We start from the raw sequence: 144,179 nt of genomic DNA on the forward strand, positions 1-144,179 counted from the left end.
TAAGCTTTCGAATGAGGTATAGGGTTTATCTATAATTAGGGGCTAAAGGGTCGCAGCAGTCCATTCCATTATTCAAAATATCCATTTCATTATTCAAAATTGGCTATTTCTTAATTTTCACGCGTATTTCGACATTTAAGTCCTCTAATATGCGTTGCTGAACATGTTGACTATATACATTTTGTTCCTCTCGTTATAAGCTTTCGAATGAGGTATAAGGTTTATCTATAATTAGGGGCTAAAGGGTCGCAGCAGTCCATTCCATTATTCAAAATATCCATTTCATTATTCAAAATTGGCTATTTCTTAATTTTCACGCGTATTTCGACATTTAAGTCCTCTAATATGCGTTGCGGAACATGTTGACTATATACATTTTGTTCCTCTCGTTATAAGCTTTCGAATGAGGTAGAAGGTTTATCTATAATTAGGGGCTAAAGGGTCGCAGCAGTCCATTCCATTATTCAAAATATCCATTTCATTATTCAAAATTGGCTATTTCTTAATTTTCACGCGTATTTCGACATTTAAGTCCTCTAATATGCGTTGCTGAACATGTTGACTATATACATTTTGTTCCTCTCGTTATAAGCTTTCAAATCAGGTATAAGGTTTATCTATAATTAGGGGATAAAGGGTCGCAGCAGTCCATTCCATTATTCAAAATATCCATTTCATTATTCAAAATTGGCTATGTCTTGATTTCCACTCGTATTTCGACATTTAAGTCCTTTAATATGCGTTGCGGAACATGTTGACTATACACATTTTGTTCCTCTCGTTATAAGCTTTCGAATGAGGTATAAGGTTTATCTATAATTAGGGGCTAAAGGGTCGCAGCAGTCCATTCCATTATTCAAAATATCCATTTCATTATTCAAAATTGGCTATTTCTTAATTTTCACGCGTATTTCGATTTGTAAGTCCTCTAATATGCGTTGCTGAACATGTTGACTATATACATTTTGTTCCTCTCGTTATAAGCTTTCGAATGAGGTATAAGGTTTATCTATAATTAGGGGCTAAAGGGTCGCAGCAGTCCATTCCATTATTCAAAATATCCATTTCATTATTCAAAATTGGCTATTTCTTAACTTCCATGCGTATTTCGATATTTAAGTCCTCTAATATGCGTTGCGGAACATGTTGACTATATACATTTTGTTCCTTTCGTTATAAGCTTTCGAATGAGGTAAAAAGTTTATCTATAATTAGGGGCTAAAGGGTCGCAGCAGTCCATTCCATTATTCAAAATATCCATTTCATTATTCAAAATTGGCTATTTCTTATCTTTCAAACGTATTTCGACATTTAAGTGCTCTAATATGCGTTCCTGAACATGTTGACTATATACATTTTGTTGCTCTCGTTATAAGCTTTCGAATGAGGTATAAAGGTTATCTATAACAAGGGGCTAAAGGGTCGCAGCAGTCCATTCCATTATTCAAAATATCCATTTCATTATTCAAAATTGGCTATTTCTTGATTTCCACTCGTATTTCGACATTTAAGTCCTCTAATATGCGTTGCGGAACATGTTGACTATACACATTTTGTTCCTCTCGTTATAAGCTTTCGAATGAGGTATAAGGTTTATCTATAATTAGGGGCTGAAGGGTCGCAGCAGTCCATTCCATTATTCAAAATATCCATTTCATTATTCAAAATTGGCTATTTCTTAATTTTCACGCGTATTTCGATTTTTAAGTCCTCTAATATGCGTTGCTGAACATGTTGACTATATACATTTTGTTCCTCTCGTTATAAGCTTTCGAATGAGGTATAAGGTTTATCTATAATTAGGGGCTAAAGGGTCGCAGCAGTCCATTCCATTATTCAAAATATCCATTTCATTATTCAAAATTGGCTATTTCTTAATTTTCACGCGTATTTCGACATTTAAGTCCTCTAATATGCGTTGCTGAACATGTTGACTATATACATTTTGTTCCTCTCGTTATAAGCTTTCGAATCAGGTATAAGGTTTATCTATAATTAGGGGCTAAAGGGTCGCAGCAGTCCATTCCATTATTCAAAATATCCATTTCATTATTCAAAATTGGCTATTTCTTAATTTTCACGCGTATTTCGACATTTAAGTCCTCTAATATGCGTTGCGGAACATGTTGACTATATACATTTTGTTCCTCTCGTTATAAGCTTTCGAATGAGGTATAAAGTTTATCTATAATTAGGGGCTAAAGGGTCGCAGCAGTCCATTCCATTATTCAAAATATCCATTTCATTATTCAAAATTGGCTATTTCTTAATTTTCACGCGTATTTCGACATTTAAGTCCTCTAATATGCGTTGCTGAACATGTTGACTATCACTACAAACTCCTCAGAGTCTGAATTGACCAGTTTTTGTGCTCGACCAGTAAAATCAAGCACACATTTTACTTGACTAGTCTCGACATTGTCTCGACTGTACTTAACTGTACTTAAGTGTACTCGACTAGGTCTCGACTTTACTTAATTAGTCTGATTCAGTACTTGATGATCTTTGTGTAGTCTGAAATGGTCTTGACCAAGGCTCGACCTGTCTTGACCTGTCTCGACTAGTCTCGACTCAGTCTCAACCAGTCTCGACCTGTCTCGACTAGTCTTGACCTTCAAATTTAGTTTTGACTGGTGTAAATCAGCCCATCTAACTAAATCAAATATTGATCTTACAAAATTCAAGCTTATTAGGTAGTTTAATTTATTGCTGTGAAATGAAAGAATTTAATTTTACAATATGTAAAAAAAAATTATTATATAAAAATTCAGATAGGCATCTTTAATTTTTTTTATAACTTTTTCAAATCAACTTGGATTTTCATCAAACTATGCAGATATCTTAGATATATATCAAGCTTACTGAATCCCATTTCATTTAGTTTTTTGTTGTATTGCTGTATAATTTAAGAATTAAAGTAATTTTGGTAAAAAAAGCTAGGATTTGCAATTCGGACAAAATAGAGATAGTACACTTTAATTTTTTTAATAACTTTTTCAAATCAACTTGGATTTTCATCAAACTATGCAGCTATCTTACATATATATCAAGCTTACTGAATCCCATTTCATTTAATTTTTTGTTGTATTGCTGTAAAATTTAAGAATTAAAGTAATCTTGGTATAAAAAGCTAGGATTTGCAATTCGGACAAAATAGAGATAGTACACTTTAATTTTTTTAATAACTTTTTCAAATCAACTTGGATTTGCATCAAACTATGCAGCTATCTCACATATATATCAAGCTTACTGAATCCCATTTCATTTAGTTTTTTGTTGTATTACTGTAAAATTTAAGAATTAAAGTAATCTTGGTAAAAAAAGCTAGGATTTGCAATTCGGACAAAATAGAGATAGTACACTTTAATTTTTTTAATAACTTTTTCAAATCAACTTGGATTTTCATCAAACGATGCAGCTATCTTAAATGTATACTAAGCTTACTAAATCCCAGGTCATTTTGTTTTTTGTTGTATTGCTGTCAAATTTAAGAATTAAATTAATCTAGGTCAAAAAAGCTAGAATTTGCAGTTCGAACAAAATAGAGATAGTACACTTTAATTTTTTTTATAACTTTTTAAATTCAACTTGGATTTTATTGAAACTATATAGCTACCTTGGTGATGTATTCTTCCTACTGAATCCCAGGTTGTTATAAAGTTTGTTGTATTGCTGTCAAATTTAAGAATTAATTTAATCTAGGTAAAAAAAGCTAGGATTTGCAGTTTTGCCAAAATAGAGATGGTACACTTTAATTTTTTTCATAACTTTTTCAAATCAACTTAGATTTTCATGAAACTACAAATATCTTTGCAATATATTGATCTTACTGAATCATAGGTTGTTATTTTGTTTGGTGTATTTCTGTCAAATTTAAGAATTTAATTAACCTAGGTCAAAAAGCTACGATATTAGAAATATATCTTTTCTCATAATTTGGGAAAAAGTATATATAAAATATTAATATAATTCCTTTAATGTTTTATTCCTTTTGATATACACTATATAAATATATCAAAAAGGGATGAAACATTAGAAATTATTAAAATAGTTCTTCTGATTTGGGGTGATTTATAAAGCAATACCTTTTGCTTGGGGCAAACTTATTAAAAAGATCACATCTACCAGAGAGTTTTAAATTCTAAATAACATTTATTCAAAGTTGCAACATCCTGTTAAATCTAAATCTCAGGGCTTTTAATTCACTAGATAAGTAATACACGAGTTTAAGAAAAGTAGGGCTTTCTTTTTACCTGTAAAACTCACGTGTACTGATGTAATTAAATCATGTATAGTGTCATGTCATTAAATTTGACAAAAAAATATTTTAAAACTTCATAATAACCTGGGATTTAGTAAGATCACCAAGGTAGCTATAAAGTTTTAATAAAATCCAAGTTGATTTGAAAAAGTTATTAAAAAGCTTAAAGTGTACTATCTCTATTTTGTTCGAACTGCAAATTCTAGCTTTTTTGACCTAGATTAATTTAATTCTTAAATTTGACAGCAATACAACAAAAAACAAAATAACCTGGGATTCAGTAAGCTTAATATATATCTAAGATAGATGCATAGTTTGATGAAAATCCAAGTTGATTTGAAAAAGTTATAAAAAAAATTAAAGTGTACTATCTCTATTTTGTCCGAATTGCAAATCCTAGCTTTTTATACCAAGATTACTATAATTCTTAAATTTTACAGCAATACAACAAAAAACTAAATGAAATGGGATTCAGTAAGCTTGATATATATGTAAGATAGCTGCATAGTTTGATGCAAATCCAAGTTGATTTGAAAAAGTTATTAAAAAAATTAAAGTGTACTATCTCTATTTTGTCCAAATTGCAAATCCTAGCTTTTTATACCAAGATTACTTTAATTCTTAAATTTTACAGCAATACAACAAAAAACTAAATGAAATGGGATTCAGTAAGCTTGATATATATGTAAGATAGCTGCATAGTTTGATGAAAATCCAAGTTGATTTGAAAAAGTTATTAAAAAAATTAAAGTGTACTATCTCTATTTTGTCCGAATTGCAAATCCTAGCTTTTTATACCTAGATTACTATAATTCTTAAATTTTACAGCAATACAACAAAAAACTAAATGAAATGGGATTCAGTAAGCTTGATATATATCTAAGATAGCTGCATAGTTTGATGAAAATCCAAGTTGATTTGAAAAAGTTATAAAAAAAATTAAAGATGCCTATCTGAATTTTTATATAATAATTTTTTTTTTACATATTGTAAAATTAAATTCTTTCATTTCACAGCAATAAATCAAACTACCTAATAAGCTTGAATTTTGTAAGATCAATATTTAATTTAGTTAGATGGGCTGATTTACACCAGTCAAAACTAAATTTGAAGGTCAAGACTAGTCGAGACAGGTCGAGACTGGTTGAGACTGAGTCGAGACTAGTCGAGACAGGTCGAGACTAGTCAAGACAGGTCGAGACAGGTCGAGCCTTGGTCAAGACCATTTCAGACTACACAAAGATCATCAAGTACTGAATCAGACTAATTAAGTAAAGTCGAGACCTAGTCGAGTACACTTAAGTACAGTTAAGTACAGTCGAGACAATGTCGAGACTAGTCGAGTAAAATGTGTGCTTGATTTTACTGGTCGAGCACAAAAACTGGTCAATTCAGACTCTGAGGAGTTTGTAGTGTATATACATTTTGTTCCTCTCGTTATAAGCTTTCGAATCAGGTATAAGGTTTATCTATAATTAGGGGATAAAGGGTCGCAGCAGTCCATTCCATTATTCAAAATATCCATTTCATTATTCAAAATTGGCTATTTCTTAATTTTCACGCGTATTTCGACATTTAAGTCTTCTAATATGCGTTGCTGAACATGTCGACTATATACATTTTGTTCCTTTCGTTATAAGCTTTCGAATGAGGTATAAAGTTTATCTATAATTAGGGGCTAAAGGGTCGCAGCAGTCCATTCCATTATTCAAAATATCCATTTCATTATTCAAAATTGGCTATTTCTTAACTTTCATGCGTTTTTCGACATTTAAGTCCTCTAATATGCGTTGCGGAACATGTTGACTATATACATTTTGTTCCTTTTGTTATAAGCTTTCGAATGAGGTAAAAAGTTTATCTATAATTAGGGGCTAAAGGGTCGCAGCAGTCCATTCCATTATTCAAAATATCCATTTCATTATTCAAAATTGGCTAACATGTTTAACCCCGTCACATTATTTATGTATGTGTCTGTCCCAAGTCAGGAGTCTGTAATTTAGTGGTTGTTGTTTGTTTATGTGTTACATATTTGTTTTTCGTTCATTTTATAAAATAAATAAGGCTTTTAGTTGTCTTGTTTAAATTGTTTTACATTGTCTTATTGGGGCCTTTTATAGCTGACTATGCGGTATGGGCTTTGCTCATTGTTGTAGGCTGTACGGTGAGCTATAGTTGTTGATGTCTGTGTCATTTTGGTCTTTTGTAGATGTTTGTTTCATTGGCAATGATACCACATCTTCTTTTTTTTTTTTATATTTCCTCATTTTTTATGCATATTGTGGCATTTAGGTCGTCCGTAAACCCTCTTATGGTCATTGCGAATCAAAATATAGCTATAGTGTCACGGTCAATTTTTTTTATATTTTTTTCACTATTCACCGCTTCAATTTGAATAATGAAACATAAACCATTTCATTATTCATTATTCATTTTTCAATATTGAATAGTGAATAATGAACTATTTCATTATTCATTATTGAATAATGAATAATGAACTATGAATAATGGACGTACTTCAGCGCGGTACTTTGATGATCAAATCATCACAAAGTATATGTGTCACAGAGTACAACTGTACATTTTGATATTAAAATTTTATCATTACGGCAATCTCATACAAAAACAATTTTCAAACCTTAATTAACCAATTGATTAACTAAATGATGAATGTTTTTTAAGAACATGTATACGAACTTTATATAAATATTTGAAATAGACGAATTTATTTTTACCTCATTAACTTTGTTTATACCTAACATTTAAAATTGAAAAAAATATTACATGCAACTTTGTAATCACATTTAGGATAATTATAAATTGCATGTAGCTTTTCTCTTTCATGTTTTTTAACGTATGAAATTTCTTCTTTGTAAGCCAAGTTACTGACATCAAAAATTGTAATAAAACAACAAGAAACGATGGATTCGCGGCTATTAAAATATCTTTAATTGAAATCGTACAAATACAGCTGCTACAATTCTTTACGCAGAGTAAACAATCAGCTTAAAATAATGTGGCCAGTGGTCAGAGAGGAAAATATCAATTTTCCTTTGTTATGATTTATTATCTACAGAATGATACAGACCTTATCAGATAACCGAATTAAGACATTGGTACTATTAAAACTACCCTAAGTAAATGTCATTGACCAAATAGCGATGGATTTTTTTTTCAGATATATATAGACAAAGCATGCATGGTGCAGGCACTTTAACTTGTTATTATAACTTCTATCTTATACGTTATTTTTTTCAAAATTGCAAGGCATATAATGACATTGCGATTAACCACAAATTTAACATTTTATCAATCATACTGTAAGATGGCGTTGATAAATGCCCCCCTCCCCCCAAAAAAAAATCCTTATCTATAAACACTACCGCTGAAAGCAATCAATACACATACAGAAGAACAGTGAAAGTGGTGTTCCCTTGCTCGGAGATTAAAGTTTATATATGGCTGTCGTGTAATTTACTTTTTAAATTTAAATTTGTGGTCTTCAATGCTCTTCAACTGAGCATTTTATTTGTCTTTTTTTAACATTTTTTTTTATTCAAGCGTCAATGATGAGTCTTTTTGTAGACGCGCGTCTGGCGCAAATACAAAATTTCAATCCTGGTATCTGTGATGAGTTTATTTACTTATATATTAACTTCTATTCTTTTGTATTCTATTTTTATTAAATTTAAGAAATATAAAAGAGTATTGTCAGTTCAAAGTATGTATGACCGTGAAACTATGGAAGTTAATAATCGTTATAAATGACGCACTTTTTAAAATGAATCACCTTTCGGAGTTGAAACTCGTCTGAACGTAATTCGCTGCATGTTCAATTTTAGAAATTATTCACTATACATTTTAACGCCTAATTATGCATTTCATGGAAAAATGAGGAAAAAAATGTGATTAAATTAATATTGCACTATTATAGTAAAAGATAATTCGTCACTCTTGATGTTGTTTTCAATTTCATTTATTGTTATATTCACTAAGCTACAAAGGCAAAACAACAGACATTCTACGGAGAGATAGGATCGTATATCGAGGAACTTAATTTTCTTTTATGGGTCTATCGGTTGTAACATCGGATTGATCCGTTTAATTTCTTATCAATCTGGTAAAAACTTGAAGGTGATATCACTATAGTAAACTTATTATTCTGTATATTATATATCTGATCAGCAAACGACAAAATATGAAATGTCAACGACAGAGCCAAACATATAATAGAATATATCCGGACTACGGGTAATAAATGAGGTTTTGAATAACAAAATCGTTCTCATGAAAGAACAATTAATTAAATCCTTGATTTTTTATACGTCAGAATCGATTTATTTCAATAGATATCAAAATAATGTTCCTTCGTTTAAGCCATGTATTCATGTCAGCTGAGCGTTTCTGATAACGAGATAGAACACACAAATAGAAACAAAGATCAAATTAAATGAGGCATACATCGTAAGTGGAAGATTAAAATCCCAGTGGAGGTAGATTGAGACGGGTAAATGCGAAAGTGATTTAAATGTGTTGAAACTCATGCATTTTGAATTACACGTTTAAATTGGTTGTCAAGATTGCAGGCTCAGCCGTCGACACAGAATCTTGAATAATAAACATTATAAAGACGTTCACTGTAAAATTTACAGACTATTGCTGTTGTTTACCATAAGTTTAACTAGTGCTAGAAGCATAGAAAGCACATGTTGTGAAACGACACATAATGACACATCCAATCTGAATAAAACTATAAAGACTGTCTACACAAACCGGAAATAGAATAGTAAATTAGCATAGTCTGAATTCTTATACTTTTGATGGTTAAATTGAAGATGTTTTATTGCATAGGTCTTTTGATCAAATATTGAAGTTTTAGTATTTAGTATAACGTATTTCATACCATATTTCTATGGTATTTGTGATAAAAATGGAAGCTAATACTTTAACGTTTTTGAAACAACAATCCAAATCATTATCTGTATATATAGATGATATTCAATATTTAAGGTGCATGCATATCTATTAAAAATTTTGCACAGCCTTTGACACATACATTTTATGATATTTTAAATAAAAAAACATGAAAAGTTATACATTTTGACAAATTATTAAACCGTTCTATGGATTTTAAATAAGACCCTCTTCCACATTAAACCATTTTATTTTGTGCGTTTATCTTTCACGTTGGCATTTATTAATTTAATGGAAAAGGTTTTTAAAGCATTAAAAAAACCCAAAGATGAACGTCGGTGTGCGTTTATGTATCAGCCTAAATAAAAAAAAAAACAAGAATGTGTGACAACAGGTCACTATGCTCCGATTGCACCATCACATTCCCAGGTTAAACGTATCATGACATCTTGCTAAGTTTCAAGTAAGAGCGACAATAAATTTCTTTATATTCACCATTTCTATGATCAGTAGATCGTGAAATTTTGGTAGAAATACAAATTTTGCATATCTTTTAATAAGTTAACTTAATGAACAGCTGTATATAGTTTCAAGTTGATGTAACCAGAAACTAAACGAAAATTTTAATCATACCTCAAACCAAATTTTAACCGGATATGGGACAGAGGGTCGAACTTACGGACACAGTGACCAAAATCATAATAAACCTCTACTATCGTAGCGGGGCATAAACACATGCTTCAGTGGGAAACACTGACGTTTCTGATTCGTCTTAATTTGAAATTCAGTATTACGATCAGTTTTTTGTTAACCTATTCCCATTCATTTGCAGTTTTCCAATTCATCTGCCCATTGGAATAGGAACCAACTAACGAATGGTATTATTATCTGTTTTGGCGATCATGCGTTAAATTACCAGTGCTTTTATCTAATACCACTTTTTTGAACGTTAATAATTAACAATTTTCATGATATTTATCAATGGTTAAAAATTATATAACGATTTAACCATGTTAGCGTTCATATAGACAAAAGAGAAACAGACCGCGTTCTAAGTGAATATGCAACATTTGCTTTTAGATGATGAATAATGAAAAGTCCATTCTATCAGAGATAACAATGGAACATCTACGATTAAATTGACATTTCATATAAATATTGTTACGTTAGAAAAATTAATGTTGCATTCATATATCATATTTACATTATTATAGACCATCTACTGTACATCTGAAATAAAATTTAACATTAATACTTGGAGATTTGGGATTTAAAATTCATTTTATTGCTGAATTAGTCTTCAACAGGGTAAAATAGTTCATCATGGCATTTGCCTAGGGACTTTCTCTTTTAATAAAAGTTTGTAGCATTTTGCTGTAAAATTCTCACATTATTATTAACTTCAAAGACACAGTCATGTAAAACACCAATAAAAAAATGGCATATTTCAAAGGCTTACTATGATAAAAATGTCATTTGGTCCCATAGGTATAGGTCATCTCGTAGTTGTTTTCAATTTACGACTTAATACGAATTTTGTAGATCGTATAATATCAATTGTAATCATATTTGTTCCCACTTTGGCGAGATAATACGAGTTATTGCGAGAACATAGAAAACCTCTCGAGGTTGCTTTCTTCAATGTTTCGAAGAAGACCACTAGTCTACTCTATTAAGTCCTGAATTCCCTTTTGATCTCATGTTAACTACTTCCTTTCTTTCGGAGGCTACATAGAGAGATTCGTCGACAAAGATGATTTCAGTCTACAATTCCCAACGTCTTCCAAATTTCTAACTAATATTTCTATTGAATTTACAATAACGACAGATAAATTAAATTGCCATCGATATTTATATTTACGTTTGTCTTCTCTATCCGTAGCAGTGATCTAGGACAAATGAGAGAATTCTGCATTCAAATCACAAATAATGAATTTTATTCGACTGTAATACAAGTAAAAAAAAGGATTAGCTATCTATAAACCAGGTTTAATATACCGTTTTCTACATTAGTAAATGTCTGTACCTATTCAGAAATAGGACCGTTGTTTTCCATGCCTTTAATGTTTTTGGGCTTCTGCATTTGATATTTGATTTTGATAAGAGACTTTCCGATTTGAATTCGGTATTTTAGTTATTTTACTTGTTTGTGATAGTAACTTTTATTGTTTCCTAGAATAATAATCACTAAACTTTTAATAAACTTTCCTCCCTTTTTTGTTTTGATTGTATTTGAATAATAAGAAACATTTTTTAAAACAGTATTAACAAAAATACTGAACTTCTAGGTATTTTCAAACGTTAGACTATATCAACTTAATCTTAATTTGAATTTTTGAAAAACGAAGGCTTTTCTACCTCAGGAATAGATTACCTTATAGTTGTATTGGACAAAACTTTTAGGAAGTTTTGGTACTCATGTTCTTTAACTTCGTACTTAATTTGGCCTTTTTAACATGTTTCTATTCGAGTGTCACTGATTTATGAGTCATTTATAGACGAAACGCGCGTCTGGCGTAAATATAAAAAATCAATACTGGTACCTATGATGAGTCTATTTACTGTCACTCAGTGAACCACATATCAGTGAGTGCTTGCATCTCATATATCCTAGGTAATTTGACATTAAGGATATTACGGAAATATTAAGGAAAGTAGAATGTCTGGTTTATATCTTGATATTTTAATAAATATTGACACATATTGTCAACTTCCAAAAAATCTATTACAAACGGAAGGATTCCAATTTTCCAACTGTTGATTAAAATTTTCAGTACTAAAACAACCTCCTTCCTATTGTAATGAGTTTACATATTTCAATTGATACATAACGCAACTGGATTTTAACACTAAATGGCCTTTATTAGCAGATATGTGCTATTTATCAAAAATGTTCAAGAATTATGTGAAATTACAACTGTAATCAAAACTACATAAGTGTTATGGTCACTATTACAAATTAGTTGACTGATTCAATGTCAGTATATAAACTCACTAGCGATATTGTTTTGAAATCTTCAACTTTATATACCAGCATAGCCGTCTGAACTGTAATGTAGTATGAGTACAAAACAGACTCGAAAGTTTTATGACTTCAAGGCCAAGAGCTGAAGTCATAAAACTTTGCTCATTGCTCGGAGCACAAAAATCATGCTCGAAACATATAATCCAACATTTTGAATGATGGTTGATTTTGGAGTATGAGTAGAAAAAAACTGACCCTTTGGAGTTCATTCGATTCCTTGATATAGTGGTTTTAACCTTGGTTTGTCTTCTAATTATATTTATGAGATTTCAACACCGGTAAACTGATGCTGCCTTAATTTGTCTTTTGCTCCGATCTATTGAAAAAGTGTCAACCTTTGCTTAGAATTTAATGTTATGAAAACACATGTTCTTATTTTACTTATGTTACTGTAATGACCATACCAGCTACTGATGTATAAAATAATACTATTAAACATATACTAACCAAATATATTTTTCTAAATTGACAATAACTATGCACTAAAAAAACAACCGACAAACCCTAGCATACAGGTATCAAACTCTTATACATGTAGGTATTAAGTGGTTTTGTGTGACGACATTAAAGGAATATAAACTTCTAACCCTAACGGGTCAAGTCTATTCACCCTTTTTTGTTTGCGTGGGTTTGGAGGGGTCCTGACCCCGAAATCCCGGGCTTTAAAACATGATATCCCGAGGTCCCGAATTTAAAGAAATTTAAATCCCGACATCCCGAAATTCGAACAATTCACGGATCCCGAGACAATCCCGAAAGCCCGTGCTTAAAAACACCCGATCCCAACGTCTTGAAAAGGGTCCTGCCCCCCCCCCCTGTTTGTGTTTAAGGGCTCATATATCTATTGCTTTACGGTTCTTGTCTTGTCCTTCCTTTGTTTTGAAGAATTTTATCCAAAAGATATTTTGAAGGCATTTATGGTCAGATTTTAAAGAACAAGGGGTTGAAAGACCAATTATTGTCACAAAATATTTGGGTATAAGGTCATAGTTTCATTTTATTTGTTTCGTCTTGATTGGTACTCATAAAATATTTTTTTGCAATTTAAATTGGTTGAAAAATTTTGCAAACTTGTTTCAAATGTCGATGATGTCAATATGATCGCAAGTTTGTCAAAGAATACTTTCATCACCTTTTTTTCATTGAAACATACCATAAGCTTCAGTCAAACCTCTTTCCACTTATAACTATCTCAAGAAATAAATGATCATTCAAGGCAGCAGTCATTCATTATAATATAGGCTTTGGTCGATTTCATTTGATCAGTTGTGGTCTATCAATTATATATTTTTAATTGTCATCGATACTGATAACCTACTAGGTAAAAGGTCAAGCTCAGTATGAAAGGGGTTTAGATAAATTCCTTGTAAAAGAGATATGGATCATACGGCTTTGTCAATCGTCATTAACCTCCATGTACACAATTATAACGATGTAAGGGGCATCCATATTGATTTTCGTGATAAATTTCCAATAGCTCAAAGGTCTAGACTAAAAGCTTGTTATCATAACTATTATTATAAACCAAGAAAGACGGCGATGAACCAAAAACTGAACCGGTGTTGTAAGGTCTAGAAATCAATAACTTATCAACAGTCAAACATCTAAAAACTCTAAAATGGCTGTGTACAACACATTGGACTCAACACACTATAAAAAACAAACAACAATTTATGTACACCTACATTTTATATTGTCTTACACTGTACGAATATTGTTTTTATCCTGCAATTTAACATTTAGCTTAAACGTATAGTTTTTGTTTTGAAAATACTGTTTTATCCTGCAATTTAAGGGCATACGGTACAGTTACATGTAAAGTAATGACGTTGCTAACGTAAATTGTTATTTTCGCGACGTCAAACTGTGATATCATATCGGGAAAATATATATTTCAGACTGTTTTTTGTGAGATTTTAATCGATTTAACTTGAAAACGAACAAATGAACCCCTCTTTTGTAAAATTGCATTAACTTTGATATTGAAAGAAGATTATTTGTAATAGAAAAGTCAGCATTGATTTTTTTTAATTTGATGAATAAAAGGTAATATGTCGGTTTTTTTCTTAAATCTTGAAACTGAAGTCATGATGGCAATACATCACGATAGTATGGAATATATGTGAATTGTGCGAAATTGTCAAGTCAAATTATTAAGAGATAATATTTAAAAACAATTTAGCAATCTGCTTTATTTTCCTTTTGACTGAACTTTAATATCTTATTAACACTGTAGTGATACTAATTATAATGGAATGGATACTAATTATAATGGAATGTCTACATCAACGTTTAGTATCTGTGGCATAATCATCTTAGATATAACATTCATTAAATAAGTAAATAAAATCTAAAAATTGAACGGTTCAGTTTTGCATTTGATCTCATATAAATAACCTGCCAAGGAAAAAATACCCATGTCAAAATTTATGTCTTACAGTTTAAAAGTTGGTAACGCTATAATTTACAAATCAAAATAAATCTCCAGACGCATTAGTTACAAATCAAAATATTCAACTATTCAATTAAGAAGGTAAAAAATGTCAAAATGTATAGAATAACTCAAAGTATTTGAAATTTATCAGTGACAGGTGCGCACAAATATTCGATACATGTGTTATCTGCCAATTCGTATTTAATTGAATGCATGTTTAAGTATACCACCTGTTGTGTTTACCTTGATGCAACTTTTGTCCTTTGCATATAAAAAAGATTCTACATCAAAGAAGAATCGATATATTATCCATTTCAAATAAATATTTGAGCTGGTATAGACAAAAACTTGTTTTACATGAGAATCGGTGGTCAAATTGGTTTATTTAGTAGGTATCATGAAAAAAGGTAAATATTCATTCTGTGTCTGTGCTGAAATGAATTTTCATTGATATGATTATATTTATAAATTTACTGTTTACAAATTTTTGAGTTTTTTGAAAAACTAAGGCTTTTTTACCTCAGGCATAGAATACCTTAGCTGTATTTGGCAAAACTTTTAGGAATTTTTGGTCCTCAATGCTCTTCAACTTCGTACTTTATTTGGCCTTTTAACTTTTATGGATTCGAGCGTCACTGATGAGTCTTTTGTAGACGAAACGCGCGTCTGGTGTATATACTAAATTTAGTCCTGGTATCTATGATGAGTTTATTTGTAATCTGCCAAATTTTTTTTTGTGTTTTTGACTTTTATGTTTGGCTTAAGAATAGGAAAACCAGATAATCACAAGGGTATTAAAGAAACAGTTGAAAAGTTCTTTTCTCCGTGAATGTATGTATAAAATTTAGTCACACAAAAATTGGAAATTTTATAATTCAATAATGTTCTTCGTTTATATGAACACCAATCTTATAATCAATTTGTAGTGACACCACAAAAATAATGAACTCCGTGGAAAATTCAAAATGGAAAGTCCCTAATTAAATGGCAAAAATCAAAAAGACGGACAAATTAAACGAATAAACAACAACTGTCATATTACTGACTAGGTACAGGCATTTTCTTTTGTAAAAAATGGTAGATCAAACCTGGTTTTATAGCTAGCAAAACAAAAGTTTTGTCTTTGCACAATCCTTTAATGCACCTTATCAATAAACTGCACGAAGAATTGGGAATTTTTCTCCCAATAGTGCATATGGGCAATACCATACCGCCTACCTGAATAAATAAAGGCAACAGTAGTATACCGCTGTTCGAAACTCATAAATCAATTTAATAGTTGCTTTAAACTGGTCAGTCTTATTAGTTTATTCCATGTAGGGCACCATTTAATTTTCATTACATTACAAAAGTATTTTTTTTTTGTTATTACTGCACTACTTGAGTTATTAAAAGATATAAGCTTAATGATTTCAAGTTTTTTTTTCATTTTTCTGTATATAACTTTGATTGATTGTATTTGTTTTTTTACATACGAACCCTTAATTTGTTTTATGAATAGGATTTTTTTTAAATAACTTATCAGATATTAAGACAAATAAAAACGATTGTACCACCACCCCTTGCAAAAAAGTGAAAAAGATACAGTACAAACAACGATAGTATCTGTTTGAGTTATCACCATAACAAGATTAGAATCATATTCAAAACAGTGTAGCTGTGGCCATTGATTGATGACCTTAAATTATTCCATTGACTGTGAACGTTTGTCTGTAAAGACTATTGCTTACTACTTACTTATTATAGAATTTAAACTGTAGGGTCACCAAAAGTTCGTAACGCCTTTAATATTAAAATAACTCGAAAAATGAATCAGGAATAACTTTTATGTTTTGATTTATATTATTGATACAATTCAAAACGTCGTGTTATTCCTGATTAGATTTTCTAATTACTTTATTTAGCTGTTGAGAACCTTTTGTGACCCCACAGTTTAAGTGTTTTTAACAAGTACATAGTGAGCAGTTGTCGTTACAGACAAACGTTCACATAATCTGCCCCAGTCAATGGGATAATTTAAGGTCGTCAATCAATGGCCACAGCTACACTGTTTTGAATATGATTCTATTTACCAAAGCTGCAAGGACATACATATTTTAACACAACAACTGCCGTACCTTGAATGTATGCTAACCCATGTAGCTGTTCAACTGAAAAAGTATTTACTGAACAGAATGTATGAATCTCTAAAGCGATATTGAGTTTAATTGCTTTTACGTTTTTATTAAAAAAAAAGATTGTATTTGAACGTTGTTTTATCTACCTCTATATTATGTAAAGTCTTTTATTGCTTTGAAGTATTTGAAACACTTAAAAACGCTGTTTTTTAAAATTCATATAAAATATTTGAAAGATATCAGACTAACAATCTATCACGTCATAGCTTTTAATGACTCATAAATGGCACCTGAATTAAAACGGTTAAAAACACCAACCAAAAGTTCAAAAATTATGTCAATTATGCATGGCTCAGAATAATAGAAAATCTTTGGTATTTCAAACAATTTTTAACAAATATTTTATTTATAGGAGTGATAATGCATTAAGTGAGAAATTCGAAAAGGGACATCTTATGGACTCGGTAAAGTAAAAAAGGAAGAGGGTACGACACAAATATTCTATCATTACGAATAGCACTTTATGAATTTGGTGCGTCAAGAATAACCAGGTATAAACAAATATATGAGGAAATGTATGACTGAAATAGCAAAAAACATAAAAGGCCGACCTCGCCTAAATTTCTATTTAGTTTCGTATTAATTTTTAAGTACTTATGAACGAAAAATTAAAATATATGTATCATATAGATTATGAATTATGTCAGCGGCAACGCACTGACTACTTAGCAGTTAATACCATCGATTACTAACAGTCTAACAACAGCGGTATTGGACTAATGCTAAGAACTAAATTGACATGTATAGACTGGGTGTGTTAGAGTGCTTTCTATGATTTACCTTTAGCAGGAACGCTTTAAACCAATACATTCACAGTTAGGGATATTTAAGTATCCTAGGAGGTCGATTTTCGACCCAAAGTGTCCATAAAAATAGTCGAAATAATTAAAAGGCATTTTTTTTTGGAACCGTATTTGAAATAATCAAACTTATAAACAAACAATTTTAGAAATTTAGACCATAATGACTACTGAGCTGTTGTTACACTCGGAAATTTCTAGTTCATCAGCAGCGATATTTGTCAAGTGCAAAACAATGAAATTACACTTTTAAAATATGGTGTTGTCAATCCAATCATGACATAGGTTCGGAACTGCAGAATGAAATTCTAACCCTCTTCTTGAAAGTTTGATAAAAACTGATTGTTTCAAAAGACTTGGACATTTGGAAAAAAATAATAATGGCTTTTATTACTAAAGAAATATTCTAGTAATTAATCTCGGTTAAAAAGCTAGTAGTTGATTGGAGATTGCTAGTTAATCTGTCAATAAGAATAGAGCTTCGCTTGAATTTGGTTAGCTGCGTTCAAAAGTGGTAGATTAAAGTAAAAAAGAAAAAGTGAAGGTTAAAAGTTTCATTTTGAGAATTTGAGGTAGATTCATGGAATAGCGCCATCTTGGATTTGACTATTGCAGTACACAATAAGTCTAGTAATCTGCCAAAATCTGCAAATTTGTAGACAGATGTGCAATTTTATTGGTAAGACTGTTAATTTATATGAAGAAAAATTGCTGATTTTTTGCATTATCCAAAATATTAAAACAAAAACCAAATATTTGTGTTTTAGAATCAATTTTTTTCAACTAAGCCAATTATGGGGAGATAACTTCTTTAGTAAAATAAATATACTAGTCTTATAGGGAAATTACTTCTTTTTACTTGTAGCAAGAAAACGAGTAAAGTGACACCATTATTTCTTTATTTTTCTTAAAACATATTATTAAAACTCATAATTTATGTCAAATTCTATCTCATAGATGTCTTTTTATGCACACAGATGGGTTTTTGCATGATCATTCTAAGCCAGTTTAGACAACTTCCAACGACTCATAGCTTGAAAAATAGCACGGTGATCCATCCTTTTTATCGCGAATCAATGAATGTGTTTGTGGATAGATGTTTTTGTGTTTTGTTAAATTGTTTCTTTTTAAATTGGTACACGATGATGACTGCTGTATCCATATTTTGACTTTTTTTTATTAATGTCTGTTTAATTCACGCATCATGGTAAATATAACGGAATTAGATGAAACTGTCATCAAAGTGAGAGGTTTAGCGCTTTAAAACCAGGTTTAATCCACCATTTTTTACATTTGAAAATGCCTGTACCAAGACAGGAATATGCATGACAGTTGTTGTCCATTCGTTTTTTATGTGTTTTGTCATTTGATTTCGCCATGTGGTTATGGACTTTCCGATTAGATTTTCCTCTGAGTACAGTATTTTTGTGATTTTACCTTTTATTACATTTTTGATAAAGAGCATAGAATAATCTTCATTTTTAGCAAAGTATAAAAAAATCAATCTCGGGAAACTTACCTATGATCTACCTTTAAAGATGCTGGGTTAGATGAAAGACTTTAAACGTTTGAATATTTGCATGAATAATAAGAATGAAGAAATGTTTAATACAAACACCAATGACTGGATTGAAAGGTGATAAATATTCAACATAACACAAAAAGACAGTAGATACATCATGCACTGTCTTTATTGAAAGGCAAAGTCTAATAATATTTAGTTTGTATTCTTATTTTGCTGTTGAATTAAATAAATAGTTATCAAAGATGCCAGGTTTACAATTTAGTACGCCAGACACGCTTTTCGTCTACATAAGACTCATCAGTGACGCTCATTTCAAATTAGTTATAAAGCCAAACAAGTACAAAGTTGAAGAGCATTGAGGATTCAAAATTCCAAAAAGCTGTGCCAAATACGGCTAAGGAAATCTATGCCTGGGATAAGAAAATCCTTAGTTTTTTTCGAAAAATTCAAAGTTTTGTAAACAGGAAATTCATAAAATGACTGATGATACATAAAACAGGTTTCCTCGTTTCATAATACCGATCGTTTTGTAAAAGACATTGATTTTTTTTATTTCATCCGATGAGGGTGGCACTGCAAGAAGAAAGCGGAAATGTAAAAAACAACAAATCAATAAAAAATTGTTATTATAATTTTGACAACGATTGGGGTTCTAGGACACAGTTTTGAAAATACTTTTTGAATGAACTACCAAATTTGTCTTTTTTTTTTAGTTGCCAGAAACATCCGAGATATTCGTAATCTAAAATTAGTTGGTAATTCTGATAATAGCGACTGAAATGCAATCTTATAGATTTTATCTACCAACAAAATGGTCCGATGATGTGTTGAAATAATTCTTGACTGGTTATAAAAACATCTTTAATTTTCAATACAAGTATCCCAAGTTAATAGAATGAAATTCAAAACAGTGTGGCTGTGGCCATTGACACATTAAATTCATCCATTGACTGGGACAATTTAGGTGAACGTTTGTATGTAACGACCACTGCTCACTATGTACTTTTTAAAGACACTTAAACTATGGGGCCACCAAAGGTTCTCAACACCTTAATAAAGTAATTCGAAAAATTAATCAGAAATAACACGATGTTTTGATTTATATCAATTATATAAATCAAAACATAAAGGTTATTCCTGATTTTTTTTTCGAATTATTTTATAATTAAAGGCGTTAAGAAACCTTTGGTAACCCCACAGTTTAAATGTCTATCGTAGGTACGTCGTGAACAGTGGTCGTTACAGACAAACGTTCACGTAAATTGTCCCAGTCAATGGATGAATTTAATGTGTCAATCAATGGCCATAGCCACACTGTTTTGAATTTCATTCTAATGAGACTATTTTCAATTTGCAGACATCGTAAGAATATGCTTACTGCTAAACAATTCGTTTAAAATGTGCATAGAGTGTACATATTTTGATATCCAAATTATACGCAAACAACTTTAGAAAAGAGATGTATTAGAAGAAGATTTAAAATGATGTATACGGCTTTTTTGCATAGCCTTTAATCTTAGTCATGATACACAATATAAAAGTTCCAGAAGTATGCTTTCATTATCCAATCAAGTTTAAATTGTCTTTTCAGGGCATACATAAAATCATTTAACCAAAGACCAAATGAAACTTTAATGATCGTCAGCTAAAACCTGCACGGATGTAAAGTCATCCTTCCATATTATCTTTGACAGGTGATGCTTTTCGTAATCTCATGTCTTGTAATTCAAACCATTTATTTGTCACTGCTACAAACGCAATACATCCAAAAGCACAATTTATACAAGTAAAATCTCAAAGGGCAAGTAAACAATACTTAAGATCTGATAGAAATTGTAATCTAATGACAATAACATGGAAAGGTTTAACATCCTATGGTAAGGTCTTAACCTACAAGTAGTGCAGAAATGATTTAATATGACTTTCATTGTTCATTTATTTTGAAGTCGATGTAGAGCTTCAAGCACTTGAATGCCATTAGTATTTATATTTCAACTGACGAATATATGTGCATTTGTATTCTTTTTCGTGGTATAAAAGTATATCTTTTCAGCGCCGAAAGGTTACCTTACATCATTGGTCTTTTATAGTTATGATATAACATGCTGTTGGTCGCAGACAGTTCTATTGTTTTAGTGTCATGCAATTCAGAAATCATAATGTTATTTAAAAAGAGTTAAACAATTGGAAATATACATATACAAACACTGCGATAAAGTATATAACAGAAATTGAATGAAAATAGAAAAACAAAATTGCGATGGATGGAGTGAAAGTTTCATTCTGCTATACTAATAAAAGCTTTGAATTTTTTGTATGTGTTATATGGATATAGGAAGATATGGTTTGTAGGCAAACTAGACAACTCTCCATCCAAGTCAAAATTGATAAAAGTAAACCATTATAGGTCAAAGAACGGTCTTCAACACGGAGCCTTGACTTACACCGAACATCAAGCTATAAACGGCCCCAAAATTTCTCGTGTACAACCATTCAAACGGTAAATCCAACGGTATAATCTATATAAAACAAAAACGAGAAACGAGAAACACTAATGAACCACATCAACAAACGGCAACTACTGAACATCAAATAACACCTTTTTTTCACTGCGTTTGAGCTTTTCATTTTGGCATTTGATAAGGGCAGTCCGTTATAAATTCCACTTAGAGTTTGGTATTTTTGTTATTTTACTTTTTCACTTAATATGTCTTCAATTGCATGAATAAGTATGTCAATATAACTTACAAAAACATGGTCTAAAAGGTACAAAAGGTGGTGGGTTAATCTGATACTGGCCTATCCTTTACTAACTGAGAAAGGAAATAAAATGATTGTATATGAATAAGAAAACATTATAAAACTATTCTCGCTACTACCTGAAACTTACCAAGGTTGAAAACGGGGGCTCAAGTGAAATCGGTCTACATTTGCCTGTATGTAGCCTTTTTGAATATATTAAATACCAAATCTCGTGTGTTTACTCCCTGTCTTCTCTATTATTGTATTTGTTGTTGCAAAATGAGAAATCAGTTTGAAATATTATCTGCTGTTTTTCCACCATCCAATACAAACAATGGCAAGCATTTAAAGTCAATATAGGCTTGAAACAATTATCTTAAAACCCGTATTTTGAGATTTGTGAACTTATTGAAAATTCTTATCCAATATACAGGAAATAAATACTGTTTAGTTTCATAGTAAAATAAATCACTTGAAATGACATTGAACAATTTCACAACAAAAGCGATGTTCTAAAAGCACAAATGTCGATAAATTCATTTCTTCTTCTATAAGTCCATTTTGCATGACATTTTTGATATATGATTTATTTACAATACTGATATTCAGAACAATAGGACTTTATAAATAACATATAATCATTTTTTCACGACAATACAGACTAAATGATTGCTGCTAAGTTTCCGCATTTCCGTCCTTAAATTGAAAAATCAGTTTGATTCATGATCAGAACCTTTCCACAATTTCCTTTCCCCTTAATGTCTCTGATAATGTAAGTACGAGAATTTTGACAAGGCAGTCTTGATATAATGATTTTTCATAACATAACTATGTAAAAATTATGTTATTTCGTATCTAGATACGTACAGACACGTCATATAAAACTGACCTTAATAACTATTCATTATTAGATCCCATGCTGAGCGACTAATCTAATATACAACTCGTAGTTGCATTTAGTTGAGCCTTAAAACAGTTAAGTCTAAAAAAGGTAAATGTGATTGATCATTATGTGTGAGTATTTCCATACAAAAAGTTACTGATCGGATGATCCATAATGAACCATTTACACGAATTAGACCGTCTCTATCATGACATCAGATGACAACCACTCGGAAAGGCATTTATCATTGGTCATTGTCTGATAAGATTGAAAAGTCCAGAGGATTTCCTATAAGATTAGTGGTAAAAATCAAAGATTAAAGACATGTTCATGGACAGAAGAACAATAAAAGGTTAAATGTAAACATTATTACATTACATAGTAGATAAAACAGCCTGAGAAAAGCATAACCTAGTGCAATGACTAAATATAGTATGGACAGCATGTAGGACTATAAGTTTTCATACATGTATAGTAATACATATTTAGCCTTGTCTTCGTTTATCAAAAACAACATCAATGTAAGTGATTAAAATCAAAAATCTCGTCGACAAAAGAACTATCAAAGGTTGAATGTAAAACTCATAACATTGCCCCTAATCTAAGGCATCGTAGAAATCATTTGACTATACCAAAATAATCCACATTACATAATTGACACTGCTTTTCAAATAAACCTGGTCTTTGTAAGTAATAAGAATAACCGTGAAAAAATGATAAAGGGTACTGTGGAACACTGAAAATCTCGAAAACATTCTTGCAAAGGATTTTTTATGTGTTATAGGTATGAAAAATACAGAAAGATCAACACCATACTCTGCGTTGAAATACAGAACGCACGAAAATAAGCAGCAAAAAGAACAATTGGTGATTTATGACAATAATCGTTGTCGTTAGCTATATTCATAAATAAAACTACGTAGAAATTAAAAAAAAATATGATATTATGTAAGAGCAATCAAGAGATTGCATATATAACCGGTTCGGTATGCACACATAATATATTATTCATTACTCTACATATCACTTCATAATCATAAAAGATTACAAGTAACGGGGCAATCATACTCCGAAACAAATAATGGTTATTTGCCAGCAAAACCGAACTAAATCCTGTGATTTTTTCACTTGATACATTGATTGTTATTGTTTGGTTAACGTCAAGTGGTATATTTTTCATGCATGTCCCAGACTTGAACAAATAAAAAATAAATACAAAAAGTACGTTCTGCAATCGTGTCAGGTTAATAATAGGCGGTAAATTGGAAATGCCACTGTAAAATGATGGTATATTGGATAGGAAGAAAATATTAAGAATTGCAACATGCCAAATACAGATACAATAAATGTTGTAAATGTTCTTATCGTATTGAGAGCATGGCAATCTCATTTTATTCGACATCTCAATTTACATCTCCGTTATGACCAGACATGCATTCTAATGTATGCATTTCTTACAGGAAAAATGATACGTCTATTTGGCAATAACTTTACTGTTGGTCGAAAGAATACCAATAGTTATCATATTTCTTTACCGCAAACACCTTGGGAATTATAATTTCAGTTGAAACAGTACAAATTTGAAAGATGACAAATGATAAAACTTGTTAGTACAAGTATGACAATTATAAATATTTACTTCATAGTACTATATTAAACGAAAATGAAATAATAAATAAATTCCATACTACCTTCAAGAGCATAACAAACTGGTGACGGTATAAAATAAATATTGGAAAACAGGTGAAACAAACCTTCAACATTAAAACTCTCAGCATCATTTCATTAAATAATTTCTTTGAAAGCGTGAACAATAATAAAATATAAGTGCACATTAGTTTCATGTGAATACTATATGTGAATTTACCTTGAGGTTCAAAGAGAAAATCAAGGTTCCAACATGAATAATTCCCAGTGTTTTACCCATTTGTCTCTCATGTGGATATCCCTGTATTACAAATTTGTGGTAGTTCGGTTGTAGTTTACTATCAATGAGTAGAGCTGTGTTTATAAGTGTACCATCTTTTCTACAGTTAACGTTTGCGGCGATACTGTGGATTCACTTATTTTCGTGGCTACCAATTTTCGTGGATTAAGGAAAACTCACATGTTCGTGGATATTTAATTCCGTAGTTTTGCCGTAGTTAGCCTGCAAGCCTATAGGAAATTTGTCATTCGTTGAACATCTAATTTCGTGGTTCACCTTTACCCACGAAATCCACGAAAATAGGTATCCAACGATTAATAATTTATCCACAGTACTACATACTACCAAGCAATATTACGGACAAATATTTGATAGATTGATATACGCTCGAATATTTGAATCCCTGGGAAGAGATTCGGTTTAAAACGAGTTTGCTACCGTTTGCATGACAGTTTTTTAAGTTGACAAAATAGATTAATTCCAGAATAACGCATTGAAATATCATAGACCTTTATTTTGATAATCATTAAAAAATACCAACAAGTTACTTATTTACATCACGGTTAACCATAATAATTAATGATATATTTTTGTGTTGTCATTTTAGCGATATGTTTTAACATTGCCATAGAAGCGGGAGGTATGGCTAGCCGTACAACCAGATTCAACTCACCATTTGTTTTTCTTAAAATGTGCTGTTGCGAGTCCGGAATATGGCAGTTATTATCAAATAGTTCGTTTCTATGTATGTTAGCGGGTCTTTTTTTGTTGCACTTCAGTGTTCCTGTTGTTCCGTTATTTTCCTCTTATATTTGGTGTGTTTCCTTTGCTTTTACTTTTTAAACCGGATTTGTTTCTCTCAATCGATAATTGGTTATCAAAGGTACCAGGATTATAATTTTGTACGCCAGACGCGCGTTTCGTCTACATAAGACTCATCAGTGACGCTCATATGACTTTTGACGATAAATGACTTTTGAACAGCTGTATACCACTGTTGACATTAACTAAGGTTTCAGGTCGTTATATAGCAAAATTTATTTCTAGGTCCAAACTTCATGTGTCATGTTGTAAGTGATAGTTCTGTACACACTGAATGCATACTAAATCTCTGTTCTTATGTGTTCATTATAAAAAAAAAAAGAAGTTTGTGTGGTTTTTTTTTTAACTGATTTTGAATCTTTGCCTGACAATATATCTGATATAATAAAAGGCATTTCATAGTTTATGCTAACTTAATATATACTGATCCCGATATATATATATATATATATATATATATATATATATATGCATGCAACTTGGAGCTAGCAAATAACAGGCAATAAGTTAAAACTTTCATTTATCCAACACGAGGATGTATTGCATGCAGATGTCAATAACATTGTTTTAATTCTTCGTAGATGATTTTCTAGATGTTCTAGCTTAAATGAACTTAAATCTAATCCGTTTGGTTTTGCGTTTTGTTTATTCAATGCAGTACATCAACTTTAGTATTTAAAGTGAACCAAATTACTCCCGACTAATAATAGTAAATGCATATTAAATCTTCAAGCCGTACATTACTCTTAACCAAGTTCAAGATCAAACTATTAAAACAAGTAAGACAGGTGTGGGATCACTCTCCGATTTAGTGTGTCATAATAATTGCCACTTGTGTTATTTTTTTAGTCTAAAGCTGAGATACTTGAAAGTCAGCAATAGATAAGTTTGCATAAATGTTTATGTTCACTCAAACATCGCAATATTTAAGGAAAAATGGTATGGAACGATTGAAAATGCAATCAAACATTTCTTATACCAAATGCATAAACTATTCAACAAATTTCTTTTAAAAGGGAAAATCTTATATTAGTTGTTATATATGTTATTTTATTGGCTTCAATCCTGCATGATTGTTTGGATCCTCAAAACAATTTGTTTGCAATTGAACATACAACGAAGAACATTTAAATCAACATATCATGCTCAACCAGGAAGAAATTTAATCATGAACAGACATATATATTATGTAAATGGATGAGATTATTAAAAGATGGTGCACGGAAAAGTCAATAAGATGGCAATTACGATATAAAGGTTGGCAACAAATAAACATGTTCTTAGACAGGACAAGAATACAATGCAACAGTAGCGAATTAGCTGATGATCATTGACGAATAAACTTGTGAGAAAATTTTCGTGGCTGACTAAATATCGGTTAGCCATTACGCAATAAGCATAACGACATTATAAAATTTGAAAAAAAATATTCCAATATATGCATCATGTATACACAACTCTTTCAGTGATGTAATTCATATCCAACTAAGTCGGACATCACGTGACTTTTGTGACTTAAACTAGCCTCCATTTTGTATTATATTGCCCCATATAAAATGCATAGGTGCTTCAATAAAGTTTAATTTTCTCATTAACCTGACCTGTTTTCTAACTTTGGCAAATCAATCCTTGATATTCAAACATATTTCTATCAAACAATGTTGGTCCTAGCAGTTTAGTTTTGATTAAATTCTGTCACTGCAGAACCGGAAACACATGTACTTTTTCTCGTTATTTCTCCGTTGACTCAATAGGTCATTTCTGGAATCATGTTTTTCACCGGAAAAGATCGTCAATTTTGAACGCATAAAGAAGTTTATAGAACAAGTTGTTTCAGTTATAACTTTTATTTCATAAAAAGTAAAATCACAAAAATACTGAGCTCCGAGGAACATTCAAAACGGAAAGTCCCCTATCAAATGGCAAAACAAAAGCTCAAACACATTAAACGAATGGATAACAACTGTTAAATTCCTGACTTGATACAGGCATTTTCTCCTGTAGAAAAGGATGGATTTAATCTGGTTTTATAGCCAGCTTAACCTCTCACCAACAGTTGCATCAGATTCTATTATATTGACTAACGATGCCTGAACAAAACAAACATACATAATAGGTAAAAATGTCAATAATACAAAGTCGTGCTACAATTTTACTAAAATTGGATAAAATTGGATAATGGCAATAATTAGAGATGTTTGGTATAGGAAGCCATGGAAAAAAATCTCCAATAGACATTTCGAGGTCAACATATATTCAGACAGGTATCTCTCAAAGAGAGGCAAAAGATACCAGAGGGACATTCAAACTCATAGATCGAAAATAAACTGACAACGACATGGCTAAAAAGACAAAGAAAAACGGACAAACAATAGACCACAAGAAATAACATACAAAGCAAAAGACTGAGCAACACGAACCCGACCAAAACTTGGGGTGATCTAAGGTGATCCGGAAGGCTAAGCAGATCCTGTTCCACATGTGTCACCCGTCGTGTTGATCATGTATTTACGCACCCGGTAAATAGTCTAATTTGGCAGGTAACTTCGTGAAAAAATGAACGGGATAACTGATACATCAGGATTTAATCTATATTACCGAAAAAGGTTTAGAATAAACCCAACAGAAGTTATTATTATAGTCCTGTACAATCAACACATATATGTTATAAAGAAACAACTACAGTCCATGTTTCTGACTTTGAACAGACACAAACACATATGTTAGCCTAAAACTAATGTTTTAAATCCATAAAGTCAACATTTGAAGAAATTTATTAAACATTAGAACGTTTATAGTTTTTAGTGTTGAGTGATATAGAGTAGATGTAAATAAACTACTTCAAAATATCAAATACAAGAGGAACAATGCTATTATAGAACTTCAGTATCTTTCAAAAAGCTGAAAAATCTTCAACAATGCATTTAGGGACAGCAAAAAAATTTAAATCAACATTACATGCTCACAAAGGGAAAAAAAAAATGAATGTTGAATTTGAAAGTTAGCAACAATCTAGAAATCGCCGACATGGTAGCCAGTATTATAGGTAATCGTTATGCTTTAAACAATGAGCCAAAAAACAAACTTCCCACATAGTTACCTTGAAATTGCATACAGAAAACAATTCAAACGGGAAAACTAACGCAGTACTTCGTGTACAAAACTTCAAACTAGTAACAAATATTGTAAACACATAAAACGACAATGACGAAATTACGGGATCACTACTTGAAACAGACACATACAAAATGTGAACGATAAAAAAACACAAAGGCACAAGGTTCAGATTTAGGAGTACTCGTAGTTGCTAAAAGCTAGTTGAACGACATTAACAATACAACGTATGTACATGTGTTAGTATGTGGGTTTTTTTTTTATGTATATTTTGTTTTTAAGACAATTTTCGTTCATTCCACTCCTGATGTCAGGCGAATTTGTTTTTTTTTGTTAACTTCTCATTGAAAAATTATTTTTGTAAGGACAAGTAACATCATATTTTTTTTGTTAACTTCTCATTGAAAAATTATTTTTGTAAGGACAAGTAACATCATACCTTGATGATAGATGTTTTCACTATAAATATGTTGCTGAGGAAACCGTTCACATCATTACGATTATAATGTAATATAAAATTTTTGAGTACACCTTTTCAATTAAAAATAAGCAAATAGATTTAAGTATTCCGACTTAATCTTCTTTGCGTTATAAGATTCCTTGAAATAACCTGAGGAATGGCGTCGACGTTCTTAAATTATATTTTTGTCCTATACATTCATTTTTCATATGTTATTATTTCATTTCAATTATATATACATGATATAATGTTAAATATACAATTTTATGTTAAAAAAGAACAGACGATTAGTTGAAACTTGAATAAATCCAAAATGAAGATTTATTGTAAGCAGATGTCAGTTAATTTTTTTTTTAATTCTTCGTTCTCGATACTCTAGATGCTATAGGTGAAATGAAATTAAGAAAGTTTGCTGCTCAGTTAAAAAATAAATAATTTTCCATAACACTAGTATATATTGATAGGGGATTGATTGAGGAATAAAAAAAGCAAAAACAATATAGGGGTCAATGTGCTTGTTTTCGAGATATTAGCCATGTGAATTTTGGCGGGAAAATGTTCTCTGTTGGCTTTTTATAGATTTATCAGTGACCAGTTAAAGTTCTCAAAAACTATCAAAAAATAAATACGATTTTATAAGACTTTTACAAATGGCTTATAATTATACATGTAAAAGATTTATAAAAAGAAAAATGGGGGTCAATGGGCAATTTTTTAAAGGCATTCAAAGGGATAAAACCAGAGGATTCTGAAAATCTGACAAACATCCCAAAACAAGACAAGCGAACTTCCTTTAACTAATACGTTTGATTTAACAGTTTTCTGCATTAATTAAGGACATTTACTATATTTTTTCAAAATGATCCAAATTACACAATGTTTTTCAAGTCTTAAAAATCTAATGCTAAGAAAATTAGAATTTTCTTAATTTCAATCTGTGAGATCTCAAAAATACATTTTTAACAAACAAAAACATATTTATAAATTTGTACGAATGAAGTCATTTGTAACTTTTCATCTAAAAACTACAAAAAAATAAATTCTTGGCTATCGGCCAGTAATCTCAGACTTTTTTTCTCGCTTTTCGGCCTTTGAAAATGAAATCTGAACTGTGGCCACAAAAATGAAAGAGTGGTGAACATACACGAGGGACATTCATAGTCATAAGTCAAAAATCAGCTGTCAACGCTATGGATATAAAAGAAAAAAGACAAACACACAAACACACAAACAATAGTACACAGAATAAAACACAGAAAAGTGAAGACAGAGGAACACAAATCAATCAAAAAATGAAAGTTTCTCTGTAAACGCTGCATTTATTTCAAGGTCATGCTGCATTTATTTCAAGGTCATGCTGAAAATATTATGAATTTCTCCAAATTTTCAGCTAAACGAAGAAATTGTAAAACTACTATATGTATGATAAGACGAGGTGCGTTAATTTTTTTGTTAAGTATTTAATGCATAAATCTTAAAGCTACGCAATGCTCATCTCCAAATTCAAAGTCAAAGTATTAACAAAAATGCATGACAGATGTGAGATCACTGGCCGATTCAGTTTGTAATTATTATTGCAACCTTTTATTTTTGGTGTCTGAAGCTCAGATACTTAAATGTCAGCAATTTTACGTTTTGCATTAAATGTTAAGAGCTCCTCAATTATTGCAATGTTTTTAGGAAAAGTCTTTGAATATAGGATGCTTCAAAAACAAACTTATAAAAATTGCACAAAAAACCCCAAGATAAGATGCATTAACACAGAACTCAACAGATTCAATTAAAAATACATCGTTAAAACACATATTTGCAGTCAAATTTATTCTTATTTGTAGGTAGCTGCAATTTCCCTGACATCCCGAATGACTGGTTGTTAAAATCAATTTGTTTCAAATTACTGAAACAGCAAAAAATATTTAATTTAACATTACATGCTCAATCATGAAGAAATGCAAAAAGAAACGATTAATAAAAGATGGTGCAAGAAAAAGTCAATAAGACGGCAATTCAGTTATAAAGGGTGGCATTAAATAAACATGCTCTGAGTACAAGACTACAATGTAACAGTAGTGAATTAGCTACTGTGACAGTATTATCATTGACGAATAACCTTGGAAGAAAATCGTCGATTAATATCAACATTTTACCATTACGCAATAAGCATCATTGCGGTTATAAAATAGAAATGCTTTAAAAAAATGCATCAAACAAACTCTGCCTGAAATGTATACATAAATTATATAAGGCCATGTTCACTTTCACTTAAACTCGGTGTTGTGTTAGTGTAACTCACACATAAACTAAAGGAGCCTGTAATTCAGTGGTTGTCGTTTGTTTATGTGTTACATATTTGTTTTTCGTTCATTTTTTTACATAAATAAGGCCGTTAGTTTTATTGTTTGAATTGTTTTACATTGTCTTATCGGGGCATTTTATAGCTGACTATACGGTATGGGCTTTGCTCATTGTTGTTAATGTCTGTGTCATTTTGGTCTTTTGTGGATAGTTGTCTCATTGGCAATCATACCACATCTTCTTTTTATAAACATAATTACGTTCCCATTGATAAAACTAAATGTTTACATGTAGTTTAAACCTGTTTTGTCTACATGCAGTCGATAGTCGATGTAGGCCTTGTGTAGGTTAAGTGTACACAAAACTAGGCATTCAGAACTGTAATTTTCCCATGTATATGTAAAAAAGAAACTATTTTTATATAAAATTGATACTTATAACACTTATCAATAAAGTTCTTTACAGAAATATTTGTCTACACTTGATATAATTATTCGTTATAAAAACACTTTACGTAGCCTGATTAACCCCTTATCAAGACTCATATCCATAATCATTGCCGAACACATAATTCATTTGAAAAGGTCTTCCCGAATCGACTGGAAGTACACACTGACAGAAATATTTGCCACTGGTCTTTACTCAAACAACGATTCACTCATAAATGCATCACTGAAAAAGGGTGAGGTTAATTGTTTGTTTAAGTAGTATATCAGATCCGTTTAAATACAATGAGAAATAAAAACATTACCCCTTCCCGTGCCAAAAACTCCTTAGAGAAAAAATACCATTTGAAACAAACAGAAAAGAGTAGAAATGTAGTGATCCTTAACATCGCAATTCTCTTTCTTTGTCTGTAAGCATGCTGATGCAACCTACGTTATTAATGCGTAATAAAGACATCTTTAAACTACTGCAAATCATTCAAAATGACTTTCTTAAAGGAGCAACCACTTTACTTCAAAAAAGGGTGAGTGTCTGAGTCCGAATTTTTTCTCGCGCGAAAGTTTATATATTTTTTTTCGATGGTACCAATTCAATATTTAACACTATAATGTATGGGGAAACTTTGGATTCAAAATATTTGTTCATTCTCATACATGTGACAGAGTTGTCAAGCCACAACTGGAGATTTGGAAATTTTCAGCTGGAGTTTGGGCCTCATAACTGGTGGTTTTTTGAGACCTTTTTATCGACATACGCAAGATTTTTTCGTGTGAGTTTAAACTGCATATCTTCCTTTTTTGTTAAAAAAAATGATTCCATACCTTCAAGCACATGCATAGCCATTTTTACTTAGTAAAATAGAAAATAAGGGTGTGGGGGGGGGGGGGAGGGGTTCAAATATTTATTCATCATATATAGTTCAAAGATAAAGTGATCAGCCATCACACATAGTTGTAAAAAGTACCTCTGCTTTAGCCACATTGTCAACTTTAGTACCACTGAACATGTTTGTAACAGAAGGTGTTGAATTGATAGAGTTGTGGGCTTTCTGGTGGGTAGATGTCTCCATATATTTGGTCAAGTAAAAAGGGCCCATAGTCAGCTTTGCATGAAGTGTAGTAAACATGGTCTTGACCCTTGACACTGGACTTGTACCATTTTTAAATTTGACTAAATACTATGTCTTCTTTAATATTATGCTGGGGTACATGTATTTGGTGATAAAATTATACAGTTTGTATTTTGTCAAATTATAAGACGAACACACTTATACAGGTATTCCATTTGCCTAGATAGAAGACAAGCCATAAATATCATATTTGAGTTGATTTTATTGTCTTTGAGGTTCAGTATAAACTAAGTCTGTTCCATGTTTTTATCAACATCGAAATTTATTAAAGTCGATGTTTCTACAACTGTTCCATTGTCAGTATCACTTTTAATCATCCAGACATGTATATTTTCAACTAGCTAGTTTTTTATTGTTGTATATACAGTCTAATCCTTAACACCTTCATTTTTGCTTTTATATGCAGATGACACCATTTTATTAGCTGACTCGGTTGAAGATCTGCAACTTATGCTTGATAATTTTTCACAATATTGTCTCATGTGGAAACTTAAAGTAAATGTAGAGAAAACTAAAGTTTTAGTTTTTTCAAAAGGCAGGATGTCAGAACACACAAAATTTTATTTGAATAATAATGAGCTTGAAATAGTTAAAGATTATAAATATCTTGGTATATTCTTTTGTAAACATGGTAAAAGTGGATCATTCTTGTCTACAAGAAAGTATCTAAAGGAACAGGCAACTAAAGCTATGTTTGGATTATTGAAGAAATTTAGAAGAAATAACTTATCTATTGAATGTCAAATTGATTTGTTTAAAAAATTAGTAGAACCTGTAATATTATATGGATCAGAAATTTGGGGTTTTGAAAATTTAGATGTTCTTGAAAGTATACAGTTGTGATTTTGTAAAATTATATTGCACTTGAAGCAATTTACACCCAACTTTATTGTATATGGTGAGCTAGGAATATTTCCTATATCGATACAAATAAAGATACGTATGATAAATTTCTGGTGTAGACTTGTTAGAGGAAATGAAACAAAATTTTCATCATTATTATATTAATTGTTACATGTTTACTACACAGATTATGGTTATGAATCTAAGTGGTTAAAGTTTATAAAGAATATTTTAGATGATTGTGGTATGTCAAATGTTTGGCAAAACCAAACTGTTTTTTCGTCCTTATGGATTTCAAAGTGTATTGAACAGAAACTTAAGGATCAATTTATACAATTTTGGTATTCAGAAATGTTCAAGTCTCCTAAGGCATTGTGCTATAGATTATTTAAAACTCATTTTTGTTTTGAAAAATATATCTCAGAGTTATCACCCTATTATATGTACATCCTTTGTAAATTTAGATGTGGTAGTCACAGATTACCAGTCGAGACCGGGAGATGGCGCAATTTGCCAAGAAGCGAAAGAGTGTGCTCTCTGTGTGACTCTATGGATATCGGTGATGAATACCACTATATAATGACATGTAGCTACTTTATCAATGAAAGAATAAATCTGCTTCCCCCTTTTTGTCACGAAAATGTTAACATTTATAAGTTTGAACAGCTATTTGCTTCCAACAATGTAATTGTATTAGAAAAACTATGTAAATTTATTAAGAACGTCCAAGAGAAGGTCGTTCCTCCAGGTTAGAACTTCTTAGTATCACTTTATATATGTACATGTAATTCACACATGCTATATAAGTTTGTATATTGTTAATATGTATATGTTCTCTGTAACAATTGTTTTAAGAGAATAAAGTATTCATTCATTGATAACTCGAGGCTATTTTCCTATTTACCTTTTTGACAAAATTCCATTACAGGAAACTTCCGTTTTTCTCGGACTTTTCCCATATCAATTTAGAGTTTCTCGGACTTTTTCCATGTCCGTATCTATTTTGTAAACAAAAATGTCAACTGAAATTTTTTCGAAATTGACATTTTCAAAAAGCGGAAGATTTCAAATTTTAACGGGAGGGACGGAAGAGGGTCTGAAAAGCGGGAGATTTTAACTCCCGCCGGAAGAATCTGTATGACCCTATTTTTTTAATCAAATTGTGGAAAAATCCATCCCCTTTTTTTTAAAAGTCAAATGGTCGTTCCCTAACTGCTAGAAAAGTTGTTCGAAAATTTGAATTCGGTTCTACGTAATTGACATTTAAATGACATATAGTTTACAAGTGTGAACAAATCTTATTTACAGGTAACTAAAGAAGGTGTATAGATGTGAACAAATTTAATGTGAAACTAGTTTACATTACATTAAACCAAATGTAAACATGTTTACTGTACACGCCGTTTGGTGTGAACACGGCCTAACTCTTTAATTGACTAATTTTTTTAATATAAAAAAAATCATTAATTTAAATCAAGTTTTTGAATATGAATGGCATCAACCCTTTGGAATCATTTTCATAACAGCGTAGACAACCACAATACTTTTGTTGGTAACAATACTGAATCATTTACCTTTAAAGTGTTTGTCATCGGCTATCTATAACAGTGATTCTACGCTCACTCAGTCTGTCAGAGGCCTTCTAATGGTTATTTAAATAGAATAAAAGAGTAAAGTACACGCAGGAGCACCAGAAAAAAAAGAAAGTTTAGGTTTCCAACATTTATATCAACACACACTAATTGGTCCTCTGCTAGGTATTCGAATATTTGATTTAAGCATTTAACACCTTTGACGACCTCACTGACGACAAAGGGGTGTACAGACGAAAGTTTATCTAATCTGGCCCAGTCAATTGATAACATGATCGCGCATAGAAATGGTCGTGTCCACGCTGTTATGGAAGTGATTCTATTTAGAGAGTAGAATTGTAACGATATTGAACCATCTTCAAAAGTTTTAATTTTCTTTGTATAGATCTCGTGCAATTTCCGTTACATTTTTTTATTCTGTGACTTAAATTCAAAGAAAGAAACAACTGTCAACAGAGTGTTTGCGGGAAAGCCTGTTTTGTTGTTATAAATATGTTTGTTGGTTGTCGTCTCATTGTCATTAACTAATTGATATTTGTATCTTCTTTTATTGTGAAAAAAAATCTAGTAAAATTGGCAAATTATAAATATTGTAAAATTCAATGCAGAATCAAAAAGAAAATATTTGATTTCATATAAAAAGGGACCTGTGTCTTTGAGACTACAACTACCCCCTGAAATACCTAAATATATAAAAGCATGGCAATATAAAAATGTATTTGCTTGTTCCCAAAGGTAGCATGGGTAGTTTATTTTTTAATTGGATCTGTATCAATGACTGCTATTACGATATGATGAATTGATAATTTATTATTATCAATTAGGTTAACTGTAATTTTCTGTGTGCTTTTGTTGCAAAATGAAATTTTGAAACAACGTTACTGAACAAACCACGAAAACTATTGTATTATTTCATACAATGTAGTAAATATCTATGATCTATATCTATCTAAATTAACCAAAAACATATTGAATTATCAAGAAAACATGATTCCTCTTCAATGTATAGAAGAAATTTTATGAACAAATTATTTCATTATTCCGTCTCTTCTTGCGAGATTCCTACAGGCATTCGACAAGCTCGTGTTTCTTCCGCTATTTAGTCGTATCGGAGTGTACATAACTGCGAGCATTATTGAATACAGTATCATCTAGTATTATATTGTTCGCACAGACGTGTTTTGGTCGTCTGTAATTTTACAGATATTATTTAATTGGTACATTTTTCTATATGTCCGTGTTTTATTATTGACATTTTGTTTTCCCACTGATAGATATGACAGGAGACTACAGTTTAGTGCTTAGTTAACAAATGTAACCAGACAAAGTTTATATTCCTTTCTCGTCAAATATATTGTCAATGATTCTAATGTTTTAGGAAATAAACACTGATTACGAACATAATGGTTCGTCTGTACTCTGTAGAATGCATAAACTTTGGAGATATTTAAGTTTGTCATGTGACGTCATAGCTTGTCTGAATTTGATATATCACGATTATTTAACGTGTTGGTAAACACTTGTATTACCTTAGAAACCCGAACAATATTATAGCATTGGAACTCTGTAAAAGCTTGAGAAACCCAGACAATAAAAAAGCATATTGAAACTCTGAAAAGCCTTGAGAAACCCGAACAATATATTAACAGTTTTGAAACTCCGAAAAGACCGAGAAACCCGAACAATATGATAACACTGAAACTCTGAACAGACTTGGTAGTGATATGATCTATCTTCTTGGACCATTATATTTCTATTTGTCAACATCTCAGACATCAAGTTACATTTTCACTAATTTTAGAAAAAAAAACATACATTTGTATTTCTAGCCTTCGATAAAAAACAAAAAACAACACTGTATAAAATGCAAGCGTCCTACACGCTTTTCTAAATTTACATTTGCCAGGAACTCTGAATTTAAAAGCCGACTATGTATTAGTTTATAATGTATAAAAACCGAAGCAGTCGGAGAGCTTGAAAGCAAATTGATTCGAGATCGAATGAGATACTATAGGGACATGTCAACGCATAAGTCCAAAGTAAACTGAAAACATCATAGTAAAAATAAAAATGACCAAAATGACAAACAACAGTATACAAAACACAAGATAGAACCTGCATACAAAATCAAAGTAAACATCCGGTACACAATTAAAGAAATAAGCTTTCAACTTCCCTATTAAAGTTGAACTAAGACGTTTCAGTGCTATGTCCATTTATGGTTTGGTCAGGGGCGGATCCAGGATTTTGGAAAGGGGGGCGAAGTTTTTAAAGAAAATTTTTTAGGACCTTTTTTGGGCTACAAAAACATATTATATGTTTAAAATGTCCCCTTTAACGGTTCCTGCCGTGGAACATGTATACATATTTTACAGTTGCTGTAAAGTGTAACGGTTGGACATGTTTTATGCTATATTAATTATCTTATCAAGTGTCTATCATAAAATGATAGTATGGATCCAAAGTATGTACTGATATATTTGATATGGGACTTGTCAGTAAAACATAGATATGGCAAATTCTCGTGTGTTGTATGTTAAATTAGGATAATCTTACAGATTTCTTTTTGTAAGCAAAATATACGCCAGGCTATTAAATGAAATTTACAAAACGACCGATACGAGTTAAAATACAAACAAGCAATGTTTAGCCAAATGTTTCGTTGAAAAGTTTCACCCAAACAAGAAAAGTAAGGGGTTCCAAATCAACTAAAAGGTTACGAATGAGTCTGAAATGACAACAAATTTATTAATGCCGGTCGACAAATTGGCAATTAACACACCCAATAGGCAGGTTGCAGTGTGGTTTGAAAAAAAAGTATTCAGTATATCAGTTCGGCAAAACAGACATTCCAGTCAGATATGGAAACCCGGCCCCAAAAAATACGCCCGTTTTTATTCATCATGTTTATTTAATGCTAAATAATTCTGTTGGGAATTGTCGTTTCTAATGGTATAAAAATATGGACAAGATTATTGTTTTCTCAATCCAGATACGGCCAGAATTTTTGTTTAAGGCAAACATCAGAGTTAGATTTTTTTCTCAAATATCTCAGACTGACTCCTCAAATCTAAGTACCTTAGACTTTAAATCTATCTAGAGCTTTAAATACAGACCGGGGATCATTGTTCAACTATGTTATTTTGAAATAGACTGGGGCATTTGGGGTTAAACATGTTTTCGTATGTAAATACAGAGACATATAATTCAATTGTATTATATGTCTCTGGTAAATACTATTGCTGTGGAACTTTTTTTTCATGAGAGTGTAATAGAGTTTACCATGTTTACTTTCTGTTTGGTGGAATTGTGAAATAAATTAAAGTCAATACGTTCTTGCTCAATCCTGTCTCGCTTTGAAGGTGTCATGATTGTCATCCTCAGCCTAAATATAAAAAAGAAGATGTGGTATGATTGCCAATGAGACAACTATCCACATGAGACCAAAATGACACAGACGTTAACAACTATAGGTCACCGTACGGCCTTCAACAATGAGCAAATCCCATACAGCATAGTCAGCTATAAAAGACCCTGATATGATAATGTAAAACAATTCAAACGAAAAACTAACTGCCTTATATGCGATTCACATGACTTTGCCATACATGTAGTCGGTAAATACCAGCGAAAAATATCTTTATAAGTAAAGAATTGTTGCATAAAAATTGAATACACGGGAAATGGCAAAGTTCACGAAGTCTAGTCTGATTAATCATTTTACCAAAAAAAAAACAAAGTCCCAGCCAAAGGGGTGGGTGGGTGGGGGGGGGGGGGGGGGTGGATACGCCCTCTACGCCTCTCTGGATCCGCCACTGTTGATGCTCAAAAAAGAGTTCTACATTTGGCTTCCTAAATTGTTGTCACACCCGGGAGAGGTTAATTTTATATGTGACACGTTGTTCGTGCATGCGAACATTGAGTAGGAATCCCTAGAACTTTGTGGTAATTATTGTGTTTTTACTGATTCAGAAATGTTTTTCTCTAATCATGTAGGCAATGACATAAAACTGCCAAACACCAAGGTCTTGGAAACAAAAATTGATAATAATAATCATTTTAGTGTTAGATTTATGTAGTATAAACACGACTATCGTCCTTGTTGTGTAAAATAAATGCATACACGTCCTTGTGGTATGAACTTAAATGCTTATATACACGTGCATGTGATGTGAAATAGAATGCAAACACGTTCTTGTGATGTGAAACAAAATGCTCAAACGTCCTTGTGATGTGAAATCAAATGCCTATGCATGCTTGTGGTGAGAAATAAAATGCTTATACGTCCTTGTGGTGTTTAATAAAATGATAAACGTCCAATGGATGTGATGTGAAATAAAATGCTTAAACGACCTTGTGATTTGAAATTAATATACTTACGCTTCAAAGTGAAAAACAATGTGTCCTTATACTTATATACTGGATATAATGCCATTATTATATATAACTATATATATATATATCTATTAATCTTCTAATCTTCTAATATCTGACAATTTAATAGTCTACTTAATTTCTTCCATTAGATACGAAAAGTGGTTTCTTTTATCAAAACAGAAGAGGAAATTAAAAGAAAATGATGTTGTATATAGATCATTAATGATGTTTTATTCGTTTTAATCTCCGCATGTTCTTATGTTACTTGTTATCGTAAGTCTATGTATGTTTACGTCTAATTAAAAAAGACGTGTTTGATAGATGATACACATATATACTTTGACTTTAGTTACTAAACTGTAATAAACATTTACATTAATGGGTCACGAACTCTTTGCAGTTTTTGTTAGTATTTATTTGTGTTTGGTATGTGTTTGCGGTATTCGTTTGCGGTATTCGTTTGTGGTATTTGTTTGTGGTATTTGTTTTCATAGTAATTAGTGTAACAGACCATGTAGCCAACGTATATCATTTGGTTCCTCGATGCTCCTCTGCTTCGTACTTAATTTGACTTTTTTGTTTACCTTTTGATTCGAGCTTCTTTTGCAGACAACACGCGGTCTGGTGTACCAAACAGTACTCCTGGTATCTATGATAAGTTTATAACATAAACACATAAACACAAGCATTATATTTACGATATAAGTTTTCTTAAAACAAGCTATTATTACATAGATTTTCTTTTCATTTTTGCGTCAAATTTTTGCCAAGGGTTCTGACAAGATTGTAACTTTATGTAGTTTATGACGCTACTTTATTGAATATACTCTGAAGAACAGGAACCTATCTTTAAAGTGTAGGACGGCAAGCAGTCCTAGCAAGTCAAGGTTGTGTCATATTGTGTTGAAGACTTTGAGTTTGATTTAAGTCATGTAATATCCGCCATAAAAAAAAGACAAAAAAAACCTTCTTCAATGAGCAAAACCGATACAGTTTTGAAAGCTATACAGTGATGTGTGCAAAGGACGATGACACCAAAGTTGAAACAACACAACAGAGAAATGTTACAGCCATCTTTCAGCTGCTGACATTAACCAGTAGAGAGATAGAAGAATGACAGACGACAATACAATCCATATACTACTCTGAACCGGTCATGTTTTTCGTAAAAACGGAATGTCACCGTGTTTGTCGAATATTATCTTCATTTCAAAATGACGTTTATATAGTGTACTATGTTTGGTTACTTGGACATGTATGTAGCGTTTCTATGTTTGTTATTTTTCAGAATAGGTAGAACATTTGAAAAACTCGAAAATAAATACTGTAATGGTATCTTATTGTTTGTGGTTTTATGTAATGTTTTTGTGTAGTAATTTCCTTTCAGTAAAGAAAATTATCTTATTGTTTGTGGTTTTATATAATGTTTTTGTGTAGTAATTTCCTTTCAGTAAAGATAATTAATGTATATACTTTGAATTCAACTTCATCTAATAAGGCTATTTCATAAGCAGTTGTTGACGATTCATTTATATATTAACATAACATTAATACAAGATCTGTACATTCTTAACATAAGTAGATACAACGAAAGGCAATATTGATTTCAATATATTTAAGATTTGCAGTATTTAGGTCAATCTCCGAAACAACGGCGAGTATCCTTCATCAAATATCATCTCCGAAACAATAGATATTGCTGTTAATTAAATATCTTGTCCACTTCTTCGTATAAAATGTTTCCTCACAAACCGCATGATTGTTGTAACTGAACACAGATGACTGACAGTCGTACACTAGCCGTGAAAAATCAAAGACATCTGATGTTAGTTTAACAAAGATTAAGTTCTAACGAAAGAACTATTCGGACCTCCGTTTCGAGGTTGGTTATCAATGTTCCAAACGCGATTTAATCAAGTTTATTCACAGAACAGTTTCTCCTCCTCCTACCGTCATCTGAGTCTTGTTTCCGTTTTCGATTGGAAGCGTCATATACTGAGAGCATTCCCGATCTATTGGCATACTCCCGCCAATGAACATTCTCTTGAATGTTTCTCGAAACTGTCGGCTCATTCCACAATAAATAAAAAAATTCAGAGGATAACTTAGCAAAATGAAGAAATTGGACATAAGTGACATAATGGCGAAGGTCCTATCATCACAAATATTAACATGCTCGAATGTATTTTGAACAATGTTTAGTATCATGATAATTCCCATTGGAAATTCAACCAATAGAAACAATCCGACAACAGCAACCAGCATTAAAGTTGTACAGTTGCTGTCTTTAAGCTTTCTGGACTCACTCTTTTTGTTTTGTTTTAACAACTGCATCCTTCTAATTTGTGCCTGTCGCATTGTTAATATTAACAGAGCATTAAGGACTACTAAAAATGTACAGGGTATCAGATGAATACATATGACTCGGAACCAGAAGTATACATTGTAATAAAGATCCATGTGATTCCTAACCCAGGGTTTAAGGACTCTAACACATGCATTTACAGTTACATTTGGGTTTACATTTGAGGGAGCTTCAAAATCTATATACTCCTCTTCTAGGAACCGCGAAACCTGTGCTAAAGTTGCAATAGCATATATAATTGCGGTTCCTAATAAAACGTTTTGCATTGTACACCATTTACGGGCTTGGAAAGAATGACAAATATAAATATATCGCTGAATTGCCAACGCCATTGTCAGCCATATTGATGCCGTGTGGAATATTGTTGGAATATATTCTCCGAAATACACATAGATAACGCACCAGTTCAATGGCACCTTTTCCCTATAATTTCCAAGTGAAAAAAAATAAATGAATACTGGTAAAGGGATAAGTCCAGTAAACATGTCGGACACAGCCATTCCGGCGAGAATTGCATTTGTTGGGGTACGCATATGTTTCTTTAGAAGCACCACTACGACTAATATATTTGTTACCACAGTGAAGCATATCAAAATCGGTGAAAAGTATCCGTTTATTGGTACGGCATATTCAATAGGCGTCATCATCCTTAGATTCATGAATGGCGGCGTTCCGTTCGGGTTTCCTGTTGCATTTTCCGTCATCTTGGAGGTAACTCTGGAGAATAATAGAACGTTACAGCTTATGCATATCTAAAAAACGATTACAAATGTAGATTTTTGGACGTTGTAGTGATTTTACTGTATAAATCAACAATTATACAACATCGAAATCTGATCTGACGACAAATACTCTGTAGAGAAATTTTTGGTTAGAGGTCTTAGACGTTGTCTTGTTTAACGACAATCATCCTCATTATACTTGCTGTCTTGAGACAGTACTGGCGGAAGCGTCCAAGTCTTATTCCATAAACAACTTCAAGCTACCATTTTGCCCTGCAAAGAAAAATGAAAGTTGATTGAGGAAAGGCATTGTAATTGACATAGCATCTAATCATCGCGTCATTATAAAAGTTCAATCAATAATTTTTTCCAAAAGGGAAATTCATCCTCGCTTTTAATCCAATATCTGTGTTCTTGAGGGGCAATTGAAATTGTAAGTTGGTGTGATCACGAATGAATTGAAATTAAACCGAACAATAACAGTCAAGTATGATTCCTGTTGCAGGATTATTAAATTTTCAATCAACTTTGAATTACAGTTTCTGAGACATTTCAGAATAAAATAGTATTGAATACTTTCTATTTCTTGTGAATAGTATCATTGGGTGGGTTAATAATGTTACTACGCAATGAATGACGTATGATCATCAGCTAGGATATTGATTCGAATTTTGTAATGTTTGAAATATATAAAAAGATCAGATACGTACAAAAAGGACACTAACGATTAAAAAATAACAGAGAGAAACCGACCCACCATGGTAAAAAAAAAAAAACACAAAAAGACAAACAACAGTCTACAAAAGAGGGACGAAAGATACCAAAGGGACAATCGGCAAACTCATAAATCCAAAACAACTGACAACGCCATGGCTAAAAACGAAAAAGACAAACAAACAACAGCACACACGGCACAACATAGAAAACCAAAGAATAAACAACACGAACCCCACCAAAAAACTAGGGGTGATCTCAGGTGCTCCGGAAGGGTAAGCAGATCCTGCTCCACATGTGGCACCCGTCGTGTTGCTTATGTGATAACAAATCCGGTATATAGTCTAATTCGGTAGGTCATATTCATGAAAGTGAAGGGGATTGTAGTTACGACGTAAGGGACATGTCCGATATCATTTGTGAAACGGTTATTCCATAACGGTCAACCAACTCGTGATGGCGTCCGTAAAATTTACGAAGGGATGATTAACAACCTTGCATAAAAAACCTACAGATTAAGCAGCACCATCACAGTAAACTTGGGACCGTACATCTTCAGAATGGTTTCAACGTTGATAAGAAGAACATTTTTAAGCTCAAAATGTGACTTTCATGTTTATTTTTTACCCCTTCAAAATATTTGTCAACGTCCAATGAAAACTATCGTTACAAACGAATTGCATTAGAATTATTAATTTACCAATTTCTCTGGATTGTTTTCCTTTTTTTTAAGTTAATTAAACTACAGATTTACAGAAAGTAATTAAACGGAAAGAATATTATCTTGTTCACGTAGTAATTCTAAGTTTGTGTTTTCGTAGAGTAAAAGAAAAAAAGACAAAGAACGCCTTGTTTCAATGTATAAGCTCAATATAGCAACATATACGTTATGTATTTGCACGGAAAAACATTCCAATTAAATATTTGTAACTGGCTATGCTATTAGATCACACAAAGGGAAAGAGTGTTTCATTTGTTCTCTTCGTTTTGATTATTGCTGACTATACTAGATAAGTAATTGTAACATTAGACGTTCTGCGCTCCTTGCAATAAACAAATAATTGCATTATAACTTTTGCTTCGTATTTTACAGTTTATTTGTATTCATCGCTGTGCCTTTAATCACTCGTAGCTTAACTTCGTGCATATTTCTTATAGGTAATCATGTTTTGCGACATTCCTTAAATTTGTTCATAACGGAATGGCTTTTGTTATTTTTGTCTTTGTACTCCAGAATGTTCCAGCCTGTTTTGTATGGAGTAATTACAACGTTACACATGTTTGGTTTAGTGCAATTGCTCATAAAAAGTAAAATTGGTCATTTAAAAACATGAAGATTTGTTAAAGTTAATATAAATGACTACTTTTCTAAATGTTAACCATTAAATTGAAAAAAGGAAATAATATCAATCTCAATTTACCAATTAACCTTTTAACGAAAAAAAACGAAAGGATAGTCTTCCATTTAATGTTCACAGTCATAGTCATAACTTACATTTATTTTAAGTTTCAATGTATAACATAAATGTTCATCAATTGTCTAAATCATATTCAATTGAAAAAAAGATCAATTAGGAGAAATGAAACGATTTTTACAAAAACAACAAGAATACAAAATGTTCCTTTTTGAAAATCTAAAGTGACGGCTAAATATAAGGTACAGGGGAGTTTTGTATTTCGTTCACATCCTGAAGGGATTTATGTAGGAAATGTCCTTTAGGTGCAGTTTGTAGCTTACTAAATATATACTGACCATTCTTGATTAAACGTGGTCTTCACAAAGCAAACAGACTAGGCTTTGCTCATTGTTGAAGGCCGTACAGTGACCTATAAAGCTGTTAATTTCTGTGTCATTTAATCTCTTGTGGAGATATGTCTCATTGGCAATCATACCACATCTTCTTTTTTTTATAGATATAGTTAATGTTTATAGCCGAGATAATGCTTGACCAATTGTTTTTGATGGACATTGCTTTCATGAGCAAATATATAGTAAGGTTGACAGCTCTAATTTCTTTAACCATGTACAGTACAAACACTAAATGTGATTTTTCTGTCACTTTTCTTTCACGTCTCAGACACCGCAACCAGTTAAAAAATTTTATTTAGTTTTTGTGGTCTCGAACATTGTTTGTGTTTGCCTTTCCAAAGAACCAAGGTTATTACAGACATTATCTCTTTACGCAGGTAAATAAATCCTTATTTGTTTCTATATGCAAACTTCAGGTCGAATGTATATACAAAATAAAACTTGTAAATAAAGTGGAAATTGCATTTACATGATTTAGAAAGGTAGAAATGTTAAATGAATCTGATTGTTCTTAAAAGAAATGGAATATACATGAAATTAGGGAGGTGCAAGTTCTTGATATTCGTCACGCTGCAAAAAATCGTAACGTTTTCATAATCTTTTGAAAAGCATCACACTGACTTTCGAAATGCAAAAAATAAGTAGGAGAACACAGGGATCCGTTCCTATCAAAGCGCAATGAGATACAATTATTCTTAATATGCAGCGTGGATTTGTATAAGTTTTTAGAATTGTAATATATATATTGTAAAAATAGAGCAATGTTCTATCCTAGATAAAATTATTATTGCCGATCGATATATTATACATGTATATTAGCTACGTGAATTATGTAATTTTGATATCTTCTAATCTACATTTCTCTGAGATAAATATTAAAAAATATCAATTGCACTAAATCAAAAGGTTCATGCATGCACTGCAAACGTTTTTTTTTTTTATATACACATACGATTATCATATGCATGATGTTTCAGTCACAATGATTGAAGGTTACTTGTTTTTAATAAGTTACATATCATATGGATGGAATTGTGTTATAGTGTTCCACACAATTATAAAAATAGATGAATAATATTATTTACAAATAATTTAATTTTGGATGTAACGGGTCTTCTGATTGGCTGACGTTATTTTGTTATGAGCCCATAGACATAATTTAGTCATGTGACCGTGACGTAATCAACGTTTTTTCATGGTTTTCTACGGTTTAAAATGGAATTTAGAATTAAATTATAAGAAATGACTGTAATATTTTTTCTGTCTATTTGAAATAACATAAAAAATGTGGTGCACACTGTAAAATAACCCGCTACGCGTGTTATTCAGTGTGCACCAAATTTTTTATGTTATTTCTTCATAGACAGAAAAAAATATTACTTACAGTCATTCCTTAAATACGTTTCCTATCAACATAGGTTAATTTCCCTTCGAAAAACAGTAGAGATGTAAAACGGCAGTATTTTGGTCTTGTTTTTTTTTTTTTTTTTTTTTTTTTGTAAGTACTGCATTATTTAGTACCAGTCGATATAAATGTTATTTCAATAACTCAGATCAGTAAACTCTGTTTGCATAAACGTATTTGTTTCATATTAAGTATAAAATCTAGCTTTAACAAGATATTCTATAATTCATGTGGAAACTACATGCATAAATTGATACAAATGAAGTGTCTGAATGTAAGCATGGTTCGAAGCATAACATGAACGTATTTATTAAATGTCTGAAAAATAAGTTTAGCGTGATAAAAGAGCAAACTATAACACGGCAAAATCTTTAACTGAAACAGATCAAATAATATATTAACGTAAAGTTTTCAGTACTTTGATCAGAGATCCGGCATTTTATATTTTTATATTACGGAGTCTTGATTAAATAAATCAACCAATAAACTAATATTCAAGAAAGTAATTAAATACTTATATCATATTTTCATTTGAAATTTTTATCACGTTTCATGTATTTTTTTTAATTTTATATGTTATGTTGTTAATGTCTAAACACATGTCTCTTGCGCTTCGCAAGACTCTAGGTAGGAAAACGATTGAAAAAAATATTTGTCTTTCTACCATTTTTTGTTTTAACTTCGAGTTCATTTCACTAATTCTTCATCATTTGCCGTCAGGAAATATTTCTTCAGAACAAAATCTGAATTAGTTGAAACTATTCAATATTAAAAACTGAATTATGACATCGACATTAAAAAAAATCAGCGAGAGAGAAAAAAAAAACTGCTTTTAAAATTTCGCATAAGAAAATTGTAAATGCGACTCAAACAGACGGATTTATAAAATCTTTTACTGAAAAAACAAAAACATGTATTAAAGATTTAGAGGTCATTTATTGTCTTAACCTACGAGAAGACATAATTGTTTCTTTACAAACAAAATATTGTAATATCATAATATTTCCAACAAGACGTATGTCTTTATCATTAAATGAAATATGCTTCTAATTATTTGTATGTTTTTGTCATCATGTTCATACACCCTTTCATCGTTTCACCACCTTTTATCAATCGATTCCGAAAGGAAGATAGTATTATTGTCAACACAAATTCATCTACACAAATGTATTTAAAAATAAACGTAACAACTTGTTATCGGAGAAATATCACTCTATTTTTTATATTATCGATTTGATACATACAACATAATGAAATTTTCTTTGTTAATATATGACTTGTACAAATCAAAGTTTATGTCGATTTTATAATAAAGTGAAAAAAAAATGTTCATACCTTATATCTTTAGCATTTAATTATTCCACATGTTTTAAGCATGTACCACAAAATCCTATTAAATGATTATATTGAACACTTTTTCATTTTCATGAATCTTCTCTCCCATACATAAAGAAAAACAAAGATTATTGGTCAATTAAGCAAATTTACATATTGGTCTAGCATGCAGCGTCCTATACTACTAATCATAGACGCGCTTTTTAAATCTGACTTTATTTCCGCATGATTGGTTCCAATCAAGCAGATATGGGTTTGTTGTTTACACTTAGCTGTGCACTTTGCTCTTTTTATAACATTTGAGATCTGTAATCATTTGATCTAATAGACAAACAATGGAGATGATACACACAGATCATCAATAATAGAGGAGGATGGTATATTTGCTTTATTTCTGTGACATTTCTATGAATAAGAAAATTATACAAAGTAATTAACGGAAACTGTCAACTCAACATGATTTTGATGAAGCTGACATAGAAATTTCTTGCTTTATGATTACGATGAAGGATCATTACACGTAAACATTCATGACTTCTCCATTGATCTTGTGTTTTTATTATTGTGAAAAACATTCATGTCACTTTTGGCAAATTTTATGTTATGTGTTAATTTGTATTTATGACTTTGTTTAGAGATTATATGTTAGATAATTTGTAGCAGGTGACATAGTGCTCCACGCCATCTTAATAAAAGATCAGCAATGGAATGTAATAATCACGTGGTAATAACGGCGTTTCATGTTCAATTATTCAAATTGGACCATCACAAATTACATTTTTTGGATGTCAGAATCGTCAAGTGACTTAATCGAGTTATTTTTTACACCCTTGTTGACAAAGTTTGATTTTGTCACAGGAGCAAGCCGTTATATTAGTCAATAAATTTATGATGTTAAAACAGATATGATAGAAGAATGACACAAGAAAAGAGCAAACGAGCAAACATTTCCCATCACCTTTGTCAATCAATTATATGTGAATTGTAAATACGTGTAAGCAGTCGTATTTACATGGTAATCAGTAATTTAAATTTGACCGCTCGGTCATTCGTCCTTTATATCAATTATCGCTTGAATTATTCACGTCAAATGTGTGATATTATCTTTAATAATTTGAAATTACCAAAAAAAAAAAAAAAAAAAAAAAAAAAAAGAAGTAAACAATCAAGATTACAATTTCTCAGTCCTTTTTTCAATTTTTCTTTTTATCAAAAAGGCTTTTTTTCAGTGTAAGCTATTTCGTTTCGCCACAATTTAAAAGTATCTAGTATTTTTAAAATCAAATCCGAGCTAAATTATTGATAATTCTCTGTAGACACGCAGCATTTTTCGAATTTCTTTAAAAAAAAAAAAAGACGCATTTCACACGTGAAATGTTTATGTGCGTATGACTCCATCCTATTGCTTACAACTTGTACTTACTAAATTTTGACTGAGATAATTAAGTCTCGTATGGAGATAACACATAAATGTTTGAAGTGCTTTAAAGGTTAACATATGATAATTTCCATATTTTCTGACTTTCTTTTTTTTGGGACTTCGTCTCAGTATATATTTTTTTCTTGTTAATACTCTCAACTAATAGAAAATGATACATAAAAAAGAATAAAATTGCTTACCAAAAGTATTGGACCATTCAACAGACCATACTGACCACTAACACAATCTCCTTTAAAAAGCAAACCAAACAAGGGCACACAACAAATCGCATTACACAGCCCTATTAAGTATACGTGTACCCAGATTTAACTTTACAACATTACATGACAGGGACAGGGTTTAGGCAGGGCAAGTGTTAATTTTATAATACATGGCATTCAGTTTCCATGCGAGGGGTCGGATAAGTGTGAAAACAATACTGAATTATAGCATGTACCAACTTCGAGATAGGACAAGTTTAAATACAATCCCAAGTGAACAAGTAGGTTTCAGGTAATGAGTGGAACAGTTTTAATACAATACTATATGACACGAAGATACATGTACCAGGTTTGACAATATATATGTATTAATACAATGCTATATGCCATGTACCAAATTGGGTATAGGACAAGTTTTAATGCAACACCACGTGATATGTGGGTACAAGGTTGGGGACAAGTATTAATACAATACAACCGGAAGAGGTAGGTTTTGGGTGGTGATCGAATAGGTGCTGATTTAATACATTACCACTGTGTATCATCGCCACCGGAAATTGGGTACTAACGAAGCGGAGAGAAATAGAAAAAAAAGTAAACAAGTTAAGAATTCATTCAATTTAAAACATTTCCACTCATGTGATGAGGGTGCCGCTTAAGAAATGATTTTCTGATATATAATTCTTTAAATTATTAGGCCGATAAGTACAAAATTGATACAAGATTTTGAGTAATACTCCAAAACTTGCCACTTAGTACCGGAAAATTTCGAGGTCGATCATCCTCTGTCGCCCCATTCTCAAGATATTGAACTGTTTTTCATTATTTTTCCAGACACGTTTTTAAATTATTATAGTGTGGCATCATATTTACTGAAATTTGTTGTCAAAAACATGTTTTTTAAAGAATATGGACAAAAACAGTGTTTGTTTGTTGTACGGCGAATTGCAGGACGTTGTACGGCGAATTGCAAAATAACAACTTTTGTCTGTACGGCGTCTTGCAATATATTATAATTTTAAGAGGAAATTAATCGCTGTTTAGATAATATCAAGTGACGATATTTGGTTGATATCAAAGCTTTACAGGCTTACAAATATACCAAATGTCTTACTTATCAAATATTATTAAATATATGCCGTTAATTCAGTTCAGAAGGCCTCGTTGCGTACCGCTTTTTGATTTTGTACAAACAGGTTTTTGTCCAACCATATCCTAAATACATTTATGTATCGTTATACTACTAACGACTGTCTTATTTGTTGTTAGGTTGAACTTGTGTAAGTTCAATAAAATAAACCGTCCATTTATCTTTTGTTGGTGCTGGCTTTTTTAATAGATAAAAACAGTGGAGATGTGGTATGATAGCAAATAAGATAACTATCCATCAGGATAAAATAAAGTGTATGAAAGCAATTAAAATTATGCTATCGTACGGCCTTCAACAACGAAAACTCGTTCCTTATAGTCGGCTATAAAAAGCACCGACAGAAAAATGCGGAAGGACTCAACAAGAAAACCAACGGCCTAACTGATATACAGTGCAGGGGCGTAGCTAGAAAGAAACGATGTGGAAGCAACTACTGCCGAGCGGAGCGAGGCGAAAAAATTTTGGGACCCTATTATGCAGAATTTTTTTTTTTTTTCGGTTTTCGGTCATAGGACGGTTAAAAGAGGAGCTATATGTAGATAAAAATTTATGAATGTAAAACTATTAATAAATCTCCTGAATATAGTAATACATAATAATAATAAACCAGTGTATAAATCAGAAAAAAAAACATGTAAGGTGTCACAAGTTGAAGCGCTCTTTCATCTCCAAGTCCCTATTAAGAACTCTGATCTGATATAAAAAAAAATAAAGCCTTGGTCCATCTTTACATTTCTGAAGTCTTAGACTAGAAAATTTGACATCAATTTGAGAACCTTATAGTCCTCATTTTTCGGCCACGTCTACCAGGCCACACTGTTCAGTTATTTTACGAATTGCAAATTGAAAAGGTAATTTATTTTTCACAATTCCGTCCAGGTACTCTGGGTCAATATAACTTATCAAACATTCCATATACATCTGAATTATTTTCATCATAGGACTGACCAGAGTTTTAGCTGGATAAGAAGTGGCCTTTCCTTTTAACGTTTTCGGTACATTACAAATAGAAGGCAGATATAACTACATTGGTTAGACGTATAAAGAGGGGCATGAGATATCCCTAAACATGTTTAAAACTGCCGCATTTGTTGCACCTGCATGACCCAACTTGAGTCCGTAACCTTTGCAACATTTGTATATAGTCTTGTATTTATTTCATATTTTTAAATTTTGGTTCATTTATATGTTTCAAGAAACAAACATTGAACTTCTACCCCCTTTTTGTAGTTAAATGATTGCTCACTTAGGAGACAGCTTCAGGTATATCAATACACAGTTACAAGTGTAGTTTCGCATTATAGCCATGGCGAATTTTCTAAATATGAAAGTTTTTGTACAATTGAATTGATTTTTAGATAGTTGAATAATAATATAGCCTTCCTAGTGGGTTTATATGAACACTTAGATTGTTTTTAGCATGTTTTATAAGACATTTGTCGGTTTGAACGTCCATGCGTTCCTATCCGTACCGCCATAGATTTAGAAATTTTGTATTGTTTTTCAACAAAGATTTGACGCTCGATCTTTTCAATTTTATGGAAAAAAAAAAGCAGAAATGCATATGATTTTTTTTTTACCTTTTGATAGATATATGTCTATGGTTTCAGGAAAGGTATCACTTTTATTGATTGAAATTTTCCTTTGGACCAAATTTTTGAGATCTTTGTGACATGTTCAACCCCCTATTTTGCAATATTTGGTATCAAATAAATGCTGATTGTTGCCATGGTTAAACAAACAAAAAAAAAAGATTATATTTCACCATTATTACTATTGGAAATCAAATCTATGGATGATTCTCTTTCCATAAATATACACATGCATAACTCAAATAGTAAGCCTTATTTATTAGGAAGATAGGGAAAGAGGGTGTTCAAAAATTGTGAGTGTCATTTCTAAGTTTTATTCCTATCTGTGAATTGACACCCCGCCCTAGTGCATAATTTTCTCGTTGCGTTGGGTTTTTTCTTCTATTTGGTCGGGCTTCCGTTTCTTTGACATTTTCCTCATTTCCATTCTCAAATTAATCAAGGATTTACTATACTCAAAGATTTTTTAAAGACATGTACAGTTACATATATATGCTGTTGATGTCACTCCTTTGCGGAAGCAACGTAAAGAAAGAGATGGACAGCAGATTTTAATGTGATTCTTGTAAATAACAGTTAAGATCAGTTAACAGAGAACACTTTAAGTATTAAGTAACAGATAACAGGAATCTCAATTTCAAATAAACAGTTAACAACATTGCAAATTTTAACAAAACGATTACAGACAGTGGGTCGAAAACAGTTAACAGTTTTTAAAATTTATCAGTCAAATAACAGTTTTAAACAAATTAAAACCTTGAAAAGGACAAAAACAGTTTGACATAAAACCTTAGATATTTGAACTTAATACTTTATTTTCTTTGAAAGGACGGTAAATAACTATTCTAAAATTAGCAAGTTGCCGTACAGCTGAAAACAAGTTGCCATACAGTAAATTTGTCAACACGAGCAAGTTGCCGTACCCTATACTTTATTTTTTATGGTCTATATTCTTTAAAATACATCTTTTTGACAACAAATTTCAGTAAATATGATGCCACACTATAATAATCTAAAAACGTGTCTGGAAAAATAATGAAAAACAGTTCAGTATCTTGAGAATGGGGCGACAGAGGACGATCGACCTCGAAATTTTCCGGTACTAAGTGGCAAGTTTTGGAGTATTACACAAAATCTTGTATTAATTTTGTACTTATCGGCCTAATAATTTAAAGAATTATATATCAGAAAATCATTTCTTAAGCGGCACCCTCATCAAATAAGTGGAAATGCTTTAAATTGAATGAATTCTTAACTTGTTTACTTTTTTTTCTATTTCTCTCCGCTTCGTTAGTACCCAATTTCCGGTGGCGATGATACACAGTGATTACTATGTTGCAATGAAAAGTAAGTAACAACTTGGCTGTGAAAAGATAGGTGGAATTTAAAAGGGGGGATTGTAAAAAATCAACAGACATATAATCAAGTGAGCGACAAACATCATTAACAATTCAAGCTGACACATACAGAAGTAAAAGAAAGTTGGTAAATTTTAAATAGAATAATCGTATTCTTTTGTGATAACATACTGTCTATTGGCTTATGTATGCATATAAGACCCCCTATCCCCCGCCCAACCCCAAAGGATTTTTTTTTTTAGATTTTTGGGTTATGGTTATTAATAAAATTTAAAATGATGTAGAATACTTACATGGTCGTCATATAACTTCTGATTTTTCTTTGTCATTCGGATTTATTAATATCTGTAAAATAATATACAGTATTGATTATTACTATATTTGATATTTGACTTAGTGTCTGTGAACTCATTTCTTTTCTTTTAAATGTAATAGTTGTACGACTTTGCCCCCCGCAGAGCTATAGAAAAACAGTACATTAACGGGTGTTACACGGACTGTTTTTAGATGATACACGGACTCTTTTCAGTTGTTACACGGACACTTTTTATGAATATAATCACTCGTGCATGATCAGTGAGTTCATGGGCACTTTAACTTTCAATTAGATTTGAACTTTTTGGTTCACCGACTTATTTCCTGTCTTTTTATTGAATGAAATATTTACGTTAGCAGCAATACCTTTTTTTTTCAAACATTTCCAGTAAAATACTATTCATATCAGTACGCTAAGGGATTAAACATTTAACTTCAAAAGGGGGGTATGGTTTTCTCCTAAAAAAGATATTTTGATCAAAAATTTTATGAAAAAAAAAAATATTATGGTCAAGCAGATGACAAATTAATGTTTTGCATGCTTCCTGATTTTCCGAATACCTTAAATAGTGCTAATTTAAACAAAAACATTTGGGTGATGGCGTTGAAAAGTAAATAGTTAATATATTCAAAAAAGAACATACCGCCAACTTTATGAAGCAAAATATTCGGTCAATAAATGTTTTCTTCGATATATCGGGACATGAATAGTATTTTGGACAATGCTGAAAGTAAAGAAATGATGATACTGACGTGTATATTTCAATAAAAATAAGACAGGAAATAAGTAAATAAAAATCAAATCTTATCAAAAGATAAAATCCCTATCAACTCACCAATGCACGATTGACCCTATAAACAAAAAGTGTTCATGTAATACACGTCCAAATAAGCAGCAAATCTGGAAGAAAATCATTCAACTTATGTCATCAATTTTGGGCGGTAAGCTGCGATTGGATCATAATGTAACACGTGTTTAATCCCGATCAACACTTGCAGATCTAGAGACGAGCATGAATTAAAAAAAAAATTAAAGTATATGCCTGAATTTATAAAATATTAAGACAAAATCCATTTTTTCATAAACATTTCATTCACTAATGAAGTAGGAAATTCATTCTTTTGATACATTTATATTGTTATCGAATTTATATCAGTGGCGGATCCAGGTCCAAATCCAGGACAAAACAGTGGGGGGGGGGGGGGGGGGGGGTGATCCAACTTTATGTCCCCATTTAAATGCATTGATCATAAAAAAAGAAGAATGGCACATCCTGCATTATTTCATCAACAATAAAGATCACAGCCTGTTTATTTTAAAATGAATTAGCTCCCCCCCCCCCCCCGCTTTCCATTTCATCCATAAAAATCAAACGTTATCCTACTTACCACTAAAATATTTCTTTAATATACTACTTTTTACGAAGTTGCATTCTAAAAAGTCTTAAATGTGTACATCATTCATCTTTTACTTGAAATGGTTCTTTTTTTTATCGATTCATTAGATTCCTGATTTTGTTCTTGAAAAAAAAAATCTCGGTTGAAGGGAAATGAAAAAAAAATGTGTTTATACTATGATAACTTACATTTACTGCTTGATAGCTATCTAAGTTTCTCAAATGTTTGGTGTTGCAAAATGTATTATTACTTTCTTGAAACGTCGTACAAGTCAGATAAAAAACAAAAGTAACAAAAGAAACAGACCGGTAACAACCAGCCGAATAGTTTTTCTGCACTTGTAGTCAACCCTTCCAATTGATATTTTAATCGTGTGTTTTTCTATGTTGTGATGTTATACTATTGTTTCAGAAAAAGGGGGAAGGTTTGGTACCATTAAAACGTTTAATCCCGCTGCCAATGTTTGCTTCTGTCCTAAGTCAGGAATCTGATGTACAGTAGTTGTTATTTGTTTATATGATTTATTCGTGTTTGTCGTTTGTCGTTTTTTTTTTAATATAGATAAGACCGTTAGTTTTCTCGTTTGAATGGTTTACACTAGTAATTTTTGGACCCTTTATAGCTTGTTGTTCGGACTGAGATAAGGCTCTGTGTTGAAAGCCGTACTTTGACCTATAATGGTTTACTTTTATAAATTGTTATCCAAGTCACAATTTGTCAAAGTAAACCATTTTAGGTCAAAGTACGGTCTTCAACACGGAGTCACACAGCACAGCAAGCTATAAAGTGCCTAACAAAATACTAGTGTAAAACCATTCAAACGGGAAACCAACGGTCTAAACTATGTAAAAAACGAGACACGAGAAACACTTATGAACCACATAAATAGACGACAACTACTTTACATCAGATTCCTGACCTTATAAATTTCATGCGTTCAGAGCGCTTATCTTGATTTCCCTTCATTAGGAAGGCTCAAAGCCGAATATTTGTAAGAGAAAGCAGTACAGGGAACTTAACAGTTGAAGAACTACATATATATGACCCAAAAAAAAAGACATTAAACGGTAAACTTTGCCTGAGGGAGTTCAAATGCTTGTTTCCTTATCACTTCAAAATTGATAAACGGAAAATTTTATAAAGGTTAATTATAATTCGTGTCAGCACCGACATACTGACGACTGAGCTCATGATACCCTCGGGGACTAATGGATTGCCAGCAGCGATATCAACCCAATCCTTAAAAAGTAAGAAACAACAATTTATAAATTTCATGCGTCCAAATATATTAGTTTCTGGTACCGTCATCAAGAACGCTCAAGGCCGAATATTTGAAAGCCAGTGGTGATTGATTATTAGTTACAATTGACGTACTAACCCACAAATCAGTATGGTATTTTTTCTCATCGAAGGTTGAACATAAATTTAAATCAAATTTACAGAAAAAATTACTATAACCTTGACTTTGGATTCAGTTATCTCAAACCAAGAAGATTTCTTATTATTATAGTATCATCTATTAAACCAAGTTTGATATCAGTTCCACATATTTTTCTAAAAATTTCATTCAGAAAACAAAACTGAGGATATCTTGGATTTTGAACACCTCTTGAAGACCACCAAGTCATTTGGGAAATAAAAAAAATCTTTAATTTCTCTTTCATAATGAACATTTATAACTAACAAAAAAAAACTGTGCTCCCCTAGGCTTCTACAAGAAAGTTGTGTAACTGTGTTGGCCACGAGCATCACTGAAGAGACATGTATTGTCGAAATGCGCATCTGGTGCAAGAAAATTGGTACCGTTAATTTTATTAAAACATTCTTTGGTTACTAGTACTTTTAGGATTTAAAAAAAAGTATTACATAATCACAAAAAATAACAAACGACTCTATTTTTATTTTTTGATATCTTAAAAAAAATAGTTCCGTAGTTCTGAGACAAATTGTCAACAATGGCGATAAGCATCAATTCCAATTCTGGCAACATCGGTAGAATAGCATCACTATCTTAGATTTAATTTACCAATCCATGACAAAGGCGAATGATGTTAAATTAAGATATTAATTTTATCAATCTTTAATTGCAATCCGTCCATCAACATAGTCAGATTGTGTCACTTTAAATAATGAGGAATGCTCTGGTTTCGTACAAAAACATTTATAAACTCAGAAACAATTTGAATACTTTGTATTTCATTACGTAATTCTATTTTTATTCATACATTTTCTATAAATTCATCTCGATAAGATTTTGGTAGGTTTAGTCTTCAATTTGAAAAACCAGTAATGTATTGTAACACGAGATTTCCAGGAAATGTTCAACCGTATTTGTTATATATTTTTTTAATCATTTATGATTTTTAATTTGTAGATGTTACCTATTGGACTGGTGTTCGGGATGATTTCAAACAGATAAATCTGCTCAAACTGGCGATATGGTACGTTTTAAACTTGCACTGAGGTACCGTTTTTTCTTTTGACTGTTACTTTAAGATGAATAACAGCAAGTAAAGAATTCCCTTAAACGTTTCATAAAGTTTGTACCATTTAAAACAACACTTCCTTGATAACGTAGATCATGTAAAAGTAAGAAGATCTGGTATCATTGAAAATTAGACAACATTCCACAAGAGACTAAATGACACAGAAATTAACAATTATTATAGGTCATTGCACGACCTTCAACAGTGAGCCACACACATGTCGCATAGTAATCTATAAAAGTCTATTGACTATTGGGCTTCTATCTATGCAAGGTATTACTTGTCTATTTTGTGTTGTCAGTTGATTCATCGCTATTCGGCGAGAGACTAAAAACGCAATATATATGCAAATATCAAGGCAAGAGACATGAAATTGTAAGAAAACAAAAACAAATATTTTCAAATTGTTGATTGACCACCAAAGAACTAAGGGTAAAGACTGTATTACCAAGAATACTTTTGGTCAAATAATTCTTCAGAATAAAATTCCATATGTGGTGTTTGGACTGTAAATGCATTCTGATGGCATCATAATTTTGATTTGAACTTATAATAACGCACTTCTAGGGATATTGATCAAATAACACATACACGCACATATATCTTTAGTATCATGCATTTGACAAGTAACGATAGCAATACAATATCATTTGCACTTAGAACTTTATGTGGAGAAATGCACATTTAGCAGTCACAAGAACTCAATTTATCTGCTATTGTTCTAGTATAGATGCATCACTAAGTTTAAATTCACTATACTTTTGTCAGATGTTAAGAAATATTGATGCATAAACCTGACCTTGCTCACAAATTGTTATACTAGTCATGGTTATATCGGAAAAGAATATCATATTTCATGTTTGTACAAGAACGTCTGCAGGAGACAGTCAATCATCTTTTGTGATCTTATTTTGTAATAATTCAACTTCAACTGCTTTACGAGAATTTATGCAGTTAAGACAGCGAATTTATAAAAACTCAAGAAACAAATATATATATAATAAAGTAGTTCTTATATTTTATTATTACAAACTTGTTACAGGGCAATTTTATTTTCTACACCGTAAGTAACAACGCGATTTTCATGGTAACGAATTTCAATTTGGTCAAAATAAAGACTATTGTTGCAATTTTTATTAAGTTTTTGTAACAATATTACATCATTTACATTAAGTGGAAAAAAACACGACTTTACATGTTGTTGGATGCGGTTACAGTTTTATATTTAATGGGATGAAAAGCCTGAAGATAATTGAATAAAATTAAACATGGATATGAATTATTACTCGAAAAAGCATCATTATTGCATAACAATAATACTTGTGAATTTATTCCTCATTATTACTGTCTGTCATATACCCAAAGAAACATGTACTTTAAGATAATATTTGAAAATCATGCAGTTGTGTTAATATTATTAAACATAAAAAATCCTGATAATTGACATTAATAAGTCTACTCTGTCATAAGGTATATTGAAATAAACAATAAAAAAAAAAAACAACACGGAAATTATTCTAAAGAGCGCTTGGATTAGCTTCTTTGAAAATGATAAGTCCTTCATTAGAATATGATTACGAACATATGTACTTGAAATTAGAAAATAAGTTAAAGAATCAAATAGTCTATGGTTTGAAGAATGCCTCACTTTAAAACGTTTCAAATAAATGTACTAGAAGCTTTTAACCAATCAAAATTAGACGTTTGAACAGCGGTATACTACTGTTGCCTTTATAATTGTATTATCCAAATTAAGTGAATAAGCGACAAAATAGTTCGTACAGCATATCCTAACCTTTAAAGTTTGTAACTAACCATTACGAGTTGAAACTTGTATTAGTATAGTATTTATTTAGTAGTGAATACAAAAAGCGTTTTAGCAAACGTAGAACACAAAACATAAAAAGCAAATCTTCTGTATTAGAAATTTATAAGATTTTTTCCCTTAAATTTTAGAATTATTTTACGTTATTTTGTTTTAGATATTCATTAAAAATGGTTTGATGAATACATAGCATATCAGTTCTAACTTTTGTGTGCATTTATTGTTGGAATTTTCCTGTCATTAAAGGTGAAGGCGAATAGGAAATGATGTATCGCTTTTCAATTAGGTTTCTCACTATCTTGCTGAGGAAATTACATCACCTGAACGGGAAATGCTTTCAAATCGTATTCAGTAAATGTTTTACACGAACGGTTGGTCTATTTAATAATGCAAACTGAATCATCAGCTAAAACGATTTTTATACAGCTTCAGTAACCCAATTGTTCTAAAAATGATATTTGTTTGAACTTTAAAACCGTATCATTGATAAGCCTGATATGTAAAAGCCAATATTCGGTATGAATTCGTGTGTTTCAAGCATCTTTGCAATTTCCCAATGATGCATACGAATTGCACTTAAACACTACAGTGAAAAACAAAATGAAAAGTTCTTATCTCGATGTTCAAAAAATATATATATAAAGACCAATAATTTGAAATATTATATGCTTGTTTTTTAAATAGAATTTGCAAAATGAAACATTTGTATCTCGTATTACCATAAAGAACTTTCAATGCAAAATACAAAAAGTCATATAATCTTTGAGCATGTACTCTAGTAAAGAAATATACACGTTTTCAAATACTAGTAACACTAATTGTTTATAATTCTGAGATAGTCGTTAAATTGACGCAAGTATATATTTTATCATAAAAATATTTTTGTAGTGCAAATGAATCAAAATGTTGTTTTTTTTCATCGTGAAAAATGCATAATGTTCATGCAAAAAGTGTAACAACAATAGCTAATTTAAAAAGGGGAAGTCAATAAAACTGACAAAAACAACCGCTATCAATCAACAAAATAAGCGAAAAACCACTGCATTGCAAATTGTATTTTCAAAACAATGCGAGAGCTTGAATTGAAATTAGCATACAATAATGGTTGACATTCAAAAAGCCATAGCAGAAATAGTTGAAACAATCAGATAAAGAATTCCACAAACTCTCAGGAAGAATAGAAATTATCATCAAAGATAATGCAAGACTTTAATTGATTAGCGTTGGTTGATGAATTAGTTTTGGACGAGATAGAAAAGAGATGCAGATGAACTGTGCAAATAAGGCTTCAACCGGAAATTGCTTTCTAGTCATCGACTAAATTAGTATATAGATGATTTTATCAGAGCTTCATCATATACCCGGAGTAAACCACTGAAATCTAAATAACAACGGAACGGAAATCGTCTCGGAACCTCTCGGATTATATTGGATTCCTCGTTATCATCAAATACGTTCATGATGACTTTCTCTTTTTTATATATTCGGATGTCGTTTTTAACTCTACCAAAGTAGGAATCTGACAGTTGTTTTCCATTCGTTTGATGTGTTTGTGCTTTTGATTTTGCAACTTGATAAGTGACTTTTCGTTTTGAATTCTCCTTGGAATTCGAAAATTTTGTTATTTTACTTTTTTCATTAAAGCATATTGTCTAATTTTATACCAGCATATACCGATTGACAAATAATTTGCTGTCCAATGTTCAAAACGTATAACTAACAAATTAGCACATATATACTTTAATAGTTTGTAACACTATATTAGGAAGCAATAGCTTTAAAAAATACGCGTTTGTAAATGATCTTGTTTTAAAATACCTTGTTTTTGGTATAGGGATTTTAATGCGACTATATGTTAAAAGAGTCCAACCTTACAAGTGCTTTCTTAACGACTCTTAGTAGTAAGAATATGACTGAAAACTAGTTCTTCTCTGTCGACTCAGTTTTGTAATAATATCACTGCTGAGTCTAATGTAGTCGAAACGCGCGTATGGCGTATTAAATCATAATCCTGGTACTATTTAGACGAATTTTGTTTGAAAATTTCTGATAGAACTGTAATCCTCTTAAGATGACCTACCATAATTGTCGATGCACTTTGCATCATTTGTACAAGTTGAATTATCTAGTCCTAAACTCGACTAAGTAATATGAAAGAAAATTAAGCAGCAAATCACTTCATATCTTTATCAGATTTTCCTTCCGAAGTTCTAATATTTTCTCAATGTCTATCTAATAGACACATATTGAAAATATATACGTTAGAGACAGAACTACAGAGGAAGTTAATCAAAATATGTTATGGATGGTCTATATAACGCATCAGAACCAATAATCAAATTATTGTAGTCAGATTCTATTTAAAATATTAAGTAAATGATGTATTGCATGATGCGGTATATCAATACGATACTGATTACGAAGTTTGCTTATTTATTGCTATTAATGATATCAGTACTATATAATCATTACGGTTTCTTGAATATACCATAGGATCAGTAAAGTTGCAAAATAAAAGTTTTTCCATTACTCTAAGTGCAGTTTCACACACCATTTAATAATTTAAAATAATGAAAGTTGTCTATCGCATTAAATCACTAATCATATGCATATTGAATGTGATTGGATTTAAATTGATAATGACGTCATATCTTATATAAGGAAGCAACTTACAAGTTATAAACATAGTCTGTGAAAACTGGATTAGGTTGTATCAAAAACGTTTGGAGAAATAAATTATGCACAACAGTCTTTATTTTTTTATTGTTGACTGTGTGGTTATTGAAAAAGATTATGTATTCAACATTTAACTATTCAGAAATAATTTCAAAACCTTATATTTCTCGTACAGAAAGAAGCTATTTTAATTAGTTTTAAACTTGTATCTAGCATGCATAAACTAACAAAGCAGCTATATTTGGTTGAGTATGGTGGAGGTTTGACTTTAATGATCAGTAAAATAATTGAGTCTGTTACGTTAAACTATAAATTTTAACAACCCATTTGATTTCATTCTCTGTCGAAAAAGAATTTTTAATATAGTCAATGCATTTTTGTTACAAAACAGGCAACTATTTGCAATGTTGAAAAAAAAAACAGTATCAACCGTAGCCATAGTCATCAAAATGGCATGGCTCTTCAACTTCGTACTTGTTTGGCTTTATAACTATTTTGATTTGAGCGTCACTGGTAGTCTTATGTAGACGAAACAGGCGTCTGGCGTATTAAATTATTATCCTGGTACCATTGATAACTATTGGAATCATTCTGTAATTACATAAAATATGAGAGAATATAGTGAATGAAGTCAATGAGAGTCAGGTATGCTCTTTGTCAGAATAATGTGTCTTGATATGGCGAAACGCTGTTTAAAAGAACTAAGATGTCTTTTGGTTCTTTTATTTTATGTTTTATTGTTTCTCTTTCATTAACCTTTACTGCACATTTCCAATTATTCAAATTAGAAAACTTTTGTTTCTAGAAAAATTGATGGATGTAAATGGACAATTATCAACGAGCTAATATAAGCCTCTTCTAAACACAATTATAGTACACGTAATGTCAAAGTAATAGGATAAAATTCTTATATTCTTAAATAAGTTGTAATGATCTGAAAAAAGATCCACTCTCTTTATCGATGTCGCCCGGAATAATTATTAATGCATTTTCATTGTTTAGATTCATGAAGGGAACTTTACTTATGAATATAAATTGAATGTAATTAGTCATTGGAATACTAAGTCTCAAAGCAATTACAGACAGGATATTTGCAAATGACATCTGAATATAGTTCCACCAGATACATAATAGCTTTTAACCCCACGGTGGATTAACTTACTCCTCGGAATCAGTTTTATTCTATTAACATTAGAAAAATCTGACGATACATTTTCAAATGGCAATAAAACCACTTTCAATCAATGTCATTTTGAAATACAAAAATATAGTTAAAAACAACACGCTTTTGGATTGTTTTTACTGTAGTGGCGTTTTAGGATTTATTGCAATATGGTTAAAAAGTTATAATTTAAAATTTACTTTTAATCCGATTTATTTTTCATATGCACGAAAGTTTTTTTTTCTTAAAATATTTCTTAAAATACAGACACTGGCATAAGTGAAAATGTTGTGAAAAATTAGTTGTCAATTTGTGATAAAAAGAGGAGGAAACTGTTTTATTCCAAAATTGTATTCAAGAAAATGCAGTGATTGTTTCGTTTGTAATTGGAAATTGAGTTACAAGAAGTACTCTCAATAGAATTATAGCCCGGACGAAAAGTTTTCTTTAAAGTACAAAAGTGGTTATGATTTAGTCTATGTCTTGAAATAACACATATAGAAAATACTATTAATGTTACATTCAGAGTCATATCACCATTACATGAGGCTTACTTAGGTTTTGTGTTTCCTGAACGAAATGATGGTTCATATGAAACAAACCAAACTATACTGTGTATATGCTTGTCAACAGTTTAATTCAAAAAAGAAGATATGGTATGATTGCCAATGAGACAACTGTCCATAAGAGACTAAAATGAAACAGACATTAACAACTATAGGTCACCATACGGCCTTCAACAATGAGCAAAGCCCATACCGCATAGTCAGCTATAAAAGGCCCCGATATGACAATGTAAAACAATTCAAAACCAACGGCCTTATTTATAAAAAAAAAAAATGAACGAAAAACAAATATGTAACACATAAACAAACGGCAAACACTGAATTACTGGTAAAACCTTATGTTTGCTTTAGTTGCAAATTTAATTTTTGTGGGGTTGGGTTGCTGGTTCATATCTTCCACTTCCATTTTTATTTATACATAAAGTTTTCAAGATTTCTACGACCAAAGTTCTTCGGGTAGATACTGAGTTTCTTTTATTATGATAGATTTATCAGATATCTAAGATCTAGGGATGGTTCATACTATATCTCTTAAGTTAAAGACGTATCCTTGCTATTTTTAGGGGAAAATACATGAAAACTCATCCATGAAGCGCTTACCCTTTCAGGGCACCAGAGGTCTACTCGGTTTTTTGTTGTTTTTTTTTATAGCAAATTATTGTTTTCTATGTTTTGTTTTCTATACATTTGTTTTTTTTTGTCGTTTTTCGATTGTTACCATGATATTGTCATTTCGTGTTTGATTACCACTTTTCGTATCTTTTGTTCCCTTTCTTCTTGATCTAATATATTTTTTTAAGTTGCGTGCTGCCCAGTCGAAAAACGTGACAAAATACTGGATATATATATACATATTCATTAGATTTACAACAATTAGAGATTTGAGGACCATTAATGAGATGGTATATTGCCAGTTGATGAAACAGTTGTCTGACTTAATGGTTAATTGTCAAGTAATCCTCAGCTAACATGTCTCTTAACTTATTAAGATATCGCTGGTCACACGAAGCCAAAACAATCAATTATTCTAAGTGTGCTTATTAAGCACGACGATTTATAGTTAAGGTTTCATGATTCAGCTGCAGTCTTTGAAAAGGAGCAATTACAATTTATTAAAGACGGTAGTTCAAACAATTACATAAACTTTGAGACAGATTAAACATGTAAAAACATGAACATGTAACTCGCATGTCTTTAAGCTTTGTCTATCCATGGGAATTTGTAATCATTTAGTGAAAAACACAATAGACTGAGTGACAGCATTTTGTCATTTTAAAAGATAACTTCAAAGCGTAAATGAGAAGTTTGGCTTTTCAAATGTTTCCAGTATGTTTGTTCTTAGGCATGTATCTACCAATAACAAGTTTTCATATCTTTTGTTCAGGGATTTGATAATTACATCACCGATTTTATAAACAATAAATTTCTTCATATAAAATTAAATGGGGTGAAAAATTACATTTTGTACTCTGTTTTACGTAACCTGAACCTGAATAATTCATTCTCTGCATATTCGAAAACAGATTGTATATTCACTTTACACACATCAAATTACCATGAATCTTGATAATTTATACATTTCTGTAACAAGAAATGTATTGCAAGTTGAAAATAAATGTCGAATACACCTTTATCTTACGAGCGATTATGATGTATTGAGGAACTTTAATGTACCATGTGCACATGGTATTAAGCTTAGTTTAATTTACGTTTTTAATGGAATTTATTTAGTGATCTCTGTACAAGTTCTAATATAGTAGAATGGTATTCACCCACATGCTGTCAATTACTTAAGATTAAGATTGCATTCTGTAGCGATTTAGGAAAAAAAAAACAAAAAAAAAAACAAAAAAAAACAAAACACAAAGAAAAAAGAACAAAGAACAAAAACAATACAGAATAGAAAACAAAAACAAAAATATAACAGACTAAAAGTAAACATTAAAGCAAAATGAAAAAAAGTTAAAAAGATCAATATTACAATGTCTATTACATTATACAATGGCATTTAGATAGACAATAGACGTATATGTCATGGGTTCCGGTCTTTAACATGGACAATCTACACAGGAATGCCAATAGTTCCCGGAGAAGATGTTCAGAAAAATCACAAATATGTGGTTATTGAGATTGAAAAATAAGACAAGTAAGTACTTAAATTCTGATCATTAAGAAGGAAAAAATAGACAGGTGAGGAAGACATTTCTGATCTCTCAGAGGGATACTTAAACAAGTAATTCACAAGATCCTATTATTCAGTCGGAAAAATTAGACAAGTAAGTGCTGATCATAAATTTGAAAACGAATACTCCGACGGTAGTTACATTCACGGTACCAATTTTAATGCAACATATTCGCATTTGACTAAAAATATCTTTTCGGTGACGCTTAAGTAAAAACTAATTGAAAAGTCCAACATCTAATACAAACGTTTAAGAGCTGACACAAAAAAGGTGAACCAAATCCGGACGAGAAATCACATATATATGAGAGATATATACATAGTTCAATAGTTCCGTAACAGACACAAAAGACATGAACGAGTAGTGCTATCTCAATCAAGATCTGTGGGCGTTATGATGTTATGATTTTATTAGATTACTGTTTGATTATAACCTCAATGCCAATTTATTTGCATGTGTTTGGACATAGCATCATATTTATTGTGTTAATTTATAGTTTTATTATAGTATTAACATTGCAATACAATTATTTTAGGGAATCATAGTTTAACTTACTTCCATGAAAAACACGACAAATGACCCATGCGGATTAGGATCTTATTACCCTTCAAGAGTGTCTGAAATCACCCTAGCTTTTTGTGGGATTCCTGTTAGTCAGTTTTATTTTTGTATTTTGTGTTTTGTGAACTTTTGTTTGTCTGTTTTACTTTATAAGCAAAATTGTAATCAGTTTGTTTTCGAATTATTAAGTTTGGATGTCTTTTTATTTTATTATGCCTTTCTTTTAAATCTCTGGTTTTCTATGTAGTGTATCGAAGACTTTGTTTGTTGTCCTTTTTTTGTAATAATGATGTCAGATTCTCTACGGTACACGAATGTTGATATCCCTTTCGTATCTTCCTTCTAATTCCTGTAGGTTTTAAAAGCACAAAAGTGAATTTTCAAATGAATCAATGTATCAATTATGCCTTCAGCATGGAGCCTTGGTTCACACCGAACAGCAATTTATAAAGGGCCACAAAATGGCTAGTGCAAAACAATTCAAACAAGAAAACCAACGGTTAGATCTGTATGAAAAAAGATATCTGTAAACGAAAAGAAAGCCAGATAGTGTAATGCCATTGCCAGAGCTTTACCGATATAACAGATCCATACCACTTAAAGAGAAGACTAATGCATTTCATATTATGTAATTGAGATTAAAATTAATAGGATTAAAATTTAAATGAACAGTAGCAAATTGTTCCTATAAAAAACTATTGAACTTTGCAGAACTGCGTGGATGGATTTTTCGCAATAGGAATGTAGAAAAGATATTCCTCTTTAACATAAATCTGAATTGTAACAAAGACGAAAACTCTAAAGTTAAGTAGATTTAATATGGATTCATAGTCATTTATAATGGAAGTTTTATGATTTTAAAGTGCCGATGTATTGTACTAAAAATATTCTTTCCTAGTGATGTTGGCTCAATTATCATCCTTCTGCATGCAATACATTATGTGCAGTGTGTGATGTTGATTGATCTCTTCGTGATTATGTGAAAATTCAAGATACGTGCATTTGCGATTAAATTTTGATTTTATGAAAAATTTTGAAATGCAATATTGCTTCTCATAGTGGTTCTGTGTGCAAAGTGACAACATAACCAGTTTACATTCAACGATCTTGCGTCTGGCTAACCATAAAACTAGGGTTGGCTAATCATTGTCATCGAAAGTTCTTATACAAAGTCAAGAAAATGACAGTTGATTTTAATTTACATGTACTTTTTCTGTTAATTAATAGCACTTAATTTTGTCATTTTTTTATTTTTGAAGACGATATATTTTGTGTGGCATTTTCAAAGATCTTGACCCCAATGAGGGTCTTTCCTAGTTGGGACGACAATTAAAAAGAATCCAGATACAAGTGTGCATATAAATAAACACAGGATTTAATCTAATACAAAAAAAAACAACACAGGAGTTAAAATATACAAAAAACACATAGAGCTACATAAAGCTACACACAAAATCAAATCTTACGTGCTACGGAAGGGTAACTACATACTTCAACAATTTTAACATCTATTGTACTGCAATTTTCTGACTTGTCAAATTCGATATCGAGTCATATTTAGTAAACCTGGTACATACATCATGCACATTACTTTGATTTAACGCAAATTATTAACAAAACAATGTAAGACCAGAATTAAAAATAATAAAAAAAAGAAAAAAGTACGTTATAACACACGTATTTCTATCAATTATATGAAACAACAAGAAAAGTGTTGTATTTGTACAAATAGATCTCTTAAATATGTTTAAAATCCATACAGAACATGATAATGTGCAATTGAATAAACAAAAAAATATTGATATCAATTTTACGTAATAGTTCATTTTCAAGAGTTAAAATGGTGGTATATGACTTTGATCTGCATCAGGACCGTACCTGGGAGTATGTCATCTTTAAAATTAACCATGAACGTATCACGTTTTTTATAAATATTAATAATACTTGTATTTGTTAGGAAGGAATGGAAATACAAATTTTAAAACCGATGTACTGGTCAAGATATAATTTAAAAAAATATTCACAATACAATACAATATCAATAATTATCTAAAAGCTGAATACTATACATATAAATATACATATATATTTGTAATTCACAACTTGTGTTCATCAACGTTCCAGTTTTTAATCATATGTTATGCTTAAGATGTTTGCATTCTATCATCTTTTTTATTCATCCTACCGAATATGAAACTTAATGGACACCTTATTTCGATTATCTAAAACATAAGAAGTCCCCTGGGTAAGAGGTTTGTTGAAATTCGAATCTACGGCATAGAAATACTAGATCCGGGATAAATGTATTAAGGGACTTTGCAATTTCTCAAATCATTCCGAGAAATAATTGACAAAATTATTGAAAAGGTTTCAACTAAAAATGAAACACTAAACCGTTCACTCAATTCATGTTTCATATAACTTTTACCAGTAAGTATTGTTCAATTATGATTAAATGAAGTTTAGGTGTACTTCACTGATACTACAACCAAACGACAAAAAAAAAACCATTAGAACAAGGCCTTCGTTGATAGACATGTGTCGATACTATATACTAGTATGAAGTCTATAAATCATTCTGTGAATTCAAAGGTTGGGGATAAATTGAACACAAAAATATCTAAAGTTCATCACGTTAAACCAATTTCTACAGAAACAAAAACACTAAGACATGAAATAAAACATCTAACCACATGAAACATTTCAAAACATGGGTTTCTTTGTAGGATACAAAAGCCGATCCATGCAGTAATATGAAAGCAAAAAACGTTTAAATAATTTTGTCTTAGAATCAAAACGAAAGAACATAGCGAATATCACCACAGCAAAAGATTACCTTTAAGATAAAACACAAACAAACTGAAAAACTTAGAGAAATGCAACTACTAGAGAAATAGCAACTGACTGACTACTTACAAGAGACTTGTTTTAGAGAAACCCCGTGATTGGATATATTATACGACGTAAAACATTTAACTTCTACATTGTATGACATGACATAATACTGGATTCGTAAATTTAAATAACAGTCGTATCGATTCAATGTTTCCAGTACTTCTATTAATATTTGTATTGTAACAGCGATGCGTCAACGCATTCATTTGATTTACTAAGCTCCATCATGTACACGTGCTGCAATGATTAAAAGATAAGATATTTAATGAAGCGCTACCATATTGCCAATTGGCTAGAAAATACAATTGTTTGTGGATTATGTTTGATACACTTGTAAGCTATCGTAATTACAAAAAGTCAAGTGTGGGCCAAAACTTCTGAACAATAGGTTATCGCTAGTAAAATGGATATGTAATTAACATTTACAGAAGGAAAGCAATATGTCAGGTGACGTCGGTCAACTAGATGTATGTTGTACTGCCAATAGTTATCAAATGTACCAGGATTATAATTTAGTACACCAGACGTGCGTTTCGTCTACATAAGACTCATCAGTGACGCTCATACCAAAATATTTATTAAGCCAAACAAGTAAAAAGTTGAAGAGCATTGAGGAACTTGTTCTTAAGTGAAAGTTTTAACTTTGTTTTCTCCAATGTTTGATATGTTTATATATAATCTAACACACATAATTATATCCATGCATTGTATTGTATATATTGGATGTTTGGCTGGGACATTAACTAGCTGTCCATTACAAATTGTCTTCAAAAAAACTAATTGTTTTTAACATATCTTTGTTGAAATGTTAAATTTCTTGTGCAATGCAAAAAGAAAAAAACAAGAAACCATACATTTTCAAATAATGATAATAAAACATTGTTAATATCAGAAAAATTATATCATTGAATAAGGACATAACTGACTTAATATACCAAGTGTATCATTTTGTACAACGTCATACATGTGACAGTAATTTCTAACTTCTTCTGTGTTTTGATAGCGTTTGTTTTTGTCATTTTTTACATTTGAATTCGGTACTTTGGTTACAATTTTGTAGGCCAGACGCACACTTCGTCTACAAGAGACTCATCATTGACGTCCAGTCAGAAATAGTTAAAAGTCAAAGTTGGTGCGAAGTTGAAGAGCATTGAAATCGAACAATTAAAGTTTATTTATTAATATCATCATATCAATGATAACTGATGTCAACCCTTAATTTATTATATCGAAGGGTGATAATTTTACGAAAAGAAAAATTAAATCATGAACACACTATACTATGCTTATATTATCCATGCAAGTGTATTTAGGATCACAAAAAATTCATTCCATGTAAAAGAAATGAGAATGAAACCTGTGTTAATTAAGTACTACACTCAACTAGTGAGTGTAAGTTCATTTTTGTCGACATGGGGAAACAAAAATATATCCTTAAACCAAGGTATGTTCATTTAAGCATGAACGCAGGTTTGTCTGCAGACGAAATATTATATACAACGAGACCAGGTTTGTTATAAAAAGGATACAAGTAAATATCTGTTCTTATCATGAAAATCATGAAATATGGTATGAGCGGTACATTTTTATTACGAATGTGAGTCATTCAAATTAAAAGGATTCAAATGCAATGAGTTTTCAATTAATTAAAAAATAAGTTAATTGATTATAGATAAAAAAGAAAAGAGTAATTTTCATGGAGTTTCCGTCTTCTTGCAATATGATAATGAAGTAAATATATATGTAAATATTCAAAGTGTGTTTTAAATTGCTAATTCCAATACTATGTACCAACCTTACAAATATACATAGTAATGAAAATAATAAGATAATTATCCAGTGAAATGGAAACAAAATCATGTACATTGGATGTCAGGATTAAGGTCTATTATTATGTTAGTGTCTTATGCATATTAAGTTGATGATTGCTTCATGTTTTCTGTGACATTCTGGCAATGTTTTATTTCATTGTTATGGCAATGTAGAGGAAACCCTGTGCATTTATTGTAGTTTTCTGAGGAGAAATTAGCTTTGATGAGCTTGTCCTTTCGAAAAAAAGTCTTTATTTAACAACCTTTAAAACATGTTTTGTGATGTACTACGCAATAGGACATAAATAAAACATTACGCATTTAACGACTGCATGTCCTCGGATTATTTATTGAATAAAAGATTAATAGTATACTTTTAAGACTAAAATGATGTTTGGATCAAGTCTTTGAACACAATCAGATATGATTTTTTTTGTGTCAGGAAGGTTTAACAGGTACAGGTACAGGTATTTTATTAAAGTTTTCATGACTCGTGCAGTTGATTATAATTTAAAAATAAGAAGAAATCGGAAGTGAAAAGTACAGGTACTTTATCAAAGTTTTCGTGACTTGTGCTGTGTGCAGTTAATTATAATTTAAAAACTAGAAGAAATCGGAAGTGAAAAAGTTCATAACTCAAAATTATCTTATTTTGATGTCAAAGTTCAGCACATTGGGAATAGTTTATTTAGTATTTTGACATTTATTTAATAAAATCAATATTTCATACAAACGTAATAATAACTATATTTGTAATTAGGTCGAGATTATATTGGTATTTTCAATAAACTATCCTTTTTAACCAAAAAAAATGTTGTTGAAGGTTTCTTATATTCCAATATACATGCATAATACGTTTCTTTATAATTTGATTTTATTAAAAAAAAAAGAACAATAAAAGGAGCATAATAGTTGATTCAGATGTTTTATTGGCGTCTTAATTACACTCTACGTTAGCAACGTTGTTCATATAACAAGAAATTATATGACATGCTGTGAATAATCGGTACCAATTTTAACAAGTAATTGCATTGGTGATCAGGTTGGCGTGTTCGATTCCTTATCATTTAATTGACCTGTGAAAATGTCACCTGCACTGCGCCATAAACAAAAATATTTTGTTGGAGAGCATTTTATAAAGTAGGTTGATAGATCAATAAAATTAAATCACTTAGATATTATCACATTCATTCTGAAAATCTGACCTCTCTCAGTTGTCAGGGATATACCTAAATCAGAATTTCCTTGAAAGAATTTAATAGATAATCAATCACAGATTTTAAAGTTGCGACTTGAGAGTTCAATTCTAATTCCAAGTACACTTATTGGAATCCATATGTGTTGCAATTCAGCACAATGTAGGTAACTGTTAAGATAACATTGAAGTACAAGGCTTATTATCACAAACGATCATTTGATTCAACACAGATGAACCATGCATTAGATAAGCAACAAGACTTTTTAATCAAAATCGACATGACTTAAAACAACAGCGACATGAATTAAAATAGCAGTGACAAGACGTGAAACAACAGCTACATGAATTAAAATAACAGTGACAAGACTAGAAACAACAGCAGAAGCTTTGGGTTGGTTAAACATTTTAAACATTGAGTGCAAGGCCTTCCATATGTTCGATAATTGGATGGAAACATTGCAATTCTTGGTACACCACATTTGAAACATCAGACAGAAAAAACATGAAAAATCAATGGTTACAACGATTATTTTTAAATTCTTTACATGGATTAGGGGGAATTAGTTTTCCCACATTCGTTACTGTAAATGTCTAAGAATACAATTGATTAATTGTAATTGAAGTTGCATTGCACCTTAAGTAATTTACTGAACAATTTGCTTTTCGTTTCTTATTTATGTTTCTAGTTTTCGAACAACAGCTGTGTCTACTATAGCTAGTGCACTGTAATAGCGAACATATTTTAAACTAGCTTTCCAAATATGCGTTTATTTTCTGGTTCAATTTAGTGGTAATCTTGTCTGTTGCAGGTGTCCGTAGTTTTTTATCATGTGTTTTTCATATAGATGATCACGATAGCCAAACAATGAGCTGGGTGCGGGTGTATAACTGGTATGATTCAACCACAAATTGTACTTATACAGAGCCACTAGGCCGTGTGTTTTGTTTATTACTATTGTCTTTATTTACATGTGTTTTTATAAGTGGTCTTTTGTAATCCAAAATACCATTAGAAATACCAGCTACCCCATTTATATGGCAAGTGTCAAGATGACAACTAATAAAATCACAGAATAACTGATTTCCCAACAAAACCCCCAAGACATCAAACATACACACAGGAATCCCTAAACATCGTGGAGAATAAGATACAAGAACGTTTGATAGTATCCAGGTTATCCCATTTAAAATTGATTGGTTACGTCAAAGTCTAGATCAAATTACATGCTAATTGTTTAGATGTAGAATAATGCAAAAATAATTGCTACAATTGTCCCTCCATATTTTGAAAATCACCAACAGAGTTAGTTAAAACACGATTAAATCCATTGATGTGAACTTTTTATTATACATTTCAGCTAATACATTACAAGAACATTAAACATGTAAAATCATGGTTCGTGAAAGTAGAGCAAGTCAGAATGTTACAATAACGACAATGTTTGACAAACTAGGTTTTAATGAAATAGTTGAAGACGATTTTTTGGGTTATTTCCATACTTAAAATGTTGATATTGACATTAAATGTAAGTTTTGACGCTATATACGGAAAAAAACCAAAGGTAGAATGTGCCAAAGTGCAGATTCAAAACTAGTACTGTTATAGTCGACGAGAAACCGACATCACTATGGAAAAAAAATCACTTATGAATCAAGAATAGTAAGCGTCACCAAAATTGTCAGATACAAGTTTTCGAGAGAAATACACAAAATACACCTTTTTATTTGAAACTTTAAAATTTATTGACTATAATTCTATTTTTAATTGTATTGAAATTGAGAAAAGAAATGGGAAATGTGTCAAGGCGACAACAACCCGACCATAGACCAGACAACAGCCGAAGGCCACCAATGGGTCTTCAATGTAGCGAGAAACTCCCGCACCCGGAGGCGTCCTTCAGCTGGCCCCTTAAAAAATATGTATACTAGTATAATGATAATGGACGTCATACTAAACTCCGAATAATACACAAGAAACTAAAATTAAAAATCATACAAGACTAACAAAGGCCTGAGGCTCCTGACTTGAGATAGGCGCAAAATTGCGGTGGGGTTAAACATGTTTATGAGATCTCAACCCTCCCTCTATACCTCTAGCCAATGTACAAAATTAAACGCATAACAATACGCACGTTAAAATTCAGTGCAAGAGAAGTCCGAGTCCGATGTCAGAAGATGTAACAAAAGAAACTAAATAAAATGACAATAATACATAAATAACAACAGACTACTAGCAGTTAACTGGCATGCCAGCTCCAGACCTCAATTAAATTGATTGAAAGATTATGTCTTCATCATATGAATATCAGACACAATCCCTCCCGTTAGGGGTTTAGTATCAAACTATCATAAAATATATGAAATGAACATAACCCGTGTCATGTCAACAACTGTTTTTTTTTAAATAAATGTGTTTAGTTTCGATGCAAAGACCTTATAAGTGAATCAATATTAAAACGAAAATATGCAATCTTTAATGACCTGACTACACTCTTTAGATAATGCATTTGTTAATTTCATCGTGAATGTAATAATAACAAATATTGTTATTATCATCATCAATTTATTTTCGGTAAATATTATCGAATAGTCGCAAATATCCTCGTGAATAAAGTCTACACCAATCAGACAGCCATATCAGTATTTTTACCATAATGCTACACCGTTTACAAATATGCCTTATCAGAGCATTTAAGTCTTACATAAGTTCTGATTTGGGGCAACTGTTGCATGTTGTTATAATATGCCATCAGTCTGATACATTAAAATACAAGATGACAAATTACCTATAAATTAGAAAAAAAATCAAATTAAATCCGTAGATCAGATAAGAAAACCAGTACGGTTTAATTGGATCCAATTTGATAGAATCTGAATCAGATTGTTCTATACACAGATGCTGGCATATGATTAGGTTTCCTGCATCAATCTATTTTTAAGTACATCGCATAAAAACGTGTTCACTTAATAATATTGACCATCATTGCTATAGTATCAATATGTCAAGATATTTATTGAAATGATTGAAAATAATGGATTCAGAAATAAATAATTGCAAGCATTTTCAAGCTAATTACACAGTATATGCAAATATTTATCATGTAAAAAACAGCTTTAATGGCATTTTGATTCAATAAACTATTGATAAAATCAACAAAACATGATTTCACAAAATACATAGCTTTTAAGACTAGCATAAAGAAACATAATGGCTTCATAGACATGTCTTAACACTGACACACTAATGAACAATAAAATCAAATTACATATTTTATTATTTTAGAGCTCCAGAAATCAATTGTCTGTAGATAAGATCTACCATTATGTTGTATAATAATTTTTTTTATTGGTTTCAATATTTAGGTTAATATTTCTAATTAAAACTTAATCATATTCTATTCTCTTTTTTATTTGATTCTTTACTAGCTTATTTTTGCAAGACCCAAAACCGACCTTTCAATTATCCAAAAAACCAATTGATAAACCACAGTTCCCTAAACCATCCATAAACTAAGTATCATAGTCACGTAGCAATGCTGAGACTAGGACAAAACATTAGTCCCTAGGTACTAAATTCATTTATAATATTCGTGATTCAGATTCCTTACCAAGGTTCCATACTCATTATTAATTGTCAGCCTACAATAATATCAAGTTAACAATATACAGATTTTTCTTTGGTATATACAATGATTTGCCCTTTGTCCTATCAGAGACAAATATCAACACACACAACGTAAGCGACAAGAATGGTTTGCGTAAATACATGCATTATTAGTGAGCGTTTGTTCCATTCAGTTGAAATAAAGTTTAACAACTAGCAATACAATAATTTGATTACTGAAAGACTAATTCTTTCTAGAAAAATGTACCGTTCATAATTTTCTGTCATTGTTGGATAGAATGAAAATCAATAGTACATACAAATAAGACAAAAAAGCAAACTATAGCAAGACGTACCGCTTAAAGAGGTACAGAAGTCCTTATGTATAGCTTCATCAAAAGGAATTTTGAGAGTTTCAAAATCATGACTGTCTATAGCGTTAGAAATGTATCCCTTAAAACTTAAGTTACTCCTATATTTCTGCTTACAACTAATGGCTGCCGAAAATTTAGAGCTTTAAACATTTTATGTAGACCTTTCCACCTTTGCAGACTTTATGTTGCGCTCTAGATGCTATGTTGGTATTTTTGTAGATTGATTTTTGTTTCTTTTACGTATACCCTATATTTTCAGTCATACTTATGAGAGTCTAGATATACAGTACCATACGGTATCTGTACTCATGCAAGTTGACTTTGAATTATTAATTCAATATTTCTTGTCTAGTCATTTTCATAATGCATTCATTCTTTATTACGGAAAAACTTAACACAGTTCAAGTAGAAAATAATATAGATATTGCTACATTTGTTCATTTATTTGTTTAAAGGATGAAATAAGGAAAAATGCTATATTGCTAAATAAGGAGTGTATTATCAATTACGGACTTTCCGTTTAAAATTACCTTCTGAGTTCGGTATTTTTGATATTTTACTTTTTTAAACAGCAACCTATTTGACGAAAACACAAAATGGATCCCATGATGCAATAGTGCCAATACAATGATGACAGAGTTGTGAGATTGATGGCGATAAACCAACCAATGAAGCAAATTAATTTAAAAAGTATAAAAGTTTCATTTCGTCACTTCACCCAAAGTAAGCATTTGTAACACTGTTATCTATCTAATATCTAAATTATTCGAAGAAAAATGAAGACGCAAAAACCAATAATAAAAAAATTTAAAAAAACCGAGCCGTCACATAAAGGCCAAGAATTAAAGAAAAATTGTTGACATTGCAAAATAAATTACAATTTCTACAATTCTGCCTGGCAATAAATTTTATGGTTATGTGTTTTACATTGAGATGAAGTAGAACAAATCATCTCTATATATTTGAATGTTTGAAGATGTTTTGTAAAATCTAGTTGAGTTCTAACATTAAAGGAATCACAGCTGTATGTGATATTATACGAGTACCATCATATGCATGAAGATAACTTATTAAATGACTCGTTAAGTTTGAAGCAAGCCTGTCACGATCAATACCTTACCAATTTGAACACTCAACTGTAAGAACGTCGTTAAAATCTCTATATAATCTAGGTTTGATTACCCTTGTAACATTGTATAGAACATTCAAATTAATAAGACATAATCGTTGTGCTTCCATTTTATAATTTGGGAGGAAAACCATTATGGTTGTTCAATTCAAAAAGAAATTACCCACAGCTTTCTTATGTTATGTCATACAAGTAAAATGTGTTAAACAGTTTATTGGTTTCGCCAAAAAAAGATGTTATAAATATATAAGTGCAGCTGTAAGACTTTGTATGTCTCACACACTATTAAGAAATAACTATCCATATTGTGAATTGTTGATTTTAAGTGTTTAATTTTGAACACAATGAGATGTAAGTGTGAATATCCTCAAATCTGTAACAAACATTACCGGGCATGCATATGTAGCAACTGATTCCATATAACAGGTTAAGTACCAGTACTTTGAACTTGCTTTCAGTAACTGCACATGAACAGATGATTTTCTTCTCCGAAGCATAGATTACCTAAGCCGTATTTGGCACAACTTTTTGGAATTTTGGATCCTCAATGCTCTTCAACGTTGTACTTGTTTGGCTTTAAAACTATTTTGACATGAGCGTCACTGATGAGTATTCTGTCTGGCGTACTAAATTAATATCCTGGTACTTTAGATGAACTATTTAGCACGTGATGTGTTGCTTGTATTTTTGGTGTCCTTCATAAAGTTAGATGATTCTTAGATGCTTTGCCTGGATTAAGTACACCGATCAAGATTAAAAATGAGAATGTTGAAAACTAACCAAAGTGTATTTGTAGTTATAACTCAATATTGTGTGTCCTTTATGGAATTTGGTTGTGATGGCTGGTATTTTGATAGTCTATGTTACATTTATTCACTTTTATGCCCCCGCTGTCACAGGAACAGGGCATTAAGTGTTTCCCTTGTCCGCCTAATCGTACTTCCAAAAACTCCGTTTTTTTTTTTATTTTGGTTTATTTCAATCAAATGTTTGGAAACTTATACACATTGCTTATTACCATAACATACTGATCAAGTTAGAATCAAGGTAGTGTCACTTTAACCGTTCTCGAGGTATGTCCCTGTACAACGTTTTATGCAAGTTTTGGCTTCTTATCTGTGTTGTATGGACACATTCTCCATTTATATTATCTAAACTTGAAGCGATGTAAAGCTTGACAAACTGTGTAGACAATAATCTATTATCTACGACCACATGCTGGTAGTCTTTCATATATCTTGTTGTTGTTTTGTGCTATTTTCATTGTGACATATCCTGCATCATGTTTTTTTTTTAAGTCGACGAAAAACCAAAAACGTCATGACAAAAAAATAGAATGTATAAGGGATGAAAAGTTAAGCCGAGCAATTAAAATATTGTGATTGCGCACCTATTGATGTTTACTATTTGAAGTGTAAAAATACTTCGTTTGATAAGCTTAATATCAAAACATAATAGGCGTATATGACCAAGAAACACATTTTACTATAAGACCCGATACAAACTAATCAGTTTCTGCCTAAGACTGGTTTGTCAAAGGGGATACGAACCGTAAAGTTATTTCTGTCAAGAAACATTGGGATCTATCTGTATATATGTAGAAAAAGACAGGGCTTTTAAAGTTAAACGTGCATCAAATCAGGAATAGAACGGAATTTAGTCCAACAGAAACTCTTGTATCAGGAAAAATCGTAAACATTCGACAGTCCATAAACCAAACCTAAACCGAAAATAGTCTAATAAGGTTTGCTATTAGACACATTTCATTGTAATCATTGACAATATAGACTATATAAATTGTAAGTTCACATTATTGAAAACTGTTACAAGCATATGTTACATATTCAACAATCACTTATTAGAAATTAGATTAACCCTTGACATTGATGTTATGTTGTCCTTTTTCAGCAAGGTACACATACTAATTAGTTATTGACTTTAGATATTGCGATTAGGATTTTACGTTCTTCGTGACCTTTTCTATGGTCTTTGTGAATAAAGCAGTGTGTTTAATCTGCTCCCTTTTATGAGTGCAAATAAATATTGGTCCCAATAAATAGCTTTTTAATTTGTAAAACAAACTGAAGTTTATTGAAGATTACCACGATATAATGTGGGAAATCAATTTTTAATATGTTTCCCAGGATGCAAAGGGAATTGTTTGATATGAATTTCATCACCAAGGTTGCTATATGATCTTCTAAAAGTGTCGGAAATGGCAAATCAAATTAATGATAACCAAAGAAATATTTTTCTAGTTTTATGCTGAATACGTGGACTTTGTAATGAGATAGCCTTCAAAGATTTCATGTAGGGATTATTTTCTAAAGCTTTAAGAAATCACATTCTGGGGAAATTGCAAGTGAATTATAATTGACGCAGAATTATTATGAAAAAAAAAAATTGCTTAAGGAGAGACCAATTCAAAATTTTATTAAAATTTAAATTCATTTAACGAAAATACAAAAACAATGCCGCCGCAATTTTGCGCCTGTCCCAAGTCAGGAGCCTCTGGCCTTTGTTAGTCTTGTATGATTTTAAATTTTAGTTTCTTGTGTATAATTCGGAGTTTAGTATGACGTCCATTATCACTGTACTATTATGCATATTTTAGGGGCCAGCTGAAGGACACCTACGGGTGCGGGAATTCTCGCTACATTGAAGACCCATTGGTTGCCTTCGGCTGTTGTTTGCTCTATGGTCGGGTGGTTGTCGCTTTGACATATTCACCATTTCCTTTCTCAATTTTATATCACATTTTTTTCCTCTCAAGAGAATGGAATCATGTCATTGATATACAAACTTAGTTTAACGACGCCAATGTCGAATTATACTGAATACGTGGACTTTGTAATGAGATAGTCTTTAAAAGGTTTCATGTAGGGATTATTTTTTAAAGCTTTGAGAAACCTCGTTCTGGGGAAATTGCCAGTGAAAAATAATTGACGCAGAATTATTATGAACAAAAAAATTGCTTAAGGAGAGACCAATTCAAAATTTTATTAAAATTTAAAATAATTTAACGAAAATAAAAAAAAAAACAATGCATATCAAATTGTTTTCCCCTCAAGAGAATGGAATCATGGCCTTGATAGACATACTAAGTTAAACGACACCGATGGTGGCAGTTTGAAATGATTCATTCGAGGGGACTGTCGTCATTCAAGAGAAGGTTGATCAGATACATTTATTGTTGCATTTGTAATCATTATGTGTTTGGTATAGACATTAAGCTTTCGTGTGAAAATGAATTAAAATAATCCGAGTTGGTAAGAAGCTTAGAATATATAAATAAAAAATGTTGACAAAATCGTACAAGCAATTTCTGAAATCCACATCATTGAATAGGATCAAGAAGTTATCATGGGAAATGAATTGACGTTCTTAAGATAAGCCACTCGACGTCATTAAAGATAAGTAAAGGAGTACTGACGTCATCAAAGGTGAAATCTGTTGCATCATTTTCTATTTTTGTTTCCGTTATATCATAGTTGCTTGTGACGAGGATTGTGCATTATTTTTTGAAAAACACTACAGTCCAAATCTTACTCCGTACGTGGTCTTAAAATCTATAATTGGTCCTCCTTATTTAATTAAAAAGCAGTATCTTTATTTAGATAAGAATTAAATTTTCCAAATGTCTTAAAATGAAAGATAATTGTGCAAATTAAATATATTTTAATTTTTATTTATTACTTGGTATCAGACCGTTGATAACAGTCTTTTTATCTCTTGATGCGATATAGCCTTTTTGTTTGCGCGCACGGATGGCACGTTAAGCAAACATAAATAATTCAATGGTATTTTTTTTCTTAGAAACCTAGATAATTTAAAATTTTAAAATTGAAAATTTGCGATTTACCTGTTTTTGCACTTAACAATTCGCAAATAAATGCATGTTCATTTCACATATAGTGTTTTTCAAGAGTTCGTAATTATTTGTATTTAGCAATATTGAGAAAGGTCATGATATCTGCTGAATAGTGAATACCAAGTACAAATGTTAAAACCATGGTATTACCAAATGACAGCGTGATTATCGAGTTAACACGAAGTCCGAAAGGTAACACCATGGCTTCAAAATATTCAATAGAATAGTTGCATTGTCTTTTGTGTATAACGTTTTTGCAGGGAATAAGACATCTTTGAGCAGACAAATCTTATATTTCTTTGTTCCCGATGATTTCAATGGTAATTTCTATCTTGTACATTTCAACACTCACAAATCCGTCTAGTTTTACGTGACGTCATTATCCTTCTTAAGTTTTTCATATATCTTACTTTTTTTTACATTGATCTCGCGATTTGAAAACAAAACTGCTACATTGTACTAGTCTATAAATGTCAGTTTACTTTATAAATCAAAATCTATTTATTGAGACCATTATATGTGTGCACTCTATGATCGGCTAATTCTCACTTAAACCGTCCGAGTTGAAAAAAAAGAGGAAATCTTGTTAAAAGAAAAGTTGATCGTAACAACAGTGCTAGAATAAATGTTAAAATATTGTATAGTTGCTTACGCACTAGTATAGTTGCTTACGCACTATCTTCTATTCTGTTTACATATAGATATAATACCTGTATGGTTTACACGATCTGTTAATGGTAAACATGGATACACAACAATATTTTGTTTATCTATCAAAGAAGTAAACAATTCGGAAACGAAAGCGTTGTGAAGTTTATGAGCGCGTGCTGTTAAAAGTCAACCATTCGGAACAGCAGGCTTTTTATAGGCTGATTGTCATAGACGTTGACCTATGATCATTCAATTTTATACAATACTATTGGCAATTCGTTTATTTGTTAAATAAAAAGTGATAGATCGACTTAGCCATATTCACTTCCGTATAGGAAAATATCAGAGATGGTAAATTGAAAATCTCATCAGGATATAATTAACGCAATCTTGGGATCTGTGTTTATTTACTAGCTAACACCTGGTTGCTCTGAACATTATAATCCACAAGACCAACAATCAATACTTAGACTTAATACTGTGAAACTACAAGGCCTAATAAATCCTATTTCATAACCGATCTAGTGTTTAACTTTTCAATTTACACGCTAAATCTTGATTTATATTTATTGACTTAAGACTCCATACAAGAATTCAAATGATGTAGAAGCTGCTGGAAACAAGATATCTCTGATTTGTTGTCGTGTTCCTTGCTGAGCTGAATACAGTGATTTAAAATGATGTAATTTATACTGTTTAAAACTTCAGTTAAACGTATTTACATGAAACTGTTTCAATAGAATGATTAATTTGCATGAAAAAGTAAAGGAATAAATTTGACTTCCACTTCCAAAAGAGGATTAATTAGGAATAAATACTTTTACGTTCGGTTGTAAATCTTTCAAGATTTGTTATGCATCTTCCAAAACATGATCAATGATACTGCTGTATTATAAGGCTGTTTTATAAAATTTCCTGAATTTGATATTTTTATACGCCTCTTTATGCCATTTCCTGTGGAAGTAAACGACAGAATTATTGCTAAAACATTGTCATCTGTTAAATACTTTATGTAACTCCATTAAAATCGTCATCAAAAGCTCACTGTACATAATTAGCTCACAGAGCGAATGTGTTTGATGAGAAATTCTCCATAGCTTTTTAGTACTTTTGAACATAAATGATACATTTTTTAGAATACCCATCCAATAATGCAGGAGTTGATTCAACTGCAAATCAATTAAAATGTGAAAGTCTTGAAACTCAAGACTTGCTATATTTTATAAATATCTAAAATGTTAATGCTGACAATGGAATAATGTCGTCATGTACAGAACACAGAGGCATAATCTGTTTCTTATGATTTTTAAATATTGTACAGACACACCTTTTTTTTTAAAGAATTAGCCGTTTTGCAGATTGCATCATGTTGCATCTTGTTATTACTAAAACCAGACAATGGAAAGATAATTTGGATCATAATAGGGCATATGCAATACTCCCAGTTGAATGTACAATTTGTAATTTAGCTTATTGTAGAGAAAATTAAATTTCTCCATTTGAAAAAAGATTTATAATATACCTAATTGTATATACTGTATAAGCAATTTCTGCCATTTGATATAATTTGTTAGTTCTTATTTAGCTGACAGCAGTGTATAGTGTAGGAAAGTAACCTTCTCGAAATGTGAATTCGTTTTATTGTATGCTGACAACAGCATTTATTTATTTGTTATTACATCAATATCGCACGTAAAATTTGTATCTGTTTGATCAACTGCAAGGTACGTGTATACGCAAAAAGACTTTAAACACGTCATTAGTGCATGCTTTAATACAAGTTTCACACTTTTTTTTACTATATCTTGACTACCAGTTTTTATTGGCGGAGGAAACCGGATTATCCGGAGTAAACCACCGACTTTTAACACCAATCAAACATAAATTCTTTCTATTTGTATAGGCTCAATTTAAACTTTGCTGGGTTGTTTGAAGATGAAAAATTATTGAACGTAAATGCATGCAGAACTTCCGCAAGCGTAATTGTATACACCATATGGCCGTTAACAATGTAAATACTCTGTCATTTGTACGAAAGATACTGTACAAAGAAATCTTGAATCTTTACGACTGCACTTAAATCAAATCGAATCATCAATATCATCTTGTGCTAAATTGATACAAATGTTTCGACACTAACCAGATTTTATTTCATATGTTCATGCGTTATATTTGAAATGACTGTAATAAACTTAAATTCTGTAGCTTTCTATTTAACAAAAAAATTAAGTTTTCCTAGTGCGATATTGACCTCTGGATGTTATTTTCTTTCATGTTAATTTTAGATTTAATGCTACCAATGTCTGAATATGTCTCAGACTCTCCCAATTTTTTGTTAATGAAAAACTGTCTTTCAGAAGTTGATGAGTTCATTTGAGTCTTAATTTGCATGTAAAGTGTATTGCTGACTGTCCATCTTCGATAAATGATGTTTGATACCTTTCTTCAAACAGTTCACAGTTTTGTTTTAATTTCTGAGCACCATCTTTCCTTTACCCATAGCTTAATGTGGAGGTGCTCAATCTTTTGTTGTCTATGTTGTGTTTTGTGCACCATTATTTGTCTTGTTGTAGTTTTTCTTTTTCCTTGCACGGCATTGTCAGTTTGTTTTCGGGTTTTCAGTTTGAATATCTTTCTTTGTCTTTTTCGTCTATCTTGGCCTTCTTTTTGTGCAATGACACTTTAAAATTTACGCAGTCTATTTCTTCTTCTTCAATATTTGCACTATCATTGATTGGCAATGGGTAATTTTAAATAATCTAGTATAAGGAATGAGACAAAAAAAAAAAAAAGGTTGCAATTATATCATACAATCCGGATGTTGTAGAAAGTGCAATTACCAGGATAATCTAGACAAGTAATAAGTTAATAGATACAATTGCATAACATATAAACATTGTCCTATTAAATATATGTACCATACACAAATATAGATTCGTAGGGACGTATAGAATATTGTTTTGTTTTCGTCCCAGTTTAAAAAAAATAATTCCTACGTTTCCCCGGAAATGTTTCGAATAAATCAATCCACCTTTACAAAAAATGCTCATAGTACCAGTTGGAGACATAAACTATTTGATATACTGTCAGACGTCACGTAATTTGATTGGTATTTGATATAAAAATCTATAAAATGTCCCATCAATTACATTTTAATTCAAGAATAACGGTTTTCATAGTTTGTAGACTATACAATTCATCTAGGTTGAACAAAGATAGTTTTGAAAGAATCGTGTGGGCTGTGACGAACTAATACTATTTAGACCTAATACCAACGTGACATCCCTTTAAATAGAGCGTGTAGGTAGGATTTTAACTTACATCGGGGCATTGCCGTATTTTTTTGTTTTTACAAAGCAATAGGAAATATGTAGACTTATGTTTGGTGTTAGCCTATACTCCGTGTTAAAGATCATACATTGGCCGATAATGGTTTACTTTTATAAATTGTGACAGGATAGAGAGTTGTCTCATTGGCAACTATGCCACATCTTCCTATATCTATTAAAATAAAACTACGATAAACCAGAAAAAAATCAATTTACTTTTAAAATGACGTCAGTAGTTGTCGTTATATAATGCATCTTATTGGATTTTGTGTCGTTTGGTTGCTGTCATGTATCACACATCTCGTCTTATCTATGTTATCTTTGTGGATCAATTCTGCTAAACCTTTCGGAGCACCTGAGATCACCCACAGTTTTGGTGGAGTTCGTGTTGCTTAGTCTTTAGTTTTTTTATGTTTTGTCTTGTGTACTATTATTTGTCTGTTTGTCTTTTTATTTTTTAGTCATGGCATTGTCAGTTTTTTTTTTAATTTTTGATCCATGAGTTTGACTGTCTCTCTGGTATCTTTTGCCCCACTTTTATTGAATTTTGTGTCGTTTGGTTGCTGTCATATATCCCACATCTCGTCTTATCCATTTCGAACGTATTTTTTGCATTTGTTTGCACTTTTGAGACGCCTTTGTATATTATTCATAAAACTTTTACCTCATATACAAATTCCTTCGAGTTAATATCCTCACCTATATGTTTATTGATTATAGTTATACAGTTTCACAATCAGCAACACTCACCTGAGCAGAACGAGATAATTAAAGTTCCACATAAACGGACAAAGATTTCTACTTTGGTTCTGTATACGATACGAGAAAGTCAGAAACTTGAACTACCCAGTCAGCTTTTATTAATTCCGGATGAAATAACAGAACTATTTCTTTCACAAACCAAACATCAATCGACAACTTGTGATTTAATTAAGGTGCGTTGACAAATTCTCAATTAAAGCCATTGAGAGATGAGTTTTCCTTTATTATAATTACTGATACAAATCAACATCAAACTGTCGGTATGTAAAATTGTTATTTTCGGTATTTCTACTTTTGTTTATCGAGAAAGCATTTTTTGCAGTTTATCGAAGGTATTTCGTCTAGAAAGTTATGTTCTAACTGATAATAGCATAAGGATTAGAAAAGATTACTAATAAAATATGGTAATCGTTTTGGGGAGCATTGCATACAGAATTGGGATATGTTGAATGATTGCCAACTATCCACCCTTATCCTAAAGAGTCCCTTGTGATTTGCTAAATTTCAAATAATTTAATATCATATGGTACACGAAAAATTGAAAACGCACATGTAAATATGTTATAGGTTTTAACAAAGCCAACAAGCTTATCTCAATTGAAGATATGGACATAGGAATTGTAGCTATTGCCTAAAGTGAATTGCGAACGTTGACCTAATGAGCTTGGCTTCGGAAAAGTGCAAATTACAGCATAAACACAATTTGTAAAACAGTTATAAGAATAGTGCATGGCATTGTTACCGATGAGCAAGGATACATGTATGTTCCGCTTGTGGTAGCAGCACCCCCTGTTAAAATTGGATTCATGTTGCCTTATTTTCGTGTTCTTTTAAAGTGTGTTGTTGTCATTTATCTTTCTGTTTGTCATTTTGCTTTGGTCATGTTTGTGTCTGTTTCCAGGACCTTATATTAATTGCCTTGAAGAACTTAATTCTGTATAACCTATTGCTTCTTATTATAGTATGTTACCAACATTCTTGTGTCGCCGTTGGTATATATTAAAACAACTGTTTAATAAACTAATAAGTTTTTTTCTGGTTTTGAATTTATTTTTATAATCAAACGCTTGGCATTTAGAATCACACTATTAAAAAGTCTAATAAAGAACTTAACTGTTATGATTGCTTCTAGGAGAATGCCACTTTAAAGGGTAAATATGCGTTATCAAAACTTAAAGTGACGTTGAATGAAAGCATAAGAGAACCACGTACTAAATTAATTATGTCTTTGTCAGCTTACATCATTTCATAGATTCTATTCAAGTGACGAAGCTACTAAACATTAAATTTTACAACAATTTTATTGTATTAAGAAGAAGCACTTTAGGTTTAAAAGATCGAACGGTAGTATTAAAGTCTAACAGTTACAGACAGGGAAATCAAATAACGACAATGTATGACTTATAATAGTTTACAGTGTAACACATCGACTGGGATAGCAATAAGTTATAATTACATCAATTAAACGTTCTGTCCATTTTTAATACTTTCCCACAATTAATTATTACTATTTCCCAGATGAAATACTAATGAAAAAGCACTTTAACGGTTCTTTCTGTCCCTTCTAGAGTATATATAACTTTGAATACATTGCCCAGTTGACTTTTAAAATTTCGAATCTCAAAATGAGTTTTGGGGAATACATGTACGTTAAACCAAATGAAAAGTGTATACATACAACATATAAAAATCAAATGAAATTCAACAGGGGATTTTCAACAAGTAGAAAAGTGATCATAAGGAACCAACCATTTAACTTCAAGGGAGACGTGGTGGTGGTGGTGGTGGTGGTTGGGGTGGCCCCGGCTATGGTTTTTGTCTTAGTCAGAGATTTTTTAAGCAAAGCGCGAATATCTTTTTTTCTCAGTTTTTCGACGCTATTATTCGAATATTTTTTAAGGTATGGGGGAAATATGGATTCTGAATGTGACTTTGATCAACTGCTTGACCACAATATTTCTTTTCATCAAATTTGGAATACAATTATTCTTTATAGGGGAAAAACATACCCCGTTCTGAAATTGAATAGTCGTTGAAGTTCTCTTAATTAAATATAGAGCCATAATCTAGAAAAGTAGTGAACAAGTTTAACAGATACGATCAAATAGCTAAATTATTCAAGTTTGAATATTTCCCTGACGTGTTGTTTAATCAGAGATTTGACCCAATGATGCATTTATATTGTTTGATGTTGTTTAAGAAAAAAAGTTCATTAGTAGAATTACATGAACACTTGCATGATTGCAGAAACTCATTCAATAGACTCTTGACATAAACCTAGTGAATGTCCTATAAAAAAATTAAAAGTTAAGAAAATGCGAAAAACTATCCAAAATTCGTGTTGTAACATTACTAAATTAAATGAATATTAATATGTCATTGAAATCTTAATTATTCTATATATATATTCTATGACGAGAATTCTATTGTATATTCAAACTTCATATTTACACAATGTAGACCATAAATTCTGTCAGGAAAATAAGCGCGATTAAAGCAAAATCATATCTTATTTTACAAAAGATAGTACTCTTGTTATCAAGTTGGATGCCGAAAATAAATTCAAGTTGAATTTATATTATAGATTTGTCGCTGAATAGGTATTATTACAAAAACTCTCGATTTTTTTTAGGTCAAGCACTGAAAATCTAAATTAGTCACGATGACTATTCAGTTAGTCAAATATCAGCCGAAAGGTAGTCAAAAGCATATATGACTACCCACCAAGTCATTATGACTATCTGCATGGTCAATTGACTATGTTAGTGGTCACAGCACCACGTGGTGTAGAGTATCGGTTTTCACGCGCACTCTTTCGCGTTCCCTTTGTTCCATAGATTGTGTAGATGTAAACAAACCAGAAGGCACGGAAACTGTCATTTTGTCAAATAAACCAATTGTTTAAAGTAAGTATGATGTATATTTGTTTTAATTCTAACTTACAAAAATTGAATTTAAGAAAAAGAAGTGTATAAATGAAAGTAATATCGGTACATGTTTACGTAACGACAATAAAAAAGGGGGGATATGTATACGGGATATCAATTTTGATACACATACAACGTATTGTCGATTGAAAAGAGTATTTAGCGATATCTTTTTTTTCACCTGAGCAAAAACTGTTAAAAATAAACACTGCAATCGATATTCACAACAATGAATTAAAAACTCAGGGTGGCTGTCAAGATCCTGGTGCTTACATTACAATGCTGTGATATAGGATGGGTGGCTGTCAAGATCCTGGTGCTTACATTACAATGGTGTGTTATAAGATGGGTGGCTGTCAAGATCCTGGTGCTTATATTACAATGTTGTGTTATAAGATGGGTGGCTGTCAAGATCCCGGTGCTTATATCACAATGTTGTGGTATAAGATGGGTGGCTGGCAAGATCCCGGTGCTTACATTACAATGTTGTGGTATAAGATGGGTGGCTGTCAAGATCCCGGTGCTTACATTACAATGTTGTGGTATAAGATGGGTGGCTGTCAAGATTCTGGTGCTTACATTAAAATGTTGTGGTATAAGATGGGTGGCTGTCAAGATCCTGGTGCTTACATTACAATGTTACAATGTTGTGATATAGGATGGGTGGCTGTCGAGATCACGGTGCTTACATTAAAAATTAATGGTATAAGATGAGTGATCAAAGATTTTAAAATTAGTTTTTTTTAAAACTTTTAACATGACTGATATACTTGTTTATTGTTATATTTTAGCTTCTAAAATGATACAATTATATTTTTCAGCAAATGAAGACATTGCTATTTGTATGAACACAGCTGAGAGATTTTTTACCATAGAGAATACCACACTGACACATGCAGAGTTGATACCGACAAAATATCTGAAATAAACACTTCAAATTAACAATGAGTTTATAATAAATTTATTTTCTTTATTTGATTTTTAGACTTTAATATATGTCACTGAGTAATGGTTACACATGGAAACTTAAGATATTGGAAGGTTTTGAACATTGAGCACTTTGTGATCCTATACTATTGTCATTGTTAGTATTGCTGCTGTGGTATTTTTAATGATACTATATTCCAGATGTATTTGTCAATCCTATGGAAGAGAAACAACAAAAAGTATAATAACAGAAGAAATGAAACATAACAGAACGAAACGGAATGAAACGCACACAAATTAAATGGTAGAACAAAAAACACAACACAAATTAAAATAACAGTCTAACAGTCGTGACTATTCACAGTAATCATGTTGACTAACCAACATGGTCACTTCCGACTATTTCAATCAGTCATATGGACTGCATTCAATTGTCAAACTGACAAATGTGCATAGTCAATTGAACAATCCAATTCGTCATAACGAGTATGACATATAGTCATTTTGACTTCCTTACATAGTCATAATGACCACCCTACTCAGTCAAATGTGACTAACCATCTAGTCAAACGACTAAGAGCATAGTCAAAATGATTAAAGTGCATTGTCATCTAGAGGACAGTCAAAATGACTAATTAAATTGGTCAAATTGACTAATTTAGATTTTCAGTGAGGAAGTTTTGCTTGACTATCGAATATAACAACGAAACACAGTAACACTCTCTTCCTGAAATTTTATTTGACTAAATGTGTCTTTTTAAAAAGGTCGGATTTGAACCTTGAAGTGCAACAAATGTCAATATTAACAAGTATAACAGTTATACGGAATGAAAAACAGTGTTAGTTGAATGAAACGATCCATAAAAAGAGATCCTATTTCATACATGTGCAACTAATTGTCAAAGATAAAAAGTTCTTATCTTTTAAACTTGTTAAGGTACATGCATGTACGCGCGGCTTTTAATTAGTGAAATCAGTTACTGAAGAGGGCTAATTTGAAACTTGAAATGCAGTAAAATGTCAGCTTTCACATGCAGAAACAATAGATATATTGAATTGAAAAACATTGTAAGTTGAATGTAATGATCCATACAGAAAAGATAGATCTCATTTTTAAGGTGCAGCATACATCTGCAATGCATTGTCAAAGATAAAATGTTCAAATCTTTTCAACCTTTAAAGATATATGCATGTACGTGTTCTATAATTACTGATATCGGCCAATATTATCTAATCAATTAAACTTTATGTGGAAAATCACTTTAGGTTTAATGAAATTAACCTACGTAAAAGCAAAAACAAATTTTTAAAAGAAGAATTGATTTCCATTGCCACGCAAGTTTAACGGAAACGTATCCGAAGTTTCATTTATATAATATATCGCGTGTACTTTCTGATAGTCTAAAAGGTGCAGCTACATAGATAATCATATATAAAAGTTTGAAACGATTAGTTTATGAGAATGAGTCGGTTCTTACTTCCTGATATTTCCCAACGAACAAATATATTCTTTCAAAAAAGGAATTATATCATCACCGCACTGAAATCTGCAGACAATAATAAAATTTGACACATCTGCAAACAATTAAAAAAATGACATATCGATAGACAACTAAAAATATGACACATCGATTAACAACCAAAATTATGACACACCGATAGACAATCCATAAGTAATACACATTCGATAAACAATCTAAATATAATTCACATTCGATAGACAATCCAAATATAATACACATTCGTTAGACAATCCAAAATTGTGACACATCGATAGACAATTCAAAAACATGACAGCGATAGGCATAATTAAATGACAAAACGATAGACAAAACTTTAACACTTAAAATAGCGACATACAAAACTAAAACATATGACAAAACAGTAGACAAAAATATATAACACGAAAAAGCGATAGCGACAAATGAAAACATGACATAGCGACAGACAAACCAAAACAAGACATATCGATAGACAGTTTCAAATCATGACACAGCGACAGGCAATGTAAAACATGACAGCGATAGACAAATCAATACATAACAAAAACATGACACAACGATAGACAATAAAAACCATGACAGAAAGATAGACATATCAAAAATTCGTAAGGGTTCCACGGAACCCAGTGTCTCGCCTACTTTTGCTGTTAATCGCAGACTCAACAAAAATGAGGAAAAACATCAATAAAAATTTCCCTCTCGATACTGTCTTTAGTTTGAAAGAAGCTTCCAAGTTTGGTAAAAAATCCAGGATAGTTTATGAATCTAATAAATGTTTTATAAACTTTAACTGCAGACTGTATGTAATGTTAACTGGAAGAAAAACTAAGTCCATTTATAAGTAAAATACAGAAAAAGTGATTTTTTTTTTTTACAAAATTTACTTCTGAATAATATCTTATAATCAGAAACAAGCTTTTGTCAAAGTTTGGTAGAAATCCAGGATAGTTTAAGAACATTATAAAGATTTTAAAAACTTAAACCACAGAGTGAATGTTTTATTTCTGGCAAAAAAACTAAGTCCATTTATAAGTAAAATACGGAAAAGTGGAAATTTATTTTTACGAAATTTTCTTCTTGATACTATCTTATGATCATAAACAAGCTTCTGTTCAAATTTGGTACAAATCAAGGATAGTTTATGAAAGTTATTAAAATTTTAAAAACTTTAACCACAGAGTGAATGTAATGTTTCCTCACAGAAAAACTAAGTCCACTTATAAGTAAAATACGGAAAAGCGGAAATTTATTTTTACAAAATTTTCTTCTTGATACTATCTTATGATCATAAACAAGCTTCTGTCCAAGTTTGGTACAAATCAAGGATAGTTTATGAAAGTTATTAAAATTTTAAAAACTTTAACCACAGAGTGAATGTAATGTTTCCTCGCAGAAAAACTAAGTCCATTTATAAGTAAAATACGGAAAAAATGGAATTTTATTTTTACAAAATTTACTTCTGGATACTTTCTTATGATCATAAACAAGCTGCTGTCCAAGTTTGGTAGAAATTCAGTATAGTTTAAGAAAGTTATTAAAATTTCAAAAACTTTAACCACAGAGTGAATATTTGTGGACGCCGCCGACGACGACGCCGACGACGACGGAATGTAGGATCGCTTAGTCTCGCTTTTTCGACTAAAGTCGAAGGCTCGACAAAAATGATTTTTTTTGTACATACTTTATCCAAAAACATATCCTTTTGATTCTTGCGTCGGTGTGGCAATATTACATTGACTTATATCATTTTGTTAGTTTATAGGAAGAGAATATTTAACACATTTGTTTTGACAGTACAAACTTATGAAAGTAATGTCTCGGCATCCTAAGGGTAAGCATTACCTAACTTCATGTATTTACCACCGTATCTAAGGTCAAGGTAAGCATTTGTAAATGAAAAAACGTGAATGAGCCAAATCCACGCATCATTTTTTTCTACAAAACATTGAAATAAATGCATTTAAAGTATTTTACAGTGGAGAAAAATTCGATTGTGTACTAACATTGCACAATGTCATACAAATGAATACATTGACTTGTGAAAGATTGATGAGCTGTTCTAAAACATGACTTAAACGATTATAAATTGCAAACCTTTTGACTTTTAAATTACTAAATATTTTATCGTTTAATTTGCCCATTTATCTGATCCGATTGTAAAATATCAGGATCCTTCGTGCAATTGAACATACATGACGAATTACAAAGTTCGAAAGAGTCAGTTAATCTCTTACTTAATTATATAATAGTCCCGGCATCAATTAATACAAGACTCAACTGTGCCGATTTAAACTTTTTTAATTGATAATGCATGACAGCCGGGAGTCGTGGAAATCTCATGATTTAATTTTCTATTTCGCTCGTTGTCTTCATAACATTTTAACCTTAATTTAGAAGACATTGTCGTTTTTTTTTTCAATCTAATTAAAATAAGTTGTTATCACTTGCTCCTCGATTTTTTATATGTCGCCGTGTGAGATCTTAATACACCCGATTGATAACCATGTCTAAGGTCAAATTTGCTGTAGCCAATTAACGATGCTGCTTCAGAGTCTTTGGTTATTTAATTGGCATAGACGTTATCGTGGTGTCTAGAGTTGTTCCGAATGTAAAATAACAAATATGGCAGCCTCCATGCAATGTTCTTTTCATGAACTAAATCATATAAAAGTATTAAATTAACACACTAACAAAATATTGAGATGGCATCGTGTCAATTAAATACACCGAGAAAGATATGTATGAGCTTAACATTCCAATATTAGTTTTTGCTCCGTCTTTAGACTATCTATGCCGAAATTTGGCAACACATCAATCAAAACATCTTCTACCCTGGGCGCTGCCATTTTTTTTTTGTGATACCGATAACGGTATGAGAGCCCTTTTTTGATTGGTTAATTGTGAATGCCTTTCAAGACGCTGATTGGTCGGTCAAAGTTCAGCAAATTTGACCTGAGACATGGTTATCAATCGGGTGGATTAAGATCTCACACGGCGACATATAAAAAAATCGAGGAGCAAGTGATGAGAACTTATTTTAATAAGATTGGTGTATTTTAAAGACTAAGAAGGCAACTGTATATGTAAGCCAATAATACTGTTTTGATTTGCGGGTGCATGGTCCAGTAACTTAAGATATGTATCGATTGCATATATTAAATCCTTTGTTAAATAGTCCTTTTCGGGTCCTCGAGGGTATCATCAGCCCAGTAACTTAGTCAGCACTTCTGCGTTGACATGAATCACAAATGTATCACTGATATACACACTTTAAATTCTTCGAAAAATAAGGAATAATCTATCTTAGCTTAATTTGGTAAAACCCTTTTCGGAATTGCCGGCCCTTAATTCTCGTACTGTATTTTGTTTTAGCGTTACTGATGGGTCTTTTGTAGACCAAACTCAATTATGGCGGACTAAACCATAAACCTGGTATCTTCCTTTTATTTTTTTTTTAAATAGAAACAGAAAATAACAACACGAGCTGTAAAGAAAAAAAAAAACGTTTGAAAAAAAAAATATACAAAGTATGAAGAGCTTTCATCCAGGCCTATGTATACAATTAATTTGAGTAGATATAGAAAATGATTTCTATAGGTCCATCTAGTTCTATGTTATCTTTTGAAGAAAAAACATTTAACTATTTTTCTTCTTTGTTCATCTACGAATTGTACTTTTATGTCATATTGAAGTTTCGTTCAATCGACTGATGCTTTTAATTTCAAAAAGATTTATTCATCGATTCAATTTCACTAGAATTTTACATTCTGTTTATTCTATTAATGAAAAGGTTTTTATATATATGCAATGTTTTCTGGCGGATGTGACGTCATGTATTATAGATTAAACCAAGTACACACAGTTTTCAATTTTTATATGATTTAGAGTTGTCCTTTTTTATTTATGTAATAAGGGTAACAATCTGACGATATTCATATCTTTGGATAGTTTCCTGATATATATGTAACTTCTCAGAAGAAATATAGAGAAATATGAAGTAAATTGTAAGATTTACTTATACGATCTTTATCAGCATGTAGAAAAAGGAGATTCACCAAGCCTTTAACCGGTTTCTTAGGTAGTACAATAACGTTATTCTATAGTTCCAGACAGTGTATGTACATGCACATATGTACCTATTGTGTTAATCCAGGAATTTTAAAATAACACTACCCCGCTTCATTCGTAACACACTATATATCAACTCTCATTGTTAGAGACCGTACGGTGACCTATAGTTGTTAATGTCTGTGTCATTTTGGTCTTTTGTGGATAGTTGTCTCATTGGCAATCATACCACATCTTTTTTTTATATTTCATTCGTGCAAACTTTACATCCCCTTTAACTCGTAACAAACTTTAAACCCCCTTTCATTGATAACACTAATCCCCTTTCATTCGTAACACACTACACATCCCTTTTCATTCGAAAATATTATACACTCCTTTCATTTATAATACAATGCAACGAGCGTTAGAAGTCTCAACAAAATTAGGTGCGTAAAACAAAGAGCAAAAATCAAATTTGACAGCAGAAAAATAAGAAAACTATAACAAATAGAGGCAAACCACCAGTTGATGTCGGTAAGAAAACAAATTTATGATGATCCATATTATTTTACGTTTGATATTTCAAAATGTAATCAATGTGCGATCTTTATTCTGTTTTTAGAACAGTGAAACAAAAATAAAGAATATAAAAGGCACTATATTGGCACAAATTGAAACTCATCGAGTCTGAAGTGCACCAAAGGACAAAATCTTATTCTTTAATTAATTTTGTAGGAAACTCATCGTGTCTGTGGAGCATCCATGATAACGTTTTACAGGTTTTTGATTAATCTTTATCGAGACACTCGATGAAATATGAAAATGGAAAATTGATATCATTTTGTTGTAATTTAAAAATCGCCTTTTTATATATACATGACTATATATCCATGTAGTTCAATGAAGAGGGAGATTATCCTTCAATTTAATTGTAAACTTAAATGTATATCACTTTCTGTTGTTATCTTTTCGTTTGGTGTGTTTGAGCTTTTGATTTTGCCTTTTGATTAGGGACTATCCTTTTTGAATTTTCCTCGGAGTTCAGTTTTTTGTGATTTTACTTTTCACATGTACTTTAATAAACACGTCTTTTTTTAAGTCATTTTCTTTTATATATTGAAATTGTTATATGTATTTTCTAGCGATACTATTGCGTATAAGTTGCAACTTAGGGCTCGTGTTAAATATGTACTCCTATTGTTTACAGATCGTAACATGATTCTTAGTTTACTTTTGAAGCCTGAAGTATAAACTCTGTTACAGATGCTTTTTTCGATACAGAGGATTTCCTACAAAGTTAAAGATACCGCATATGCAATACAGACCATACGATAATGTATAAAGCTATTTCGACAACGTTAAAAAACGTAAAACCAACAATAAATTAACAAATTTATATAAACACAAAGTATCTAGAAGGAAAACATAGATTTCTACAAAACGTCTGCGGAATCATAAAATAAAATAACCACGAAGCTTCCTTGTTTTAGTAATTAAAGGTATAACAAATACAAATTGAAAGTATAGCAGTCACGCAATTATCTATTTGTGAGCCTAAGTTATTCATTACACTTGGAGTTAAATACATTCATTACCACAAATATTGAGGAGATTTCCAACTACTCTAAATAGCAAAGAGACAGGAGATTCAACGCAAAATAAAATTACTAATTACAAAACCCTTTTAATCATAGCTTCTAAATTACATATAATGTACATGAGGCTAATTAAAGGGCATAATTCCTGTTTTAAGTATAAGTATACCAAAACATAAAACCGTGTGAAATCTATTAGAATATCTCAATAACTGTTGTGGAGGAAATAAAAAATAGAATTGTATTCCTTGCGCATTTTACATTTAATGTACTTTAATCAAATCAAAAACAAACGAAAACGTTATTAGCGCATTGAAAAACCCTCTCATAACGTAAAAAATTTTATGTTTGTATGTTATGATCTTTAAATCATAGAGCAAAAAAATTAATAATCAAAATTGCATTTTTTACTTAAATTTACTATAATGTACATGAGGCTAATTAAAGGGCATAATTCCTGTTTTAAGTATAAGTATACCAAAACTAAAACCGTGTGAAATCTATTAGAATATATCAATAAATGTTGTGGAGGAAATAAAAAAATAGAATTGTATTCATTGTGCATTTTACATTTAATGTACTTTAATCAAATCAAAAACAAATGAAAACGTTAAAATATCGCATTGCAAGACCGTCTCATAACGTAAACAATTTTATATTTGTATGTTATGATCTTTAAATCATAGAGCAAAAAAAATAAAAATTGCATTTTTTTACTTAAATTAACTGAAATTTAATGTTTTACACTTTCAGACACCGTTTTTTTTTTTATTGAGAAATGTAAATTGTGTAAACGTAAATCTCAAGCGCGAGAAGGTTTATCCATAATGTCATATGATTTACAAGTTCTTGCATAGATATATAAATGCAAAACCATAGTCTAGTTACTTTGATGACAACCAAATTTATAGGAAGATTGAAAAAGATTTATCATACACACCTGGGTCTAATAAAAGCAAACAATATAGGAATTACTAACTATAAAAAATGGTAGGACAAACCAGTATCTTAAGGCATCCAAATCCAAATAGTAAGTTTGGTCACATAAAACAAAAGATTTATCATACATACCAGGGTCTAATAAAAGTAAACCAGCAGTTTTAGGGATAACTAACTATAAAAGATGGTAGGACAAACCTGTATCTTAAGGCATCCAAATCCAAATAGTAAGTTTGGTCACATAAAACAAAAGCACGTAGGATATTACTAAAGGTTACAAGAGCGCAATTATTTGTTTACATTTTACCGGCAAGTTTTTTACCCCAAGATGGTACTCAGAATAGAATCCTATACGGCTTCTGATTGGTTGATACAGGATTGGAATTACATTTAATCGAAAGCTTATCCAATTAGGTTTAAAAATTGCCGAAAATCATATTCACATTTTACAAAGTATAGAAAATATCTTCAATTTCTGCACGTCGGAGCCATTAAAAATATGCCTTTTTCATTAAGCGAAAAAAGTAGACGAATTTTTTCAACTGCATTTTAAGTCAATTTGAGCCGCATGACCCTATATTTTTTTTTGGTTGTAATGCAACACTGGCATTTGTACTAACAGGAACTGCCACCCGATTTTCCCTAGTTTGTGTAGTCTTCGAGAAAAAAAATACGGAACACGTGTGGTACCCTATGGAAAATGCACAATAATTGCGCTCTTGTAACCTAAAATATGATGATTCGATTATTGTTCTTGTTAGTTATCGCGATATCCTAAAGTGTACGAAAGTCACCTTATGAATTGTAACATTCCTACATTATGTCTTGCAAGATATCATGTGCTTTAGTTTATATACTTCTGTGTTGTGTATTTTTATTTGAATCACTTATATCTTGTTTTTTCTTTTCAAATGACATCAATAAATTCATAGTTAAAGAGTTATTTCTTTTTTAATTACCAATTGGATTGCTATATTCTAATATTGATCTTGTCAAATTCTCCGCTTTTGAAAATGTTAAGAAGAAGACATATCACTTCCAAATTCAAAGTTCGTAGTCATTAATTCTATTACAAATCGTTTTTATTAGAAAAAACCTTTTTACACCATATCAAGGAAACAAACATATAGAAAAAGATAAATTATTATTTCTATTCTGTTTTGTTCTTCCTAGCATATTGCATTAGTAAATTCGATTGAATTAGAAGGCTCTAATCCTGAACGGTTTCTGTCAAACGGAAATAAAAATTCATTCCAAAACTAAAGGTATTGATTTTATTTGATAAGCTATAACCACGCAGAAACTGTAATCGGATTAGCTGGTTGAGGTGCCATCTACCAAATAACTTCACAGCATAAAATAATAAGTGTGCTTAGATTGGTTTTTAATGGCAAATAAACAACTACTAAGCTTTCAAACATATCTGAAAGCTTTTAGGAACAAAAAGTTTCAACATGTTTAAAATATAAATCAAAGAATGAGTTCTAAAAACGCTACAAAGCAATCAATGTATGAATTTAAATGTTTATTTTCCATTCGTATGAAAGTACACCAAACAAATTGATTGTGACAATTTATAATAAAACTCCCAGTAATGCTTTCATTAGGTGACATAAAGTTATATTCTCGTATAACAAATGCTTTGTTTTTTGTCGAAGCAGCTATTAAAAAAAATACGTTGAGCGAAAATGTGCTCTTTTTTTAAGTATATAAAAAAAAAAATCATTCCATTAGGAATGCATTTGTTTCATTATAATTTTTCTGCAAACTAAATTGTATAATCCTTTATGAATTTAGAATCAAAGTACTATAGAGGCCTACATTGTTGAAGATACCAGAAAAAACGACAACAAAACTATGCATTATATTCCTTAACTTCAACCTTAGGCAACCTTAGGTAATTCTTAAACAGATATCATGAAACACCAACCAATTTGACATTACAATTTAACACACCAAATTTACAGCTATCAACCAGAGCATTATATTTTTACTTCAAATTCCAATAAACTCACTCCATTCCACAACGGTGTAGTTAGTTTTTATTTTTAATGTACATATAGATCATCTGATATCCGAATTTAACATCATCGTCAAATGAATCCAGAAAGACGGAAAAGGTTGAAAAATAAACTAACTTAGGTTTGTTTGTTTGTTTGGTTGAATGAATGATTTTTGGTTGCTTTGCGCCGCCTCATCTTAAAACAAATTGAATGACAAGAAAAAAAGAACTAAAATAAATAATGCGCATTTTAGGTAGAAACATAATTTTAAAAATGAGGAAAACAATGAACTAACGTATGCGTATGTCTAAACTCTGCTCGAGTACAGGCATGACTGACCGAATTTGCTTTATTTCCAAATGCTGACAGCTAAATATATCTTGCTGAAAATACTAACTCTATAACAACTCTGATCTGGTACACAAATTAGTCTACACGTGTACCCGAACAGAGTTTGTCACAGAATGTAGATAAAAAGCAGCTCTGCTATGGGTGTAGAATAAATATAAATTGCAAATCCTCCTTGTAGTTCAGTTGATAAATATTGAACATATTAAAGGCAAAATAACAAAAATACCGAACTTGGAGGAGAATTCAAAACAGAAAGTCCATAACAATTTGCAAAATCAAAAGCCACTTCAAACGAATATATAACAACTGTCATATTCCTGACTTGGTACAGGCAAGTTGCCGAATTCGAGATTATAGAAAGATTGAAAGTTTTTCGATGGCCTTGTTCCATTGTATCGTTTTTCCTGCTTATATTGTGTCTTTTGTGGTATTTGCCTCCATGTGTGATTTGTGTATCGTGAACAACGAATAGACTCGAAAAAAACATGTTTTCAATTGTTAGAATGAAACATGTTGTGGCCATGAGCATGCGATCAGTGTGTTATAAGCACGTTTTTATCAAAAGCTGAAATGCGTATCTAAATACAAGAACCAAATTTCCCTTTAGAAATGAAAACAAACTATACATTGGTTTGTAAGAGATAGAAACTAAAATTTCATTCTTTCACTCTAAGGAAAAGAATCATTCAAGTAAAAAATGTGCAACCCTGTCGTGAGGAATATAAACTATGAGAAAAGATTAAGGGACTATAAAGCTTCTCAACTCATGTGAGCATATCTTGCAATGCGATGCAATCAGATCTTCATCTAAGCTTTATCTGTGTATGATAAAGTGAAACTACTGACAAGATAATAATGATATAAGCCATTGTGAACCCTCTCGTGAGGCATTTATCAATCCAAAGAAAAGTTAATTTTGCAATAAATTCAAACTATGGCCATTAGAGATATAACAGATAACTTTAATGGGGATTGATATTATCTTTGTAATAGGGCTTTTATTTGATTTGAATCTATATCACATTACAACGTGCAGCAATATTATATATCGACAGATCATATGGAGAGGGAATAAAAAAAGTCACTTTATTTAATACGTTGCTTTGATTTGATTTGCATCTCTATCACAGTACAACGTGCAGCCATATTTTATATGGACAGATCACATGGGGAAGGTATGTTTGACACGTTGCTTTGATTTGAATTGCATCTCTATTACAATACAATGTGCAACGGTATTATATATGGATAGATCACTAAGGGAAGGTATATTCATAACGTTGTCAATATGGGACGCCTCATATTAGTCTTTTTTCTAGTACAGAACAGTTTAATTTTATTTTATGCATGGAAAATGTAGCGATATGATCTTGAGGTTATGCCAGCGTTGTATGTGGTATCCTTTTTATGGTAAATTTTCATGCAATAACGTTTTATGCGTTTTACAGTATCATGGTGTTATTTATTATGCATGTTTTAATTGTTTCCTCCACTAGACAATCTCTGTCAATAACATCTGTAGATGATTAATTGATAAATACAAAAGAACGTGTACTTTTATTTCTGAGCAAAATACTTTAGGTCTACAATAGTCTGAAAATGTAAAAAATCAATTTCCGTCGTCGATGTCTAGCGAAACAATATTAAAAATTGACGAAATGCCCAAAATCAGTTTACTTGTCCCGTAGAAAGTGCATAATATTTTGGAATAGTTCACCTCATACAAAAACTGAAAACAGTAGACTTTATCCCCCTTATGCTTGAGAAGCATCAACTATTTCACAAGGTTTTGTTATTTGAAATACTATCGTGTTTAACTAAATGCAATAATAACCTTACTTTTCTATAGGTAAATACAATTTCAGAAAACTAATACAGCAAATTGGACGGATTTTTGATTTTTTTTCGCGGAAGGTAAAATTCTTTAATCAGAACTTAGAGTCATAACGAACAATTTTGCCGAGCTTTTCCGAAAAAAGATTATTTTTAAATGTTCAACTCAACCCTTTAAAATCAAAATCTGATTCAATCGATTAACAAAAGAAGGGTGAAAGGACCATTTTCCAGGACGCGGGATGCGTTTATTTTCATGAAAATTCGTGATTTGGCATTACTATTTTCTAAGTTAATATTCTAACTTCACTCCCCTACCCACTACATAGTTGCATAACGTAAAATAAAATTGCTCTTCAAATAATTTCCATGTACCAAAGGAATAAATACAGAAGTATAAGTTTATAAGATAAGACACCACACAAATAACTAGTCACAAGGATGTATAATATAATGTATACTCAGGTGACATCGTGAGTTGCCAGTTCTTCTTCCTCTTTCTACTATTTTGAATCTCTTTATTCCATATGCATAATCAAACACATAAAATTGCCATTAGGCTAAGAAGATGATGTAGACCTGTTGCAAAGAGTAATTAGTGGAAGATTTTCCTTTTGATATTTTGAATAAAGCATACAATCGTACAAACACTCATTATAGTGCCTGAAGAGGAAACAAAAATTCAAATGGAACTCTTCGAAGATCTTCATTTCATCTTTATAGATGATGCGCAAAAAATGCATCCCTGAACACATCTGTATCTTTGAAATAATTTGGACTGTTTGAATATCAATACAAAGATGAAGATTTTCACAGAGCATAGAGTATCAAATTTCACCATCTGCCCTGCAGTGGGTCCTGATATTAGAATGTGATTTGCGTATCTTTTTAATTAAGACCGTTACGACATCTGTTGGAAAATTCTCAAATATCACGTTGGATTAAATCACTAAGTCAGTTATAATTGGCACAAGCAGGAAGATATAAATTATGAAAATGAACGGCTTGTTTAATTATCTTAATATAGATCAATAAGACTGATGTTATGATAATATACAGTGATTATCTGGATAACAAAATATGAGTACAAGATACTGTGGAACATACTTCATATTATTGCATAACAATATAATATTTCCCACAGAAAGTAACCAAACGTTAGCGTGCAATTAATTCCAATATTGCACTAGTGCAATAAATCTTCAAATTCATGACGTTATCAACGACAAAATCTTAGGTTAATCCAATTTCTACTTTCAAATATTATATTGCTATACAATAAAAGGGTTATTGCATGATTATTGGGGAATATGGTCCCTCTTAGAACATATATTGCACTCTCAAGCTCGTGCGATATAAAATTCTACTCGGTACAATATTCCCCAATAATCATGCAATAACCCTATAATTCTGCCGATAATAACTGATAGGAAATAATTTATGTAATTTTTTTTGGACAGAATTTACTGAATGAATTTACTGATTGGACAAACAAAATCATATAGACGTTTGAACTTACAGAAGGGCAGGCAGAGACAAATTAGCAAATCGACACTGCAAAAAGGAGGAATCTAATTATGCCCTCAATAACTTTTTTTAACTATTGACCTTGAAAAAATGTCAAAAAAAGTGGAAGCAAATAAAAATAAAAAAATGTATTATCACAGTTTTAACAGAATAGGTACAAATATTACCTTGCAACAGACCACATGCGGAACCCTATAATGTTGTTCCAAGTTTACATACGCGAGAGATCGGAAAGTTTCACTTCTGGCCTCTTTCTACCGTGGCTTCTCAATCCCATAACTAAATTGAAACCCCTGTTTAGCACAAGTTTACTGACAAGTGAAAGAAGACAATATATTTCTATAACAAAAAGGTCGTACTGATTTGAAAATATGTAGTCTTACATTTATCAGAAGAATGACGTCATGAAATTGGTACACTTGAACTCAAATAATTTTCACTAATAATCGTTTGTGAAGTAGAAATGTATATTTTTTCTTCAAATACTTTTAATCTATAACATGTCCCTTTTCCATTCGTTTAAACTTTTGTATCGTTACAATTTAACATTTGCCGTGACATTCTTATAATTATCTTGATATCTTTGTTGGCTATCAATAAAATTACTTGCACAAGATTAAGCGAAATTAGATACTAGAATCAGACAGTTTATTCTCTCATTTTGTACAAAAAACGACTTTAAAAATCTTTTAAGACATGAAGAGTCTGTATTGGAAGCTCACTAAGGATGTTTTTTCCCTCGTTAATCATGATTAATATTTTCATGAATGACAACCGAAACAATACTGAAAAATATATGAGCCATAGAAAGCCAAACTGAGCTCTGTAGGCAATACAGTACACAATGATGTTGATTTCACGCATATCCGGGACATCTTTTTATTTCAAATAAATGCTTTATGGGTAACATTTTCGAGAGCATAATGTGTGATTGGTAAACAAGTCCCTTACAATGGATATCAAACAGACAACTAAATAAGAGGAACGTACTGGTACATTTTGTAACTGGTGGCCGAGTGGCATAAGCAGTCCAACTTCTGTATCAATTGCCCGTCAACGTCTGAGTTTGTTGGAATCCCGCACGTGGCAGGTGAGGACGGCTCCATATTTGATTGACTAGAATTAATTGTTTTCCTACCAAAGGTCGGTGGACATAGATGATTATCTTGACATACACTATTTAGACACATTATAATCAAATCAATGAGTGAAAGGTAAAGTGTAGCATGACGTCAAAACCACACGTCTCAAGTCTTTAAGAAAGAATAAAGAAAAACACTCATCAAAGGTAACAGGCTTAAAATTGTGTGCGCGTTTCTTCTTAAAAAAGAATCATAAGTGACGTTCAAAAACAGGAAAAGATGGCCAATAAAATACGAAACTGAAGAGCATGTAATACCAGCAAGTTCGAAAAAGGTTGTCAAATGCAAAAAATTCATTGGGTAGCAAATTTTTAGCTTTTTAAACATTTCAATTTTCGTAAACTTTAAGAACTATGAAATGAAAGTTGTCACAATTAGAAGTATTTGTTTGTTTGTTTGATTTATTCTAATTTTGTTTTTGTTATTAAAAAGTGAAATATGTACTGCTTCAGTATTAGTAGCTTGATTATTGACATTTATCATATATTTAGTACAAAATACAGCAATTTTGTATATCTAATAAAGGTTCTTTTTTCCAGTCTGTATCACCTACCCTGTATCGCATACCCCGTATCGCATACCCCGTATCGCATAGCAAAATCCGTATCGCATACCTGGCGTGACGTCATAATTAAAATGACGTCAACGTTCGACATATGACGTCCAGTTGCTGCATTTTCAGGCTTAGGGAAAAAATGATTTCTATTAAAAAAAAACGTCCTATCATTTCAACTAAAATCGATTTTTTTCCAAATAATTATTACCCAGTAACTTGACGAGCGATTTGTATTTAAAATAGTACAATAAGATGTAGAAATATCTGAAGTTTTATTGTTTATTTGGTCATAATTTATGTGAAGTTTGTTTCTGCACAAATGCATTTTTTTACAATTTTAATTTGGTTTTAAAAAATATATGATAAACAGAATAATACATAGCAAAATCCGTATCACACGCCGTATCACCCTCGACCAATATCATCCCTCGGGCCTAAAGGCCCTCGTGCTGATATTGGTATCTCGGGATGATACGGCATATGATACGGATATTGCCATGTATTATTCTCTATCAAATCACCTATCAGACATTGTACCTGATCGATTACGTGATCCCTTATACTTGTATCTACACTCTTTAAAACATGTATACGGTTTTTTTTATGAATTCTTGGATAGCTTTCAATTTTTTTCTTCCGATAAAAATGATTTGTTCAGTTCTCAGGTTGAAAGACGAATTATTTGAACAGATATATTTTATAAAGAACAAGATTTATTTCCTATGTTTTGCATGAGTGTTGTGTTAATTAACCCTCGTTTTCAGCTATACTAGTAACTTACAGAGATTAGTTACACATCAAAAACGATTATGTATAAACGCTAAGTGTTATCAAGTTTCATGGAAAAAACACAAAGTGTAAAATAATCTATAATACATCTGTTCAATAACCGGACGCGCAAAATTATATATAATTTGTACAAAGACCCACCTGAAAATTAATGGCTTAAGTAAGTGCAGATGAGAGAGTGTTTTTTATTCATTGGAACGAACACTTTCATTAAGAAGTATCAAATATTAAAGGGCTTCTATTAAATAAATATTTTAATTGACTGCCTGCAAACCAAACATTCTATTAGCACTAGCTAAAAGGAGAATGTTGTCCCTGCTAATGGAACACTTCATTCCTCGTTTTTCTCCTCGCCTTCATGTGTCGGAAATGTGTTTCAGACTTCATAATCGTGTTTCTAGACTAGAAAACAATCATGAAGTCGATAAATCGAGATATGATAAAAGCTTTTATACTTCTTTATATTAGATGAGGGTACATTGACAAAGTCATTCGATATTATTGATGGAATGTTGATATTTTTTGACTAAGCTCATCCGTTCAATGATGTATAATGCTTATAGAATGTTTCATGTATTTGTATTTATTCACCTATGTATTGCATTGTCTACATGGTCAATGCCCCATCGTATACAAAATACAAGTATGCGGTATGGTAGCTATGACGAAACTATCAATAAAGACAATAGATCGAAGATGGTATTACAGGTCATCGTACGTATTTACTTATACGATTTTGTATGCTAGTTATGTTATTTCCTATTTTTTTAATTGTTGTTTTTATCAAAATTACTTCCTTTGTACAACAAAATGCTTAAGCTATATATATTTCTTACATGGCCAAATATAGTCAACAAAGTTTAATACAAATTTTTGTAACACATTAGAACAATTTGAGGACTTGGGGTGTTTATTGCATGTTTGTACAATAATTAGATTAAAAAGTATATATTCTTAAATCTTGACTTAAACTGTTCCTGAAATAGATCTAGGGTAGATCTGTCAGAAACAATTTTGAGGGAGAAAAAATCACACTTTTACCATCCTCTCCAACAACAAAAATAGAAAGCAGAAATCAGGTAGCAATATTCGGAGGTCATGTACTACATTTTATTTAACTACAAACATTTTCTTTAGGTGATAATCCCAATTAATTTTTGTCATTTCAACACAAAATATATGTCCAATATTAATCAATCACCGATCGAATATTTAGATCTTTTAGGAATGACGATATTATACAGAACATTCGAAACAACCTCATGTCAAAAGCTTTGTAATTGCTGTGTTTTTATCTTGCAACATAGAAATCTTAATCTGTTGCGTATTTTACTTATAAAAAATATCAAAGATACATGACTTATAGTTTTGTACGCCAGACGCGCGTTTCGTCTACAAAAGAATCATCTGATTCAGAAAGATTTCGATCAAAATAGTTAAAATGCCAAATGAAGAACGAAGTTGAAGAGTATTGATGGTTCCAAGTTTCGAAAGTTCCATCAAATCAGGAAAGATATATCCTATCAAATGTTCTCAAGTTTTCATTTTCAATACGAATATACTTATATATAAGTTATTAAAATATCTGCTATTTTGTTATACACTTTTGACAAATGTCGCAATTTGCTGATACATTTTTTTCACGTTATAAAAGTGTCTTGATGACAAGGCAATGATAACTATAAATGTTGGGGCTACAAACCGTATGATTTTTAATCAATGTAAGTTAAACCTTAAAAATAACTAATATAAAAAATAATAGGTTTTATAGATGTAACATACCACCTGTGACTGATATTAACAAATATAAATATGTAATTGAAAATATAAATAAGATATATAAAAATCAGCTAATATGAATAGATAGTTGACACGGCAGAAAATGTGTTTATTTTGATCAATTCATATTTCTGACCTCGGATGATTTTTGCAACACACATTTAAGAACTTAAAAAAAAAAAAATTAAAAAAAATTATTTAAAGACATTCGGCTCTTAAGAAATGAATTTTTCATTTAACCGATTGAACGTTTTAAAATGACAGTACTCGCCTTTTTAGTTATAAATCTTGATAATATGACATTCGACTCTTTTATTTAAAATGTATTTTCATTATTGAACCAATGGAGCATTTTAAAATGTCAGCACTCGCCATTTTAGTTATAAATCTTGATTATACGACGTTTTGATGTGTAAGAAACCACCTTAAAAATTAAAAGAAAACATTGATTACATTATTGATTGCACTAACAGCAATATTTTCTTAAATTCATTGAACGAACCTAATAATACAAGACTTTTCTCCATCATAATATTACAATAATCAGTGGTTGTTCAGATATTAAATATGACAGGTACTGTTTCATTTTCCTCCGTTTAACTAAGTCAAACTATTAATTCCAGTTATGTTAAATTCACCTTGTAGTGTAAGTTTCTACCTAGATTTTGGTTGATAATTTTACCATCTGTTATTTAAAAGATTTAGCAATGATTCGGAACATGGTAATTCAAACATAATTTAAATCTACTTTGATGCCAAAAAACATGATAATTCGATACAGTTATGTTATTGTTCAAGAAGTTTTGTATGAAATATGCATAATCTAGAAATTGCATTTTCTCTGTTTCGTTTTTCTATTTTTTTAAGTGAAGGATAAAAAGTTTCTTTTGTTATTTTTCATGTTATGCATTGTTTATATATTCTATTATTGTTTGTAAGAATCAGTAAAAATAAGAAAACAAATTAAACTCTGCAGTTATTAGTAGTTTGTGTACAATTACTATGTGCAAGTATGAAAAAAAATGATAAGGGAACTTTTCCATCTATTATAAATAATGATTACCGATGAAATCATGCTTCAGAAGTGATCTTTGGTCAAACAAAATGATGTTAGTAATTGTATATCAATCGTAATAACATTGTTTCGATTGAAAGTGTAACAATTACTCTATTTTGTTTTCTTTTTCAAAATACAGATCTAGTTGTGTTAAATAAAAGAAAAAAAATAATACAAAAAAATATTTTACGAATTAGCGGTATTCCTATTATTTTATATCACTTCGTAATTCTTTTAATATGTATTATTGTCGCATATGATTATTACAATTAATTCTGTAATATGTTCTTTTTCAGATAATTCAATGCCAACATATAATCAATCAAACGAAAGAAAGAAAACTTACCTGTCATAAAATATAACTTTTAACGTCTCTTATCTTTCTTTTTCTATCACTGTTATCAGTATTATTACTTTAATCCCGGTACATTATAACATGTTCGCTAACATTGATCAGTTACCGGTGTGACAGTCGCTATATACAAAATCTATTGAATGCTCTGCTGTGTGAGGCGCTGTTATCGATCAGTTATTCAGCCTGTCGGCCGAAGCGTACCGTTACACTGCAATGAAAAAGTTTCCATAACTAATAAACTACCAGAATCTTTTGAAGTCAGTATATATTATGTTGCGTAGGATGAAGTTGTTGTTTGGTAGCTTCTCTCTGCTTAAGGATTTAACATTTGTTATTAGAGCGGATTATAGTTTTACATGGCGCTCCGTATAATGGAGTGACATTCTGTATGAGATAATTATCTGGTATATGCATGTACGTCTTGCTTGAAGCTTTAATAATAATGTAAAGTTCTTCCATACAATAAACAAACATACTTTAATTTATTATGCTATCGACCACAGTCTGCAATTTCAATGCGATTTTTTTTTAAATGAAATTAAAAAAAATATGTGAATTGAAATGACGGAGAAAGTGAGACAATTAAAATCTAGATTATCAGGTTTTTGATCCGATAATGTTAAGATTTAAATTATCTGATAATAGATTTTGATGGAAAACTATTGATTTTTACAATATTTCTTTGTTAAATATATTCAGTCGGAAATACCTTGAAATAAATTGAAACAATTTGAAAAATAAGTCTTAACATATATATAATCTCAACGTCAAATACAAAATACTATATATAATGCATTAGAAAGGGCAAAGTTTTTACTATTATAAATGAACTTTGCTTTCAGTAGAATCAATGATCAGTAGGAAGACTATCACAATTGTTCCATACCAGCACAATTGTTCCATACTTTAAAATGGAAAACTCTTTTAAAAAACAATTGACATGTTACCTTTACTATACAATTAGGGCGATGTAAGTAGTTATTATACATATGTTCAGCTGTTAGCATATATATGCACACTGTTGGTGTCAATAGTTCATAAAGAGCAAAATAAGTTTTAGAGATAAAGTTAAAGATTTGACACGTTAAATGCTTATTTTTAAAGTGGTGTTTTTTTTTTTGCCTTGAGCATGACTGATGAGAAATTTATTATAGAAAAACGGATATGGTGCATCAAAATCGATACTGTTAATATTATATTTAACACTACCATTAAGTCTATTCCTCTGCTTGGGGATAGTTAGTCTCCGAGGGAATCACCAGCCCAGTAGCTAGCTTTTTTTTATATTTTCTGTTTCAATATTTAAGATATAATATTAAATAATGGAATATATCTCCCACATTCAAAGCGCTGATTCCTTGTCCGGCTTTTGTTTAACATTTGTCCTTTTTAGCTCACCTGGCCCGAAGGGCCAGGTGAGCTTTTCTCATCACTTGGCGTCCGTCGTCTGTCGTCCGTCGTCCGTCGTCGTCGTAAACTTTTTACATTTTGAACTTCTTCTAGAGAACCCCTGAATGGGAATGAAACCAAACATGGCATGAATGTTCCTTATGAAGTGCTGACCAAGTGTAGTTACTTTGTAGCCGATCCATCATCAAAGATGGCCGCCAGCGGGGGACTTAGTTTAACATAGGACCCTATGGGAAATGCATACAAATGACTTCTTCTAGAGAACCACTGAATGGAATGAAACCAAACATGGCATGAATGTTCCTTATGAAGTGCTGACCAAGTGTTGTTACTTTGTCTCCGATCCATTATCCAAGATGACTGCCAGTGGGAGGCTTAGTTTAACATAGGACCCTATGGGAAATGCATACAAAAGTCTTCTTCTAGAGAACCACGGAATTGAATGAAATCAAACATAGCATGAATAGTCCTTTCCTTATGAGGTGCTGGCCAAGTGTTGTTACTTTGTAGCCAAATTTTATCTGTTTCTATATGATTTCAAAAACCCAAGTAGAGTCAGGTGAGCGACACAGGCTCTTGAGAGCCTCTAGTTTGATTTATCAGCTCTTAAATGTTTTAATAAGTTCTGGATGTTTAGATCTGTTGGCCTCAAACATCACTGTTAAAGTGCACATCTGATGGAGTAAAATTGTTGGCAGTGTTTATATCATTAAATGATATAGGACACAACAATTATCAATAGTATAAAACAAGTTGTAATCTACGAAAACTATGTTTCTATCTAGTTGTCATCATGATTCCGATTTGTATACTTCTAATCATTTTAAGTAAGGTGATCCTTTCAAAATCAAATTATCAAACACATTAAACGAATGGAAAACAAGTTTACTGCCATATTCCTGAATTGATACATGCGTTTCCTTATGTAGAACTAACAGAAACACAGAATAATTTGTTCAAATAATATATATGTAAATTGTAATTCATTATAAAGGGCTTTGTTCTGATGTCATAATTATTTTAAAATCTAAGTTTAATCAGAATTCAACGTCAGAAGCATTCAACTTCAAAACTTAAACATCGATTTATTTTTAAAAATTTTTGAGACTCAAAATTTTAATTTATTTAGTGGTATATTTGGAGGTTTTAAACAGACTAGCCTTAAAGGCTTATGTTTTTTTGTGATTTTTTTATTAGGGTTATCATAAAAAAAAACCAAACGCATAGAATGCATGATACGCTTGTTTTGTGGATCTTGAAATCGTTTCAAAAATACAATCATTTTGGGATATTTCGAAGGTATTCAATCAGAAGAAAATAAAATTATGTCTGTCATTGATGGAATATGTTAGATGTTGTTCTACAGTTTGCATGTTAGGTCGAATTTTATGTTATTTGTTTGTTCGTTTCCCTTAAATGAATGTTCTTGCGTGTGTTTGTGTTGTAACTCTGCTACGTTGTGTAGATATTTAAGTGATATTATTATACATCTTCAAAAAGCGGGAGGGATTTGGTAGCCATTAAACCAGATTATACCTACCATTTTTCTTATATTATATCTTTATTCTCAGAAACCCAATCCATTACATCGGTACAGAGATAAAAAATACAACAAACGATATTTACAATATGCACAAAACAAGTGAGAGAGGTTACATTAGTTACAAGCCAGGAGTATAGACACACGTATCTATATTTTGTAATCAAAGAACAAAGTTTTTTCAGAACTGTTTTTCTTGTACTTGACATAAGTTCAGAAAATTAAACCGTACTTTGACAGTTTTTAAAATATGCATAAAATGTCCTGTATCAAGTCAGGAATGTGGCAGTTGTAATCAAATAGTTCGTTTCTATGTATGTTGGCAGTCAAACTCATAAATATAAAACAAAATGACAACGCCATGGCTAAAAATGAAAAAGACAAACAAACAACAGCACACATGACACAACATAGAAAACTAAAGAATAAACAACACGAACCCCACCAAAAAACTAGGGGTAATCTCAGGTACTCCGGAAGGGTAACTTTAATTGTTAATGCGGGTAGCAGACGTAATTTTATGATTGAGAGCAAAATATAACAAGTAAATCTATTTTATACGTATTTGTTAGTGTCCTTTATATATACAAAAGTCCCCCAAGGATATCTAATGATAACAAATAACGTTTGATTTGAAAGACTTATATAATACATCTAGTATTATCTATCATTGCTGACTTTATTCAAATTTAATTTGAACGCTTGAAAGAAGGGAGTTCAAATCTCATTTTCGCTGATGTTTCCATGACATACATAACATTTAGAACGCAGGCTGATTACCACACCACTATTGAAAGTTTATATTCAATAAAAAATTGATTTAAGAAAACAACTTTTCAGAAGAACAACAATGGCGTTACAACAACAAAAGTATAAATGGAACTCGACATAGAAAAAAAAAACAATTAAAGGAACACCTTTATTAGTTGGAATCATCATGCATTTTCATAGTTTTGTGCGTTCGGTATCTGAAGTAAAACTCAAACCTCAGTGTTTCAGTAAATGCTCTATCTTTGCTGAACTTAATCCGAACTGCAATCAAACATTTTATTGCATAAGAGATAAACCGATTCTCCGTCAATGTCACGAAAAGATGAAGCCACTCATTATACAAACCAGGCTTATTATTGTGTACCTGCGTTAAATCTATATAGAACAATTCTTCAGTGACTATTGAATCTAAACAATTGGAAGATCAAATCAATGACAGAGTTGAAGAACAAGGTAAAAAAAGACATTTGAGTCAAATCTAGAGGTGAGTCTTTGTTAAATTTGCATTTTTCAAAAAATTGTGCAAATTTTATATTTGTTTTAAATAAAGAAATAGTTATCAAAAATACCAGGATTATAATATAGTACGCCAGACGCGCGTTTCATCTACATAAGACTCATCAGTGACGCTCATATCAAAATATTTATGAAGCCAAGCAAGTACAAAGTTGAAGAGCAAAAGCATGGCATGAGTTAAGTTATATCCTGTCCAGTACTATAGAAAATATTTCAAATAACATTTCATTGTATATAAGAAAATAACCATCGCTGTAAGTTAATCAATCATATTTCTCCTTCTATTTAACCTGTGTACAAGCTTTAGTAACCATGTAACCTCAAAATCACAAAATATTCAATAGAAACCCTTAATAAAAAAAAAATATAATGGTGATTTGAAATACCCAAGACATATGTTCATAAAACAGAAATGTTTTACTGCAATAAAATTTAGAAATAATTACCTACAACTGTCAAATTCAAGGGAATATTTTGTCCGACCTATTTTCGATTACAATCGGATGTGACGTACCTTTTTTTGGTGGTATTACACCTAGAGAAGGTGTTTGTCGCTTGTTAGTATTATTCATACGTGTTTTTCGTTTCTAGTTTTCCCTTTAGATCAGACCGTTGGTTTTCCTGTTTGAATTGTTTTACACTTGTCTAGTCATTTTGTGACTTTTTATACTTTCTGTTCGTTGTGAGCCAAGGCTCAGTGTTGAAGGCCATATTTTAACCTATAGTGGTTTACTTTTACATATTGTGACTTTTGATTCTAGTGCCACTTGTGACAATAGTAGCACTGGAATCAAAACGGTTAGGAAACCAAATCAAAAACAAATATAAAGAGCAATGACAACCAAATATTTCTAAACGTTGCAAATCTATAAGACCATATATGGGCATTAGAAAAGCCTTAGTGATTCTTTTTGTTTTTCTTTACAATTCATTAACAGCTGAATAATATCAAACGATATGTAAGTGAGATTTCATGCCATCACAATAGAACTTAGAAGTTGTAATTGGTCTGCCGATACCCCTAAAATGAAACTTGAAATCAAAAGATAAAAAAATACCATCGATATTAGACCGGCTTTGGCTAGACTTCTTGTCATTTTTGGTTTAAAGCTCTTCTTACTTTTAATAAACTTTAGAAATCTTTAGAAATGCGCAGCTGTTGGAGACAAACTGTACAATTCATTATATTAAAGGCAACAGTTGTTCATTAGTCATAATTTGTTAAGCAAATTTAAATCCGGGTATCAAACAAAAATCGGGGTAACACATAAACTTTAAGATGATGATATAGTATAATGGAGGGGCGAAGAGGGACAGTCAAACTCACAGATTAAAAATTAAAAAAAAAAACGCCATGACAAAAAAAATGAAAAAGACAAACAGGCAAACAATATTACAAAAAACACAACATTGAAAAATAAAAACTAGGTATTACGAATCCCACCAACGACTTGGGGTGATCCCATGTGCTTTGAAAGGGTAAGCAGATCATGCTACATATTTGGCATCCGTCGTGTTACTCATGTTATAACAAACCCAGTGATTATCACTATGTAGGTCACATTCATAAAAAGGGAACTGAATTGTAGTTACGACATTAGAAACATATCACTTATCAATTAAGTTGCGTTATGTTTACATAAAACTCACAGGCGTAAGAATCAAAACGGTTGAAATACCATATCAATTACATCCTGTAATATTATGTTGTCATTTCAATGTTATATTTAACTTTGCCATTTAAGTGCGAGGTTTGGCATGCCTTAAAACCAGGTTCAACCCACCACTTTTATTCCCCTTTAAAAGTGTCCTGTACCAAGTCAGGAAGATGGTCATTGTTATATATTGTTCGTTTCTCTTTGTGTTGCATTTTAACGTTGAGTCGTTTGTGTTTTCTCTTATTTTTGAGATATTGAGATAAGACGTGGCACGGTACTTGTCTATCCCAAATTCATGTATTTGGTTTTCATGTTACATTTGTTATTCTCGTGGTGTTTTGTCTGATGATTGGTCTGTTTCTGTGTGTGTTGCGTTTCGATGTTGTGTCGTTGTTCTCCTCTTATATTTAATGCGTTTCGCTCGGTTTTGGTTTGTTACCCCGATTTTGTTTTTTGTCCATGGATTTATGAGTTTTGAACAGCGGTATACTACTGTTGCCTTTATTTACATACATGTAGTTAAGCATTTTAAACCAAAAAATATCGAAAACGTTGTGTCCTATCTGTTTAAGGTTATCTATGCCAGAGAGTATAACAACTTCAACGATTCTAATTATATTAAAATGTTATGAATAGCAAATTGATATATTTTGAAATATCAGTGATATTCAATGCCAGTACAAAATTGCTGACCAGATGATTTTAAAAATCTTCGCCAACGAAACGGCCATACGCAGTGACATCTATACACATGGAAAAAAAGTATTGTAACACCAAATTGAAATTCAAATAAAAAAAAACACTCTTTATTTTTTTTTTTGTGATATAATTTGTTGAAATAAAACTAATTAAACATTATTTAAATATCACCTGAGTTTAATCAATAAATATCGACTCGATAAGTTCTTATCTGCACATGCAGCTACTGAACTCGTAAACAATAAAACACTTTAAATAACTAACTTTATAAAATTATGTGATTAACAACTTGTAATTGGTCACCTACAACTCATAACTGCAGCAAGATGGCAGATAATCAGCATGAGAGAAGCAAGTATGTCGCTGTGATAATTGCACGTATTGTTGGTCATCACCATTCCACTATAAATCGTTCCGAGAATAAAAATCAGGCAACAAACGATGTTAAAAACCTTCCGAGATCAAGAAGACACCCTATAACATCTGATGGGAGAAAATCAAGCATAATGAAGGTTAGTCAGAAGGAAACCCATTGTAAACAATACAATTCTAAAAAGAGAGTGATGACCATACAGGAGCCTTTAAACAACAACTGTTCGAGATCGGCTCATCGCTACTGGTTATCGTGCGATAACACCATTTCGGGGTCCTTGGCCTACGAACAGACACAGTTGCCCGTATCCAATATAGTGCAGAGCTCGCCAAAGTTGGAAATTAGCATCGTGGAGGAAGATCCGTTGTTCCAATGGAATTGGGTTTATCTTCTTTGGCCAGATAGTAGCCCAAATTTGAACCATATCGAGCATATAGGGGACACTATTGGGCATAAAGTGCACGAAAGGACACCCCAGTTCAAACACGTCATGAAATAAACATTACCCTTCGTCAGGAATGGTTGCTGCTACCTTAGCAACAAATAAATCGACTTACGGCAGGAATCAGAAGACGTTAAGATGGGGTTATCCGTTTGAATATAAGCTGCGCACAAAGTTCTAATTCTTTGGCGTATAGAGATCAACCATGATGTGAACAATCATCTAAGGATTAATTTTGAAATGTCTGACATTGTAAAGTTCGACTACAGTAAAAGTTGTAAAACGCAATTTTTTGTACAAAAAACACTTCTGTTTGTTATAAAAATTTTGGTTAGAAAAAACATTTTTTTTTTCATAAATTTTTTGTTCAATTTAATGCCAATATTATCATTAACTACGTTTCACTATTATTTTACAAATATTTTATCATATTCAACCAAAATAAGAGGCTGAGTTTTCAACGTGTTTTAATATATTTTTTTCCATTTGTATACATAGTGGCGTAAAACTCATAAAAATATCAGCCACATAGTTTTGTTTCGTCATACGGGCGTTACCTCTATAAGGTTCATCATTGGCTCTAAAATCAAAACGTGTAGAAGACAGTATTAAAGGCTCCAAAATAATGAATTTAAAACAAATGTAAACGAGAAAATTAATGGACTAATTCAAAATATGCCGGTTGAGTGCCACTTGATTTCCCCAAAAAAAAAAAAATCAGTTTATATAAATAACCGTTAAATCAAAATGCAACCTTGCTTAGGTATCAAAAACAATCTCATTTGAATACTTTCATCATAATTACCATCAGCTTGTTGACAAATAAGATCCATGGACAGCAATGTTTTGAAATAATACAGATTTGACGAAAATAGGATTTAAAAGATATATGTTTAACTGTGTAACAAATGTCTTAGGCATTAAATAGACTTTTTTTAAAATGAATTCCAATAAGTTGTTACAAGTTTCAGCTTTTAATAATGTGAGTGGGTCAAACATAGGGGAAGTCGGACTTACCGATCAAACCAAATTCAAAGCTTTTAGGATTAATTGATTTCATTCGGAAGTTTGAAGATATTTTTAACAAGACCTCATTTTCACTATGCATTTAGATACACATCCATCAACAATGTTTACCAATTTTATTCTCCTTTGAACCTGCAAGATTTTTTAAAGCTCAAAGGATGAAAGTTGGAATATTGTTCTTTCAGTGATGTTTTGTCTAATACGTTATATAGGAGAGAGCGTTTTCAGTTTACCAGTAACAATGAGATAGAAACCGAAAACGTGAATGTCATTCAGCTAAGTTTTTCATTACTGAATTACCAAGACACGTTATTGTTCCCTTGGAATATTATAAGCAAACCAAGCATCGGGGGTTATCGCAGGTACTCAAGAAGGTTAAGCATATCCTGCTCTAATTATGACAACCGTCGTATTGCTTATGTAAGTACAAATCAGGTGATAACTATTTGTAAGCTGTAGATCACATTAGGGGGAAAGAGGACGGAATTGTAGTTACGACAATTGGAACCTGTCTGTTGTCATCTGTGAAACATGTATTCTATAACAATCAAGCAACTTATGATAGTTTGAAATAATGGGATGGGAAACATATTTGCTTTGAAAGTTATAACGACACCTGCTATAATAATTGTAATAATTTGATATACATTCTATTGAGTCATTGTACTCCCGGTACTACTGCATGTTTTATATTCATTGAAAATGTACTGACAACTACAAGGACACGGGGATGTGTTACATGAGGAAATAAGTTTACATGCTGAAGTTAAATGAAAAAAGGCAATGTTCCATTTTAACAGATCAAATGCAAAGCATTTTGAACATGTTGCATTATACTTGCCTTACTATATGATTATTATTATGATATCATATAGATTTAAATTCGTATGTTTGCAACACATTTACACATTTACAAAACTATTTAGGAGATAAATTAATCATTTCATATAAAAACTGCTACTTTAATGCAATCAATTGGCAAACGTTTGTGTGATTGAATAATAATTTTTATTTTCATCAAAGTCTTTTTTGTATTATTTTTAATATTATTTGATAGTCATTAAATATGGTTTTCACGTAATTTTTATTTGCACAAAATGACGATTGATTTAATTACATGTGAAATATTACCACTACATTTCATTTAGTCATATAAACATATAAGCTAATCTATTGAGGCGAACACGCAATAAACTATTTTCATATTACCGATTTTTTACCCCGCATCTTATATTTTTTCGACAGATTGCCTATTTTTGGACATCCTGGTGCTCGGTCAACGGTGAGAAACTTAAAGAAGTAAAATCAAGTTTACATCGCTATATTTAAGGGGAAAATTTTCGGTTTTTAATTGTGTTTAAGATGCTACCCAACACGTTCACTAAAATTAATTTGGCTCGTTTAATTTTCATAAAATGTTGTCAAAGTAATTCCTGTTACCTTTAAACAAAAATATAACAAAATAAGTATTTTTGAACTAACCAATTTATCAGAAATATTATATAGCAGTTTGAGAAACACTAATATTGATCATTGAGAAGCTTGATATTTCCTTAACAACATAACGTAATTAAAACGTTTAGCCGATTTTACAGAGTTATCTCCCTGTAGTGTTAGGTACCACTTTAAGTTTTTAATTTTTTTTACATTTTTGTCAAATGTCTGAGTAAATATTTTAACAAAATTTTATGAAGATTAAACAAGCAAAATTAATTTTAGTCAAGGTGTATGATATCACCTTAAGAAGAAACTTCGCTACATTTTCATCATCTTTATTCATGTTTGCTCTCTGTTGTTAATATTTTGACCGAATTTCTCAAGAAATGTTATCGAAATTATATAGATATCATTTCCTTAAACGACACCGTTCCTACCACTGATCTAAGGTATCAGCACTATTATAATTCATTTAGTAAACTTTCTTTTCTTCAATATTTGCTTCTATTATGCCAAACAAATATTTACTTTGTTGTATTAGTATTTGTGCACATCTAATAATTCGTTAGAAAAACAAAATGTGTTTATATGAAGCAGCCTTTAAGTTTTCTAATTCATTTAAATAAATACTCAATATAGTAGAAACACTAATGAAAACATGTTATACGGCATGTAGCTTATTTTCTTAAATCGAGTAATTGTAACGATATTCAGATTGGGATTTTAACCTTCTTATCAAAGAGAAAGAGAAAATATTAAAATGTATAAGCAATGGCAGAATTGTATATTTTATTCCATCTTATTTTTCGTATATGTTTTTATAGACAATATTTTCTTTTAATCTTTGTTTTCTTTGAGGCATTTTATAGCTTACTTGACAGTTAAGATAATTGTTTGTAGTTGAAGGTCGTACGATGATCTGTTGACAATTAATTCATCATTCTTTGATCCATGTTGCATATTTTTATTAGCAACAATTTTTATATGAAAGTATTTCATTTCCAAGATGATTATATCTCCCGAAACTATAACAAAAAGATCTCTAATGTTTTAATAGTTTGATTGAATCTATAATGGATTATCTGCATTCCTTTTGACAAGTAAAGGTAACAGTAGTATACCGCTGTTCGAAAGTCATAAATCACTTAAGACAAAAACAAATCCGGGTTACAAACTAAAACTGAGGGAAACACATCAATTATAAGAGGAAAACATCGAAACAACAGAAACACTGAAGTGAACAAAAAAAAAAAAAAACAAAAAAAAAAAAAAAAAAAAACGACGATGCAACACACACACTAAAAAAACAAACTTTAAGCTAACTGCCATTTTCCTGACTAGGTACAGGACATTTTAAGAAAAAACGGTGGGTTGAAGCTGGTTTGATGGCTTAAACTAAAATAACACCATTACATAACAGGAATACAGTACAAATAAATGCAAGAACATTCAGGACAAAGACAGAACAATAATACATTTCGACATGCTAACCACAGAATAAAAACGGACACGTTCAAACTTTACATATGAACATTCGTTAAAGAACTGTCCGATGATACTTCATGCGCACAACATTTTCTTTTTAAATTTGAAAATTTTCGATAAGGCAAGGTAATTTATTTTTAAAATAATAGTATCGCGACCTACTAAAATATATGATTCTATGAAAAAGGTAAAAGTCGAACAAATGTCTTAATGTGGAGTATGGTGTATAAACAAAAAAACACATATCGGGAATATGACAATTGTTTTTCAGTCATTCTGTGAGTTGATATACTAGTAGTCGAGCGTAGGGTTATGTCAGCTTTCATAACTATGGACGTCTCCAATTCTCAATGTATCTTGCGTTCTTTCTTAATATGTTTACCAGAAACTTTTAGATTCACATTTGGTGGCAAGACATTCTAAAAGTTCAACCATTAAAGGAGGAAAACATCACATGCCTAGTTTTTATTATAATTTATCTTATTTTTGCCATTTAGATTTTGTATTTGGCAAAAAGAGCATGTGATAAGAATAGTGAGTAATAAATACTTAAACGTCTGTTTTAAAAAAAGAAAAACATTTTTTCTTATTTGAAGAATAATCTTAAAAACTTTTTTTTTTAATTATTTTTTCACAATACATACAGTGAACGCCTCCAAAAATAAAAATTACAACAATACTTAACTCCGAGGAAAATTAAAAACGTAAAAACCCTTAATCAAATAGCAAAATTAAAAGCTCAAACCCATCAAACGAATTGATAACAACTGATATATCCATACTAGGAAAAGCATTTTCTTATGTAGAAAATGGTGGACTGAACCTAATTTTATAGCTACGTAAACCTCTCACTATTATGTCAGTCGCCTCAAATTCAATTATATTGACACGTATGTTCAAACAAGACATAAAAGGTAAATATGTCAAAAATAATGTCAATAAAAAAAAGGAAGATGCTGTATGATTGCCAATGAGACAACTGTCCACAAAAGACCAAAATGACACAGACATTAACAACTATATGTCACCGTACGGCCTTCAACAATGAGCAAAGCCCATATCGCATGGTCAGCTATAAAAAGCCCCGATAAGACAATGTAAAACAATTCAAACGAGAAAACTAACGGCCTTATTTATATAAAAAAATGAACGAAAAACAAATATGTAACACATAAACAAACGACAACCACTGAACAACAGGTTCTTGAAGTTTCAAATTATTTTTCACAATACATACAATAAACTCCTCCATAAATCATTGCTGATTATTGTACACACCAATACAATCTTGATAACAGTCGTACATTCTTAAATCACCATAAAGACACTTTCTATAAATATCTATGTAAATAACGTTATCTATCTTAAATAGATTGTTGTATACAAACAAATTTTTACGTATAAAATACGTGTAATGCCCATATTATTTTTCTACGTTATTTTAATATGATGTAAATAAGAAGACTTCTGTCCTATTGTACCTGTAGCTTCCGTCAATCATGGACCAATGAACAAAAATTAACATGATAGGTATATTTGTGCGGATGTATTTTAAGAAACAGTACCAACTTGTTTATTTTTGTCTAGTTATACTTTTTATACCTCATATTTCACAATGTAATGGTTTCGAATGCGTCTCCCCAACTTGTTATAATGAATGGCGGTCGGTAGATATGCCGGATCCAACTTACCGAAAAGGTTTGTGTGGACGGTACTGCAATGTAACATGGATTTGTGATCCTTGCCAGGAATTAAGCAATGATACAGGTAAATTTAGTTTTTTCATGATAATTCGTATAATTTTTTTATTGTTTATTCAAATTACTATAAAATAATTTAAATACAAGGGATGTTCAATTGTAAATATTAATTATGTCTTGAATACAGCTGCGTAGATGTTGCAAACGTAAAATTATTTTGAAGATTAGACTTATCTTTTCGAAAAAGAAGAGCTTTAACAGGTGCTTTTCCTACATTCTTAAAGATGTATTTAGGTGAAATTTAATAAATCAAGAATTTTAAATTAGTACTATAAGCATTAGTAAATGATCAAAATAATCTAAAATATAGATAGGTCATGGAGCTCTTTTTCGAGAGAATTGATTTTTTTTCAATATGGTGGGAAACGCTGACTTGGACTTTTACCTTATATTAACATTGGTTTTATTTTGGGGTTAAATCTAAATTTTGGTGAATGATCTTTTATGAGCTGTTAAGTTATAAATGTGTGTTATGAGTCAAAATATTTTATAATTATTATTTATAAGACCACCTAACTTAAGGCCGTCTGTCATTGCCCTTACAAAAATCTTAAAATAAAATCACAAGATAGGTCAATTTCTACTATTTTGATCTGAGCGTCACTGATGAGTCTTATGTAGACGAAACGCGCGTCTGGCGTATAAAATTATAATCCTGGTACTTTTGATAACTATCTAACTTATTGAGGCTGAATATGCATAGTTTTTATATTTCAAAATGTCAACTGAGACGTAATGCGTCGAACTTAGACAGCCTAGCATCTTCTGTGATGTTTTTTTTTCTATTTTTTAAGCTGCTGAAATTGATGAAATGCTGCTACACATACCAGCACACAAAGATATATGCTCACGTACATATGTAGACACATACAGAATCTCTGTGGCCATAGTGAATAAAATGACAGCACATAGAGGGTACTGTACCTCCATTTATAGATGTTTGCTTTTTATTTATATCTCATGTTTAGTCGACAATCACAGAAAAGAACTAAAATGTGAAAATACGCATTTCTTGCTGTAAATTGGTATTGTTTATGTTATTACTATTATCTTCTGTACATTGGTACTGGCATAAATATACTGATATTGTTTCATTTTTATATTATAGTTTGTTTCTTTGTGTGTTACATTGTAATATTGTGTATAGTTGTGTCGTAGTTCTCTTCTTATAATTGATGCGTTTCTTTCAGTTTAAGTTTGTAACCCGGCTTTGTTTTTTTCTCAATCGATTTATGAATTTTGAACAGCGGTATACTACTGTTGCCTTTATTCATTTAATTGATTATGCTGAATGTTCTGCCATCTTGTTTTATATTGTAAATTGAAAGTGATTAACTATGACGTCCTCTTTATAACAATGATACCGATATAATAAAAAAACAGCAAATGTGTCACAAGATATACTAGTCAACAAAAGAAACGATACAAGACTTTTTTTCAAATTTAAGATATAAAGTTTTCCACTTATATGCCCAATATAGAAGGTAGTAATACTTAATCATTATGGAAATATAAATCCGTTTAAAAAAATATTTTTTTGCTTTCGTGATGTTTTTTGACGATTGTTTTTTTGTTTTTTACAAAATTTACATAAAACGACAATTTGAAAAACAGATGTTTCAACTAATGATGCCAACCCCTCATTTAAAGGTAAAGACAATGTTTGCCATCAATTTGTTTTTAAAAAACATACAGTTTCTTCGTTTATTTGTTTACCAAAGTGCGGCCCCACGAGAAATCGTTAAAATGTATACATTATCAACTGATTTACCATAGACAGTATGTGTAAAGTGATATTCAAAAAACGGTCACAATCTTAAAACTAATCCGAAATGTTCCAAATTTACTGTGTGTTGTTTTCATATCCAAAGCATTGATTTGAGACAAAAATAAAAAGAAATTTTTTTGCATTTTTTGAGATTTCAAAAAAACACTTTTTTTCCCAAAAATTTGAAAAAACAATATTTCAACCCATTAGTTACAACATGAAACACAATTTGATTAGCATTATTGAATATTTTTAAACAAAGCTGAAATTTTATTTAGTACTTAGAAAATTACGTGTCGATTTTTTATTCAACTTTCCGCAAAACTTATTTGCACCCTATAGTCGTTTACAGGGAATTTAGATACTTTCCGACAAGTTTTGATTTTCATTATCACATGTGCATACATTGCAAATGAAAGCTTTTTAAAATAGTGTATTTCATTTTGTTTTATATTTAATACTTTTTGATAAATTTTATTTCAAAGTCGTGTATCGTTTCTTTTGTTGACTAATATATATGAAAACAGTGTATACCTATCTAAGGCCGAATCGTAGAATCTAAGGAATGTTATTAAAATAATCTGATGTACAGTAGTTGTCGCTTGTTTATGTAATTTATACGTGTTTCTCGTTTCTCGTTTTTTATATAGATGAGACCGTTGGTTTTCCCGTTTGAATGGTTTCACACTAGTAATTTTGGGGCCCTTCATAGCTTTTTTTCACTGTGAGCCAAGGCGCCTTGTTGAAGGCCGTACATTGACCTATAATGGTTTACTTTTATAAATTGGTATTTGGATGGAGAGTTGTCTCATTGGCTTTCACACCACATCTTCCTATTTTTAATGATGTTAATTCAGTTTTTTCTTCAAATTATCGATTTTTGAATTTTCTGTACGAGAGTGTTATATTCAAATAAATTGTTATATACTTAGTAATGGAATAGAGAATATTATTACCCTCGTATCAACCAACCAATGTTATTGTATCTACTGCTAAGCTATGAGAAGATAAACGGTATTTGTAAATGAACGATGGTTACATATAAATCACACTACAACCGTAATATAATTGCAACCCATGGAACACAAATAAATCTATACAAATAGTGTTAAGATAATTTTACAAAAGGCAGTCATTTCAGTCACACAACTATTTTTAACACTTTCCCTGAATTCGTGTAGAAATAAGTCAGTACTTTTAACAACTTATTTGTTCCATGCATTATAATAATCTTACTTTAAAATAAAAGTTTTTTCTACCCTATTTACCACTCTGCCTCATAATCTTATTAAGACAATCTTTACACACCTAATTAAATTGGCATTTAAATAGTCGGAACTTGCAAGGGCTGTATAGCCAGTCAAAGTAGTTAGACACTTCCATTTGTTGTTTGATATGTTCAAAGTCTCAAGGTCCAAAAAGAACTATGTCACTTGGACCTGCTTTGATACTATGACTGATACTATTTACTAGATAACATTTTTGCCCGCTACTGAGAATCCGTATATCGCCAGGTTATCGGGATTCCCATGGGTACTCTCTGTGCACCACTTAATTAAAAATCAAAATTTAAATAAAACTTTTAGATATTTAGATAATATATTGGCTCTCAATAAAGACGACCCTAGTATGTAAATTAAAGAGATTTATCCTGTCCAACAAACTTTTAATAAATCTAAAACCAACAATGAACACTTCTTTTTCTGGATCTTGATATCTTAAACGGGAATCTAAGTTTATGATAAAAGAGACGATTTTCATTTCCTGTTGTAAATTATCCAATTTTAGATGGATATCTATTCTTTCAATGTCCTCAGCTGGCATGTCAGTAACTGCTAGTAGTCCTTTGCTCATTTATGTAGCATTGTCATTAGTTTCTTTTGTTACCTACTCTTAAATCGTACTCGGACTTCTTTCAAACTGAGTTAAACTGCTTATTGATATGTGTTTCTTTATTCTACATTAGCTAGAGGTATATGGTATTGGATCTCACAAAACTTGCATCAAACTATAGATAGCTTTAACCTTAGTTTTACACTTATGTATCTTTACCACAGCAATCAGAAAGAAGATGCAAAATATTTTGCCACTTACTTGAGAGAGAAAAAATGGAATTTCGAAACTAGAAATTGCGGAAATAATGTAGTGATATTCCTCTCCATAGGTGACAGACAAGTAAGTGACTACATTTTCTTCTTACGAATGTTCGCTTGTCATGTTTTGGGATTTTTGTCAGATTTTCGGAATCCTCTGGTTTTTACCATTTGAATACCTTAAAAAATTTTGCCCATTGACCCCTATTTTTCTTTTTATAAATCTTTTACATGTATAATTATAAGCCATCTGTTAAAGTCATAAAATCTTTGTTATGTTTTAACAGTTTTTGAGAACTTAAACTTGTCAATGATAAAGCTTTGAAAAATCAAGAAAAACATTTTCCCGTCAAAATTTCTATTGCTAATTTCATGAAAACAAGCACATTGACCTATGTATTTGTTTCACTCTTTTGGTTCCTCTATTAATCCTTTATCAATATATACTAGTGTTATGAAAAGCTTGCTGTATTGAAACTGAGTAGCGAACCTCCTTAAACTTACACTTTACATCGAAGCCGTCAATTGATATTTCACTGAAATAACATGATTTCTAAACAAATGAGAGTACATTCAATGTCAAAGATGCATGTTCAGCTTCCCATAATAGGTGTAAAAAGTAAAATAACAAACTTACAGAACTTCGAGGAAAATTCAAAACCGTAATCAAATGGCAAAATCAACAGCTGAAACACATAAAACGAATAGATAACAACTGAGCAGATATAATTCTGACTTGGAATAGGCAGTTTCCTTTTTTATAGTGGATTAAACATGGTTTTATAGCTAGATTAACCTCTCACTGTTATGACAGTCGCACAAAATTCCATTATATTGACAACGAAGTGTGAACAAAACAAACAGACATTATATTTGTTAAATCTATATATTAGGTAAAAGTGTCAAAAAATGTAAAAGTGTCAAAAAATGGGATACATCAGTTTACATTGTGTTATAATCTTAATCACTATATAAACAAACAAATACGTAACAAAGAAACACAAAAAAAGCAAATGGACTACGCATATTACCACCTTTGTTTTCCCTATTAGTCTTTGTTAAATTTTCACTTTCTATTAATTGTGCAGAATTTATCTACGTTAGACTGATTTTTACCGAGTTTTCTTCCTGCTGTGTTGTGTACCACCTTTAATCATTACCACAGCATTGAATTTGAAGAAGACTACAGCAATGTACAGTTCCCAAATTGCACGGAGTACTCAAATTGCACGGAGAATTCAAATTGCACGGAGTACTCAAATTGCACAGAGTACTCAAATTGCACCTATTCAACAAACATAGCTAAGGAAATATTACAAGTTTTCTTTGAGACTAAACATTTTGTATTTTTTTTATGATTTGATAGTATAACGTCTTTCTACTTAAAATATGTAAATATATCTAAATATACTCAAAACGTTCACAGTATAGATCGACAGGTGAAGCATTCACTGGAAAAGGTAAATCTACGGAAACTTCACCATTCGACGTTCACAAAGAGTCAACTTTAAAAATGAGCAGATAAAATATGTTACAAGCATCCATTTCATTTAAAAAATATATGGACTTATGTCAAATATTTGAAGAAGTAAACCAAACCTTCTGGTATTCGACTTTTAAGGATGTGAATTTAAACAAAGATGTAATTTGGTTACTCTTCATGAGAGAATCATGTGTCGTTTGGAGGTCTGTTCAAACCTACTTTTCTTCTTTTATTTGATTCAATATGGATTCTAATTTAAATGGGTGGAACTATATAGTCACTAGGGATACGTATACAAAATAAACACAGAAAATAAACTTTTGTCTGGATAATATAAAAATGAAAGTGAACAAAAATGTAAAAATAGGTGCAATTTAGGTGCTCTCATGTTAACTAAAAAATATGAAAAATAAATGACATACATAACAATGTATATATTTCCACAACAGGTGTACACATCTGCTGGTGAAGCGGCTTTTAAAGTATTAACAACCAAATGTATAAATAGAATTTACAAGAAAGCTACAAAGGACTTCTTCGCAGACGACAAATTTGGCGGAGGATTGAAGTTTATTATTCAAGAATACAAGTAGGTTGGGTGCGGGAATTCCTCGTTGCATTGAAGACCTGTTGGTGACCTTCTGATGTTGTCTGTTCTATGGTCGGATTGTTGTCTCTTTGGCACATTCCCCATTTCTATTCTCAATTTTATTTGTTTTAAGAAATAAATTGTAATATATGTATATTGGACTTTAACCCCTTGAAGTATTTTTTCTCGTTACTGTTTATCGGAAAATTACTTAAACAATTACAAACAAATATAGCCACATATATCCACAGAATGATAGTTTATCTGATCTTGCTTTGAGCAAAACAAAATTGTTCTCACCTTAAAGAAAATCAGGGAAAATCACACATATTTTACTATTACAAATCAAAAACGAAGATTATTTCGTCTCATTTCTTCCGATTCAATAATTATGTATTTATTATCCTCCTGATGCAGGCAAATCCGGTTATATTTTACTACCAAAAATAAGAGATTTGCTTCACATATAGATCTGAACTTCTTCTTGAAATTGACAAAAATGATCGCCTTCAAACAAGGATACATGAAGAAAAAAGTGACAACTTAAGTTTTGTATGTTAAACTTATCATTTCTAAGAAATGACATAAGCTCTGTCCGACCTTATGTTCTTTAATTAACGCAGTTTATTTGTATCCGTTACAGGCGTACATTTTTCACATTATACGGAACTATTTTTCGACAAAAACTCCTATTTTGTAATGAGGAAAAATAACTTAAATCAATACTACACAGATTCACGATCACGTTCCCGATTTGTTAAACTGAAAAAGTGTATTCGCATCTACCGACGAAAACATATGTTCATTGTCTGTGATAATTTAAGTTAAGAATAGTTCCTATCGTGAAATATTTTACTTAGTTTAGATATGCTTAGTGAAATATCAGATACTAGTAGGGTATACAGCCAGGCTTGAGCTTATGAAATGAATACTAAAATTAAAACTAAATTAAATTCCATTTTCAATAAGTCATTTACCACACAAGGGAGCATATTTGGAAACTTTTCGATTTGAAATATAAAGAAATGTCCCTAAAATACTTAAATTCAGCTTTAATAAAGTTATTACGCATTATTACCTGAAATTATTTCTTAAATGCAGGTCATGACCTGCATTTTCATAGGTAGACAGGTGTCTACTTTATCAATTCAATATAACAATTCATTGCCCTTTCTTGTTTTCAGCATCCTGTATGTGCCCTTTTGTTAATTTTTAATATAATCTAGGTGCCCATTTTAGAAATTTTTGCGCGCTCTAGATGCCTATTTTCAATTTAGTTACCATGCCTTTTTTATACGAAAGGTGAAAAAAACACTATTACATTATCAAGCTATAAATTTGTTCTAATTTCTATAGTTTTATTTCAGGAAAGCTTTAAAGAATGGTACATGTGACGACTCGAAAGAGTGGATATGGGTTTTAGTGGGTAGTTTAGTCGGAGCTCTTACGATTGTTTCTATTTCCGTCTTAGTTTTGAGATATAGATGCAATGGAGGGTGGTCTGGTGGAATTGTCAGTGGTGGTGGTGGTGGTGGCGGAGGCGGGGGTGGTGGTGGCGGGGGTGGCGGGGGTGGAGGAGGAGGAGGAGGAGGGGGAGGTGGTTGTTAATGAAATAACTTTCTAATTACAAACTTTAAGCCTATTTTACGGCTAATGCAATTGTTTGAGAAAATATCATCGTTCAATATTACAAAAATAAACTAATAAATAATAAGAAAGGATTAAATAGACTGAAAAATATAAATTCACATCAATCCATAGCAACAAATTATATTTGTTTTTAAACTTCTTTGGGGATTTTTCGGTATCAATTATTGAATAAAACCTCATGAGTAATGCTTTAACAGTTTCAAAAAGAAAGAAAAAAACATGTACATAAATTATGTACTTTTTTTTTATTGAAATCAACATTATAAAATATCAAAGGTGTTTTTACTTCACAAAGTACTTCGGTATAATTTATATATTATTTTATAAGTACTTGCTGCACTAATAAACACAACCATTTTTTTTTCTATTTTTTCGATTGAATTTAAATACTTTTAAAAAGCGGTGTTATAAATATATACTAGTCAGCAGGAGTAACGATACACAAGTTGGAACTAAAATTTTATGATCATAAACTATGATAAATAGGAAGACTTTAAAGAAACCAATGAAAAACATTCCTTTTAAAGTTGCAACAACTTGTTTCCCAATCCACTATAAATAAATATGTCCAAAACCCAAAACATTCCTTTGAAAAGCAAATGAATACATGTATTCTAAAAGATTCTGACCAAATTGGAAAGTGAGAAAATTTATTTTGCGGAGAATGATGACAAAGAATAGAAGATGAGAATTAATTTTTCAAATATCTGCAAAAGCATTCAAAATTTAAAGCAGACCATAGTGCTGATAAGAATACAGTAGATACAGTCTACAAATATTATACCAATTGGTCAATTATTTATCTTGGTACAGTTTATCCTATTATCTCCCCCATCTTCGACTCTCCTGCATTAGACATTGCCTCGTATCGTTTCGTTTTTTTTTTACTAGTATAGATTGAGAAACTTGAAAAAAATATAATCACTTCGGCTTACGGACATTAAGTAAAACCCAACTTCTAAAATTATACAAAAGTTGTTTTAATGTCCTTCAGGCATTGTTACCTTATAGATAACGATCCAGACATTACCATTACTCTATGATGAATTTTTAGAATCATGAGCATACATGAGATTGGTAACCAGGGTTGCGTTCAATACCGTAGCAGCTACATAGGGCTACTTAGATTTGTGACTACTGAACGTGTAGCTAGTCTAGCTGCTACATATATCTAGATAGTATCTAGGCTAGCTACACTTTCAGTAGTCAAAACCTAATATTGAATATAGTATGCATGTAACGTGCAAAACTATTCACCTCCCGAAAAAAGGGTACAATCTGACTTTTTATAGTGTTGTGTAGTAAATTCTACACGGAAGAAATAAATCATTGATTAAAAGACGTAGGATCCTTGGAATGTCAATAAATGCAATCATAGCATTAATGCATCACAACTAAATGCCTCCTCTAAACATTTGAAAGTCCCTAACTATTTGTATTGACTACCTGGCTAAATTGAACAGATAGTTTCGTCAGATTGCTTTTTTATCTCGTTCTTTTTAACTAGAACTATAAATAAACAACATTAGAAATTTTGTAATGAAGCATGCGAAAATACAGAAATAAATTTGGATTGCTAAAAATGTTTTTTTTTTTTGTGTTTTATATATACAAATGTATCACTTATTTCATAGTTTTTGTTTAGTTTAGGTACAACCATTTGATTTTCGGGGGTGGTGGTGGGGGGGACTATGGATTGTTATGCAGAAAAAAAAGTTTGTTTCCAGTTTTGGGAGAAGAAAATTATTTGTGTTTGACCCTGAGGAAAAAAAATGTTTGTTTCACCCATAGCTGCCACTATACATGCTATATGTAATGCTAAAATTGAAAGAAAGAAAAATTGTCGCAAAAAAAGTTTGACCTGACAAAAAAGTCCATTGCCCCCCCCCCCCTCCCCCCCGAAAATAAAATGATTGCTGCCTCAGTGCTAACTATTCAATGTTAATTTTGCTCATTGGATAAATCATAACGGTTGCATTCAATTGGTCAGCTGCTCTTCGTTTGTTATTCATGGATGGTTGTATAGTGTGGAATTATACCGTATAGTTATTTTTCTAATTTTGACCACCTTTCTAACTTGTGAAAGGTTCATAATTATAAACACTGGTTGGTCACTACTCTGCAGGTATATACATTTTGGAAGTATTAACAGTTGCATATTGATTGATGAAAAAGCTATTACAGTGTTAAATTATTAAGTACATTTGTGAATGTTGTATAGCATACGTAACATCAGAAAATGCGTGTTCTAATGTGCATTACATGCTCGAATGAATCAACTATGAGGGTCTGATTGGAAATTACAATATACAGAACAATAGGGGCAAACATTACAAAGTCAAAGAGTTTTAACATATATTTTTTAAAAGAATGAGAATTCAGTATGGATACATAAGAGATAAAGAATTGAGAATTGACTCCACAATTCAGACCCTAAATTGTATTTTTGTTACTTTCGTTACGTCTCTTTGATGTCGTAAGCCCTTTTATGATATCAAATAAAATGCACCAACTAACTTTGAAACATGTTGCATTAAAGTCTAAATTATAGATGAGGATCCATTCATATGATAAAATAAAGGAAGCAATCAAATTTGAGATGAAATTGTAATAGTTAAAAGAATTTGATAGTATAACACATGCAGAAAATAAAATCAGGAACAGAGAAAAATTACCAACATTAGCTGAAACGGTGCAGGTTGTTTGGGATGAAAGGCACATCAGCCATTTCAATAAAAAAAGGGTGAAATGGTTAATTTTCAAAAAGTAAAACTTTGTCAATATATTCCAAAAAAAGAGAGGGAAGTGTGATACCCCTCTAAGATAAAAGGGGGATCCAGAATCTTTCATCTTAGGAAGTTTAATGTGTTTCCTCTATTCAGTTTTGATTCATAAATAAAGTGTCTCACTGAATTGATATCATTTGAATTATTGACTAAGGACAAGAAAAGATATGTAAATGAAAGTTCATACAGTTACACTGTTCATGTATATACAAGCCATACATATTCTTATGATAGAACAGAAGGCGCTTTAAGAAACCAAAGTGATATTCAAACTCATAAGTCGAAAACAACCTACAAAATGTCTTTGCAAAAAGCACACACCAATCAACTAATATATTAAAGTTTAGATTATATTTCAAGGCAACAACGCAAATAAAGAAATAAAGCATAATACAAAAATAAAATTGATAAAAAATGAAAATACCCAGAAAATTTGACAATATATAGTACAACTAATAATAATTGTAAATTGATAAGATATCATGAATCACAATTTGATGTTTGCTGGTACCTTTATTTTTTGTTTATAATAAGTTTTAAAAGAAAATCGATAAACGTAATTGTGTAAAAATATTCACTGTAAAACAACATTTTACTTTTGTAATATTTACTGCTGTATATTTATATAGCAAACAAGAAGATGATTTTCATCTCTGGAGTCCTTTGTTAGATTCATTACATACATACATATATATATATATGTGTGTGTCTCTGGTGAATGTCAGTGGTGATACAGCAGAATGTGACATGATTTTTGTTAATATTACAACTTCATTTTTTTTCAATTCATTAATCATGTTAATTGTAAAATATTTCTATCATGTAAACAAGTAAAATTTATAAACAACGTTTTATTGGCCAAATACTATCTTCGTTTTAATATAAATTGTACCCCGACGAATGCAAGATTGATGATACTAAGTGCAAGATGAAAGTAAGAGTAGATCGCAGCACTCAGTAAGTTATTAGAATTTACTTACATAACTTCAACAATAGGGACGACAATCATTTTAAACAATTTTTTTTATTGATTTCATAGAAAGAACATTTTTAGATTGTGTCTTTGTTTGATGAATAGACAAAGGCAACAGTAGTATACCGCTGTTCGAAATTCATCAACAGAAACACAACATTAAAATGTAACACACACCGAAACGAACTATAATATAACAATGGCCCTTTTGCTGACTTGATGACATATTCCATGAATTCTTTGAAAGATGCTTCGTTTTTATGTATATTTGTTACTGCACATTTATAATAAAGCAAGTCCTTCAATATTAAACGGCTATATGTAATTATATTGAACATAAAGAACAATTACAGTAACACAGCATCATATTATATCATGTTAATTATAGGTACAGACCAGGAACGACAAACAGCTGCGTGCTCAGTGCTTGTTGATTGCTAGAAATTATATATAACATAACGTTGAACAGGAATATAAATTGAAAATCAAAAGTATGATTAAAAATGCTGACATCTAAGAAAATGGCTTTGTCTTAAAAAAAAGATACTATAAAGGTGGCCTTGAACTAAAAAAAAACTAAAAAAGAATAAAAAAAAAATAAAGAGTTCACTGTAATAAGGTCTTTGTGAGACCTCAGGCTTATACAATAATTGAGAACTATTTTATATGAATCTTAATAAAATGGTCCCTTAGTAAATCTGTATGTAACTTATTGGTTTTAGTCTTCACAATTCATGTTTAGTAAAAAGTGAAAATATTGTATTCATTAGACATGTAAAAAATTGAAGCATGTATTGTTCTATTTGTAACATTTGATAACATATCATCCAGAAATATATATGTTTTTTTTTTTATTTTTCTTTACGAAATACTAACAAAGTTGTCCTTTTATGTATGTATAAGATGTTTATTTAAATGATAGTGTCTAGTAAGTCGTTTTCGGCTGCATCCTTTAACTAAATGTTAGGTTCTTCTGACTTTATGTGTGTGTATATATATATATATATATATATATATAGATAGATAGATACTGTAATGAATGATGACATTTTAATAAATTAAATCTTATCTTATCTTATCTTATCTATTTGATAACATATAAGATCCATTGTTAAGATAAAGAAAAAACGTAAGAAATATGTAGTAGATATTATGACTAAAGGTGTGTTTTAGTCTATAATCATAAATGTTTCATTTACCGTTATTTATTATTGATGTTCTGTCTTTCGGACGAATATCTTTTTGCTTTTATAAGGTATAAGAATAAAATATTTTTACTTCTTTTTACTGTATTGATTTTTAATATTAATTTTCTTTTGGCATTATTTTCATTTCCACGACGTCATTAATTTTCTTTTGGCATTATTTTCATTTCCACGACGTCATTGTTTATGTACTTGGCAATCGACGGAATCATAATTTTATAAATATCGAGCTACTAAATTAATCCTCCTTGAAAAAACAAAAAAATCGTAAATCGTTATCTTAAGGTTAATGTCCTCTTAAGATCAATGTCAAAAGTAAACACTTACCCCAAGTTGGAACGCGTATCTCTTATGGTGTCTGTCGTTGATGGAAGATGTTCGTTGTTGTTCTGTGGTTTTCATATTGTTTGGACTATTATATTATGTGTTTGTGCTTTTCTCTGTGATGTGTGTTTTTGCGTGTGTTTGTGCTGTATTTCTGTTACGAAGTGTTGTCATTTAATTACAATATGTTTTATCATTTAAAATATAAGTGAGAGGTTTGGCTAGTCATAAAACAAGTTTACCCCACCTTTTTTGTTCTTTTAATGTTCTGTACATAGTCTGGAATATGATAGTTGTTAAATACTAGTAGTTCTTTTCCATGTATGTTGGCGTTTGTTTTTGTGGCACTTTAGTGTTCATGTTGTTCCGTTGTGTTCCTCTTATAGTTAATGTGTTTCCATCGGTTTTAGTAACCCGAATTTGTTTTCTCTCAATCGATATATGACTTTTGAACAGCAGAACACTACTGTTGCCTTCATTTTTTTCCTGGTTCGCCTTTGATAGTCAGGCTCTAGGACAACATAATTGCATTTGTTAGCGGCATTTATGAGTTTAAATTACTCAACATTAACTGGCCGCTTGCTTCTTGCGGTGTAGTTTTATATTGTTTTTATTTTAATGTCGTTGTTGCATGTTATACCTGCTTATAGAATTTGCTATGAATTTGTATTAATTTGTATCTTTTCATTATTAGCTGTTGTGATTTCAATGATCGAGATAAAATAAAGTTGGGCTTAATGCTTATAAACTTAGTTTTATCCGGTCATATTTCGAAACCCTGCCAAAGTTATAACTGCGATCGTGACCGTCTTTTGACAACAATAACCTATTACATTTTTTGAGAGATCTGTAGGTAGCTTTAATGTATGATCAATCTTTTTCTAGACTAGGGACGAATTAAATTTGAAGATGTCATGATAGTTAGTCAATGAGACAGTAGCTCAACGACATAAATTTCAAAAAGTCAACTATAAACGGCAAATGAAGATCTTATCCGGTATTTAATCAATTGTGTACGAACAAATACTGTGATCTCCCTAAAGTGTAATCAGTGTGAAACATTGAAGACATAATACTGTTTGCTACTTTATAATGATTCTAAACTTTATATTGATCCTAACTTCATAGTGATCCCAAACTTTATAATGATCATAAAATAACAGTTCAAACAACTTTAGGTGTGACACATAAACTTGTATATACCCTGATTTCACCTAAGGGGTTGAAGGCATAAAACTTTGCTCAGTGCTCGGAGCACAAAAATCATGCTCGAAACATGAAATGTAGCATTTTGATCGGTCGATTTTGAAGATCTTACAACACTGTAAGCATCACGCAATCGTCTGTCAAATAAAAGTCAAAAGTCGATTATCGTCACTGTAATAAAATGCTCTTCGTGTTATATATGTTTACAATATGTTGCTGAGTATTCACAGAAGGATCAATCAAAAAGCCATCAGATACAATAATTCTTTTGACCTCTCCACACCTTGCAGAATGCCATTTCCAATCATCTCTTCAAACTGCTTAACTAATTGGTTTTAGCAGTTAACTACAACATTCTTATAGTTGCATTTACATACCTGCATTTGGAAAAAAATTTAAATTAACAACTGAAGCATTTAATAATGTAAATGATTTGTGATTTTTTTTTTACCCGGAAGAATTTGTTTTATATCGATGACGGATTGAAATAAGTAGGCATTTTGGGTGGACAGTTTTAAGTTTTTAGTTATGGTTACAAAAATAGCAAGTAATCATCAAACCAAAATAGACAAGAGGTTAAAGATTAACCTTGAATGCCTGATATTATTACTGACACATAACACAGAAGGGTGTGTGGAAATGTCGTACTGAAATAATAGTAGATATTAACGACAGGTGAACAAACAATTGTGATTTAAACCATTAACATTTTTAAGAAAAAAGAGGTAATTTTTTTTTAACATTGGCTAGAGTTCCTTGTTTGAGTATACGAGTAAAATATATGATTTCCTCATTCGTTTTTAAACGACCGCAATTTTTTAAGGGTTCGTATACTGCTATAATGTTGTCATCGTCGTCTGCGTCGTCGTCCGGAGACACATTTGGTTTCCAGACAATAACTTTAGTTTGAGTGAATGGATCTCTATGAATTTTTTTTAAGAAGGACCAATACCACAAAATGAAGGTTGGGATTGAAATTGGGGATGATGGTCCAAACGGTTTAGGAATAAGGCGCTCAAAACAAGTATTGTTCTAATTTCCAGACAATAACTTGTGGAACGTTGCATGGATCATATCTTGAGGGAGAGATGGGGGTTGGGTTCAATTCTATGTTTGCACAAAAGTAAAATATTGAATATAAATTCAAATCATATAACCAATTCTAAATTCTTTACCTACATTTATTCTGTGTCAGAAACCAATTATGGGTCAAATACCTAATTAATTTAATCCAAATTCAGACCTGTATCAAGCACGAATATTGTGTCCATTTTTGCCAAATTGTTAAGGGTTGGACCTCTGCAGTCGTATCCAGCAAAGCACTATATTATTAATTTAAATATGACAACTACAGTTTTTAATTTCATAAATGATTTTTTGTTTGTTTAACATTTTAAAAGAATTATCAAAACGGTGTCTTATTACCATAAACATGTAAAATTGCGACTGTCATATGTTGTATAAGCGAGGTCAATAAAGTAATTATTGTGTAATCTGAAATCATTTGAACTAAAAATATAGTACTCCTGACATACAAAGAAGTCATGTATCTCTCTGTAGTTCAGGAGAACAAAATTTAAAGTTATCTTACTGGTTAAAAATAGATCGTTTAAAAGAGGGACGAAAGATACCAAAGGGACAGTCAAACTCATACGACTAATGGTGTACGAGTGTACGGATTGTAGTGAGGTTGCTTAGAATACCATCCATCTACCTAAAGTGTTTATCTGGTTTGAAGGTTTAAAAGTTTACATAATTAATGTAATGCTGTTGATGAGTTCATGACTTTTAGTGCAGTAGATATTACTAAGCTTTTGATACATTGACAGTGCTGTTCGTCATTTTTATGTGTATTTATGGGTATTTATGGTGCAGTATATATAACTAGTTCTTGTCATTTGACACAGTGACTTCTGTTTGCCATTGTATTGTGTATTTATGTGTATTTATGGTGCAGTATATATAACTAGTTCTTGTCATTTGAAACAGTGACTTCTGTTTGCCATTGTAATGTGTATTTATGTTGCAGTGAATAGGACTTATATTATGTTGCGTCATTGTTATGTGTATTATGGTTCGTCTTTGTAATGTATGCTTATGGTGTAGTGAATTATCATCTGACACAATGTCTATTCTGTTCGTTCTGATGGTGCAGTGACTGAGACTTATCATATGACACAGTGACTGTTATGTACCTCATTGTTACAAATGTATGTGTATTTAAACTGCAGTGAATATGACACTATGCACATTACAATGACACGGTGACTCTTCTGTCCACCATTGTAATGTGTATAGTGTTATATGTCTTGTTACAGTGTATACCGTCTTAGAGTAAAATAAAAAATTTAAAACTTGTTTTTTTTATTCAAAATACAAATCATTGTTTCAAATTTCCTATCTATTTTTTCTTACATGGAATACATATAAATATTGCTGGCATTGTCAAAATACGACTGTTCTTTGTTGTTTAGAAAAGTGCTTAACAAAAAGCAACTATATGACTGAATATCTTTGAACATATCATCTAATTGTACAACATGTCTTTGAAATAGCAGAGTCTAGTTTTTCCGATATAACAAGTTTAATCGGTTAATAGACAAACTGTTGAACACCTGAAACAAAAAAGTGTTGTTTTGTGTTTTTAATTACTGATTATTTAAGTCTCAGTATGATCTAACAAAATGTGTTCAAATGCTTTGGCTGTTGTGACCATTCTACGCTTTGAGAAATTTCAGTTTAAATAGCTTTTTAAACTGTTTGCGCTAGATGCTCTTAGTAAATAAAATATCAGCCAGGTGCTAAAACAAACTTGATGACCCAGTTGCAGACGTCTACACTAACATTCATATACTGGCGTCTGTAATAGATCTAAAAACCAACGAAAAAACAAAGATAACCATTCTGAAACAGAACGAATTAAACAGAGCTGTGATCCTAAATATATATCGTTCATAATTTCTCGGTTTGACTGTTTTTGGTGTATTTTTATAAGATCATGCATGTGGGAACAATATCAAACATGGATAAAATATTTATTAGATTGAGAATCTAACAGCTAAAAGTTATATTTAATTAAACGTCTGAGTGTTCATTTTGTACCAGGTGATATGATACAATAGATGCAAAAGATACAATAGGAACTTTCATACCTATAAGCTGACAACGCCAGGTCTAATAAAAATACCAACTGACAAACACAACATAGAAAACTAAAGACTGAGCAACACGAACCCCACCAACAACTGGGGGTTTACTTGTCTCAGGTGGTCTGGAAGTGACTTCGTGAATGAAATTTACCCCTGTTCAATTATTCTAAATGTAGAAATGAAAAATATAATAATGTGTAAACCGGAACTGATGAAAACAACTCAAAGGTAATCTGTTCTTTTGGTGTTTATTGGTAGTTAAATAGTTTTCATTACAAATTTCAACAAACATCCATACATTTTGGCTTATGAAGCATTTTCCAAAAATATCTAACAGTCAATTATCCCTGGGAAGCTATTTCAAAATAATCAATGGCACGGGTAGTAAGGTCGTCATATCGATGGGCGTTTAGTACAGTGGTTTTTGTCATAGATTGGTTAAGTTAGACATGGTTGTGTTAAGAGTTTTTATTGACAATCAATGACACAATATAAGCATTCGTAGTTTTCGCTAAATGAACTCTGAATATACATTCAAGCTGGTAAGTATTTTTTTTATTGCTAATATGTTAGTACATTACCGTTTTTATCATATAGTTATAATTAGACACATAATAAAGCTTGCGTATGTCAAAATTTATAAGTTGTTGTTCGTTGCTAAGGCATAAAGTACAGTTATTTTTTTACTGTCTGTTAGATCCAATATTTCGTTATGGTATAAATCTGCCGTCAATTATTCATAAAAAAGCCTACATTTGCACACATTTTAAGATTACAGAAAATTCAGTGTCATGGTTTGGTTCACTAGTGTCATGGTTAAGTTGATGTTCGACATGGTTCAGTTATGTAATTCCTGTCGTGAATGATGGAAGTGTAACGATTAAAATAAACATACATTATGTACAAGCATCAAAATACTGTTAAACAATATTTTCGCTGAAAATTGTTTTTGAGTTTAACCCATTCTATCCTATTTTGAGTCGATATAGTGTCGCTTTTTTTTTTTATCTTATTGTTTTGTTCCCAGACGAGTAGATCTTATTTTTACATATTAAAGATGATCTTTTACTCGCATAAATACACCTATAAGAAAATAAGTATCAACAGAAAAATTAAAATTTTATCATTATAATTATCATAATTATAGAACAAGCATATATAAAGAGTAATATATGATAAATGAATTTCAATAATAACATTTTTTAAAAGTTTGCGTATTGTGAATACACTATGATCTAATAAAGCACATATTAATATACAATAAGTAAATACAGTATGATTTCCAATGAGACAACTATCCACCGTAGAACAAATGACATAAATGGTAGGTCACCGTACGGCCTTCAACAATTAACAAAAATAATACCTTTTAGTAAGCAATTAAAGGCACCGACAAAATTAAAGATACTGAATTCAAATAAGAAAACTTACAGCCTGAGTTATGTCCAGAACAAAACCAGAAAATAAATATAACATACAGATAATAACAACAGCCAGTGCATCACAGACTGTAGACTTTATACAATGTCATTCAGAATATGACGTGGTGATTATCAAAATGGAATACTGCTATCAATATTCATCTTATTGTCTGTGAATTCTCGTCTTGTCGAGTCAAAAATGAGGCTGTACCCAGTTTAAATGTACTTGTACTAAGCACAACAGTACGTGTATCATTGAATTATGTTCTCACTCCAATGTAATAATGTACATTTTGATATACTAAATACTTAACCTACAATGCTTTTTCTGATATCGGAACTTTGTGGCATACAAGAAAAAATAGTTTAACGAGTTTAAAAAAAAACATAATTACTTTTATTCGTTCGTAAACAAAAGACATTATGAACCTTTTTCTAATTCGAACATGTCATCTTTCACACTTGGATATCAATTTTCATATTAATTTCACTTACAGTTTACTACATGAATAAGTTTAAACTGATCTTTGAAAACATTATGGTGTCCTCTCGATATGGTTTGTTTAATTTACTAGTTGAGTTATTGTATCATGGACGGTATCATTTCTAAGTAGGTGGACTCTGCTTGGGATGATTATCGTGAGAAATGATAGTAACGTCTACTTAGAGTTGCAAAACGTAACATATAAAAAATATGATGCTGTATGAAAGCCAATGAGACAACTATCCACAAAAGACCAAAATGACACAGACATTAACAACTATAGGTCACCGTACGGCCTTCAACAATGAGCAAAGCCCACACCGCATAGTGAGCTATAAAAGGCCCCGATAAGACAATGTAAAACAATTACAGTTAAGCCTCGGTAACGAAAAGCTCGAACGAATCGATGCCAAACAGTTTTTCCTTTTCAATCCGTTCATGTCCGTTAGATGTCAGTCCATATATGGTTCATGTCCGCTAAGTGCCCGTTTTATCCGTCGACGTCCGTTCTGTTCGATTAAAAATTTTAAGCATGTTCAAAGCTTTGAACGGACATCCAACGGATGAAATGTCCGTTGAACGTCCGGTAGACGTCCGTTTTGTACTGCACTCGTCCTTTGTATACGTTACTTGTCCGTTATAGATTCGTTGGAGGTCCGGTAGACAAATTCACCATTGCACTTCTACCGGACGTATAACGGATAAAACGGATGGGGAACGGACATGAACGGAAGGATAACGGATACCTTCCAAATGCAAAACGGATAAATGCCAATTGAAAATTTCGCGTCACTCAATTATTGTAAGGTCAGATTTCTTGAGTGTCATGAATGACTATTACGCATGCTTGGATCTTGGAGTAAGAGCATGTCTTCATTGTCGAGCATCTCTCATTTAGGTCCGACTGAACTTAAATGTTTCAAATATAAACCTACTAGTTGTCGCAAGGTTAAGAAGGATAAGACAAAGGAGGTTGGCAACATCATTGCTTAGTCATGAAAGATATGTATTTCAATTATCGCTGACTTTAATTTTCCGCTTACTAGTATCTTTTTCATCCTTTTTATCCGAAACGCTTTCGTTAGGTGTCCGTTTTATCCATTTGGATGTACATTTGACGTCCGTTCTGTCCGGTATGTTTCCGTTTCTCGACCGTTGCATATCCTGTAAGTGTCCGTACTAGGCATCCATTATCCGTCCCTTTTATTTGGTCAGTATACCAACGGACACCGAACGGATAAAACTTTGTCAACGGAAAACGTTTTTTTTTCATCAGTTCGGCATCCATTAGAGCTATCCGGTAGTTGTGACCACAGCTTTATATAGTAAAATAATAATCTTTCGGTACTAATTTTCAAATCAGTCAAAACAATCAATATAATAATTTGGGTATGAATTGTACATATGAGAGCGTCTAAAATGCAGTTCTCAATCTAATTATATTTCTAAGAGACACCACTCTATAAAAAATTAATTGATCGGCACGAATTTTTGAATTCGTCCAAGACATTGCTAATATAAACCTATGATGTAAGTTCAATTAAATTCTGGCAAGAATTATACTTTTAAGAGTGCTAACAATGCAATTTTGAACAAATTAAACTATTATAAAACAAACTATATGACATAAGTTATTTTTTAAATCCGGCAAAAATTGTAAACGTGAGGCCGGACGGACGAAAATACAAACGTCAAATATTTCCATGGACCCTGGAATATTTACGCGGGGTAAAAAAAATATATAAATGTACGATTTGCTCGGCCTTTTTGACGCTTACGCCCACTGAATTTGGTCAAAAGACTTTTTTCCCTCTTGAGTTAATTGGTAAATTGTGTTACTTTAATTTTTTACAATCGTATTCAAACACACTATCAAAATTAAGGCGCCACAAAGATGTATTAATTTTGATTTAAACCATGACAAATGTAACCAAAACCATGACG

General features: G+C 31.2%; 1 protein-coding gene and 2 long non-coding RNA genes across 6 annotated transcripts; 2 read left to right on the top strand and 1 right to left on the bottom strand.

Moving 5' to 3' along the window:
- Positions 1–41,261: 41,261 nt before the first annotated feature.
- LOC143080330 (sex peptide receptor-like) lies at positions 41,262–110,349 on the bottom strand. 4 transcript variants are annotated; one of them, XM_076256124.1, is made up of 3 exons: positions 109,979–110,349; positions 54,153–54,204; positions 41,262–43,127 (listed from the first exon to the last, which is right to left on the bottom strand). In XM_076256124.1, exon 3 carries the CDS (start codon positions 42,834–42,836, stop codon positions 41,691–41,693), a length of 1,146 nt encoding a protein of 381 aa, XP_076112239.1. In that variant the 5' UTR covers positions 42,837–43,127; positions 54,153–54,204; positions 109,979–110,349; the 3' UTR covers positions 41,262–41,690. The 4 variants fall into 4 exon arrangements, with proteins under 4 accessions (XP_076112239.1, XP_076112241.1, XP_076112243.1 ...); XM_076256126.1 differs by lacking the exon at positions 54,153–54,204; XM_076256128.1 differs by lacking the exons at positions 54,153–54,204; positions 109,979–110,349 and adding an exon at positions 49,739–49,823.
- Positions 89,304–90,555, top strand: LOC143078317 (uncharacterized). Its single transcript, XR_012979170.1, has 2 exons — positions 89,304–89,561; positions 90,404–90,555. It is a non-coding gene; the product is annotated as an uncharacterized LOC143078317 (long non-coding RNA).
- Positions 110,350–122,754: 12,405 nt separating the features above from the next.
- On the top strand, positions 122,755–130,558 carry LOC143078318 (uncharacterized). Its single transcript, XR_012979171.1, has 5 exons — positions 122,755–123,111; positions 123,899–124,019; positions 126,930–127,047; positions 128,898–129,037; positions 130,405–130,558. It is a non-coding gene; the product is annotated as an uncharacterized LOC143078318 (long non-coding RNA).
- The last annotated feature ends 13,621 nt before the right edge of the window (positions 130,559–144,179 follow it).

Source organism: Mytilus galloprovincialis, chromosome 6 (assembly GCF_965363235.1).
Source record: "Mytilus galloprovincialis chromosome 6, xbMytGall1.hap1.1, whole genome shotgun sequence".
NCBI classification, from domain to species: domain Eukaryota; kingdom Metazoa; phylum Mollusca; class Bivalvia; order Mytilida; family Mytilidae; genus Mytilus; species Mytilus galloprovincialis.

Bases quoted from the DNA above. Each gene is read 5' to 3' on its own strand.
- LOC143080330 (XM_076256126.1), bottom strand. From the start codon at position 42,836: ATGACGGAAAATGCAACAGGAAACCCGAACGGAACGCCGCCATTCATG.